Here is a 144179-nt window from a genome sequence, read left to right as displayed (position 1 = left end):
CCGTTTTTCAGTCTCTTTCTCACTTTTTTTTTTCCATCTTTACTTAGACAACACAGAGCTTTTTCTGTGCTACCTTTAATTAATGGAAACAGTTGACTGGGTGAGAGAATGCCGAACGGGAAGTCCCAGTAAGAACTTTGCATTACAAGCAGCCGACAAAGGATTTTGTTTTCCAGCGGTACAGGCATCTTCAGTTTTAAAATTTGTCTATCTGACAGCAAGAATTTGCTCTATATGTGCAAAACAGAATTAAATGTTATGCTAGCTTCGCCTATAAACTAACTACCTATTATTGTTATGTTATTATTTATACTATGATGCTGTCTGGAGACTTAAATAAGATATCAGCACTCATTGTGGGAGAGAAGTATATTCATAAAATGAGATTTGCTCCTCCTGGTAATTAATTTTAAAAAATAAGCTAATAAAATACTCTGTTGTTTTGAGAATCAAAAGAAAGAAGTAGATAAGGTAGCAGCAAACATTACCCTGTATAATGGAGTGTCATATAAAGATACCTAATACAATCTCCATTCATGATACTAGAATGCATTGTGCAAAATTGGTTTATATATTATTTCAGACAAACAGGACCACCTTATTAGTTGGGTTCTGGCCTCTGCTTATACAAGTAGGCTGATTTCAGCTCCAAAACTATGTAAACACGCTGAGTGAAGCAGACAGGCAAAGCAATGTTTGTAGCTCTGTAGACACGTATGAACTAAAAGGTGAATGTAACTCAGTCAAATATTAATGCACAAATATGTTTATATACTTCTCCATATAAAAGCATCTGAACACATCGTAATGTACACTGTGTTTCTGCATTTCTCCTGTGAGGCGGGGAATTGTCATCTTCCCCTTTCAAAGATAAAACCAAGGTGAAAGACAAGATCACGAGAAAAGGCTTAGCAACTCCTGTCAGAGTCAGATCCCTATAGGACTGAACCACCTTTCCCAAAGGTATCATACAGGTAAATCACAGATAGAATTAATTAGCTAATATTTTCATGAGTTTTAGCATGGTATTTTAGATAAAGTTTTTACTATTGATAAATGGACATGCATAGTTTTCTGAGGTCTTTTTTAATTATTTTTTGCACATATTTTAACATAAGCAAATGGGAAAGCAAAAGAACCTCAAAGGAATAGAAAGAAATCTGAGTGGAAGAAATATGGGTTGTTAATAAAGATACATATCTGGTCATACCATATTTATAAAAGAAAACACTTCCCTGTTTACCACCCACAGAAAAGACAGATATTCAACAGAAATTCAGTACACAGTGTGATAAGAAATTTTTTAAACTAACCGCTGTTTTGATATGCAAAAGGAAAACACTCTTTTTTTAAATCTGATCCATTAGCATCAAGAATGTTTGTTCTAAAAGAGTTATTCACTTGGACTTTCTCCCCTTAAATGAATTTTTGTTCATTATTTTCAATGTGCAAGTGTTAAGTGTTACAATCTACATACACATCTGTAGTTGGTATCTTTAAAAACCTGAAAAGCTCCTTAACACCTTGGATGAGGGAGATTATTATAAATGTTTATCAACCTGCTCATAAAAGAATGGGAACATCTTGTAGGCAAGAATCTCACCAAACATTTGGCATCGCTAAATAATATTCTCGCAAAATGTCAAATTTTGTGTGTCAGATTTTAAGGAGAGGAGAGGAGAAAAGGAAAAAGAATAAGACAAAAAAGAGAGAAAGAGAGTGAAAGAGAAAAACATGGAAGCAATGGAAAGGAAAAGAGATTTCCACTTATTTTGAAATGGCACAGTAGACTAGGGATAATTTTCAAATTTCCAGTGTTCACCTACTGAAATCTTGAATATAATTATAAAATATATGTACAGAGCAGCTGTGATCATTTAAACTGTTTGCTAATTTTGTTTTCTTTTCCTAATTCTCATATTTGGAGCTGTGTAGAAACAAAGTGATTACTCTCCAGAAGTTGAGAAACCTACCCATTGGATTTCTTCTCTTTCTTTTAGAGCGTCAAGTGTGTTTGTGCAATTTTACAAGCTGCTGCTAAGAGGTGGGACTGTGGTACGTGACAATTTTTTCCATCTGTTCCATTGTGATTTACTCAAATTCCATGCAGATAAAGAAGAGCTGTTACATCTGACAGACCTCCCTAGGCTGCACTGTAAACAGCAGGAAAGACCACCTGCTACCCAGAAACTTATGTTACATCAAAGCAGCAAGGACAGCCCAATCCCAGTCAGATGGCAGCAGGACTCCAAACCACAGTGCTTGCCTGGTGACTTAGAAAAATAAAAAAGAATATACTAGCAGACTAGGCATAAAAAACCTTTCAAGGATTCTCCAGAGAGGTGTAAATATTTTGCATAAAATAAAATGAGTTTAGAATTGGTATTGCCTGCTGTTGATTTATGCATGTACTGCCCTCAGATTTCTTTCAGTCATTTTTCATTGCTTCATCAACCTCCATTTACACAGATTAAAGACCAGACACTCCCAGGTCACTGGAATACAAGGCAATTTGCTGCCATGCCTTGCTCTACTCCTTTTCCAGAAAAAAGTAATTTACCTAAGAAAGGGTAAACACAAAGTCTTGATGATAAACAGAAACTGGGCCTTTCTTTCCATAAGGTCTTCTGTTTTTAAATATTTCTCTCTGCCTTTTGGCAGACAGCAAGAATAATGGTTCAGTATAATACAGTTTATCTATTTCTGAAAACAGTGCTTGCTAAAGATAGTAGATTAAAAGCCTTAGAAAATAACCTCTTTCATATTCTGCTACTGAAAGAATAAGATTAGACAGCATCTCTACAAGTTCCCCACTATGTCTCAAAACTGGACCACTGAAGAGCAAAAAGTTCAGTCTACTTTTTTTTTTACTGTTCATCCTACTGGCTAGAAATGTCACGGAAATGTTCTTCAAATTTTGTGAGTTAGACACTTGGGAATGAGACTACAACTACCTAGCCATATTCCCTGAGCTATGGAAGAGTCATTAGAGGGTAACAGCTCAAGAGCTGCTGACTATTGGCCTAGGCTGGATTCACACCAGCAACTTAGAGGTGAAAAACTCCATATGCTCTTACCAATCCCATGAGCAATCAAGACCCTCATATTTTACACCTGGACTGTTTAATGAATTGTTGCAATAACAGCAGGTCTGGGGGAATTGTGTTCTAATTATTATAATGTTGCATGATCTCAACCAGCTGTGTTTTAAATGAACAAAACTAAAATTGTGCTCCAATTCACTTAACACTAATAAGACTTTCTTTTTTCTTTTTTTTTTCCTCCCCTGGAAGTGACTCTCTAATGACTGAAGCATGGACCCTTTGAGGTTAACCTTTCTTGGAACAAGACTTCCTAAAGGAAGGCGAGGTGCAACCAAGAGCTGATTTTGCACCCATTGGCATAAAAGAGCTAGGTAAAGTTGAATATTTGAATATCATATTCAAGATTTTGCACTGTGTTCGAATAAACTTAGACAAGAAGAACAAAAATGAAACTGCTATTGCTATAGGATTGCATAGACGGGTCCAACTTCTCTTGTAAGATAGCAATATTGCATAACAGAATTGACATAACAAACCTTAACAAAGTTTTTTGACATCACTTTTAGCTGAAATGGCCAAAACACTGATACTAAAACTGAGCAGTGCTGAGGGAAGGTTGAGGGAGACTCATGAAATGTCCACCAGAGTTTTTGTAGGTTTTGTCATTTTGTCACATTCACACATAGGCCTACCGAAACGAATAAACCCAATGAGCTCCCATGCAGCGCGCCATCCTTCTGAAACTCTGTCATTTCAGAACCTATAGTCAAGTTCTCATTCAAATAAGAGTCAGTTTCATAGCCTAAAATCTCTGTTAAATTCTATACATTGAACGTGCTTTCCAGATAAACATACTGAACCACCTGAGAAATGGGAATAAATGAACCAGAGAGGTATATTATGCTCCTCTTCTTGGAATCATTGTTCTCTTGTGGTAGTTTCTTTGATCAAGTTAGTCTAAAATTTAAACTAAGACAGACAACAAAAAGATTTTTGCATGGATTGGACAAGCACAATTTTAACATAGTCTTTCTTTGCAAACATTCATCTTTCAATTTCATTTTAAAATAAAAACAATAACAACAAAAATCAAATACAGTAATTGGCGCTAGTATTTAATATTAGATCTTATTTTTGATTTAGTGAAATGCAGGGTATATCAAGCAAGCAAGTACAGAAATTAATTTTTTCTCATGAGAAATCAGATGCTACTGCTGTGACTTCTGCATTCTTTTATTAGTGATGTACAAATATATTCTTGGAGTGAAAAGAATTTACAGCAATTCCTATGAATATCTGCACTTTGGGAAAAAAATAACAGCCTAAAATAACTGGGGAAAAAGGAAGATAGGAAATATAGGGACTACAAAATGACAATTCCCCCCCGCCCCCCGCCCTGTAAGACAGGGCTCAAGAAATAAAATCATTTAAAATGCCAAATGCTCCCTTGATCTATTTACTGTTCTAATGGACTTCACACAATCAGAAGGAAAAGAGCAAACCATTTTAAAATTAAGACATTCTCCTTTAAAATGGAGTTTTACAGTCTTTGACATCGGCCTTTTTTTTTCTCTCCTTCTTTTAATTATCTGCCTGCTGAGGTTTTAGCAGTAGTTTTTAACTGAAACACACTGGTCCAGAGTCTCAGCTGGGACAGAGGAAAGCAGCACGGGGAGGCTCATTGTAATCCGCTTATCCCGATACTGTTCTGTGCCAAGTCTGTCCCTCAGGAACCAGTCCATCTCTTTTAACAAGATACAGGCTCAAAGTAAACTTGTAATCTGAACACTCATGACCTACAGGAAAGTTCAGATTCAAACTTTGCTGTTTGTTCCAAGAGTCTACCAGGCCAAACCAAAATTCCATGTCCAAATACTACCAGACTTCTGAAGCAAGAGTTCATATCTGAGTCTACAAAGAATGAGGTGGGCTTGTGCTTTGGACATCAAACAGAGATTCAAGGGAGCTGGATTAAATATATGGCTGCAGGACAATTTTCCTATGTAGCCCTGGACAAATAAATCTTCAGTGTGGAAACTCAGGACATGGGAAGGCTACAGTAATCTACAAATACCTTGACCAACTCTGTTTTTATACTTTAGGTGTACAATTGCTGTGCCTCCAAAGTCAAATTGTTTTTGCTTAATCTGTGTTCCTCAAATAGCATCTCACGTGGGTATCAAAGTTGCATGGTCAATCACAGACTGACCATAATGAATGTCTAATATTAGCAGGGAGTTTGTAGAAATTATTATAATAGTATAAAAGCATGAACTTTCCAGTTTGAAGATTTTCTTATGGTGGAAGTCTTTTTTTTTTTTTTTTTTTTCTTTCCCCAGCCCCTGAGGAGAGGAGAGGAGAGGAGAGGGGAGAGGAACAAATAGGATGAGTAAGTGGATATAAAGCTTTTCTTAAGGAAGATTCATGATTCAGACCAGTCATGATTTGAGAAGAGAAACTATGAGGCACCACTGATGTAAATCAAATTATAGCCTGGAATCTGTCATACACATATCTCCCAAATCTCATTAGAATGCCCTAACCACCCTACATCAAAATATAGAAGGTATCAGTCACTGTCTTCTAAAAAAGATGTTTCGCTTCATGCCAAATACTCAAATATTCCCTGGAACGAGGAGTGAAACACCAGTGTCCCAAATACTTGCTCTAATCATCAAGCTATCATGTGTTTTCATGCTTCCTCTGATCTAATAGAAAATAGAAAAGCATCAAAAGAAATGACTGAGAAATATTCACCCCTGAATAGCAGATGGCAGAAGATTAGTAAAGTCTCCTAGAAAAGAGAAGGACTAGTTCCAAGCCCGCTGGGCTGGAAGGGGGCACTGAACTCGGGTCTCGCGCATTCTGGGTGGCTGTTCTACTCCCAGCACCTTCACTACCTGTGGTGCAGGTGGGTAAGGCCAGAATTTTGTTTCTGCTTTTGTATACTGGTTTTCAACGCAGCGAACACGGTTCTCAAAAAATGAGAATTTTGGATGGGAAGTGCTCTGACGATCTGATATAAAATGCTTAACAGCTATAATTTACTCTGTTGGTTTAAATACCATCAAAAATTGTGGTGTGTTAATTTTGAATGAGCAGGCTTTATGTCAGATCAGGTACTATCTGTCCTACAGCTGGCATAATGCTAGCATAAAAACCTGAAGCTGAATAAACCCCATAACATATACTCTGGCTAATTTGACAGGAACGTAATTGTGTGATCTGGATCAAATATGTACTGCTGGATGATTCAGGACATTTATAAATGATCAATCGATAGTCCAAGTTCAGGTCATCATTCTCATTCCTCTGAGTCATTTAAAATGCCCGAATAGACTATAGAAAAGCTTTTATTTCCATAAGAAAATGAATATATATATATATATGTATATCTAGCTTCATTCAAGCTATTAATTCCACTTCGGTTTGGGGCATGGCTATTAAACAAACAACAACAACAACAAAATACTTATTTTGTTGTTCAGCCCAAACTGACAACTAAATGTGCAGGGATTGTCTTTGCTGAGATGTCAAAATGACCTTAAGGGATTTAAACATCCAGCTGACACTAGTTTTATTAGGATTCATTCCTTCAAACTTCTTAGATAACCCCAGCCTCAACATTTTTTACATACAAGTATCTTGAAAATGTACAAAAAAATCCCTGTTTGAAACAACAGAGGATTACCCAGATGAACTGTATCCTTACAGTTAATCCATAAAGGCAAATCGGCTACTTCAGTCAGAGCATTATCAGAAGGTGTTTATGTGTTTCTTTTTTTATAGTATACTATAGCTTTCAGACTAATTTATAACTAATATAAACTGAACTATGGAGTCTTTTTAAATGTGTTCAAAAATGAACGTGTAACGTTACGTGTTTGCATTGACATTGTAGTTCCAATTAGAAATGATAAAAATCCATGTCGCAGAGCATAGCTTGAACAAATAAAACCAGAAAGTACTTAAGGCAATATCAAGGAGATTCAGAATATGGGGAATAGAGCACCAGGTCTTCCCCTCTGTGATCATGATTCAAGTTACAGTAAACTTTATATCCTTGTAAATGAAATAGTCTTAGGGTCTCTGAGCTCAGACCACATGTGATTTGCAACATTTGGCACAACTTTTACTCTGCTCTGGAAATGCCTAACAAATGAGCTAGGATTTCATGAGGCTGTTGCCTCTCCCAAGCCGGAAAGCAAGGAAAACCACGGCCCAATTTTCTTCTCTTTCACACACGTATAAATTGCGAGTAATGTCGTTTAAGTCATACTAGCTTCTAGGTACAGCTGACAACCTCTAAGATAACAGCCTATCTATTTTCCACTATGGTCTGAGGGAGCTCCATGCTGTTAGAACTGCTCTATTTTTGGATGAGACATGAAACATACCCCAATTGCTTTTATTTTTTCAAGATCACGTAACACTTATCAGAAGAGCTGAATGTGTTAACTTCAGTGTCCTGGCCAAATTCCACTGCGTATAGTTATACTCTGCCCTGCTAATCTTTCCTCTGAAACGCCACATGGCTCCAGTTGGCTGTTCGTTTCCTGTCCTATGCAGCTGGGCAACACTTCTGTAGCACCTATGAACAGGACTGAACGCTTGTGGTAGATTAAATGGCATTGCTGCATGTGTACTTTGGAAAGCACCTTGTGATGCCTCATAAATAGCTGGTTAATGTACACAAAGATTTACACCACTCTCTACAAAGTCAGTGGTCAAGGCAGGCTTGCCTGCATTGCAGACTTTGCTGTATCAAGATAGCCCAGATACAACAGCCTGTTGGCAAAGGGTATCCTCCCAGGTGTCCAGAAGGGCTAGTGAATCTGTATTAACCTCTACCTAGTGGCCTTTGGCAAAAAAATTACCTTTAAATGTCTGTGTGATACATCTGAACCACATATCACTTATTACACAAATTCTATTCACATGAATCTAAGGTTTGATGAAGGCAAAAACAAGCAAGCTATAAAACGTTCACATATGCATAACTAGTAGAATGATCTGCAGTTTCATATTAGTCGCTGACGCAATGCCTGTAGCTAAGAGTATATGCATGGTAGGTAAGCAGGCACCTTTGCAATCACTCCAAGACATTTAACTTAATAGACACTAACTATGATGCGTAACAAAATGCTTTCTCTCCCTCTTGAATAGTAAGTCTTTGCATCTGCATCATCAGTGTTCCTCAGCGGGTAAATATTACTATTTTCGGTGTGACTCTCATACTAGTTGTATATATGAGTTAGGTGAACATACAGATTTGGTGAAACACGATGTATGTTTAAGCAAACATGGATCACTTGGTAATTTTTTTTATTTAGCTTATTAGAAAAATTATCAAGAACTACTTAGTTCTGAAGAATTTCCCGTCAGAACCCTCCACAGTACAAGTGCTTAAACTAACGATGATTGATGCTAACTGATGCTATTCCGTATGATCACTGACACTACCTGATGATTAACTTTTAAGTGATACAATGATATGTTACTTGAAATATTTATTTGCAGATGCCGTAGAAGCCCATTAAAGTCCCTAACTATTCAAAGGAATGTATGAGTACTAATATTGAATAGAAACACGTGCTTTATGAAATATTCTAAAACAGTCTCTCCAGACTCACCTTGCATGCGAGGAATGTGCTTGTTGTAATACAGTTCTTGTTACCATCAACACTAAGTACTGTAGTGTAAGCTTAAGATGAAGTTGATGACGGAGTTGCTGACTCTCCCTATAGAGACTTTATTGACACGGAAGTACTCTATGAGCAGAGCAATGTGTAAAATGCATTCACCTTACTGAGCAAAAAATTCTGTTTGGAAAAAATTATTTTACTGAAAAAAACCTTATGTTCTGTTTCTCTTGCCATTTGAGGACTTGATTGCCTTTCGATGAAGACTAAAACGGTGTTGATCTAATAATTTGTCCAAATTGTGTTCTTTTCCCTATTTGTAGATTGTCCTTAGAGATTTGAAAATCAGTAATCCCTAAGACAAATACATCAATACAGTCTTATAAATAGGTCTCTACGTCTCAACTGGAAAAGAGTACAAATACTTTGTATAGTTTAGAAATTATCCCAAACTGTCATCTCAGTCAGTGCTTACAAAGGCAGAGGTGATGAGAAATAAATCCTAGCCAGAATATTGGGATCCAGACTACCTGAACATCCACAAAGCTCTGATGTAAACAGGATTTTTTTTTCCAAAATTGCCTTGAACCAGTTTTAGCTTCTTGATCCTGTCATGTTACCATTTTATCTTACAGAGAAAATAAAAGTTTCTTTCTGAATGACTTCCTTTCTATTGTTTTTGTTGTTTTGCAGAAGTAAACCTGACATAATACCAAGGCTATGCTCTTTTCCTTAGGTAACTAGGGTTTACTTCACCTCTTTTTCCTATTTGCATAATACTTTTATTCTCATATTAGAACAAACATAAGTCAGCATTACTTGTTTTTTATTTTTAAAGCAAAACTCTAAAAATGATAGATTTTTTGGTAATTAATATCTGTGTTAACAGAGTGCTTATTACTGAATATTTTACAGAGTGAGTTTTAGAAACCCTTTTCAGTATCATTCCCTAAACTGAATAGTTGGAGATACTGTTAGACAGCCTTCAGACAAGATACAATTTCAAACATGATTTTTGGAGGCATATGATTTTAACAATGTCATAAGTATTTAGAACCTGATGCTGAACAAAATAAGCATGTGAAGAATTTTACATATTTGAGTAATTCGTCTTCAGTCCATTAGGCATATAACGCAAATCACAAGCTGGAAATTTTCAGGATTAGAGCATTACAAAAGAATGTTCAGAGATTTTACTCTTCTCCTCAATTCTGATTTCTGTTTTTCAGTGTAATTAATACCTTTTGTAAGACCAATGTGTAACACACCACTAAAAGAGGATTTCACTGAAATCCACAGTTCTCACACACACAGATAGATAGCTTAGCTATTTCAGATTTGGATGAGTATATTGTACTTCCAAAAAAAAAAAAAATCTTCCTCATAAAAAGAAGAGGTGAAATTGAAAGTTTTAACATTTGGCAAAGTATTATTCAAAACAGCTTTCTTAACATTCTGCTGCTTGCCCTACCATTAAGTACAATATGTTCTTATGCATATTTTTTAACATCAATACAGACCATGTTGCATAAACATTCAAGTAAATTATCTTATCAAATCTCTAAATGCCATCAGAGTTTATATATGCATCAATATACCTAATAGTACACTGGTTAAATGAAGTACATCTACAAGGTTAAGTCACTGACAGATCCAAGAATGGAACACAGTTTTAAGTGTTGGGTTGTCTAGTTGTACTATTCTGTTAATTCCTTTTGAAAGCATATAAAATGTATTTGTTGCATGCCTGGTAGAAGACGGTACGGTTAAGTGCCAGTGAACAAGAGTCTCTCTATTCAGTTACTTTGGCCATGTCAGGAAGAAAAAATGTATTTCTTTGCATCACTGAACTGTTCAATACGGTTAACAACACCAGTGACCCATTTCCACCAAACCCTGGGAACTGTTATAAAGAAAGATTGTTAAAAATGTTGTATGCCTTTGCTTTATAGTTAAAAAGAAAAATGTACTAAGTTCAGTACCACATTCAGAAAGTTCAGAGAGTCTAATGCCCCAGCTACAAAAGCAAACTAAAGGTTCTCTGTAAGAAGAAATTCTAGGGAAAAAGCAGCAGATAGATCTTCCTAATTAATGAGAATTCCTTTTTATGTCCATAAATATTGAAAGGAAGTTGGGAAATATGCAATGAATGCATGTAAATATATACGCAACATATTTTTGCACTTATTTGCTATGCGAATAACCAAATATGCTGTTTGCACATTTCACTGAATAACTGCATGGGTAACTGCTATACGTGCTAGTCTGTAGGAGTGTACAACTCTGAAAATCAAGACATGAATTCTGAAAATGAATCCACTTTGATGCATGTAGTGAAGATATTCTCAAATAGGCAATGATTCTGATCATAACACAACATCATTCCAATTTAATTTAGGTAGCATCTTTCAAATCAACCGGTTCCTGAGATATCTGAATTTATATCATAGAATGCTTCTGTGCAAATATATTCCAAGATGAATAAACCAAATCAATTTTATGGGCTGACATTCTTAAGGGATACCTTTTATATTTATATTTTTTCTCTTATTTGCAAAGAAGTTAATTTAGTTTTGGAGGTATACACTAAGCCTATGTGAAGTCTGGTATTAGGATCAGCAAGTCTGGACATAAAGACTCATAAACTAGATAGTATTGTGTTAGAAGGTCAATAGAAAAGAAGAGAAGCAAAAATGCACAGACCTGAAAAGAAGAGATGCTTTCAGATGATTTTATGAGTAAATGAGGCAAAGAATTATAGGATGGTTGTTCCAAATGTCAGGAGCAGTAGAGTAGGAGGATTTTGCCCTAACTGTGGCAATATCATTTGGAGAGACAGGGAAGCTGGGTGTGAGTGATGAGATGAGGGAGGTGAGAAGAGAGAAATAAGGTCATACTCTTCTACTCTTATCCATTAAGGATTAATTAAGACATACTAAATAGCCTGATGCTAAGTTTCCTGGTTGACTAGGTTTTCCTACAGGACAGACTGTAGATTTCTGTATCTTTAAGCAGTAAGATATTTAAGTAACACCTCAGAATATTTTATTTCAGCAAAATAGAACTGAACATCAGAGAGTTACAGTCATGCTTTAGCATTTCCTGAGAATAGTGAGAACTGTAAAGAAATGAGTTACATAAGTGTTGAGAATGTAAAATACTTTTTCTTAACTATGCAGTTTTTAGCTTAATATTTAGAGGCACTTTTGGATTGGCACTAAAACTGGTGCCAGCTTTGCCTATCTTCAGGCCAGGGCCTAGACAAAATACTGCCTACTCCACAAGTTCTTCACCAAAGTTTTCCCCTTTTATTCTTGCGTGATCCTTCCCACAAACCTGCTGATACAACTCTGATTTGCAGCATTCCTAACTACAGCCTTTTAGACAATTTTTCTGTTAGGAAAGGGCAAAAATGCCACAGAGATGACCTAGGAGAATGAATGAGCAAGATCATCTTGTGAAATTCCTTCCAGGTCTGCTTTTTATGATCTCATTCTCATGCCACCATTAATATAACATTAATTGATTTCAGTCCTCATACACCACACAGGAATATTCTCCTTATATTAACAAACTTTCATTAACACTTGTTTGCTATCCTATCTCAGTCTTGAATGTTCCTTTTGCCTTTTTAGGTGCTCCAACAGATATCTGTCAGCTCAACTTATCCTCTTATGCAAAACCTTTGAATACTCAAAACTGAATCTTCATTTTCCTAAGATCTGAAAACTGCCCTCAGCTCTGTGGCAAGGTAGAAAACAGCGATCTCTTGTAGACTTTTTCAGTATGTCTTACTTGATAGGTTTGTTCATTAATTCTTCTTAGTTAACACTGTTATTCACAGAGCACTGCATATTTGCACATTTCTGCTCAAGTTATTATATATATATATTTTAACAAATACAGAAATGGAGGTTGTCATGCTGCCTTGGAGAAAGACTCTAGTCTCTGAGTAAAACAGTCACATCAGTACTGCCCCTGAGGCTGAATCCAAATCTGAATTCGTGTTTCTGTAGGTGCTTAAGCGGCACACTAATTGATTCTGTCTCTTAACTCCTCAGGTGTAAGGAAGACAGTCTCCAGATGCTGGTATGGAATAATCTGCAGTCTCTTGTGATTTGCTATGTAAAGTAAATGACTTTTTAAATGGCTTCTGGAATGGTTTTGAGAACTCAACAATGATCCTACGTCTGGTCATGCTACTTTGAGGAGGCTGAAAATCCATCTTAAAGATGAAAGAAAAAAGTTGTCAGGAATCCAAAAGTGCCAAACCTCAGGCTTAATTCAGCTGGTATACCAGTTCCTGATGTGGAAGTGTACTACATTCTCATTAAGAGAATATATTAACTTCATTACATTGGCATATAGTTGTTGCCCCACTGATACTGCTGAAGTTCTGATTGTGTAACAGTCTCACCGCCTACATACCCATATCTGCACAGATCATGTATCTGAACATGCTGATTTAATATGTACTTAGTTATATGTCTTTAAATACTTACCTTACAGAGGATAAAAATCTCAAATACACTCAAACCAGTTCTGTTTTTAATAGGGTCTGCTTTAACTATCTAGACTTACGCAGTGCAAATTGCAGTTTTTGTTTTATTGTCAATGTTTGTGACTTAAGTAAAGTTAATCATGTGTTCATTTTACGCTAGCCATTCATAACATCAGCAGCCATGGTGTGAATTACCTAACCTAGGATCATAAAACCTAGCAGAGTCCTATGCAGCACAAGTTACAGTATTAGCTGTAAGTTACCATGCACCTGAGGTTTAGAATCAGAGTCAGAACAAAGTTTAGGAGAACCTCTAAATGCACAGCATATAAACACTGGGTCAGAAATAAGAAAAGTAGTGTTGCATTGTATTAATGACAAGCTGTCTGTGCACAATTCCCAGTTGTTCAAAATCTTTGTGGCTATCAAAGGTTAGAGAATCGCTGTAAAAGCAGACAGTTTCATGTTTAACATGCCTATTCCACTCTGAGTACCATGTCTACAATCATGTTCAATCAAAGTGCTATGGGTATTTCAGAGGAGCTGTTTCGAGGTTCAAATTCTTTAAGTAGTGTTTGGTACAATATGTCATGTCAAATAACAAGAGTCATATGTTAGATAAAATCAAATGAAGAATAAAAGAGTTTTATCATGGACATATAATTCATTAATGCAATAAACGTTATTGTTAAACATTCTTCATTCACATCATTTTGAAGGTATAGCTTTGAGATTCCATTCTGATTCTGACAACAGTCTCTCCCTTTGTTTTGGTAAGGGTACAATTATTTTATTTTGTAAGAGTATAATTATTAAATAATAATGGCCATTTTTTAATGGGCATAATTACCAGGGGCGATTCCAGCTGTGATGTGTGGAAGTTGCTCTGCCATACAGGTAAAACTGAACTATATGTTACACCGGACAGTCCTTTTACCTCTCCTTTTTCCCAGCTCTCCTCTTGAGCATATCAGCTAGATACAATAGTTTTCCTCCCTTCCTGTACAGCTGCATAGTGCTACATACTGCGTTTATTCCAGAGCTGGCTCTACTTCATCAATATAAGACTGTGTGCATATATACACAGTACTTTTTGGTTACAATCTTCTGAATAAAAACACTGTGGAAACATCTTCTACAGAACTCATGTTTTATAAAGCCACAGTAATTACAGGTATTGATGCACCCAAAACTGTGAAAATGGGGACTAACCATTTCATTGTTGCATGAATTTGTCATAACCAAGTAATGGGAAAAATAAAAAAACCTTCAATTTTATTCCAGATCAAAATGTAAATTTTGGCTTGACCATGTGGTAAGATATGGCTCTTCATTTTCTTTGAATATAAAAATGAGTCAGCCTGATCAACATACACATTCATGGATGCTGTGTTTCACCTCCAATATTCATTCAGATGAATTTTAATTAATTTACTACATTGCAGCTTTCAAGTGCTTTTCCAGGGACTGACTTTGGGAACTTAAATCATTCAAAACCCAAGATTCTCCTATAGAACACATCTAGAAATTTCAGTGCTGAAAGCTACTTTATTCTGTGGAAGCAACTCCACTGAACAGACAGAAACAGATATTGGGGAATAATTCAAGGGGTATCAATTACGTATGTACAACTTCCACCAGGATAAGACGGAAAGGCAGCCACAATCGATAAAGCATGGGAAAAAAGGCTGGAACCAGTCTCAGTTAAAATGTGCGCAGCTGAACTGAAAGAAATCCAGCACAACCTATTTAAAGGAATTTTGCCACTTTTAAACAGGATCAAGTCTCTGTTGGGCTAGAGATAAATCTGAATGAGAAGGAAGAAACTAATCTACATAATATAATATCCACTTACTCAGGAATGGCCCTGGAATCCTAAAATTCCACTTACCTTACAATAAGAATATCCCTTTTTTATTAGAAATGATATGTTTTGGAAATGGAATTCATCTTCCAAGAGAGAAAAGGCTCTCAAGGCCAACCAAAATTGAAAGGCTTAAAGGAGACTGAAATAAAGCCATCACTCCTCTGGAAGGCTTAAGTTGTTTACATAACAGTCTAGAAGAGGAAGTAAAGAAGACAAGTTGGTCCTGCTACAACTGAAATATGTTATTTTCTATTTTGCCTACGCATAGAATTATTTTCCAAACAATTACCTAAGTCCAGATATTAAGACTAAATCTCTGGGAGAGAAATATCAGTCTTTACCCAGCGTGGTGAAATATCCATATTCAAACAAAACAGTCTTGAAGATGGCCTGGAGAACAGATGGTTATAAATGTACAAAATAAAGCATGGTGACTGTCCCAATAAATCTGTGTGCTGTTACTCCAGATAGTTTAAAATAAGCTAAGTTCCACCTTTAACAGTAAAATTATTGCTTGTGTCTTCTTTGAGTGGCAAAGGTCTACAAATTCATGAGCTGCTAAAACAAGCCTTGTTTTTGACAAAGATCCTGCAGAGACTGGATCACAAAACTAGTGGTCCCTGAGTGTTTTTAACCTAAGCTTCATAGGAATTCAAAGCCTAAAACAGTAGTTCTCGATCTTTTTCAGTTTATGGGCCTCATTTTCTTTCCCAGCGATGGTCCAATATGGGCTTCTTTACGAAGTTTCACATCTGCAGACTTGGGCATGACTTGCATGGCTTCCTTTTCTTAGGCATATTTCATGAAGCCTTCAGAAGTAGCCAAGGACATGTGGGATCCATGTCGTCCCAGGTTACTTCTCAATCAGAGCTGAACAAGGACCCCAAACCACAAAAAAAGGACCTAAGGACATGACCCAGAGGGAAGGGAAAGTATTTAGAGCCTGTGGGTCTCCCTTGATGTGTGTGTGAAGTGTGAGTTGTGAAGGCATTGTTCTCTCCAAGAAGACATTTCTCATGTCAGAGATGTGAGCTGATGATGCCTGCTTCCCCTTTTTTGTTTTGGGTGTTAAGAACCAGCTTCCTTTGTTTCCTTAATCAACATCTCCATAGGATATCAAAACATAACCTCTTCGCCTTTTCCAATAGGTAGCACAACAACAGCAGCAGAGGGTAATCATTCGCTGACATGATGTAAACAGCCCTCTGTTTGAAGAATGAGAAATGAACGGCTTGATGAATGCTTCCTTTTCCTTAACTGCACTGAAGTTGCAAGTACTGGTGTCTGGTGTTATAGATTCCATCTGTTAGCAAGATGCGGTAGAAGCGCTTAGATGCCTTGCTACCAGGTCTTTACAATTTGTCTGTTTCCATTTCAAGGCTGCTAGACACATTTTCTTGTGCAACAGATTTCAGTGTCAGAAGGAAATCTCGAGAGGTGAATAATTTGTGCTGCCAGGAAGAACTGAATTTACACTCACCTTGAATGGGAAAGCACGGCATTGTTATGGATTGCAACCTAAACTCTTGTTACGCCCATCAGAAAAAGAGAAACAAGAAATAGCCCCAGAACAGGCACACTGCTTTATACTTCTTTCACTCTTGTTTATCCCATTTCCTGTCACTGGTGATTTTCTTTAACAACAGAAGACTTAAACATGCTTGACCCTGAAAAAGCTTAAGCATGCAATTAATGCCATTCATGCGAGTGATCTCTCTGGTATTCACATCCCTTGAGATTAACAATTCAGCGTTTAAGTCAGCAATGGTAATCATAACTGGAATACAGATATTGAAGAAATAGGTAAAGGAAAAGTGTTAAGATAGCATTATACATTAGTAATGCAACAGATGGTAAAGAAGCAGGGATGGTATGGGTAACAGAGCGCTTATTTGGAGAAAATGTATTTCAGTAGAAGAGATCCTGTATACAGCTTGTGTTTTGCTGTAGAGCCTTAGGACACGATTTAGATATGGATAGATTTATGTTACTCAATATGAAATATGAAATGATAATAGAAGTAGGAAAAATATTTTTTTCTGACAAAAGGGCAAGATTATAGAGTAATAATGGGCAAAAATATCATAGTTTATCTAGGCAGAGAGAATTCCATCCAACTTCACAGTGAATCTTAATGATTCCATTGGTGGCTGTTAGAGATATAAACATTTTTTTATTTTTCACAATTTGTATACTTCACAAGTTTGGAATGGGAAAAAAGCTTCAGAAATAAAACCAAAGCAAATGAACAACAACAACAAAATTCTTCATTTTTCCCATTTTTGTAGATATATAGGTGCACACATACATGCACACACAGGCCTCAAATTTCTAACCTTCTGGACACATACGGGTTCTGGCTTGCCTGCCAAACCTCAATTATGTTTTTTTAATGAAAGCTCAGCTCTTTTTCTCAAGCAAAAAATTGAAAAATCAGGGACTAAAATGGGATAAATCTGGTCCACTTAATATAAATCTGGATACTTTATTCCATGTTTCCAGATATGTCTATGACGTTTACAATTAGTTTAATTAACAGTAGTGTGTGATAAGATAGAATTTTGAAGTATTTTGCTACATGTGTTCTGTATGACTTTATTAATGAGAAAATGAGAGATTTTGAGTAGACTAGTATATATATGGAGGAAATTCAGTGGAGGTTGAAAAGGACTAATTGTTCAAAGATATTTTCTAACTGAAATTCACAACTGAATTAAAACGTGTTCCTTCTGCAGTGACCTGTGATACAGAAGACATTCTTTGAGCCATTTTTGTCATTTAATGTGGTTGGGAGCCCACCTGTGCTGATATTTAGACACCTCATTAATAGTCCTCAGAGGCCCAATTTCAGACACATGCTTCATTTCCCTGGAAAATCTGAAAAGGACACTAAAAAACATCGCAAAATGAAAGAGAAAAAGTGTTTCTTTGAGCACCCTATGGTTTTAAGGAAAAGTATAACTACCCAGAGGGGAAAACAGAAGACATGATTTACTCTGGATTTAAACAGAGGCACAGAATGAATGCGGCATTTTGGTTCTTAATCACTTTAATTAATTCACATAGTTATCTATTTTATCTATTTTATACTTTCTATTAAGAAAATTTTTACAACATTTTCAGTTGAAATGTTGGGGTTTTTTTTCATAGGAGAGTGGAAATGAAGCTGAGTAGAGAATGAATGGGAAGTAATTGCAATGAAAAGCAAGGTTCTTATTGCAGTATCAATTTCTACAGTGTAGGATCACCTTTACAATCACTTTGTACTCCAAGAACAAACCTACTATATTATTATTATTTTTATATCCCCAATACCTGTAGCAGATGGGTTAGGAATCCCCAGAGCTAGTACAGAGCTACATGACAACTTCGCAGATGGTCTTAAGCCTTTGTCATTCTCCTTAAGAGAGGAGAAATACCAGTCACTTTGAAACATATATCCCTGCGGTGTAATAACATCTAACTCTGTGGCGTCCTCAGTGTTCAATCACAAATTCCACTATCACATCTCAGCAAACAGTGGAATACCTAGACATGGAGAAATGATTTGTCCCACATCCTTTAGATGGTTGGCAGCAGAACCAGAAGTAGGAGGTATTTTAAAATAATCCTGAAACTTTTAATTACTCTAAATGGAAGTTACGAATTCAAACATTTTTTGCTGCTAACATTTTTCTTTGTCACTTAATGCTGGTCATTAGATTAACAATCACCTTTTCTTCCCATAGCCAGAAACCTAGTAATGCGTTAAGCAACATGGGGTAGAACTACGGCTTAGTCAATGCACAGTTTGTTCATGTGTGCATACACATCCACGCCCACGCTCCCCGCGAGAGCTTTATTCATTAAGGTACCATCCATTTAATTTGGAAGTGGTTTGTCGAGAGAAAATGCCAACAATATAGAGATTTTTTCCCTTTTTTCCCCGTTCATTTCTTCTAAAACAAATGATCCTCAAGGTACTGTACACACGCAACAAACAGAACGATTAGCAAATGCGCTAAATGATTTACTTTGGGACATACAGAAAAGTCTGTGACTAAACTGTCACCCGAATTAATTCTCTAATTGCTTCACTCTCTTTTCCATTTAGATCCCTAGACACGGACATAATAGCTATGGAGTGTGGTTCATTTGATTGTACTTAGTCCCATTTTAAACTTAGAGGTGAAGCTTTCAGCTTCTGAACCGTAATAGCAAGATCTTCAAAGCTCAGCACAGGAGGTGGGTATTAGGGGGCAGTATTATTCACTCAAAACAACAGTGAAAAGAATAGCGTTCTGAGCACATGCAGACGTGCTCAAAAATATTCTTGACAATATTATTTCTCTACACAGGAACAACATTTTACTCTACATGTGGCACTTACATAATTTATCAGTTTGAATTACGGGCTTTGGGTTTATTTTTGTTCCCTCGTCACAAAGCTGTCACAGAAATGGAGCACTTTAGACATGAGCTGAAAAGATAACATACATGTAGGTGTTTTGGGGAGTGCAGAATTGCTGTAGGCTTCGGGTGGCATAAATCCAGTGAAGCCACAGAGAGCTGGGAATGGGGCGCTGCCCCACACGCTGGCCCTCTGCACCGGGCCCTCCTCGCCCCGTTGTCCATGCGCCGTTTGGGAGCAGAGCCTCAGCTTTCAGTGCGCGAATTAGGCAAATATTCCTCAGCCTATCCCGGCTACAAAAGTTACTTAAGATGAAGAGCATTGCAAGATTGTTTACCTTACAGTTTTTTGATTATTTTTTGTTTGATTTTCTTGAACTTGATTTGAAGTAAATTGATATGTGAAGTGCAAAATCCTAAAAAAACAATGCTTTTCTCTGGAGATAGCAGGAATGTAGATTAAGGGGTAAAGCTGCTAAAGTGCAGGTCAGCCCAGGCCTTCCATTTCAAAGAAAAGTTTTAAATTGTTCAGATCTAAATAATATATATCATCCTATGGACTGGGCCCAAATTTCATAGGACAAAATAGAAATATAAGCTCAAACAGCCCAGACAATGCAATCCTTTTAAGACAAGCAGTGCTTTCCTAGGGGAAAACCAATGCTTTCAGATCCAAAAATACCATTCCAGAAATGTGTGCGGCACACAGTCCACACAGAAACCTATCAAAAACCGAACGTTTCACTCCCTGATTTTTTGATGTGCTGTGATTTCTGTATCTTCACAGATTGTTCTTCTGACACCAGTTTCTTTCAGCTCGGCGACAGCAGCTCAGTGCTGCTCATTAGCCCGATCTAAATCGCGCTCTGCAGAACCCCCTTGTCCTCAAACACACACAAATACATGGATCTGATGCAATTAATTTTACACGGATACTCTATTTAGGCTTCCAGGATTACACTTCTTTCTGGTAGACAATTTTAAAACAGTATAAGATACACTTGCCACATATCACTTACAGTTTGACTGGAGACAAGTAACTTCACAGACCAAAGTCTAGAAGGGTTGTTACTAATATAGATCAGCTACATTTCCTTTGTGCAGGAATACTTAGACGCATGGACATGAAGAACAAATTAAAACCTGCTATTGCAGTTATTTATTCTATTTTCCCTGATTTTCTGGATATTAAGAGTATTTGGTTGGAAATGAGATTAATTTGCATCCTGCATGCTCTTTTGGGAATGGATTATTTCCACTGTGTCATCTGCCACCATAGAAGACCTGAGTGACATCCAGCTAAAGCTGAAGATTTAAGCAAATTACTGTGTAGGATAGTGTTGCTCTGCTAAATACCTGGATTTATTTTATCTACAGTTTCTTGTAACTGACCATGGCCACTAGGAGCTGTTTTAGCTTTGTTAGATTTGGGAATATCACAGCCTAATAAAACTGTTCCCTGTTAGGAGAGCAGAAGCTGTTGATCTCAGTGAGGAAGGAAAAAGAAAAAAAAACAGAATTCTCAGATTTTGGGAGTTCGAAGAAGAGCTTTTACCTGTATAGGTAAAACACTGGGACACTATCTCACTAGAACAAAAAGGTAATGCTTTCTATTACAGTCCAAGTTCTCTGTTTATTCCTTAAGACAGATGGAGGTATAGCAAATAATTACAAGTCACTATCCCCTGTCCAGAGAGGACGAGCAATGTTAAAAATGAGCCAGATGAGGAGAGAAAGGATGTCAACACGTGCACAAAAGCATATTCTTCAGCACGGTTCCTGCAGATAACAACCCAAGAGGAGGTCACATATTCCAGCCATTCCAACTACAGCCTGAGTGTGTGCATGTGCTTGCGTGAATACTTTATCACTTACAAAATGACAGCACAGAGACAGCACAGAAGGAAGGCATATAACTTGTAAAGAATTACCCCTTATCATTTTGCTACTTGGTGCTGGTTTCATGATAAACACAGAATTTGCTGCACAACAAAATTACTGTTTTGCCAGGTACAGAATTACTTTTTGATAGGGATTTCAATTGGCTTCAGTGCCAGCCTTTATATTTACAGCACACATCTGAATAATTTTCATAGATGCATTGTCACATGTATAAACATCATTAAAATGACTGGGTTTATTATATTTAGTTACAGTGCATTTGCAATAATCTCCATGCTGCTAAAGTTTCTGCTTTCCATTTCTTAAAGCAAAATACACTCTTTTCAAATCCTGGAGTACAGAAGTGAACAGCGAGTTGGCTCAAGGCAAGCAGGCAATTAAATTAGGGATTCACCTAACTATCTGATCTGAGTGAAAGACCTACTGTAAGGGTTTATGCTAATCAGGATACTTTGATAGAAAATAAAAGAAGTTGCTTTAGAATGTACACAAATCAATAAACAAATCTTATTCCCATATAATACAGAATTTAATAGAGATTTTTATTTCTGTTCTTGAATTCTATTAATGCAAAAAAGAACAAGAAAGGCCAACTCCTTATTCTTCACCACAACAGTTTTCATGAAGATATCTTGACTGAAACCACTCAAAAAAGTTGGAAATAACATATCTGTATTTTAACTACAAAAGATGCAATCTTTAAAGTTTTAGGATTTTATTAAAATCCTTAGAAGAGGAAGCAATATATCCATTTTATAATCTTTTATGTAGACATATAAACACCTATAAAGTTTTACACTTGAAAATTCTATTTAATAATGAACAATCATATATCTATATACATGCACTTCTAAAGAACTTAAATGCATACTGATTATAAACAGAAATTGAAAGTCAGAAACCTTTTAAAATACAAGCTGAAGTATAAAAAATAAACAGCAAAAGAATAATAAAAAATACAGTATTGTCCTGTGATATTTCATTCTTCACAATTTCCAGGTTGTGGGGTTAGGTCTTTAAATGATAATCTTGTCTTTTTTTAATTATTTATGGCTACCACTGTTAACTTTTCTGTCATTTTTCCCAAATTTATCAGCTGATTGAAAGAAAATTCTCTTTCAATCCTTTCCTCTAATAACCTTGAATGATCAGAAACCAGAAAACAGAGGGGGAAAAAAAAAGAAGCATCAAAATGAATCTACAGTATTTGTTTTACATTCCGTGATGTTTAATCTAATCTCATGATTTTGGCTCCACTTCTAATGGGAATATTGGAACTATGAGAAGTAGATTGGATTCTCTTTGGAGGTTAAGAGAGAGAAGTGGTTTCTTAACACCATTTTAATACCGTCTTATAAAATATGTAAAACACTAATCCTCTGATGATTTCACTATGTGTAGTCATTTACAGTGCTATTCAGTGAGTTTAAGTAGGTATATAATTCTGCATATTTCAACAGCACTGTCCCTGACTGTATTGTTTTAAGGGAGATCAGAAAAATACACATATTTTATGAACTTTACGGAGTCTCAACTTTTTGTGTAGGTCAGCCTGTACAATATCTTTTTAAAGGAACAAACTTATTACATAAAGACTGAACTTGATAATTTTTTCTGTTACATTTTATCAGTTTTTTGTAGAAAACAGTACACAAGAAATTATTATATAAAAGCACAGAACCATTGGCATGAGGAAACACTAACAGTTCCATGTTACTTCCAATGGTAAAGATTTCACTCAGATCCTGATCTCCATTACATCTGTGTAAAATAATCAAACATCAAAAGATTTACTGGACTAATGAAGGGCAGAATTAGGCCTGTATTTAACAAATTGAATTATAGAGGACATGGGAGGAAGGGATTAATGAGGTTTAGAAGGTTAGGAAAGACCAGGGTATAGGAGCACAAATCCTCAGCTAAGGCTGAATATGTCCCTGAAGGTAGGGTGGGAAGGCAGCCGTTTATGTCCCAGTCTCAAGTCACTCTGCGAGATAAGGAAGTCCTTCAATAAGGTTTAGAGGATTCACCAATACATTTTAAGAAAATTAAGCAGCCCCTCACCTACATCTAGAATTCAAACTGAACACAAATGAAATTTTTTCTGGCAACTTCGAACAGGGTCAGTAAAGGCCATTATCCTTCCTTTCTTTTATTTGATAATTATTCTACTTTTGGAAAGTAGAAAGCAAAAATTTTTGAACTATGCATTTTCATCTTCAGGTCACCTTTAAAATCCATCAACAGTAATGAGTAACCATAATCTATCACCATCAGTCTTGGAAAATGCATGGCTCACACATAGGGTTTTTTAATGCTAAATCTTACTACCCTCCTTCTGCAATGCAGTGCTTTACGAAATTATTACTCCATTAAAAACACTTGATTGGTTGCCATACTCTTTTCATATCTTTAATCAGAAAGTTGATTTCATGAGCATCAAGGTACATATAGTAATATATTCATCTGCCAGAAGTTGTCATAACACCAGCTAATAAATGATTTTATGCAGATGGTTGCTACATCCCCACTGCTCTGGGGATGAGCTCTGGAAGATGAGGGAATGAAGCATCAGGGGATAAAATTGATTTTTTACCCTTTTTGCTAGATAATAATACCTAACATCCATCTTAACTTTTTAGATCAAGGCTAGAAGCTAAGATATAGCTGAAGAAAAAAAAAATCTTCCAGATCAATATTATGCATTATAATCCACCTGCACGTAATCAGTACTGATGCTAATACTGGTGGGTTCACTATGCAACCGGTAACATCAATTTAGCACTACTTTTCTGGGAGTTAACATCCGAACATCACAGTGCGGATTGTCAAGCTATTCTTTTACTGTACGCGTGATATTTTAGTCAAATGGCACAGTTCAACAGAGCATAAGCTGGGATGCAGGTTCACATGCTTGCATAAAACCACAAATAAACAGTATGTCTGCACAAATCTATGTACCTGTTTCCAGTCAATGTTTACAACAAAAACTTTTTGCTCTGAAATAAGCACTTCCCCCTATCCATTAGCAGCCTGTGCCTAAAAACAGGCCCAGACGTAGATACCGCTTTTAAGAGGTTCCCTTTTCCAGAACACATTTATTTTGCAGTAACTTCCCTTCGTGGGGGCACACTGGAGCATCTTGGCACAGTGCAATGGTAGATTGATAATACGATCCTAAGGTGATCCTAAGGACATGATGAAGGGCTTTCTCAGCAAAAGCTTTTGCATCTTATTCCAGTGTCCTGTGGGCTGATTGCTCTGGTATAATATATAAACAGTCCGCTGTCTCCCTTTTCCACTATGGCCATATGTCAGGATAGACTACATGCCCCGGTAAGGAGAGGTGACAACGATCAGCGGTCAGAGGCAACAATCTTTGACCATTTGTGCCTACATTTCTTTAATATATTTCTCCCATCCTTACACTTAATGTGTTTAGATACAGTTTAATGACAGGTAAAGGTTGCTGAAATACATGTTACAACAAAGCCCTTGCATCTTCCCAGGCAAGAATCTGAGATGCTTACCCAAAGCCCTTGATCTCTGCTTAGAGAGTTTATTTGCTGTCACCATCTGTCAGAAATCACTCAGGGCCAAACTGTGGCCTCGGGCCTCCTCAGAGTCAAACAGGAACCACACGTTTGCACCCAAAACCAGAACTTGGCCCTCCTCCTACAAGCAAGCGCCCTCTGTCCCTTCCTGCTCCCCGTCCTTTTTTTTTTAAACCATTTAATGAATTATAAAGTGAATGAAATGCCCATTTTGATGGGACAGATATGAAGTACCTTTATATTGTTTCAATTTTTCCCCTTCCTTATTTTAGATAACTTGCCATGTAACTCCAGGCTTTGCCCTGCCTCAAGTATTCTAAAGCAGCTGCTTTGTTTATTTGCTTAGCTTTGACTTCAGCTGAATTTCCTGCTGTGCGTGGCAGTAACAAGAGTTGCAAAATGAAGAAGCAAAAATAAACCTAATGACCACATAATCTGATAAGAAGACTTTGATTTGCGAGTATTATATTTTTGTCAGCCCTCTAAACAACTGTAAAAAAAGTAAAATAATACTAGCTCCTAATCTAAACTGCATATGTATGGAGGATGTCTTCATTTGTTTGTCCTATAGCTGTAAGCACATCAAGTTGAAAAATGACATATATATTATTTATGTGCATAGAGGAAAAATTCATGTTACTCTGCTGCTGATATGCTAACTAGAACTGATCAGAAAGTTTCTGACTAAGAGGGTCTTCATTGAGAAGTGATGATTTATAAAATTCAAAACTTTGGAGGCAGCTGCACCTCAGAAACATAGAGATGCAATTATTTAACATAGGGAGATTACTCTACAGCTTGGTTTTAAAATTGAGGAAACTGAGGCACAAGAATGTCAAGTGAGTTTCCCAAGCAGCTCAGACCAAGACTTAATAAAGGATAGGAGTTCCTCTTCCTTACAGAAGAAGAGACAAAAATTGGAGCAATACAAAAGTAAAAGCCTGTCACAATGACACCAGTTAATTGAGGAAACAGTCTTATTATAAAATCAAAATATAATATTACTGAACCTTTACATTATGACAAAAGTAATACATTTCTAAACTCACTGATATTTTCATCTAAGCTTGGAACTACAATCTCTCTTTCCATGGCATCTCAGGTGGCAAGAGAGCAAAAAACAAAGAACAGTCGGGATGAATTTTTTTCTTATTTCATTGATAGAGAAGATATAGTTTAAAAAAAAAAAGAATATTTTAATTCTAATTTACATCTAAAGAATCTGAGGTACAGAGATTGAAGTGTCCTGCCTATAATATAATCCACAGTTGGCCGAGGGCAAAGATAAAGCCTAGAATATCTAATTCTCAGATCACTGTCTTATCACTGGACAACTTTGCCAAATAATGCAAAATGATGTTAAGCTGCAATATAGTGTGAACTGACAAGGCATTTAGTCTTTGTTTCTCTCAAATACTTATAACTGCCAACTTTCTAAATATTCTGTGTGCAGCCCTTCATCTTCCCTTATCTGACATTTGGCACTCACCTTCCTACCTTCCTTCCTGCTGAATCCCATCTCTTTAAGTCCAAAAATCAGAACCGCTAGGACAGAGGACCTGTTTGATGAATGGGAATTTACTGGGCTAGCGAGGAAGGGAATAAGGGAAAGATTATAGCAGGATTATGTACATATTTTGAATGAGGGAAAGCAATGCTACTGAATAGCAAAATTAGCAAAAAAGTGAATTGATGACCAAAGTAGAATACGTTTATTTTTTTCCTATCAGCTATACTGCCTTAACTCCTGGTAACATTCAACTTTGCCCATGTGCCCCCCCTCCCTTCCTTTTAAGTACCTGAGAGTACTCAGAATATAACACTGGTAGAAGCTGCTAGACTGGCAGCATTAGATGAGTCAACTTAACCACAGCATCACTGTGACAATGAGCAGTGGAAGAACAAAATTCTCTAACTAAAAGAGCTATTAGGGCAAAGTAAGCAAGCCACTTCCTGCCACATCTGCCTTGTCTTTTAAGACTACCATAATGACCAAGTAATAACAATTATTGTGGCTGAATTTTTTTCTGGTGTGGACATTTGTTGACTATGAATTCAGTAACTGATATCACAAGGTTTGCTGGAAAGCTAATAAATGAGTCTGCTCCAGTCACTGCCCACTGGGACTAGATTCTTGCCTTAGAAATGAGTTATTCCACGGGGCACTGAAGTCAAGTGGATGCTTGCCTTACTGACGTGATGTTTTGTGAAGCCAAAGTGTTAAAGACTTCCCTAGTGTGGAGGTGCACCCACAAGGAGATCTCCCAAGTATGTTAGCTCTTTTTTTTCATTTTTGTTTCTTAAATTGGTTTCCCTTTTGAAATGTTGACACCTGCATCTTTTCAACTTCCTGACCTTTTAACCATAGCTTAGCAAAGGGAGAGAGAAGGAACTAAAAGAACTTCCCAACTTTTATGTGGAAAGATGGACAACAGGGTCACCTCAATGCAACTCCCTGCTATTGTCCTTTAGAAACTGTGCTCTCCCCCGCTCTGCTGCTTCTTTCTCTACGGTGCTGAGCATGACTCACATGGCACTGCAAAGGCATCAGAAAGATTAGACTCATAAGGAAATAACTACCCACTCCTACAACAGTGCAGAAAACATTTTCCTATTAAAGATTAGGGACATTAACAACTGCCTGGAAAAAACACATTGAGAATAGAAGTTCATTAATCTTTGCACGGTATATCATTCCTGTGCAAGACCCTCATAGACTGTAGCAAGTGGCTTAAGTACAGTATTATAATCAGTTTCAATTACTCCATTATTATTTCCATTGGAGCAACTACAAATCCTCTCTTCTGTAGTGGCATCCAGTGTGGTTGAGGGGATGTCTAAATTCATGTGCGTTCTCACAAATGATATTCTATTAAAAATAAATAAATAAAGACAGCGCATTGCAAGCAGACCACTGACTAGGTACTTACTTTCAGGACAAGGGACAACACAAAGGAGAACAGATTTCAGTGGCAAGATCACAAGCAGAGACAATATTCCCATGAACACTTTAGTCTTTTAAATCACTTGCACTACATTTTCTACTAATTGGAAACAATTTAGTACTGTCTGGAGAAAACAGTAAGAACACTGAACTCTAATCTCCTACTAGAACATGTTATGCATATTATCTAGGAGGGTTTTAACATTTCCGTGTATAGCTATTATTTTTTGCTTAGCCTCTGATTATTTCATTTTGCCTCTGGGGTTCCAGTTTGAGTCAGACACTAGGCCTATTTGCAAATCTTGAACTGTTTTGAATAAATTATGTACATTAATTACTGTACAGGTAATGTCACTTTTGCTAACTGCAGGGTTGTGTTTTGGAAGCTTATTAGAATATTTTTATCACTTCTTGTTGTCTTTGTTGGATGTTTAGTTTAAGAGAAGTGTTTGATCTGAGTAGATCTAATGAGCGTGATATTTTGTAAATAGCCTGTCTGGATCTCTACCCATTTTAATTCAAATTTTTGTGTGGGTGGGTAGAAGACGTTTGCATAAAACTTTACAATTTTATTGTGCCTATTCAATATGAGATTGAGAAATAATTAAAAAAAATCCTTCAACATTCTTATGCAATGTGATAATGTGGGTGTAACTGCATGTGTCATAGCACAGGCATTATCATGAAGGTATTTCAAGCGTGAAGTCAAGTGCTTACAAACCCCTTAAATGTAGTCAGCTCTTAACTCCTTCATCCTAGAGCACCATATTTTAAATGGAAGAGTACTATGAGAGATGCTGGATAGGTGACCTTGCTTGAAGGGAAACATTTTAATTCATATATGGTCCCAACCACTACTCTAAGTATCCGCACTACAGTTATGTCTATTCTAGAAAGAGTTTGTCCATGTGGCCTTTCCACTACATATTTATACATTTTTGCTGGTGTCGAGCTCTCTGAAAGAAGTAGGCTGTATCAAAGGAAGGACAGTATTGTTGCTATAACCGTATCAAAATCCGGGCTTTTACCATTTTAGCTATCTGCGTAAGGTTGGGTTTTGTTTTCAGGGGCTTGTGCATGTGTGTGCTTGTATATGTGCGTTTGCATGCGTGTGTGTTCTCATTTGCTGAACAGCCCTTATCCTCCTCAGCAAATTGAAACCACATATTAAAATCTTATTAGAAAACTACTGTTTGTTTAAGGAGAGTAGAAAACCCTTTTCTTATAAACTAAAAACTACATTTGAAACTACGTTTGTGGATTCTGTCTAAATATTCTGCTTGAACAGTGACTGAAGAGTTTGGTCCATATTATGCATGTTTAATGTTCATCTACAATACTTCCTTCTTGGCTGTGTGTGGGATATTGCCAAAGAACAAAGTCTTACTTTAGAAAGCAATGCACTCCTTGCTAAGATTTTCTAGAAAATTTGCAGTAATGCCTGTCTTAAAACCTGAATATTAAATGCTGACATAAATCTTGCTAGGCTTCTTAATGGTGAAAGACTATGACACTGTAGCAAAAATACCTTACAAAAATAATTATATAATAAATGTTAAAGGGATAGAACTATAATGCAGCTATATAACTGCCCCGAAAGCCCTTTCTTGTGGGCTTTTTGGTGAGTTACAATGATGACAACTCCTAGGAAGTGAAGAATCAAAACAACTGCTTGGAATTTATTTGTCTTTTTCCTGCAGTGATGACTCCTTATAGCATGGGGGGTTCCGAGCGCCTAGCTTCCCGACCCCTGCATCCCAAACCTCCGGCACAATCGACAGAGCTCACGCTGCCAAGTGCCAGGTTTTCAAGCATTTTGTGTTTTCTTTCCCACGAGTTGCGTGACTGGTGTTGTGTTTACTCATATGCCTTCCAGACAGCAAGGGAGCTCTTTTGATAGACACTGCTCCCTTCTCCCTCTCTGAGAGCACGGGGGCGGATTATGCCCCCCCCCCAATACCCCTTTCAGTGCCTTCCCCTGAGCTAATCAGGTCTGCCAGAGAAAGGAAGCTGTTAGAAGTTCACATCAACTTAAATGACACATCGTAAAAGTTTTTGCTTCTTTTTTCCCCTCCTTTTTTTTACATCATCCAGTTTCTTATTACTGTCGAACTCTGATAAACATGTATTTGTTACAAACACTTAGGGAGAGAGGATCCCTTTAAAGCTCATTACATGAATCAAAACTATTTACTTTTAGATTAGATGTGTGGGAGAGGGCTTAATGACACCTAAAGTGGGTTGCTTTCTGCCTTCTTGCAGTCATGTTATTATTGGCATTGGTCAAAGCTACAATTCGTAAAATATTAAATATTGATATGAAACATTAATTACTGATTAAAATTTAATAAAACATTAAACATAACAGTATTCATTTCATGTGGTGTAATCCTGTTTCTAAATATTACTGATAAGTCACCGGAAGGATTATTGTGTGGAAAAAGCGCAATTCCTTATAGCAAATAATATTTGAGGAAGACTTGAAATACAATTAGTAGCCCAGGAGGCTGAAATTCCTTGGGAAAGGGAAGGAACTGTACCAGTCCAACATACGTCACACCACTACAACTACTTCCACACCAGAAGTAATGTAGGCGATATTACTGCAATTTTAAAGGTCTTAATACCAATCGTAATAGCTTTTTGTCTGGTACTATTCTATGTTGGGCTAAGACAGAGTTACCAGTAACGGCTGCATTTTGTTGTCTCTCAGAAGAGGGAGGTACGCTGCCCAGGTGAGTTAAGAGTGAGTCTTACAATGACGTGCTCCAGACTCTGATCCTAGTACCTGACCATCAGGCACCAGAAGGGGGTGGTGACTCTTACTTCAGGTAAGTAACTCGCCTGGCATCATCACCAGCCAGAGCTGCCATCACTGAGCCACGCCTACAAACTAGGCAGCTTCACGAGAACAGTAACCATTATGCCCCAAAAGCAAAAATAAAAACAAATGAATTAAGAATGAACGAAGGGGAGGAAAGAATTGAAAACTCTCCCAAGAATTAAAATGGAAATACCCAAGATCTTTATTTCCATTCCATGTTCCAAAAAATCCAAACCCATGGTGCCTTTTTCAAAGCTCTCTCTCTGTACCTCATAGAATGATCTACTGAAATGAAATGCAGAGTTTTATCCAGCATCCAGGAAAGTTCCCCAGTACTAGTTTTACAAGATTATATGTGGGTTAACCTTCTTTAACAACTAGCTCTGGAATATTGCAGAATTGGATAAGAAGTTAAAAAGTATCTTCCTCAAAGTGAACGATGCTAGTTCTCTATGTAGCACAGCACATCTGTAATAATATAACAGCACAGCCAAACTATAGCTAAAACTATGTCCATTTTCTATCCCTTCCTCTCTGTGCATGTAAGATGAAGGAATGCAGTCTGATTTCTCATTCACCCTGGATGAGACTAGTGAAAGACTCAAAAAGACTACGATCATAACGGGCACTACATTCAGGCACTGTACATTCAATTTAGTTTGCTACTTCTTAAAGTAGTTTAGATCTAGTTCAGATTTTGAACTCTGGGTTTGGGTCTGAAAGTGAAGAACGTAGTCCTGTTCTTGACATAAGCGGTTTAGCTTTCTAGTGTATAATAATCATTTCTTCTGCAGTCTGTAATTTTGAATTTATCACTTCATTTCTGGTTTTATTTGCCTAGCTTAACAATTTTCTCTGGGTAGTCGCAGCATTTTATTTTACTGCTTTTTTGAATTAGACAACAAATCAAGAATTTCAAATCTTTAAATTATAGAAATATCAGCTTCTGCTGGTAAACAGATGTGTTAAATATAACAAGCAGAACTAGTTACGCTGCCTAGCTTTTCGGTTTTCTTACATTTCCAATTATATGATGTTCTGTTCCATTCCTTGTACCTTTAACTATGCTGAACTTTCATACATAGACATTGATTTCCTTCTTCCTCCTTTTTTTGTTTGGAATGTAATTAAAAACAAACCATTTCTTAGAATTTCTTAGACCTCATTCTGATCATCTTAAGAAAGTGCATGGATGTTAGTTTTTCAATGAACTTGAAATTAGATCTCGTTTCATGAATACCGCTTTCACCTTTGGCCCATTTGCTTTGTATTAAATTTATAAGGTTTTGCTAGACCACTGTTTTCATATGTTTGGTAGACACTTTGTAGCAGCAGCTACTTTCCATGCTGCCAAAGATGAGTTTCCTGGAAATAGAATTGATCTACTGATCAAGCAGGATTGATCCATTGATCAATCTATTGATTGACCTATATAGGGTACATGAAAACAGAGGAATTCCTGGATGACCATCCAGCCCTTTCCTGTGAAGTCTATGCCATACAAAATTAGAACCTACATGCTCAAAAGGCATCAGGGACCAGATCCCGACCTGTGAGAGGAAGGGACAGGGGGCTGAGGAGCATTGCACCTCGCACTTACAAAAGAGGAAACTAGATGGGAGGAAAAGAGATCAGGTGATCCACTCTTACTTGCTCTCCTTTTATGTTATGATAGAGACTATTCATTCTCATGCACTGAGCAACAAAACCTATTGCTTTGGCTCCAACCTCATTTTACTCTGGCATTTGCAACACAGGCACCCGCATTTCATATGCTAGTACCAATGGTACTGGACGCAACTGGTCAGTCAGACTGGGCAGCCACCAACTCGACTGCTGCAGGGGCTGACAGAGAGAGGAAGGCAGGCCCGGGGGCACAGAAGATCTAGGACCTTAGAAATTTTGAGCATTTACAGATGCGTCTGATGTTTGCTGAAACAATGACATGCGCAATAACAGTAAGCTCTCTGAAAGCAATCCCATGCTGAGCACGCAGAAGTAGCAAACAGTGCTGTACTTCGTCGCTCTGTCACTGCTCCTCATTGTTAATACGAGGATGACTGTCCTCTCCAGTCTCCATATATTTAAGCTAATGTGAGATAAACTAATCAATATTAGTTAAGTACTCAGGTACTCAAATTTTTTTCCAAAGGAGAAGAAATGCAAGATAAGGAATTTTGTCTTAAATATTCTACAGGAATTTAGTTATATGGGCAAAAACTTAGAAATAAAGAGAAAAGAGAATAGCAAATAATTGCTCATTACAGTACATCATTCATCCCAGGCAGTGACTGAGGCAGGATCCCAGGAAAAACAGGATGGGATCATGAAATCCCGAACTGTGCATAATGGATGTGCCTAAGCAGGTAGAATTAAAAATGCATTTTCTTATTTTGATTCCTTGACTTTGTGACACTACTAATCACCTTTTAACATAGTGTGAATGTGCATATATGCTTATGCGTGCATCTATATTATAAACTGTGTCATACCTCTGTCAATATTAGTGATTGTACTGTCAATAATTGTATCCAATCTTCATTACTGAAAATAGGTTATTGGAGAAAGTAATGAGATGCTGGTTCCATTAAGAAGTGTACACCAATGATGAGTTTGTTCTATTTCGTGCAAAGCATTTTAGCTTCTCTAAACATTATAAAGCATATCTCTTTCTGTTTGTGAGAAAGGCCAATGTCACACAATCTCTGCAAACAGCTCTGTTTGCAGCTATATACTTATACTATAATTATACAAGTGTAGTTTGTCTTTTTCCTATTCCTTCCTTTGCCTGTCTTTTTCTACCTCTTTCATAAATAAGAAAACATACATCTTAACTTGTTCCAAGACTTAAAAGCACTCCAAATACAAGATTTGGCTTTAGCTCATATACTCTTGGTTCCCAGTTTTAAAGTGAAAGAAATAGCCCTGCAGGAAAGAAAAGAAAAAAAAAGTCTGATAGGTTGATTTCTTTGATTCCCTGAATGGAGAAGGTGGAAATGAAAATCTGCAGTGTCTAGATGATATGCAGAAGTGTACATTTATAAAATTGATACTTAAATGTAGTGATAATAAATGAGAACCTTAGCACGATGGGTATTTAAAATAGCTTCAGAGAGTGTGAAAGCAGAAGTTGTTCTCTTTGTTACATCTTGAACACAAATACAGATTTTTCAGATCGGATGAGGCAACATTCCAGAGCAAATTAGCACATTTGGTCTGCAATACTTCATGATTTTGACTTAACCATGAACTCTGTGAACTCAAATGCTGTTAATGCTGTCATAGAAGCACAATGAAGAGAATACAGCCCAACAACTGGAAATATCAGTTTTGTGGCTTTAAATAATGTTCATTTTAAACAAAAGATTTGCTAAGGGGGTATTCTATGTATTTTATTCATGGCGAACCAAATAAGCTGTCAAGGTTGCCATTGTGGTTAGGTAGCAAGGAAGTTTTTTATTTTAAAAGCACTGTGAGTAACTTCGGAGGGATCTGGAAGGAGGGGGAGTAGCTGGAAGGGTGGGTGGGAGCAGCCCTAAATGAGTGCCTGCATATGTAGACACAACAATGTGGTAGCCAGAGCCCAGACAATTTAATGCCACTTTTTTCTGTCCTTAGGAGTTTTATTAACTGTAGACAAAAAAATACTGCCCAAACCAGAATAGAAAAAACAAAAAACAAACAAACAAAAAAACACCCCAAACCCATAAACCCACATCTACATTAAACCTAGTTAGGTATTACATATAGCAGGTTTCTTGGGGTAGGTATTATGCATACTTTTTATCTGCATAGTGCCTGAGGGAAGCTGTTGGTGCTACTGGAAACAATGACTAAAATATCTAAAAGGTGTTTTTAACATATAAAAGGCTATTTAGCTGATGCATTAGAGGTGTGATCTTTGAATCAAAGAGCGAGCCTCTTCTCTATCACTGAATGTGTAGTGGTCTCTGATGAAGCACAGTCACCGGCTGAAGTTGCGGGAGGCTGGCTAGCTGTGGGGAGTATTCTGTGTCAGTCTTCTCCAACACCATCAATCCACCAACTTCTGTTAGTGCACAAATTGCAAAATATGCAAAGGAAATTTTAAACTCTATTTCCCAAGATTTTATGGGTATCATGAAAAAATCAAGATTTCAAAAGTAACATCTCCACTTTTACATTTGTACAATCTCTTGTAATATAGTCCAGATATAATTCAGACATATTTAAACACTATTTTTAATAATAAGAATAATTATCATCATGGGATATAATCACCCAAATATAAATAAATATGAAATATTTATTACCTATAATGTTAGGACCAATTGCATTAAGAGCGGGTATGTTTTAGTGTGTTCATGCTTTACACATAGTTCAGAACACTATGCACAAATCAGGAACCTAAAGGAGATTTCATTTTATGATATTTTAAATTTGTAGCAAGTAATTGTAAGGGTTTTTTAAGCCCTTATAACATTATGGACCTATATTCGTGGGCCTTCTAAGGAAAAAAATAAGGTCTTCTGAAACTACGCTAAATAAAGCTGGGATTCTCAAAGAAACTGAGGAAAACAGGCAACTGTTCCCAATATCCTAAGACTCACTGGAAACCCCTAGCTTGTTTATTAAGACACCTCAGGGTGGATTTGGCATCATAACATCTTAAATATAGCAAGACAGCATGGCACTTTCTGCTGAACCTTGGCAAATTTGGTAGTTTAGTTTATTGTTGGATATCTATTTGTTACTCAGCTGCCTGGGTTACTCAGCTACTGAACTGCAAATATCATTCGAACTAACTCTTTTGTGAGATTGCTTGCATATCTTTGTTCTTCTAAAAAGTAATAGTCTTAAACACATGAAAACAAAAACCAACTACAACCAGCAAACTAACCCCCCACCCCCACCCCGGCAAATTCAGAGATTCATTTCCAGTCCAAATGATTTAGTTTACTATAAAGGGAAACAATAGATGGAAGTAAGAGCAAAGATAAAGTCTCTATTAGAGAATACAGTGCATGCTTATTTGTAACATGCTGAATCAAGTCTGGAAACATGAAAGTCAAACATCAGGTCTGTAACACAAAACCCTTGCAGACAGTAACATAAAAATAGTACATAGTAAGGAAAATGTAAGCACTGCTACCTCCTCTACTATTTCATAGCTGTGTGAATCCCAAGAAAGGTTATGTTAAAATCCAGGCACGTTTAATTTAATTGGGGGGGAAGTTCATGGTGTTCACTGGTGCCAGGGTGTCATCTTATGAGAACTGTCTTCATCCCAATATTTTCTGACGCTTATAATTCTAGTTAAAAATGCTTATCTTTTTCACTTTAAAACAGAATCCTCATTTGACTTCTTGGAAAAAATTCAAATCATCAAAAATTGTTTGATCACCCCTCCTCATTAGGTCACGTGCCTCTAGTACAAACACGAGTCTCAAGTCGGTCTAACCACCATTCACAGACAAGACCCACAATGGCCAGGAAACCAGAAATATTGTGCTCGCTATATTGAAATGATGCAGTAAAAGCAAACCATATCCATGTGAGTATGCATTTACAGTTCTTTTTCTGTATTCATGTGTATTTGTTTGGAAATGAAATCTATCTGCACAAAGATTTGGAGGAGAAGGAATGAGTGGATGTCAAATTTCATTAAAGTGGATTCTTAACATTCATGAAGTTCTGGTCTTTAGTCATTTTTCATTCATGACATATTCAAACAAATGTTCACTATCAATTCAACTTCTGTATAAAGACTAAGTAAAAGCTGAATGGCAATTGCTCTAATAATAATAATAAACTTCTACCTTATCTATAGTGTAGAATAAAAAGAACAATGAAATTAAAGTCATGGCAACATGCCAGTAAGGGACATCTCCTGATGTCACTGTTAAGTTTTTCCTAAGCTCTTAGAGCCATCACAGGTCTCAGTTAGCACAAGACAAGAGAAATACTGAATAAGACCTCCAGGATTTACTGCAAGGAAAAAAGTCCCATAATGTTTCTTAACTGCTGGTATTTCCTGATGGCTTATAAAGTAGGTTCAAGCCACTTTTCTTGGAACTCCACATTCATCTCTCCAGTCTTACTAAGGTGAAATATCCTAGCTTCCTGATGAAATGTTGAGAGAAAAAGAAAATCTAGTGTGCCCTTTCTAGGCAATTAGGAACCTTCTGGAACAAATCCATACAATTTTTAAACATAAGGATTTATATTCCTCTTTTTTTGGCATAACTTCCTCCCTTTGCAATCATATGTAGGAATATGGGATATTGGTTGTTGCTTTCTATCCCACCACTTGTCAGCAGAGCTCTACACATTCATCACTTCATGGAGCTCTTTAGCATCTCCTCAGATGAGACCCATCAGAGGAAAGGCAAGACACGATTAGCACATTCCAAAACAATGGAACACAGTGGGCGTGGGGCTGTGTGTCTGTACATGTGCTCGCATACAGCTGCCTGCCTCTCCCGAATGCGAACAGCTATCTGGAAAACCCATCTGTTCTGAATATTTTTCCTCAATGCTTTTTTTCTGACTCTGTTTAAAAGAACAAAAACAAGTTTCCAGACATAAAATCTGATGAAGCATATTAATGGTCAAGAACTGTTTTTAATCCAGCTCTATGCCTGAGTCGCTGTGAAGCTCTGAGCAAATCATAATCTCTCAGTCTCAGGTTCCTCTACTTTATACCTGGGATAATAACTTTTATCTGTCTTTGAATGGAGATTAGCTTCTCTCTGGAGCACATAGATAACATAAATACACTATGAGTAGTCCCAAAATGGGAAAAGCTTGGCAGCTGTCTGAATGATTCTTCCACTTCGGATGCCCTATGCAGCTTCTTGAATTAAATGCTATGAATTAAATGCCGTTAATACCAGTCTTCCTGATCGAAAAGTATATTGTCCAGTCACTTTCCAAATGGCTTTTCAAATTCTATAGACCTTTATGCTCAGAGAATGCCACACTCAGAACTTCCAATTTATATGCAATTTAAAAGGGAATGTTGGTTTGCAGTAAAAATCCCAGGGCTGAAAGCATGAGAGTGTATTTTGTGGCAGATCTCCACAGTGCGGGGATGGCAGTAAGCAGCAAAAATATTTGCTGCAGTGAGTAAGGGCTGGAATCATCTCCAACTGAACAAGTATATTATAATCTCAGTGACTTGGGTAAAAATAGAGAGTTTCTTTTAAAAGCACATTTGATTTTTGTGTTAATGCGGGATGCCAGCTGAACTCCACCCATCTGCTTCAGTGTGAACTTACAGAACTGTTTTTTCCTCTTTTCTTTCTGCATTTGAATCAGAGAATTTAGTATATCTTTACTCTTACAGAAGTATCACACCTGTGAAGAAAGCCCCCCTATAAATTACTTAAGCTGAAATGAGAAGAAAATTTAATATTTATGGATTGTAATGGAAACGTGACTTTGTGACTGCACATGTGGATTTCCCTACAGCTTGTGTGGGAGACTTGATAGAAGCTTGGACCATAAGGGCTCCATGTGTATAATATTAATGAGCTGTTAATCCTGAAGATACAAGACTGATAACAAAAAATGCCACTGGGATAGGAAAACGTTAATCTTTATATACTCTATCCACTCCTCCTCATCTATCAGATCAGCAATGACAAGAGACCCAAAATGGAGTTTCCCAAGTAGTTCAATTTTTATGATTTAGTGCACACCTGTTTGGCCATCATAATGCTTTCTTTACCAAGGATTTCCAGCTCTCTTCTGCGTAGGCTGAAGAATGCTAATGCCATACAGAGTGGTGAAGTCCATCTCTTGACTGATGCATCATAATTCTAGATCCAATAGTAATTAACTTCATTATGTTAGCTGAGGTCTATGAAAGTGTATGATACAGTTTGTTGGATTTTTGCAGTGAATTACCCCACGTGGATTTCCACTGTTAGTCTTGTGGAGCAGAACATTGTCTCCTTACAGAAAATGCTTCCTCTTAACAACTGAATATGGTGATTTGCTGCTTGTATCTGTCTTTTTATACATAAAGCGTGGACTTTGGCCTGCAAGTTTAGCACCTTTGCATCAGGCGACAAGTTCATTAAAAAAAAACATAACCACAAGATGTGAATAAATAATTATAATGAAAATAGCATGTAGTCAATCTGTTCACTGTGTAATGACTATACCAGATCAATAATACTTTAATTGGATTGCTGAATTCTCTTTTCTATTAAGGACAGTAACTTGTGCTTCATAAAGGGAAAAGTACAACTGTTACAGCTGGATTTTTTTTTTAATTTCTCACTTATTTCTTTGAAAATATGGCATGTGACTTTGAAACACAAATAACAAGGGCAGAAACTATAAATGTATTTTACAACATAATAGTGAAAGAATAATGAACTTTGCTAGACCCCAATTCACTACAGGTTTGTTACAGGTGTTATTATTTCATGCTTGTAAAATAACAGGTGGGAGGTATACATTTCTAGTACAAAAATAAAAGTTCATTCCAAAAAACTAGGGGACACCAGGACAGGAATGAGACAGGGAATCAAGGAAAGTCATATTCAACAATGGTTTTTTTGTGCTAGTATTTGAAGTGCTTAGCCAGCTTTACAATGTCTATAATGTGCTCATCATCTTTGATACATGTATTATCCAAGCAGCAGTTGGAGCCCAGTGGCCTGGTTTTGCTGGCCTAGGTCCTGCTTAGGCAACCAGCACCTCTGCTGCTGGATTCTGGCATCTAGCTGTAGGCCTGATACATGTGCACGTGCACCACCCGCATAGTTCATAGCTGCTTCACTGAGAGTAATAAAGGCACCAGACTGAGAGGAAACCTGGATTTTATTCTCAGATTTAGCATTGATGGAGAGGGAGATGGAGGAGGGAATTTTCTAGCTCTTGCCCCACTGGTATCATTTATGAAGTAAATATTAAGCTCTAAAAACAGGGAGAACCTCCTTTGGCTTGCTTGGAGAGCACACAGTATCCTTTGCTAGACTCTTTCAGCAGTTTTGTGATACAATTAATAACAATCTATTGCAAATCTACTATTAATGGCAAATCTCACTGTATAAAATACATGCAATCAGAGAATCTAAATTTCTGAGTTGTTCAGATACATCCCCTTGTTTGAGCAAACATTTCTTAAGGCACCAAATAATGATCAGCATTATTGTTTTTCTCTCTTTTATTTTCATTTTTCTTTTATCTTACTAGCTCTAAGTGCAATTGTTATTAATATCATGGTCATAATCAGTAAGAAGGACAATCATTAAAAAAATCTTCAATATAAGAGAATATAAGAAAATAAGCTTAAGGACTACTTGAGCACAGCAAACACATAGGGTAGGTCTGCTGGCTTACTAAGTCAACAGACCATGCCTCTCAGCCCCTGCGTAGGCACAAGCAAGTCACCTGCATATCCTGTTCCATTACGTTTCTTGCCAAAGGCTAAGGACCAAGTTGGACCAGAGCACCCAGACGTGCAGACTGAATAAAATGAGTTACTCAGGTTAACAATACTTAAACAAAAATAAACCAGAGGTCAGAACAATAAAATGACCAGCTTTTCATAGGAACGCAGATCTGCCTACATTTTTGCACCCAAAAGGTTACTTAAGAATATATGTGAGTAAAACTGATAGCTTTTCAATATTGTTCCTTGAAAACTGTGTCACAATCTACGTGACATGGCCTTCACCTTTAAATCCAAGGTGAAAAAAGGAGGTCTGCCTTTCATTAATCTTGCAAACATATTTTGGAAATTGTGGTATGTTTTGGCTGGCTGAAGTTTCCCAAATTCCAGGAGGAAAGCTCCCTTTCCTGTCTTCTGCCATAAATAACATCTTTTTCTTAATGTATTCCACCATTCAGAACAGTTTCTAAGACTGTTCAACAAAGCTGTCAGGGCAAATGAATTGCTCTCCCCTGATGTTTGTTATTAACAGATTGTATACTGATAGGATAATAACCTCTTTCTTCATACATGAAAGGCATTCTTGTGAGCTGGATTACAACTCGAGATATAAAAGACGTGCTCTGTGGATAACTTCCAGGCTACTTTGCACCACATTGCTCTCCCATAATTTTGTGTTTGTTATCTTGAACGAGTGACAGTAACCACCGATCAGAAACTGAAATTTATGTGAAATGAGTACCACATGTACGATGTTTACTTCAGCCTGGGCAAAGCAGTGACAGATCATTATAGCCCACAGAGCTGTGTGTTTCATACTATGTGCAATTTAACATCAAGTGCCATAACTTGAATATATATACAATAGCATAAAAGAGAAGGGTATGAAAAATAAACCACTTGCCATATCATGAATCAGTTTCCAGCAAGGTTTTGGGGTGGTTTTGTCAACCAAGTGCTTATTTGTTTGTTTTAGTATGTTAGAAAGATAATTTTCTTCTACAGTAGATAACGGTACGTGTTTTTACTGTACGTAAGCTATTGCTACTTGTTTAAAGATTTGAAGGAGAATGGCACGGATTTTGCTAATAAAAAAATAAACTCCCTAAGATCATTAGAAAGTACAAGTGAAGATACGAATGATAAATGACTTCAAATAAAAGCACGGTATTTCCAAATCAAAAGACCTTTCATATAAGTCGGAGAAAACCAGAGTTCAGACTTCATTTGTGCTTCTGCCACATGCTAAAATACAAAGTACAAGACAACCTGTACTCCTCCCATTGTTGCAGAACCGCAGTGTTTTGTTGGGATTTATGAAACCAGACTTTATCTACCTAAAGGAGGCACTTAAATTAGAAATTACTAAACCTAAGTTCCTCTTGTAGTCAGTAGAAAATAATAGACAAATTCTGGCTGCAATTCACCTTGACCCTGAACTACAGGTTTGGAGAGCCCAGCTCTCTCCATTAACTATAGTGAAAGCAGAGAGGATTTGCACTCAGTTAAGGTGACTGAAATTATGTGTCAGTCCCATTCTGAGCTCACAGGTGTCATATTAGTCAGTTAGAGAACTTTGATTCAAAATTTCAAGCAGCATCCAGGAAAAAAAGTATGCAAGCAGGTCAGTCTTTTCCTATCAGATCACTTCCTGCAGGGAATATTGATGACTAATTGAAAATGTGTTTCAAATATCTGGGGTTTATTGATTTATTTTATTTTATGGAATAAATTTTTTATGGATTTTTTGTGTTTTATGAAAGCTCCTACACTGAAATATTTCAGTTTAAAGCAGAAATATTGAGAAATAAGTAGTCTCAGAGTCTTCTGAGAATTGTAATGTAATTGTTCATGTCTGCATTGCACTCTGTATAAATTTTAGATAAGATATTTTCTATGATGTATTGCTTTTGTTTTCCAGTATAATTCAAGATGTACTTAAAAACAATCACATTTTTCTGTTACACCTATTTTTGATGCTCTGGCAAAGTTCAGTATAAAAAAGCATTAAATCTAGCTATTAGTAGCTATTAAATCTAGCTACTAGATGTAGCTAGAGATATACACAATATAGATGAAGATGATACAATTTTCTTTGAAATGCAGATTCTTATGAATCCTAGCAGGAGTTTCTATTACATGTTTTCAGGATAAGTCCTGAACCTCATGAAAGCTCAGTGTGGATAGTTTGAATGATTTTTTATCTTTTTAGAAATCTGACGTCATGTCTATGTTTATCATGCTATGTGGATGTAAACCTCAGGGATTCCAGCTTTGTGCTCCATTACTCACATCCCGCTATTTGTTCTAGACTGCTCTCCACTGAACTTCAGCTTTTGCTGACAAAATGCTTAAATTCCAAATTCAGCACTTTGGGGAAAACAGTAAAAGATCAACTTGTTCTTTTGCTTAAATTTTGTTTTTCAACTGTAACTTTGAACACATAAGACACATTCTGATCAGTTCCAGCTCAGTACCTTTTTTACATTATCCTTGATGTAAATCAAGTATGGGATTGTCATCTTGAATGCAGGAAAGTTCCTGAAAGTTTGCCTTAATGAACTGTATGGACTAAGTTCTCAGATTATATAATGTAGTATAATTTCATTAATATCAATGACAATTTTCATATGCTGAGAATTTTTCTCTTAGTTTTTTAAAAATTTTATATAGTCAACTCAGGTATATGTACACAGATAGATATACCATATATATACAAATGAATGCGTGTGTGTGCATATATGTATCCACACACAAATTATAATCATTTATCTGAAGTATAGGGAAAAAAAACCATAATTTCAGATATATTTCTCTTTCATGTAGCTCTCAGCATATGGATTAATTTTATAAAAGCCAGAAACTGAGAAATCGTCTATTTGTTTTGACCAGTGTTGCCATAGCATTTAATATACATGCTTATACTCTTCGTTCAATGACCTTAACATTTCTGTGAGCAATTATAAAATCCTTTTTATGAGTATGAAAGGGAATTTATTAAAAACAAAGAAATCTTTCTATTTCACTGCAGTTTGTAAGATTTTCTTTCTTCAATATACATAATTTTCAACACCAAGCACCCAAGAACATATCAAGAGAAAAGCAGCTTTGAAGCTGCAAACTAACTCTTTCCACATTTGTTCCCAGAAGGCTAGAGGCTAATATACTAATTATTCTGGTTTTGTCTGAGGTCTCAAGAATTATGGCCATATTCTCCATCCAAAACTGTCTGTTCAAAGCTCTTTACTGCTTTAATGGGGCACTATCAGTTTGGAAAACCACATTACTGTATGTTTGTAGGTAACAGCTGCAGTTTTCATAATTAACTTTTCTACAAGTTTTTAAAAACTTTATTCCAAGATAGATTTTGGTGGATAGCCAGTTTCATTCTCTCTGTTAGACAGACCACCATTAGCTTCCTTCTTGAGAAAGATTTTATAAAGATGATCAAAGAACATGATGATACTCACTTGTTGCTTTGTTGTTTGGCAATCAAATTAGTGACATCACTTTAAATGGATGGATGGGTGAATGGCTTTGAAAGGAGAATTTGGGTTTTGTTCTTCAAGTCATATATATAAAGTTCCATGAGATGATAAGCAAAGTTACAGAGGTATGTTAGGGAAAGGGAGAGAACTAGAAAGAATACCCATTTTCTTAAATGAAAACCAACTCTTTCTCTCTCTTCATATAATTACAGATACAAAAGAGTGATGTGCATAAAGTCAATATCCATTGGCACAGGCTTTCTGCTTTGATTTGGGATACTCGTACGAAAAGTCTGAGGAACTAGGCAGGTTTTAGTTATAGAAAAAGGAGTTAGAGTGTTTATATGGCTGTGAAGAGTAGTACTGCTACCTGAGGCATCCCCTGTATCTATGACTTGCAAAAAGTCATCATAAATTAAGAAAATGATTACTATGCCAACAGTGTTTGCATGAATATCTGGTCCTTAATTCAAGAGACTGAATCAATATGCCCCTATACACAACACGAGAAAACTTTGCACAAGTTGATAAAATATGTCTTGCTAAATGTATTGCAGATCTCCAGAGCCCTCTGTGCTTCCCTAAATAGTGACTGCCTGCTGTAGAGCGACAACATTTTCGTTCTCAGGGGAGGAGGAGCTGCTCTGTCACACCAACAATTACGGCAATTAACAGATCAGACAATTCTGACAAGTTTTCCAGCATGAGTTGAGATAGAGCTGAACAATACATGGAGACAGGACTGCTGTACACACTGTTTGCTCCGGAGTATACCTTATCCCTAAGGTCTCAGTAGACAAAATCTGCTGCTTCAAGCAACAGCTAAAATTTTTATTAAGCTTGAATCATGCACATAATGACTTATTCATGAAGGCTGGGAAATAACATTTGCACATAGAAGCCAAACAGTTGGTGTCACACCCCATTTTCCTGCCCTTGCCGCTCTTCCAAGCACAGATTAACGCCATGGCTGCCTGCAGTCTTGGTTGCTCCAAAGGCAAGGTTTATTTCAGTTAAAATCATTCTCACTAGCGTCATGACTGTTTCTTTGTAGCTAGGGGACAAGTGCATATGTAATTACATGGCTTACATCCACAACACTGAGAGCTGCACATAGGATTATCAACTATGCACAGTTGCTCGGAGCACTTATTCTTAAAAATCAAGATTACTTTGACAGGATTTGAGGTGGTGAATAAACCATCTCGCAATTTACAGATTTTACAGCCAGAAGGGAACGTTCAACCATCTCATCTCTCTTCCTGGGTAACTCAGGCCTCACAGTTTAACCTATTCACCTGTGTGGCAAAGCCAATTTTTTTCTTCATGAATGAACTATTTTCTATTGGGAGTGGAAGCTGGAGATAAAAGGATGCTAACAAAGGAGTCAAATTCAAGTTAAACCGAAGTTAAAGTATGTACACTGAAAGGCTTAGTTACTTAAAAAAATAATGCAATACTTTTGGGTGTTTTCCTTATTCATAACTCTTTTATACTCTTTACAAATAATAGACTTTTTGGTGACTCCTTAAAGAAACACAGTAAGCACTGTACTTCATATTAGCAGATAATGATTTTTACATAGATGAGCATCCATTATTTCAACCCTACCTCTCTTCAGACCTCCTCAGCCACCTCCTCATTACAAAGTCCTTGTTTAAAATCAGTCTGTTTTTGAGTTATGGACTAGGTTCACACAGAAAGGTGTGAAAGTTTTTCAGCACATAAAACATTTTTCTCTTTTACCTGAAGTTTCACACCAGATAAATGGATTTGCTTCAAACTTTACAAGAAAAAATAATCTCAAGCTTGCCTGATTAACTTGCATTAATAATGTCACCTCAAATAATTTTTACCCAGCAACTTTGAGAAAAGAGGAAATAATCAGACCCAATCAGATTCCCATTTCTATGACTAGAAACATGTAAGACTCCAGTTGCCATCAGAGGACTTGTGCTATGTACAAGAATTAGAAGTCCAGTCCAGCACATCTCCATGTGAACACTATTACGGGTAGGAAGAATTGTCCCCTAAATCGTTTTTCATTTTTCAAGAACTAAGTATCAATTAAGCCTCAGTGAGTGTTTTATACTTTGAGTTTCAGCAACCCTTGGCCACAGCCTGCTAACCTCTCCCTCAGGCTAGCCCATTCTTTCCCTCGTCCCACCCCATGTCTTCATGCTCCTCTGGCAGCGATCCCAGGTACATGGAAATACGCTGCCAAACTGAAGTTCAGAGCGAGGACACACCTCATTTCCAAAAGGGGAAGAACATCTCAGAAGAGAAGAGAACCTTATACAAAGAGCCTCATCCTCCCAAAGGCAAAGATGCTTGCCTATGATTTAAACCACCTGCACTTAAAGATTCATGTACTTAATTTCTAAATCAAAATACACCTGCAAGTCTTCAAAGAAAAAACAAAACTGAATACAACTGTGTTCCTGCCATTGCTATGACTCCACAAGGCAGAAATTGTACAAGAACATCTAAAGAAGTAAAATCCTGTGAATTTAGGGACAAATGTTTTAATACTATAAAACCTGAAACATAAGTAACATCCAAAATCAGTATTAAAAGCCCCACCTGCATACTCTTTGATTCAGCCAGGTAAATTTGTCTGAGATATGTCTCTGACTTTACAGTAGTTATGGTAGGTGCAGCACATTTACTCAAGTCAAATCATCTTTTCCTTCATGTTTCTTTACGAGGCACAGTTCCTCTTGTTCAAACAAATGCTAAATTATACACAGTGCAATGAAATTTTATTGCAAAGAACATCACTATTATTTAGCTAGAAACATTCTTCCTTCACGCCTTAACAGAAACCAGTTAATCAGAAACAGTGCAAAACAACAGTCGTGGTTTATGTTCCTGCCAATAGCGAGAGTTTATGCTGATGGTACACTTGTGGCTAGTTGCAGGCTGCACTTCAAGCTGTACTGGCCTGCCTAAGCCTCTTTTGCCTAAAATGTCCCACTGCTGAGAGGCTAAAGATAGAGTCTCGCCTAGCTGCGAACTGTGATGTGTCAAAGCAGGTGGAAGCCAGGATTAGAGGGCTTTCAGCAGCCCCGGGAAAGGCCCAGCTCTGAGGCATGTCCAGGCAACACCTCAGAAAAGGGCTTCATTTCCCCTTCACTTCCCCTTAAGAGAACCCACGGAAAATCCCTGCTGCTGCTGCTGCTGCTGGGTCACCAGAGTCCCCACGGATTTTTTAAAGTGTAAATCAGCGTGTTGTGGCACCCACTTGCTTGGTTTCATCTGCCCGCGTTTAGCTCTCCCCTACCGACAGCATACATATTGACCATAGCAGAAATCACGCATCTCTTCGGAGGTTTTTTTTCCCCCAGAAAGAGCTGAAGGGAGAGACTCCAGAGAAACCAGTTGTCCTGAGCATGTGCTCACGCTCTGGCCCTGCCCCAAATTCCAGCTTCCCCCTCCCCTCGTGCTCTCGCTGCTGGGCCCCTTTTGCAGTATGCCTGACTTCTTTGTCTGGTGGACTAAGATATGACGTGAATAAATCAGAGATGGTGGAGTTGAAAGGAACTGCTCTGCCTGGCACAGGACTATGTGGCCTGAACTGGCTTCTTCCTCTGCCCATTCAAGTCATTGCGAACAAGTTGGAGTCCAATTATTTCAAGGCGTGTTGAGTACGGGGTTAACTCTCCCCCCCAACCCCAAATTTAGGTCTCATTGCAAGAAAGGCAGCCGCATGATGCACACATTTATTTGGGCTTTTGAAATGCATCGCCTTATATGGTAACATTATGAGGAACTGGTGTTTAGACTGGATTGGAGATCAGAGCAGGAGAGTTAAGAGCTGCCCCACCCAGCACTTGGGAATGAGTAGTTATCTGTCTGCATCCTTCTGGAGAGATGTACATTGAATTCTCCCTATGTCATTTCCCTGATGAGTCATTCCCCTACTGCTGAAAGAGTTTCTTTTGCCCTTCAAGCTGCCCAGCCCATGTTTCTTCTTGATAGATGTGGTGTGCAAAGTGCAAGGGAGAGAGGAAGTACACGATCACAGTGTCTTTGCATGCCCAAGGTAAGCAGGCACATGCTGATCAATGCACTATTCACCTACTGCAGTACGGTGACAGCCATTTGAGCAACAGTTTAGGGCATACCTGGCTATCTTCCAGGTATTCTTCATTGCTGCTATTAGGTCCTAGCAAAAGCATAAAAGAAAAAGTGGTGTGGAGTGAGAACCAAGAGCCTGGACTGAGCCCTGATGTGACAGTCAAATTTCCCAGCTCCAAGACAGGGAATCTGGTAGCTCTAGAAATCCAGCTGGTTTCTTCAGAGCTAGCTTCTGAATGACGTTTCAAGCCTGATGTCTCAGTGTTGCATGGGATTTGCTTCCTCTTCACCCCTTAAGGAACAGCTTTATCATTGCACTCTTTACCCTAAAAATCTGAATAGAATGTTTCCCCTGTCTTTTTAGAGGAAAGAACAGATCTTTAGCTTTTGAGACATTTTCAAGGACACAGAGGGACAAAAAGGGGTGAAAAAGCAAAGAAGCAGCTTGCACACAGCATACAGCTGCACGAGGTAAACACTAGGGCTCTCATCAGAAAATGCCATTTCCTTCAGTGTTCTAGAAATGGAATCAGTAATTTTCAAACAAAACATTTTCTGCATCCAAAACTGCCATTTGTAGGCATTCAATATAAGTATTTTAGTTCTAAAAAATCTGTTGTAAACCCATGACAGAGTACGCCCATTTTCTTTCGCAGCAGGCTAGTGGGAGGCTAAGGCTCCCAGCTACTGTGGCTTGCAGCGGTCTCACTACATAAATTGCACTGCAGGGGAAACCACAAGGTTGACAAGGCGAGGAGTTCAGACTGAGGGAGATTCATGGCGTTTAGGGTTTCAGTTTTGCCAAAATGAGTCTGGAAACCATGGGAATACCAGTCCAAGCCAAGACTTTCAACACTCTTTATGGTGTTATATACCTCTGACATTTAAGAATCCTGATTTATTCCTGACTTTTACTTCTTTGCCTCCTCCACCCTTCTCTCATTTACTTCTAAATAGAGATGAAACCAAGATAAAAAAATCTTATAGCAACTCAGATTCTGAGCTGAATTCCCATAGCAGCCTTTTTCTGTCACAGAAGAGACCCCAAAACAGAAAATACTCCATTAATGGTATAGAAACAGATTAGCATCCTAGAAACCCATTGACTTTCAACTACTTCAAAGCTGACCCAGAATTAACTCAGTGTGACTATTTATCACCCTCTGCCTTAAAACAACAGCCACACCTTCCATGAGATAAGTAAGATAACAGAGGAGGAAACTGAGGGGGGCAGGATATATCTGACTTGTCTGAACAGGGAGATGACAGTCACAGAACAAGATTTAAGCATGTAGCTCTAGTTTTCAGATTTGTATTCCAACCATTAGGCAGTTTTATCCTCTAGACTCTTCCTTACTTTTTTTTTCCTTTTTCAGACAGAAAAATGAGGAAGATTATTTCATAACAAGACCACTATTAAGGGAGATACAGGAAAACAGTACCATTTCTCCTTTCCATATATCTAGAAGAATAGATATTTGGGGTACAACTCAGTTTTGTTGGTCATTTTTGTTTAGTCTATGAATGTGTATCATTAACTCAAGTGAGAGGGCAGTGACCCTCAAACAGTGGGATTTTCCACCAGGCTTCCAGCGAAATAGAAGAGCTTCTGTCAGACTTGCAATATAAACGCATTAAAACTTTCCTGAACACCAATGAGGCCAATGTACTTTATTAGTATCTGATCTTTATTATCAGTGTCTGTGACCAGCCTAATATTCATTCTTTCCAGATTAAAATTATTGCATCTGGAAATACCTTTTTGTTTCTCATGTAATGAATTTGCGAGTTAAATTTTTTAAAATTAATTCCTGTAATTCTATTTCAGGCTCTGCATTATGGACAATTTGTAATCAGTTGCGAAAGATTAGACCCTAGGCACTCTTAATGGAGATGTTTTAATAGTGCAGATGGCAAAACAGCCTGTGGAAGCAGGTCTGGTGGGCATTCTGCAAAAGCTAATTCAGTCAAAATTTATCCAAGATGACATAATGTACAATTGCTACACTGGGAAACTCTATTAAAATTTCACACATTTAAATCTCTCCCTTCTCTTTTAATAAAGAATTTTCCAAGAGAAAGGAGAAGACGTGTACCTCCCTGAACCCAACAGGAAAGGTCAAGGATAAACAGCATGATGCATGAAGTTCCTTTGTGCTCAACATGTTCAGGTTAGGAGGAATGTGTTAAAATGATTGTGTGGAAGAGACATGTCTGGGAATGAATTTTCACTGTGAACCAGCAGTGGCACTGGGATGTTCTGCCTGCACATGTACACCCACCCAAGCCGCCTGTTACATTATTCAGTGTGTATGCAGCTCTCCTAGACACAGCAAGGAAAGTGAATTCCTCTCATTCTTGGAACTAAGTTCTTAGTCTCCAAAAGACCTCAAAGTCTTTATTTCTCACTTGCCATTGAATTTTACAGGAATTGCAACTAAGATTTCCGAGAGGGAGTAGGGAGAAGGTGACTCTGGATTCTCATTCTTCCACCCAGTGATGATTATGAATGTTATCCAAAGCCTTTACAGAAAAATGCAGAAGCAATCTTCTTCTATTCTGATTAGAATGAAGGTTGCTTCCCCCCTCTCAGCCCTATGATTCTTGTATTCCTTGCCACACAATGAATGAGCTTGGACAAGAGATGCAGGTGTGTCCTTTTCCCAGAAAGCTGTTTTGAATAACACTCTGAAAGAAAATATGGTGTGTGAAGGGAAAAATATGGATTTGAGCTTGCTGAGTGTGAGAAGGGAACACAAGTTTAGTACTTCCACACAAGTTCTCCAAACATTAGATTCTTATCAACAACATCTTGGCTGTCTCCTACCGCTCTCATTTATGGACAGTGATTTTTCAATGAGCTCAGTGCTTTCTGTTCTTGTTAATACTTACTGGATCAGGCTCTATGGGGATACTAACTTTATGAACAAAAATAGCTATAGATCCCAAGATTCTAAGCAATTAGACAAGATCAAGATTTTTAAATCACTACTGGAGCTGAGCACTTGAATTGTAAACAAAGTGATGTCGCTGCCTATATTTCTTCAAGAAAAGTAGGGTTTGAGGTCTGAACATCTGATTATGTACTGGAACTACTGTATTCCTATGCCCCAAGGTTGCACAGAATCATGTTAGGAGACCACAAGATCTTTAGGATAAGGCCCATTTCTTCATCCACATCTAGAAAAGAAGTAGTACGTTATAGGTGCTGTATGTAAGTGAAATTATCTGCATTAATAATCCAACCCAAAGGCTATAGGAGGGTGAAAAAAATACCATGATTGTTCTTTGGAAAATGAGATGAGATACCTTCTCTCGCTCTGCCTGGGAGGTACCTAGCACACTGGAGTTATTAACAAAAATAAAGTCAAAATACCCTCTGATTTCATGTCCAGTATCAAATCTTATTGGGATGGATTCAGAAGAATATAAATAAAAATACAAAATGTCAAATATTTTATGCTGCTTCTCTGTATAAACAATTACACAATGTGCAACAACTACAGCTGAAACACAGTGCACTTCTCCTATCCAAATTCAAGTACTATAAAATTTCCATTTACAATAATCCACTTGATAGGCATTACTTAATCAAAGAGTATCTGCTATGGTGTTTTAAAAGGAACAGCTACATATTCAAGTAAGAACAACTTTATAGTTGAAAGGACTTTCCATCTTTTTGAAGACTATGTTCCATTTATTAACATTTACAGACACTAAGCTGATAAAATGCCAATAAAGAAACTACCTTTAGATACTTTTATGTTTAGATAAAGGTAAATTCTCCATGCTGAAAGTTAAAAGGAACTGTCCATAGATTCATCAGGTTAAACTTGACTAGATCAATATTACTGTAAATTCAACAGAAAAAGAATATATCTAAAACATTGTACAGAAATAATATAATTCATACTTAGAGGAAGCAGGGAGAAGTCACTTCCAAAACATGTTATTTTGAAAAAATATTATGCCCCTGTCACTGAAGCTTCACAGCATATTTTGTCACAATAATTCAATGATCAGAAGTTTGCTCTGGATTGCAGTAAAGAAGATGACCCATTTCCTATGACTGCTTATTTGTTTATTACTGGGAAATGTCTTACCTGACCAGAAAAAAAGCAACTGACTCTGAACTTTTATGCACAACTCATAAAAATCTGAAGCCAAAGAATCCATAATATGAGGTTCAGTTGATTACTCTGCAGTGAACTGAGAATGAAGTTTCCATTTCTTTCTTCAGCCAATTGCTCCTGTTGGGCCATATCCTTTAATTTGATGCTTGCATGACAATCATACATTGTTCTGCTGGCTGGCATTTGTTGCTTTGCATGTACTTGCAGAAACTCTACAGTGAAAGCCATGCAATGTGTAACACACAGGATAACAGAGTGTGGAATATCCTGTTTTTATGGGCATGTTCTATCTATCAATCTGTCAGTCTGAATCATTTCTACAGCTGTGTGAATAATTCACAGTGAGTCATTCTCCAGTGATCTAATTTTTCTGCTCATGAGATATTTCTGAGCATTACTAATATTTTTATTAAGTACATATTTTAAATTTTCCAATTAATTATTTTTTCCTTAATTTTTATGGCCTGGTCATGAAAAACTGTTGTCTGTAGAAAATGTGGATTAGCCCTCAGTACTTTCACTTATGCTGAATAGCAGCTTTCAGTGGGGACATAAGTGTAGCAAACAAAAGGGCTATTCAAACATGTCAAACTCTGTTCCAGGTTATATTTGATACTTAAACTGTTAGTTGTGACTGGTCAATTAATTTGCACAAAATTGCTATTGAAGTCTGTTTGGGTGTTTGTGTTAACACTTCCAGTAGTGAATGCTCATTTGTATAAATGCTAAATGCAGGTTTCACAAACAGTGTAGCTAGCTAAACTTATTTCTACAAAGTGCTTCAGAGAATGAACACTTAGAGAAAATAGAGGAGGCCTAAGCTTGATTCATGTGAACTGATTTTAAAAGAAAAAGAAATATTTGAAGAGATACTATTGTACCTCTATTTCTTATTCTGAAATTGTTACACTTGTGAAGTTGTACAGCTCATTTACCTTTGGAAATAAAAAAATATAATCAATTAATTATTTAAACCCATAACATCCCTGATAATGTAGTACATCTTTCCTATATTCAGGGAAAAGACAGCATAAAAAAATGAAGTGATTTATATTGTTCAAGGTCATATAACATCAGCGAAAGATTAAGAAACAGAATCCTTGAAAAAGATCTACAGGAAAGTTTCCTTACAAATCTGAAGGTTGGACCTATTTTCTCAATATGCTCCAGAAGTTTCAAAACCTCATCCAAATTTTATATGCCAGGGAAGGATACAGATAAAATTTGGCAGTATGATCAGAATTTTGCTCTGATGCTTTCAAGTTCAGCTGAGCTTGAAACTCAAAACAGTTTTGATGTAGGAATAACTTTTTTTTATGATGATGATGATAAAAGTTAAAACTGTTCCAATAACTTTTGCTTAAAAATCCATCAGTCCTTTACAGATCTATATAATTAGAGTTGCTCTTAAACACACCATTAACCATAGGAAATTAAAAAACACTAGGTTTCTTTATTCTCATTATAGAAACTTAGTCCTTAAGAAACTTACATGGAAGTGGGTTAGAAAAAACAGGCATAAAAATGCCTCACTGAAATAGCTAAAGGATTTCAAAACAAAAACACCAGAAGAGAAATAAAACTGATATCTCTCTAACCAAATCTAACTTCCTTGGACTGGCCATTCTGAACAGTGACCTTGCAGAATGAAACCCTCCTTCCTCATTTCAGCGTTCATTTCTATTAATTAACATCCCGCAAGGCTCCGCTGATTTCAAAATAGGTCTTCTACCAGAAGATGTGCCTGTATCAAAATTATACATTAAAACACTCTAAAGCTGTAGGAATATTTGTGAACACACTCACACACACACACACACACATGACCCAAGCCCCAAAAGCAGACCGTCACAGATCTGGACTCACTGGAATTCTGCCCCTTGAGAGAGGATTCAATTTACCTTAGAGGTAATTTACCTTAGACACCTAGAAAATAGCAGCTGGTTATGAAGTGGCTGTCATTTAAATACTGGCTTGTTTCACAGGCTGCAATGCACCAAGAGGGGAGGAAAGTGATTCAGTAGGTCTGGTTTCTGCTAAATTGAAAGTACTTTATTTAATAGCATTTATTTCAATAATGCAACTTTTTGCTTTTGATGGAGTGACCAGTTATATTTATGTAAGGCATAAAATATTGTCCTGTCATTACAATCTGTAGAGCTTTGGGGGCTTTTCTTGTTCTTTTCTACAGTTTTTAATACAACAGTCTATGATATAATTATAAATTATTAGCACTATGAAATTTTGTGCAGATATTGGTATAGAAAAGGTGATTGCTAAATTCTGTAAAGGTCGGCTGTAGCCTGGCCACGCATTTTCACAGAGGTCTGCAAGGGCAAGCTCTCGTAAACCAAAACACATTAAAAAAAAGTGCAAAAGGCATTGCAGGTTTGAGAGCCTGAGTGGCCTCAGCTGACAACACTGAGACCCTGGGTCTGTAATTTCCATCTCAGGGGAGCACCTTCCAAACCTGGGCTCTAGTCGCTATATGCATCTTTAGATTAGGGTGCGTTTATGTAGAGCGCTTCTGAGCTCCCTTGTCTAGGTGCATTCCTAGATCATGTCCCAGCTTGATACTGGGATGAGATCAGCTCTGAGACTGGCTCCACTCCTGCACTGTCTTCCACAGGAAGGAAATCTGGGTCTTTAAAGTCACTGGAGCTTTCACAGGTCACTGATTTGCATGAAGGAAGAACAAGCGTCTGATGTATGTATGCCATCATATAAACCCCCAGGCTGACATGGTAGCTGTCTTCCGGCAGGAGAGCATCTGTAGAGGTCATGGTCTGTGTTTGCCTAGGGCAGCAGCAAGACAAGTTTCACAGAATCTGCTGTTACCAGACAAGATTGGGGGGGTCATCTTTTTGTTCAAGTAGGGATGTTCCTTAAAAGAAAGGTAAAATAGATTGTGAGTAATGGTTTATCAAATATATCACAGTAATTGCCTTTTTTCTTCTCATTACAGGTGTCTTTGGTTTATGGCCAGAGTAATGAATAAAGAAATAGCCTTTGTAGCCATCTTCTGACCTGGAATAACTTCAGATGTCATTCTTATTAATGTAAAATTTAATCTTTATCTGAACCCTACTGAACCACATTTCTATAGATTTTCCCATGACAGAGAAGTCAACAGGTAGGGCATAATTCACGCCACTTTGTCTTTTAGCTTTAAAAATGGTATTCCTGTAAATTTCTAGTGTTCTGTTAGAAAGGGATAAGGAAAAGAGCTTATGTTGTCACCTCCCATACTAATCACCTCACAGACTGTATTTTATTTTTTCCAAACTCAATAATCTCTGTCAGCTGTGCTTTGTAAAATACTTCTCTTCTGCCTGCATCTCCCACATTCATCTACAGTCATTATGTATTCCCTTTCTCATGGACTTTTCCTGACCCTCACACGACATAGTAACACCATTACTGAGCACAGAGCAATTTAATTTAAATTGATTAATTATATTCCAGAACAATTAAGTGTGTAAGAACTATGAATACTCAATGATAGTGAAATGAAAATGTCTTTAATAATCAATTGTTATTAAAGTTATGTTCAATAGCCAACCTAATAAATTTACTGCTTATATCTAATAGAAGAAGAATTGCATGTAAAATCATTGCCATCCAGTTATTAAAGGCATGCTTCCTGAGTTAAAAAAGAAGTTTGTTTTTTCATTATATTAATTTTAAGAGAATACAAATGAAGATAAACTTTTATCCTACGTGCCAAAGGAAAGACAACAGGCTATTTTAGATCCTGTATGCTCACCAGAGAAGGAACTCCCCATACGTAACAGGGGTAAATCCTACTTCACTGAAATCAGTGGGAGTTGGGTTATTTCCTTAAGAAAAAAAGAAATCACTCAGACATGCAAAAACTTTCTCTTTCAACTATATAAAGTTCTTTCTTTTCTCCTATTTTCTTACAGCTGTTTTTCAGCTTTGGGGTACAGCCTCTGGAGAATCTCAATATCAAGGAAAGATTTCAGAAATCTCTTTCTCCAAAACCCCATGGGAAGTGGTAGAGGGGACAGGCTAAGGGTAAGGCTGACCAGTGAGCCCTGGGGCACTGCTCAGAAGGGCCTGTGACTGCCATGGGTGGTCCAAGGCTGGTGGAGACCTATCAGTGAGCACAACCCCCTGCACAGGCTGCAGCAATCGCGTGGTGGTGGCCTCAGTCCAGGCAGATCCTGATGGAGGGTGCAGCCAGCCCAGTCTCGGGCTGTAGGGAGCACCAGGGCTCCTCTCCAAGGCCATGGCGGGGGCACAGTGGCCCCCCCTCTGGGAGAGATGCTCTGATCAAGTCACTGAGTTGCCAAAAAAAGGAGCTGTGGAAGGATGAGAGCTAGCTAAGCAGCACCACAGAGACTGGCAGGACACTTTGCAGTAGCAAAAGTCAAAGGCTCATTGAAAAAAAGAAGGGAGAGCCAGAGGCTATGCTTGAGCAAGGGGAGGACAGGGGCTGCAGAGGCAGGAGGCGTGTGGCTTCCATGTATTTACAAATATTCACTTGAAGATCTGCTGAGAGAGGCTTCTGGTCAAGCCATCCCAGATCCAGGGGTGGAACCAGTGCCATAAAGAGGAAAATACAAGGAATAGTGGTCAGAGGACTCCAACAGGGATCTGGAGTGTATGATGGATGAGGAGAGACTGAGCGCACTGTGTTTGTGTGATTAAGGGGGCATCTAATTGCAGTCTTCAATTACCTGGAAGGGGGTCATAGAGAAGACTGAGCCAGACTTAACCTTAAGACAGGTTTATGGTTGCAAGTCATATATTGCAACTGGAGAAATTCTGAGCAGATACAAGGAGAAAAATCAAAATGAGTCTGAGTAAGCACTGGAAGAGGCTTCCCAGAGATGTTGTGGAATCTCCAGTGTTGGATATATTCAGAACTTGGTAAGACGCAGAACCACCTGATCTAACTTTGAAGTCAGCTCAGCTCTGAGCAGGGCTTTGGACTAGAGACAGACCTTCACAGGTCCCTTCCGACCTAAATTATTCTGTGATTCTTCATTCCTACAATAGTAATTTGACTAGGATTTTCACTATTGTACCTCTCTGAAAGCAATTTTGAAAATCACCAACAAAGCCTTGTTAGAACCTAGTAATTTGTAAAGATGTTTTAATATTATATGCAAAAGAAAAAGTTGAGTCTGTGCTTTAGCCAGTGAATGAGCACTTTTTGTGCATACCTGACATGACATCTCATAGTAACTTTGTAGTTTTACCCACTACAAAAGAAAGCTCACTGACAATGTTTATTGTTTGACAGCTGAATGTAAACAGACAGCTATTTTCAAGATATTCAGATTTTTTTACAACAGGCTTATTAAAAAAAAATTCTGAAATTGCTGTTTGGCAAACTGATGCTCCCTGAAGATTCCTTCTGAGAATACTGTCAGGGATTTTGTTTATGAACTGTCACTATCTGATCTACAATTGCCGGGCTTAACACTCTATAATGCACCTTCTATTCTACACCTGTTTAAAAGCTCTTAGAAGAGTCATAGAGAAGCAGAGAGGTTATATTATATTATTGTAAGTTTGGAGCTTTGAACCTCAATCAGCAGTGAAGGGCCAATTCATTTAGATGCAGTAATTTGTTTGAACATTCACTTAAAGTGTATAAGCAAGTGAAAGTATACATTGAATCATATATAATGTGCACTATGATGTATCATAATCTTAAATCTCCATTCAATATAGTAGACAAGTTAGGAACAAATATTTCCAATAAAACAGGCAATTAGGAGTCCTTCAGAATTTGGAGAATCTGTATGGCAATTAGGCTTACACAGGTTCTGCAGGAAAGCTACTTAGCTGCTTTTGAAAACTTCGGTCAATGACAAAATTTGGTAATATTTTCCCTTCAAAGTTAATTTTCATTAAAAAATGCAAAAAATACCTACCTCTTTTCCTGTCAGAATTAAATTCTTACTTTTCTAGAATGTCTTTTTCCAAACTGTTAACATACAAGAAATCAAACCACGTAATTCTCATTTCCCTGTTCTTTTCAGATGACAAAATATTGACAGGATGCCAGTGAAAAGTTAGTCTATTTTATTTTATGGGCTATCCACTCTGTCCATTTTATGGGCATGGCATCAAGGAAGAGTACAGTTTTAACTTCAAGCTTGAGCAAATAAAATAAATTTTCAATCAAGCAATATAAACTTCACTTGCCCTAACACAGCAGCTAGCAGGAAGGATATGAATCAGAGTTATAAAATTGAGAATCTCTTCCTGCCACTCTCCCTGGCTCAGAATCTTTGGTGTGTGAGACCAAGCTTAGCTATCGGCCCTATGCATTTAACTGGCTAACAGATGAAGTAGTCCAAAAAGAAGTTTGACCTGACTTTTTACTTGCACATGAGCACTCCCTGCTATTAAATGGTAATTTCTTAGACAATTGTCAGCACTTATGCCTACTGTGAACATTCCAAATACAAATTACTATGAATGATTATGAATTAGGGATCTTAAGCATAGTTTAGAAATTAAAGTGTCCTTTATGTATCTATTTCAGAAAGACATTTTTCAAATATGGAAATGGCTAATAAGTAGCTAATTTGCACATAATGGAAGTGAGAATGTGTAGCATAACTGCTGTTTGTACCTTTGAAATCAGTGCTTTAAAATACCATTTTAATATGCCTGTAAAACTTGCTTCCTTAGTGTCACATTCGTAAATCCCCATTCACTATAATTCTATTTCTATCTACTTCACTTCAAGCAATTTTATATATATATTACGCTCTTCAAAAGTATATCAATACTATTATTACTATTTATATTACAGTACTGCCTAGAGCACCAATCTGAGCTGGACCTCAGTACATTAGATTCTGCACAAGTACAATAAGCAGAGAGCTCCTCCTCCAGAAACTTACACAGATAAAAGGAAGAAATATTGAGGAGAAAGGCATCTCTATGGAAGGAAAATTCAGGCATAGGCAGACCAAAGATTTGCTCAAGATCATACCAGAAATATGAAATACTGATTTTAGTCTCCCTTTGCACCAGATCAAGCACTTCAGAGAAATATTTTATTACCTCTAAATTTAAAGATGGCCATGTGGTATGATCCTTACCTCTTTGTTGTTTTCCTCAAACCAAAGGGAACACATTTGTGTGTTAGTATAGGTAACTATGTCATTACTGAGGGGAAGTTAGATGTGAGAATCAAGATTTCTGTTCTCTTCAGAAGATATCAAGGCTACTGAAATGCTCAAAGATTCAAGCAACAGACAAGTTCACATGCTTAGCTGTGTCTCAGTCTGGTGGATGCCAGTTTCCATGCTCCAGGAGTCTTCAGAAGTGGCAACAATTGTTGAAAAGGAATCAGTAAAATAGTTTCTAGAAACAGTAATTAGCCAAAAAATGGCATCTATTAGGAGACTAAAAGTTTGAGCTGAAACTTAGTCCATAACATAACCATTGTCCCTGCTACAATTTAGGGACAGGGCATTCACATTAAATGTTCTTGGCAGCTTGTAATGTTTACAAACAATTTAATATGTACTTTTGTAATACTGAACTCCTTAGCCTAAAATAACAGCAGCAACTCTTCACTGAACTTTGCTTCCCCTCTGCTGGCTGTGCACGTGGTTCAACCGGGTCGAGTGGCAAGCCTCCCTCCTGCCGGCCTTGCGGGAATGAACGGCGAGCGTACGCGGAGGACACAGTCTGACCACACCGCAATCCGCTGTGGAGGATCTCCGACTAGGCCTCACAAGTCATCCTCAAGACAGCCCTCAAGCCACCTTCAAAAGAGATACCTAGCAGTGTGCTGCTTATAGACACCTTTGACTAGATACACACTGAAGTGGGTGCAGATCCACTGTAAAGGAAAGGGCTGAGTTCCCCCCCACCGCCTCTGGCCACTGCCTTTCTTCACCCTAATTCCAGTATCCACATACTTGAGGCAAGTTGAATGAGTCTTTCACTGAACATTTAAAATATTATTTTTCATAGCTCTCCAAATCACAAGTGACAGATTATTTCAGACACGACAGAACAGGCTCAATAGTAGCAGCACGGCAGCCGAGATTACTAAACTGAGATTCCTCACATTATGGCCACTCTTCCAACCAACTCCAAAAGCAAATAAAAGAAAGCATAAATTGGAGGAGGAAAGTTTTCTTCCTCCTGTCTTTCACCCCGCTCAGTGTCACCACATATAACTCCCTGAGGCAAAGTAGATCTTAGTCTCTCAGACACGAGCACAAACCCTGTTTAGAAACTGCAGAGCTGGCCAGCTGGCAAGGGAGCACTCCGGGAAGGAAGGTTAAAGAAAAGAAGCTATAACAAGTAGCTGTTTCCAGCTGTAAACTACACAGCTAAGACAGCTCCTATATATGGTACCTGTGTACTGGAGATGGGACCACACATCCTAAAATTTGAAGAAACTGTATTTGGAGATAAACAATGCTGGGATATGGATTCAGGCTTTCAAGAAACACACTTATTATCATAATCAAAGATAACATCAAATTGTAAGTTATTAAATTTCAACTCTTCAAGTGCAAGATGAAACTTCTGGGGCATTTCTTAGTGCCTATACAAACACACAGGAGTTCTTGGGAATGCATTTCACCAGTTAAAAAAATAATACTAATCAGGACACATCTATCAATGCTACAGTCAAAGACCTGGAGAAATTAACTTATCTAATAAAAGAAAAAGCACAGTGCTTTTCTTCTATGAAAGAAAAGGTCCAAAGTATTTTTCTCCTTCTGAGAATTCATTTCTTTTAACCCTTCTGGGAGACTGGCATCATATACTAAGTTGTAGCCCATGAGGACCTTGTTTTCTCTTATTTTACTTTGTCTGAGTTATAAACTACTGCTTTTATTACAAAAATCTTGGCAGTCACCTACCTCCAGCAGCACTTGCTGTTCTCTAACAGGTATTTTCCCTTAGGAATCTATATTCCACTTTCAGTTGGTTAATATTTTCTCTTCAACAGAGCTGTTTATCAACAGAGCCTAGAAAGCTAGTTGTTGCTAAAGGCTGTAAAGGTCAGTCTGAGAGCAAGTCAAAGTGTCTCAAAACTTGTTCAGCATGCTTTGTATGCTGCTCATATGACTGCTTTCTTTTTGTCTCTAATCAAAAGGAAGGGAGGGGAACTAATATTTCAGCTGATAATTACCCCATTATCATGATGTGCCCAAAAAGTGGGTACATAATAAGTTTTGTAGTACTGGTCTCAAATTCTTGTTATTTTTGCAACATGAAGATGGTGAAAAAAAAGGAGTTCAGGATATCTTCTGTAGGAAAAAAAAAATTACATGATGTTCTTTCACACAAATAGGATGTTTCTTCAGGAAAGAAGGCTGTTACTACATTAGTGGCTGTGGGATAATGGAGTCAGCATATTCAAGGTCAACCAAGGACAAGAAATTTAAACACAGAATGTCAGACAACCATAAATTCACAAGGCTCAGAGAGTTGGGCCATCAGCAGAGCACAGGAATATATGAACCCATTCATGCTCTTGTGAAATAGATCATTGTCATTTCTATGAGCACAAAAAACTAATGGGAAACGAAGTATGGTTGCCAAGATAGAGTATTAAAATGCCAGTATTCATTTCCTAAATCTCCATTCACTTCTTTTCCTCTGTTGTTGTGTCTTGGTGAATGAATCTGATTCCATGGTCTTCAACCAGGAGCTGTGCCACCAGGAAGATGAAGGATCACAACTCTTCTGTTCAACTTCACATTGCTTCTTGACTGCCCGCTGTTCTCCTCATGAACTCAGGACAGCTGTTCTGGACAATCAAGAGTGAGACAGAGGTCTTCTCACTCTCTGCCACTACTAGTGGTAGACCAAGTGGTCTCGGTGGTAGCACTGAGGTGCTTTTCATCCTTTTCCAGACAAAGTACAGAGGGTCATTTCTGCTTAGCCCTTTCTGCTGCTCTGCAAGGACAATATAATAACATGGCTCTAAACCGATATATATTGTAATTTAACCATTCCAAGGAGGAAACCACACATTCTCCAAGGCTATGCAGGACTTTCAGATGAAGGGCTGGATACTTCACTTTTTTTTTCTCTATTGCTAGAAAACATGTGGACACCGTATGTATCAGGGATTCACGTGTATCTCTTTACTTTCCATTCATCCATGATGTAAGCCACTTACTATCCACCTTATTATTTCTAAAATAGATGAAAACATTGGTGAGAGTATACAGCATTCATCTGCATTTATCCACAGACAGGGAATTCAGCTCTCTTGGGTAATACTGCCATTTGTTTTATATCCCTTTAATTAGAATTGTCATTGCTGGGATTCTTTTTTTTAACCTGCCAGGTTTTGTGTACGGTAAATATTCATGTTTTTAAACAGAGGGGAAAAGGGAGAGAGAGAGACCCATCACTTGCATTTAATCACACTAAACAAGCTCTTTAGACAATTTGTTCTGAAATTCCTCTAATTAGAGCTTGCCCTCCAGGTAATGCTCTGATCTGATTTACCAGTGAGTATAAATTAGGAACATTATGTAATTAGCCCTAAGACCACAAATGGAAGGAACAGCTGGGTGGCTCGGAGGGGAAGTAAATAAACAGCTCCTATGAGATTTCTTAATAAAAAATAATAATAAAAGCCCCTTCTTTTAGGTACAGTCTTTAGTGAATGCTGCTGTAAGAAGGGAACATATATTTGAGTTTGTTCTGAAAGATAGCATTTTGCATTTTGCATTAGCCTGGTACCTCCTCAGACACTGACACTCTGCGAAGACTAGCTGTGGATTTGTATCACGTAGGAGCCAACTTATTCAGGAGATATTAATTCTTGAAGTAATTGGCAAAAATATCTTCACTGATTAGCAATGATGTTGTCATCATTTCCTATAAGAAATACATAAAGCCACTTCCTGACTCTTCTGCAGTTTCTGCCTTCATTTTGGCTCCTGCCTATCTCTTTAATCTGAAGTATAATCCTCCTATTTGGGAGAAGGCTTAATAAAACAACCAAATTCCATTTAATGTACAATAAAATCAAACGGGTTGAAATACTGGCTTACAGATCTTTTAATGTCTTAAAGGTTTCCTGAATAATAAAGCATTGTGACAGTAACAGTAGTAATCCATACAAGTTCCACTCCTGATCTGTCTGGATTTTGTTTTTCTTGGGGAAAGTAACATCATCTCTAAACATTTTTTGGAATATTCAAAGTTCAAAAATATTTTACCATCTCCAAATAGATTAATCTAAGTAATTAAATGCATGCACATATTTATTTTTCAATTTTAAAATATTGTCTGCTTCACTGTAATGTGTGTAGTATACTTTGGTCTTAATATATGTATTAAAATTGCCGGACATGGTTATTAACCAGCCTCAGTTAGTGGGTAATTGTTCCCTCCTTCTTTTATTACCAAATGAAAAGGGATTTTGAACCAAAAGGAAAGTAAAACTTGGTCTGAGAAAAGTTACAGTGGCCACTCTAGCAAGCTGGCTGAGAAGACCTCAGGAAATTTTTTTTGTCCTTGCTTCTTACTGCTTGTCATCTGACCTTAGGTAACTTCGGCAAAGCCAGAACTGCATGTGGGTACTGCTCAGCTGTGAATGGAGAGATGAGAATGCAGTAAATGCCACACTCAAGGTCTGCCCAGCCCTAGTTCCCCAAACATTAAGGCTCCAAGCATACTATCTCCATTGATGGGAGGTCATTGATTATATCAGTGTGGTTTTCTCACACCTTCTCTTCTGCAAGTACTGATGGTCTGGAGCAAAGAAGAACGACTTTCTCATCTGATTATACAGTCACAACTGCTCCCTGTGCCTCTCTGATCTACAGACACTTCTGCCAAGGTGCCTACATAACAGAATAATCCCTAAATTCTCTACATGTGAAGATTAACCAACTGGCCAAATGGATAAGTAATATAATAGATATAATGAACTATGGGAAGGGAGATACTTGGATAACTAACTGTGATGTGAGAGGAAAGATTTTCTGCTTTCATGCATTAGTAAGCATTTCTGAATATTGAATGAGATCATGTCCCTGAAAAGGCTGCGTATTCCCCTCCCTGCTGCTACCTGTTTCTCTCCCTGAAAACACAGAAGATTTTTGGACAAAAGAAATAAGTAGAGCTCCTCTCCTGTTTTATGTTATGTGGGGCAGCTGACTCAGGTCACGAAATACTAACTTTGTCATTAGTATGGCACTGCTTCCTAAGCCACAGTAATTCCTTCTGCTACCCATAAGCTTCTTTATGCATGACCTGTCCTCAAGCTTTCAATCCCCAGAGAAATTTTCCATCACAGCACTTCCATGTAAGATGGAAAAATTCTTCTAAATCTTACCATAACATTATTTCACTAGGTATTCTATTTTAATACTTTATTTTTCCAGCACTGTCAAGCATTTATGTCAAGTCTCTTGGTAATATCATTATCCCTAGTAGGAACCTACTAGCTCATGAATCTCAGTGGTACCCCTTACCACACACCATCATAACACTGATGCTGCATACCACACTCTGAATATTTCACTCTGCAGCAAATGTCAGCAATAGCCCATTGTCTACGTATATTTACTACATTAAGAATTTTAGATTGAATAACTAAAAAAAGAAGGCACTATGTTCTATGTATACACATCCAAAGCTCCCTACTGACTTCTCAAACTTTTCTAGCATTTGAAATAGATTTTGGACCTCTTTCCCAGTCAGAAGTAAAATCATCTAACTCTGTCCTCACTTCATGTTACTGCATTTACTCTCAACTTAAACCATTAAGATTCATTAGAAGAGAAGGTCGGTACATGTCTTTTAGATATACTCTTTTGCTGGAGCAGAGGTTGAAATGTTCCCTGCTCTGCTCAGTTTTATATTTAATCCTTGTTAAAATGGCTCTTAGCCAAGAAGGCACTAATACAAGCCATCAGAGACTATACATTTCTGTCTTCATTACAATCAATCCTCTTTTTGCTGTTTTCTCCCTCTAGCCTTGCTTATATACTTTAAAGGCTTTTTTTTAAAAAAAAAATTCAAAGTACTTTATAAACATGAATGAATAAATGACTCATTTCTGTATTCCGTGAAGTACAAGGATTCTTTAGGATTCTTTCAATAGTGCACAATAAAATAAAGCACCATATAATATAATATAAAACAGCATCATTCTGATCTGAAAAAAAGCAGAATAATCTATATTGAAGACCACAAAGACAAACAAGGGCTGATATCTCCACAGAAAACATGCATTTTCAAGCAGTCAAAGTCAGCCTCCTGTGCCCCAGACGTGACATGGATTGGCTAATACTATTTCATAAGAAGTTTTACTCCCATACTATTTCTTCTCTGTACTATTGTATTCTGATTCATTGTCTGGCTCTTATTTATTAGACTGTTAAAATAGAAGCTACCTGCAGAAAGACAAGTTTTCTGTTATTTTTTTTCTTTTAACAGAACTCACTGTTGTTCAATGATATTCATCCGTACAGATAAAAGATTGAAGTTCCAAAAGAGTACAAGTAACTTTTGCTGTTAATGTGGCTGTTTTCTTAATTTCTTCAAGCATGATTTGGATACATGTGTTCTGACTTTAAATCTATCTGGTTCCCTACCATAGTTTCAAAAAGAAAGAAAATCAGTATAAATTAAGGAACTTGTGCATTATTCCAAAGAAGACAAAGATGTTTTGAAGACATCATTTTGTGTTTGATCTAACACAAATAGTGAATTATTTCCAATGCTGGGAAGCCTCAATGGAAACTATTGTGAGGTTTATCATAGAACTCCTACATTTCAGATGGCCCAGATGCACACAACGTACCTGATTATTTTCTGATGTTTTCAAAAATCCACTGTCCTCTCAGTGAATGGGTTCAGACCTGTGTTGGCCATAGGGTGCCCTTAGAAAAGTCCATTCTGAAATAAAGCAAACTTACAGGCATTTCTTGGCATACTCTAAAAAGGAAAATGATACTAATAAAAGTCACACCAGTATATTGACCTTTCAGCTGTGATTACAACTTTATATCACAGGAATTCAACTGGCAGTGCTCAAGGATGAGTACCTGAGAAAGAAAAGTTATACTTTAATGAATATTTTGTATTTATCAATTGTTGAAGAAGAAATGGCTATAGCACCATTTAAATAGTGAAAGCCTTACATGCTATTGTCAGTCAGTTACAGCAAGGACTACAAAAAAGGAAAGAACTAGTTAACCTAGATCTACAGCCATATGAAACTCTTCTCCTTAGGGAAATCTCACTTAGGGAAATCATCATTTTGTGGACCTGGCCGTCAGCAAGTGAGGAGGATTAGAAAAACAAGAAATTAGCTATTTTGATCAATTGAATTGATTAAGAACCTGCAAATTTTATAAGGTTACCTTTTTTTCTCTGAAGTTCTCTATAAGGATAAAATTTTGAATAACAGTAAGGGTGAATTAAGCAGATCCTTGCATATATTTACAGTAAGGGACTACGTAATGTCATCCACTACTGCTATGATGTTATAGTGGAGAATAAGCAATTTATTTGCATATATTTGGGATGTGTGAATTTCTCACTAGTGGCAAATGAATTATGACAATACATTTCTTATACCACAACAAGCCATCAGGTATTCTGTACAAGGATCTATTCTATAAAAAAAGTGTTTTCAAAACTCTTTGGAGAGTTTTAAAAATGTTATTGGTATTGTTCTTAGCTATAAAGTTAGTACCATAATACAAATGTCACGTGAATGGTCTTTATGAGACAGAAAGATTTGAAAAGAAAATGAGAGGAAAAAATGAGAGAAAATATATTCTGGAAACTTTGAAACTGATTTGTAATACCTTAATGTTGCACTTTTAAGGAAGTTTCTTCTAATGTTAGAGAAGTAATCATTTGGCTTCTAGGAAAAATATTCCACCTTCACTACTTGAAATGGGAGACTTGCTCTGATATATGAAAGTAAGGCTAGCCGGAGAGGGAAAAAAAACAATTTGTTTGACAAACCGGAGTGTAGAAAATAAACACTTCCAGCTGAATAAAACAAATTTTGTTGTACTGAAAAATTTTTAATTGCTGAGATCTCTTTTGTTAGATCTTATAAAATATGAACACCACCTCTAAAAGATTCTAATTAAATAATACATGAAACCACAAACAGCTCTGTTCAGATAAAGGAAATCGCTCACAAGTGAAAAAGTGCTTGAAAATAAAAGTTGATCTAAATTTAATTTAGCTGTTATTCTGAAAAGGACTCCAGACCCTACCAGAAAAGCATCTCAAAATCTGGAAAACTCTGTTTTCATCCAAATGCTATGGCTTGAGTATCAAACCCGTAGGAAAAAAAAAGGCCAAGGCTTTTTCATTGCTGATGAACCAGATATCTTATTCTTCACAGAGAGAATTTTAGAACAGCATGGGGTCCCATTTTGAATTTGAGATTTACTGAAACAACCCAAAGTTAAAAAAACACAAGAGAAAGTAAGCAGTAATTACAAATATTAATTATTATGAGACCATATTTGGTATTTCTAGCTGAAATGAAGATGTTGATGAAGATTTCTTTCTAAATGAAGATGGTCTGTGGAAAACAAAACTGATGATAGGTAGGCATAAAATTACTTTTTTAACTAACAGTTCTTAAACTCATAGTCTTGAATGTATAGAAGGACAAAATAAATCTCACTTGTGCAGTTAACTTAGTGGCTGCTCTAGTTAAAACCAATTTCTCATGGTCAGCATTGTCAACATGAAAATAATACATGTTATATATGAATAACTTGTGTGTATGTGAAAGTTAATGTTTCTTCAGCAAGATGGATAGTGCTCTTCTGGATGTGTGTCCTTCAGAAAATACATTATTAAAAGATTATCAAAATAATCCTTTCTGCCTCTGTAGAAACTCTCCTTACCGCTCCTAGAAGATACTAATATATCTGCCTATGTATCTGACTTCTGCAGGCAAGTGACAGATACTGCTTATCCTCAACCAGCTACAGGGAACATTATGACTGGTAAAAAGCAGATATTTCATTGGTAGACTGTTTATTGGGAGAAAAAAAAAAGCTCAGACATGGCCAGTGACAGAGGTCTGTGCGAAGGAGAGGTCTGTGGGTCCAGACTGACTATTCCTTTGTGCCTTCCACTCTCTTCATGCGCATACGCATAGAAGGAACTGAAATCTCATTCTCTGTGTTTTAATGTCATTTTAATAAAACTCCCAGGCCCTGTCTACATAAAGAAATGTGCCATATATCACCTATGATATGAACCGTATCAATTCAGCTAACAAAGCGAGAACTTCCAAAACAGACAGACTCCCTGGCTCAAAGCAGGGCGGTCTGGTAACATGCTGAGTATAGAGTTGAGAATTCATTTTTTTTTTCCTGATGTAATCAGACTCCTAAATAAAATTCAGCATCCTTAAAAAAAAAAAAAAAAAAAAAAAAGAAGAAGACTGGTTATAGTGGGTGTTAATTTTGCTTTCCAAATAAAGATGTGTATGAATGATCATTTGACTAATTTATATGGATCAAATCCAAAAATATGTTCTCATTGTGTTACTGATCCTAATATTTACAACTATGTATAAAAAACCTATAAATTTTCACTGAGAGTCCCTTAAAAATCATGTCTCAATGGCTATATTTTCCTGCAGTCACTCACGATAATATATATCAAAAGCAAAATGAAAATGCAGAGAAACAGCAGGGATGTAAAACAGTGCTTGAGTCATACCTGATTTTCTGTTTGCACTATTTGCAGAGAGCTAAGCTATGAAGAAAGACTACAAAGAGAAACTTGATGTCCATTCCTGGAATTGTATCCTTGAATGTGACCCTCTCTGTGAACTTTTTCATAAACACTGTGTACATAAAATGTGTTGTATAAACTGCAGGATTTATCTTACTGCTGAAAAGTCAATGTTCTTCTCCACTTAACCAATGAAAATGGTGTTAGAAAAACCACATAAGGTCATTGGTTTTATAAAGTAAATATTAAAATGTTAACAAAAAGAAACCTCCATTCATAAATGAATAAAACAAATGTTCAGCTGAATACCAGAGAAAGCTTTTAGAAGGCACAAACAAATAAAGGAAAAATGCTGCAGGAGCCAGATATCTTATTCTTCATAGGAAGAATTTTAGAACAGCATGTACTCCCATTTTTATATTTGAGATTTACTGAAACAACTCGAATTTAAAAAACCACAAGAGAAAGTAAGCAGTAATTACAAACAACCCTGTATCACATATGCTCTACACTGAATCTTGAAAGAATTCAAAAAGACTGTATGGGGGATGGCTGCCTCCTGTATTTATGATCTTAGAATGATCATGCCATCTACGTTGCACCAATACATACAAAGTAATGCGCTGGCATGTACTTAAGCCCATAGCATCGTCTACTCTGACTGTACAACAGCTCCGGTCATTGGCCCTTACCACTGTCTCGCTCAGATGTTAATCTACTGGAATTCCAACAGTCTAAAAAAGCATTATTTAATCTAACCAAGCCTCCTTTTGGATCACAAAGAAGATTATACCTACAGTCCAGTCAAGACAGTTAAATTCTACTGTGCTCTCAGCTTTGAATTTTACCTCTTCAGCAACAGAACTTCACAGGGCTTAAGAGGGAGTTCAGATTTTAATAATGAGGACTGACACAGGTGGTTTGTCATTGCACAGCCTCCGTGGTGAGCCGAGTCTCAAGCCATTCCAGGGGAATAGCAGGGTTCTGGCTATTCTTTTTCCTTTGAAAGGACAGTTCAGTAACCACACAGTTTGGCTTAAACTTGCCTTTATCGTACATGATGCCAGAACAGAAATTTAGAAAGTTCCTTTATGTTATAAAAAGATGGTATCTATCCCCAAAAAGATGAATGTTTGCTTCATCATACAAATAAAAACAATAATTTAAAAATCACAGGCAAGAGCTTGGTGTTAAAAAAAATCACTAGCACGAAGTGAATCGCCAATACTTTAGAGATTCAGTTTGAAGTAGAATAAGGATCTGGTAGTTAATATTCTCATTTAAACTTTAGCTGACCTACCCAAAACTCCTGAACACTCCAAGAAGGGTAAAAAGCACCTGTCTTCTGAGATTTCTACCTCTGGTCATTAATACAGTATTTAAAAATGAACCTTTTTTTTGGGTTTCCACATCCTCTCTTCCTGGCTGAAACCCAGAACTAGAGCAGATAAAAATATGATGAATGGATTATCATTAAAAACCTTTATTTAATTCTATTTAATCAAGAAAAGAAAATACAGATAGGAAACATTTTCAAGACATATGAAGAGGCAAGAACCACTGATAATGTGTGCGAAGGAATCAAGATGGAAATTCCAGAGAATGACACTGTAAAACATTCATGCAACATTCATATATAAAACATTCAGATACATGCAACTCTCTTTTAATGCTATTTAACATGCTTCATCAAACTTCTCAATCCACCTACCATTTCTGAGAAAGACACACTACTGTACCAAGAATGTGACTGCTACCGAACTAGGACAAAATTCTTTTTTGATTCCTACTGCCAATAAGCTCATGCCATAACTCATAAGTATTGCTGTCCCTATAGAAATGCTGCTGCAGGATCTCCCCAAATTATCCTGTAGTTCTGCCTCAGAAATCAAGGTGAGACAGTACACATCCTTATCAGTTCACTGTGAAGATTTAAATTCCATAGGCTACATAAAGCTTTTCTCCAGAGATGTTCCAAGAAGAACTTTTTTATGATAGCATAACTTTTGATGGCTTTTGTCACCAGCTTTCTGATAATGTTACCCATGATGCCTCTTTCTTAGTGAGATGGAAGATATCCAACAAGAGACTACAAAAAACATTTTTTTATTTAAAATACTTTATTTACACACACAGTTAAAAGGTCTATGCTTAGGCAGGGACCTTATTTTCTTTCTACCTGTCCATGAGAGAACTTTGGTAATGTTCCTGTGCACAAAATGGTGGCAGGCTTTCATTTAAAGTTTATTGATTTGTTAAAGTTTGTGTAAACTTGTACCTTACAGAGGTGTGAAAAGTCTGTAACTGATGTAATGGCAATAGCTTGACATTTTCTTGAGATTTTTCCTTGTAAAAGGAGCAGTGCTGACTAAAGCAATGTTCTGAACAGATGTTTGTAACTCAAGAAACATTGGTATTACTACCGTTTAAAATACAGTATGTCTTTGAACCTTTTTAAGAAAGTATATTATTCAGGAGCCAGCATTTATAGACAATATTTATGTCCAAGTTACAATGAAGGCATTTATAGTATGGTACGTTTCAGTATAGCTCAGTGAGTTCATAGTTCAGTAAGGCATGGATAAACCTGCCTCTCTGAGCTGAATGAATTCTCTGTTTGCCCTTTAATAATTTCTTCCTAGTTAAATAAGCAGAACAAACTGTGTGAGTGAATAACAACAACAAAAAGATGGTAGCGCTTCATCTTTAGAAAAGAAGCTGCGGCTTGCTCTAAACTAAAGATATTTTCAGGGCTAGTTTTATATTTGTTTATTATAGACATTCATACAGATCTATATATAAACCATCTAGTTCTTCAAGGGGGCATCAGTAATAAACTTCAGGGAAGATTGTAGTAGCTCCTTTCATTTCCACTGGCCAAACAAAAATTACAGGCTAGATGATTCTGATATGCAGGTCCTTTACTTTGCTAAAAATCTACTACTGAAGAGGAAATATCACATAATGGATATATCTAGGACACATGGGTTCAGAGTCATGCTGTTTCACAGCCTTTCTTCCAGATCTGTGAAGGTACTTCATGACATGTTTAGTATTTAGGACTTTTAATTTCCAAGCTGTTTGAATTTACAAACCTTTTTGGGGTATCTACAAAGAGTAGATCCCTTGTTTAGGTAAATACCTAAACAAAGATGGTATTTAGGAGCATTAAAGTGGAATTAACAACAGCCAGCTCATTGAGCAGGGAAGGAACCAGTGAGAAATGCTAAGGAGAGAAGAATATTTGAAATCTTGTCTTTTTCCTAATGATAGTCAAAATTTAACACTTCTGTAAGGCTTGGATTCACAGCCTGGATGCAGGTGCTCTGTGTGATGTGTAACATGCACGTGCTAAGAATGTTCAAACCAGCCAAACCTGTCAGAAGATGCCAGCGTAAGGGTAAATCTCAGACCTACTCCGAGACTGCCTTAGCACAGTCACATTCAGCGCTGGCAGGACACCTGCATCCTTAACATACAAAGTAATAACATATGCAAACCCAAATTCATCCTCAGAGAACCTCAGGTACTCAGCCAGGACCCTAGTCACCTTAGGCACTCTCTGTAAACAAATAGTGGTAGTCCCTTCTAAAAGGCAACACAGATGCTTAAGCAAGCTGCTTCACTCTTTGGGAGAGCTCATCTCCCTTTACTCTAATGGGATATTAGGAAACTAAGACCCTTACTGTCTTTTTCTTTAATGCCTACAAACTAGATAAGCCCTACCAGTGTCTAAGGACTTTACTAGCAAAGGCTTCAGTGCAGATCTCATGAATCACATCCTTAGATTTAGGCAGAATTTAGGCATACAAGAGCTCTTCTGGTTCTAATGCCCCCTCAGCTGTGCCCCCTAAAATCTGTGTTCTCCAACCTGATACAGTCTGGCAGAACTTCAGTCATGTCTGCAAACAAAATGAAGCACAGTGAGAATCCAGTCTCAAAACTGTGATCACCAGCAAGAACAAAGACACTCCAAACGCAGAGAAATTTAAATGAAAGAGAAATCTGCCAGAATACCTTTATTACTCTTAGAGAAATAAGAACAGTGGAAAAAGATTTCTCTTTCTGCTCTTTATATCTTCAGTTTACAGAGGGACAGCTCTTGCTCCTAATAAACTCACTTCTGTAGGTACTTCCCAGGATTCACAACATAATAGAGAATACAGATTTAATAAAATATTTATTTTACATTTAGGACCCTCTATTAAAATAAGTAGCACTGTTTTGCCCAGAAATCTCAGGCACCTTTCCATTCTGCTTCAATTCTGGTAAAGTTGTTATAAAGGAGTAGCAGGAATGTACTGCCAAAAGAGTATCACCTCATTCCAGCGACATGGCAAGAGACCGCAGGAGCAGAGCCAGCAACAGAGCGCTGGTAGCCTCCCATGGCAGCCTCCTGCGGCTGAGACTGCGCAGGCAGTCGGGAGGTGGGAGAAGAACCACGTGGACAGTGCAAGGCGCAGGTCCTGCACAAGGCATCAGGAGCAAACACAGTTCCATGTTTGAGTTTTTAACAGCCACTTCTGTTGGACTGTACTGAAGAAGAACATACTGAAGAGTTTCACAAAGAGCAAACCGATATGCCAGTAGCAATCTTCCTCAATATTTTATTTTAAAGGGATAAACGTGCTTGTTTGCTTGCTCTTTCTTCAGCATATTTTTATACAGCTCCAGTACAAGCAGTGTATATGGTACCATTTATCTGAAATGACCACCGAAGGAGAAAAAAAGCAAACATCAGATTTGTTATTTCTAATACTAACGGTATGGTATGAAATAGAAATAAATTTGAATACAGAGGACAAAATCCTGAAGCTGATTAAAGATTTGGCACTAACTGTAGCCATTTCTACTTTGATTTTAAGGGCATTAGGTTGACATCTTCCCAGGCTGAGGCGTTACTTTTGTAGCCAATATATATTACACACCTAACAATGTATCATTTGACATGAATTCAGGTTTTACTTGAGCTAAGCCCTATAAACAGAGTAACAAGAGGTGTGTTTATTATCTTTAAAATAAAGTGAATAAAATAACAGATGAAGTGTCTTCCTTGGTTCCTTTGGGCTTGAGACTCATTTCTTTGAGAAGGTCCATACCACTTTTCTGGAAATAAATTCTGAGCTGTCACTAGCACAAACCTCTGTGAAGGCAATCTGGGTTTATGTATGTGCCTGCCACCATAAATAGAGAAAGTGCAATACAGAATATATCAACATACCTTCCCAAGAAAGAAGGGGAACTATGAAGCCAAGAAACTTAATTAGATCTTCATTAAGATTTTCTGAAATAGCGTTTAAGACGTATTTCCCAAACCTGCAGTGTCTTGGAGCTGAATCCAAGGTCCACTGAACTCAACATAGAAACCGGAATTAATTTCACAAGGCTTTAACTCGAGGCTACATCTGTTCTCAGAAAACCTCTTTCCAAAACTGGCAAAGTCACGATGTGCTGAGCCTCCCGCCCACAGGACTGCTTTGCCAATAGCCTGTCAGGAGACTGAACATCACAGTGGTGGGTATTCTGTCGGGGGGAGCAGAAAAGTTCTCTCAAAATGCCTCACCAGATCCAGTCCTCAGAGGCCAAAGTGTCTGTACGAACAGTAAGTTTAGTCTTGTGGGAAGTGTCAGGGTCACTCCCCGTCAAATAATGTTGCTATATTGATATATCTGAATAATAGCCAGTTAAACTATGTTTATATGGTAATGATTACCTTTAATGATTACAGCTTCACAAAAGGTACTAATGAGCCCTCATGTCCTGGCATAAGCTAAAAACTGGATGAAAAGTGAAACACTGTCACTCCTCTGTGTACGTAATGAAGTATTTAAATGTACTATGGGATGACTACAAATTTATCTACAGTGCATCAGTCCCACAACTGCTTCTTTCCCTTCCCCCAGACTAATTTGCCCATCCCTAATATTTCCATTCATAAAACTTCCAACACACACCACAGGAAACTGGTTCCTCTAATAAATATTTCCAAGAAACTAATGGAATCAGCACATGTCACAAAAACTCAAAACCCCATCCAAAGCATTTATGGTCAGCTGTTTGAGATAAAGTATTGAGAAAAAAAATTTTTGATCTTTTTCAAATAGATCAGGCATCATTAATGTGTTTCCAGACATACAGAGATAGCATGTGTAACTATATAAGCATCTCTATAATCGTCAGAATACCTACAAAAGAAGAGCTAGATATTCACATAGGCAGAAAAGGTAATACCTTTTTCTTCATTTAAACTGCACTATCATATGGCTGCTGTAACTATTTTTCCCCTGCAGTGTTTTATTGCTACATCACCCATGACCCTAGATGTGCAAAATTTGGAGTTACTGAGATATCATATACTATATTTGCTACTATTTTTTTTTTACTTTTTACGTATCTACTACTTTTATCTGAATTTGTTCTTCTCAGGCAGACATACAGCATATAAACAAGGCCTTCATCTGCTCTTTCCAATACATGTCAGACATGTACTTTCCACACTTTCTTTTCTCTAAAACTAGGCCATGTTAAGAACTCCAGGAGTTCTTAAAGAACTAAAAGAGGCAAGAAAATGAGTTTATAGCATAACAATCTACAAAGGCTCAAAACAGAAAAGAATCAACAACCAAACAATGCATGACTGTGGTTGGAGTAGGAGGCTGTAGAACAGATCTTACCTGACAAATTAGACCTTGGTCCAAGTTCAGATCTGATGTGTAAGTAAGTTTACGGGAGAAAAAAGTGATGTAAATTACATCTTCTCTCACTTTCTTAGCTCATAAATCATGCCAGTCCTCATACGACCCAACAACTTGTGTGGAAAGAATATCATCTACACCCTCCCCTTTTGGTTCCTCGCCTACCACATTTATTAAAGAACTCTGTACATAAAATGTGATAAAATGACATGGAAGCAATATTATGCATAATTCTACTCTGAACCTATTCTCTCTCTTGAAACTCAGTTCAACCCTTTTATCTCTTCAGAACCATTACACAGAATAAAACTTAAAGGTTAGTATATGCAAAGCTTTCATAGTGCTCATAGTTCCCAGTCAATTTCCAAAGAGAGAGTACATTACAATTGTAGAGTAAAGAAAACATTTTACCATCAATGAAAAATATGATGAACATTATAAAAAGAGCAAATAGTATTATAATACCATGATTTATTTTTTATATAAAAGCTAATTCAATAATTCTACCTTTTTTTTTAATGAACTTCCTCACTTTGTTACTATTCCAAAAAATACAAGTATTAGCTTCCAGCGCAACCTTCACAGCTCTGCACTTCAGTGTATACACACAAACACATCCTCTTATCATTTTCTTTCATGGATGATTTATCAGACTATTTCTATACTACAAGCATTTTGCCAGTATAGGCAAGTAGACCTTCATGCTATGCCGGCAAAAACTTTTTGGGGAACTGTATATTGAGACCCACCCTAAGTTTTCCCCACTCGTCCCCATAGGTAGTGAAACTACTTAAGTTTGCAAAACAACATTTTTATCTGCATAGCTAAGTTAATTAGTGATTACAATTGTGCATAACCCCTAGCAAAATATACTTGCTGAAGTCTGTATTACAGACAAGTTTCAGCTTTTACAGTGTAGCTATAACCTGTGTTTTGTGTCCCTGTGGCTCTTCAGAACTTAAAAAGAAAGGCAGTCCCTCACTTCTTTTCCAAACACATCAAAATCTTGTCAGCAATCAGTCTAGAGCCTGCACAACTAGCAGCACTGCAGCCCTGAGGTTAAGAGGTGACTGGTTCTCAGTTGCTGCTCAAACAAAAATCTGTAACATGTATCAAAAGTCATAAGAGTATTAGGATCAGCATAGAAAATATCAGTTCATTCAATCTTACCAGGCTCTAACTTTAGAGAGCATTATCTTCCCCATGTAAACCCAGTGAAGGCAGGGAAGAATTAATAAACCTTCACCTCAGTGACTTGTGCTGCAGCTCTTGTCAGCAAAGGCAAAGCTGCAGCTCAGAGCTAACAGCTAACTCAGCTTCTGCAGCCTCTATCGTCTGGAGACCTGAGAATCTCCTGGCTCTCCCTTTAGGTCCATAAACCACACAAGTGTGGGCGAAACACTAGGATAACAAAGACTTGTCCTCATAAGCAAAGCTGAAATAGGAGGTATCTGTATCCAATGTGGCACACAAAACAGATTCCAGCCCCCACCCTGCCCTCTTCATTCAGTCATGCTTTGATCAATACATACATCCCCAGGACTGTTTTTCACTTCTATAGGATAGCTGGAATTGCTAGACTAATTGTCCTTTCTTTGGTGGCTGTTCTAGAAAAATTGAGAGAAAAAAAGTCCTTGTTCAATGGTAAAACCAGAACATTTTATTTTAGTTTGGACTATTTAAAAAGACTATTAAAGATAAACTTAGTGGGACTTTTGATTTCTTTGTGAGTCTAGAAAGCAAAATATTTCATTAGAAAGTGCTGGAATTAAATCTTTGAAATTTCTCAGACTTCCCTGCACAAACAATTTGGTTGAAGCTGACATAAATTCACAGCGTGTTTCAGAACCACTGATTGCATTTTCTGCCAAAAAAATAAATCAATGCTTTGGCCAAAATATTCCACTTCAGTCTATTTACAACCTTTATCTGCCTGTACTCTGATAAGCTCAGCTATCAAATGGTGTATGCATGCAAGACATCTTTTTCATGATGCAAGCCTCCTACAGGGGTTCAGAAACTTTTTCTGACCAATCTAATACTGGACATTTTTAATGCTTCAGTGCCTCTGTGACCTTCTATCTGAGTCACTAGATCAGGAGTTCTGGGTATTTGCAGAAGCACAGGATATTCCAGCTAAAAATCATCCAAGTGATTCCTCCTTTTTCCTTAGATTGAAGGATACCTATTTTTGAAAACCTTAAAAATAATAGAGTTATACTTAACAGATTTTTAACATCCTGATCAATTTTCCTATACCATATTCTTTATCAGTCCAGTAAATCTATGACTTTTTATAGTAAAACTGCTTTTCTCAAGAGTGAAAAACCTAAGAATATAAAGCTGTTGTTCAATTACATTTATTCTAATTATTTTCTGAGACAAGATAAGTACCCCAAAACCACACATTACAGTTGCTGAATCATTCTCTCATTTCAATAACAAAGAAATTTATCCACCTTTGCAATTCTTGTGCCTTAAGACATGATTAATTCAGCTGAGTCTTCCTTGGCTCCTTATTGACCTGACATTTAGGGCTTTTTCTAGTCATTCTACTCCTTGTGCACTCCCTGCCTTTCTAAACTATGAATTTTGTTTTCCTTTCTGCATGGTACTAACATCTCAAAAGAAGGGAAGAGTATAGCCTTCCCCTTGTTAGTATAGCCTGGCTCTCCTGGAACACCAGTGTGAATCCCAATATCCTAATGAAAGCCAAAAATGAATTATTGTACTTCCTTGGTATTAGCAACAACTACCAGGCTGCAGCATAAAAAAATTAGTGAAAGCACCATGAAACCATGGTATTCTTAAATTTGAATGACCCTATTTCGTTCAGGCCTGATGGGGGGCAAGGGATACTTTACACACACATCTATCAGACTGAGCCTTCCCAGCACCACAGTTTATGAGTGTTAGTATGTGGATGGCAATGGAGGTGAAGCAGAAACTTTGGCACTCATGGAGCTAAACAGCTTTGTCCAAAATTTAATTTTAACATGTATCACATTTGCAGCTATCAGGACTGGGTGTTCAGCATCACAGTCTTGAATAAAGACTGTCTAAATTCTGACTAATTCCCTCTTCAGGAACGTAATGCTTCATCTACATTAACCCTGAGACGACCAGTTCTGAACGCAGCCTGAAGCTTTGTGCACTTTCAAAGCCCAGCTCCACTCATCCACCCTGTAACCGGTACAAACCAATGATACCCATAGGTACTATTGGTCTTTATGGCAGGCAGCATAAAAGGCTTTCTCAGAAAATCAAGAGTGTCTCATTGGTCTGATAAAGGTAATGTAACAGGACTACGCAGATACCAACACCGGACAATTTAAAAGACTCCTTTATATCACAGGGGGAAAAAAGCATACTTTTGCTTTGATGTTGCTCCCTGCTTCAGCCTGAAGGTCAAAAAAGAGGCCAGTGGATTTAGCACCAAGATGTTCCCTAAAACATAGTACAGGAATAGCATAAGGCTCTTACACCATCAATTCATCTCTGCGGTTTCTAAGTCGGAGTATGGAACACAGCCTAAGGGACAGAAAATCATAACTCAAACATAACTGAGCTTTTCCTCAATGAAGGCTGAGTAAAAGACTTTAAGCACTGTGAGAAGAAATAACTGACACAGGAAATAGGATTTGCCATAATGAATCAGATCATTGGTCTTTTTGGTCTATTATCTAGTGCACTGACTCTAGAAATGTCCAGATGCTTTAGAAGTTTGAGGGGGAAAAAATCCAATTCCACTGTACAATGCTATACATGAATGCAAACTACAAATACTTCCTTATCTCTGCAGGCAGTTTTCTTAGATCCTAAAACATGAGCATGATTAACTTTCATCTGACCTTTTTCAGCAACTAGCTTAGTGATGGTCCAAAAATGTATTTTCATGCCTGTTTTTCAATATAAGGAAACAGAGACAAGAACAGGTAGAAAGTAATTTTCATTATCTATATGATTTTTATTTCCTTTATTCTATAAACCTTTTCCCGAGAGGTGAGATGATGATCCTGCTTGGTTAACCATGTCTAAAATAGGTTGGTTGTGTGTACAGAAGCATTAGAGGATTAAAACTAGGATTAGCATATGATTGTTGAAAAAGCATGAAATCTTTCCATTGCTGAGGTTTGGAAAAATCTTGTATGCCCTGTTATTGTCTGTGTTCGACGGTGCATTTTCCTAAAGAAGAATTTGGAATTCAGAAAGCAATGGTATTAAGAAGCTTGCTTTTGGAATTGTTTTTCTCAAAAGGAACCTCATTTGGAGCAATAAATAACAAAACACTTCAAGAAGAAGGAATAAGTGATCTTCCAGGGAATGAAAAAACAATTCAAAGTGAAGAAACAGCTGGGAAGAAAGGAAACAGAAAATGCTGGTTCCTTAGATATCTTTGTTTTTAGTTATACTCAGCACACACTCTATTCTGTAACCATAGGAATCCATTGCATTTGCTTGACTGTCAATAAGAGAGTTAGGAAAAAGGCTTATGAAATCTGTAGTGTAATAACTATAAATCTGGATTACTTTATTCTTCATCCTGTAGGCCCCAAGCCTAACCCTAACTCAAGGACAGAACAGAATAATAGTGGCTTTTCCTTCTGTAAGAACAGATAAATTAGGTCTAGAGAGAAAAAAATGTGACATTGGACAATCTTGAAGCTGATTTTGAGAGTTTCGATGCCATAGCAGAAGACTGCAATCTGCATTATAGGACTTCGGGTCATTTACTCATTTTACAGAACAGCCAATTTGTTTAGGCTATTGTCTAACATCCAGAAATGGAGCCCTTCAGGAGTTTTATGGTTTGTTGACACTGGGTCAGGAAAGTTTAGGCAAATCCACTAAAGCTGAAAACAACGTTTATAACTTAAAATGTGTTAACAGTTCTTGCATTTGTTCCCATTCAGAACCAAAAGCATTATTTACTCCTACAGAGAACTTCTGATTACTGAATGAAAATGTAAGGCACTTATTTAGATTCACCTTATATTGTCGGCAAATTTGTCTAAAATTTTCCTGAATGTCTTCATGTAGACAAGGCGTTAGTTAGCCTGTTTGTCTAGCTACTTTTCCCATTATACAGTAGGATCCCAATTAGACTAGAATTTCAAAATTTAACCAAATGAAAAATACCATTACCATTTAAATCAAGCGTTTATAAAGCAAAGAACAGGAGACTTTTTTTTTTTTTTTGCATTAATGCTTTCTATAAAAACTTGGTGCTCTCATTCTTTGTTTCAGCTGCGTTGCTCTTTTAGGTTTTGGAGGACCTTCTCCTTTCAGCCAAAAAATTAACTTCACCATTGTACCACCAGCAAGCCATTAGATCTCTGCAGGTATTAAAAGATTTTATATGTGCATGCTTATATAAAAGAAAGCAGTTATTTTAATCTAGTTAATAATTAAAGTGTCCTTAAAATTTCTTGGCTTCCTTTTCCTCTTTATTATCATTCACAAACACATCATCTTTCTCATGCATAATTAAGTGTATTTTAAAAGATTATGATGCCTGCATTATAATGCCTCATTTAAGAAGCTGCAGCGGACAGTTTAAGTCACCGTATCCAGCAGAAATCCACTTTTCAGGATATACACATGCCATTTTAATTAATTTGCAGTAGAAACATAAAAAAACACATTTTCAGGTCCTGATTTTGGTTACCAACAGCTTTGCCATTGTATTTGCCATAATTCACCAGCTTTTTGCTTGCACATCTTAGTCATTTTATATTTTTGTTCTCTTATTCTCTCATGTTTAAGCACTTTGAGACAGAGAACCCTATTTTTGTTCAGTGGTGTTACTGCAGATGTCTGCAACCTTTTTTTAAGGAGCAGATGGAATATGATAAAGGAATCTGCTCTGTGGCGAGCTGCGCAAAGTGGTGCCCTCAGCCAGCACTAGGTCACAGAGAAGGGGCAGGGCTGGGAAAGGAGCCCCAAGCACTTTGCGAGGACTGCTCCCTGGCTGTACGCAGTAATGCAGCTTCTCTTCTGCTCCACGAGCCTATTTACCAGGCACAGCTGGTCAGTGTGATGACCAGCTGCATCTGGTAGTGAGGCTGAGAAGCTCGAGAGGAACTGTGATGCTGAGTTCACTTAATCCATTTAGGGAATTTTTTCAGTGCCCAGGTTTGTTTGGGTCCAAGACTAGGGATCCAAGGAAATGCTGCAATGCAAGCAAAGTAACAGTAAAATGCCTATTAATGGTGCTAAAAATTCCTCTAGCGTTTCCCACCCTCTCAAAATATACTGTTCCACCTAAAAATATATAGCATAAAAATAACGTGTTAGCTCTCTGCCTTCTCAACTTGGTTGTTATGTTCAGACACTTCTGTTTGAATGTGCTAAATACTCTGAGTCCTCCAAATCTCAACTGTATTCTGTCTGTCTCAAATTCCCTAGTACTGACTGGAAAATATTTGGTGCTGACTATTCAACTACTAAACCGCTGTTCAGTTCTTTCTGCACCAACTTCAGTTGTCTTCTAGATCAGAAAAAAGAAATGGTAGTACTGTGCAGTTCAAAATACAACAGGAGTTACGACTTCTGGGAAGTCCTCCTCTACTTAAAAAACTGGGAGAGTAGTGTTTAGGCACTAGAAGACATCTCTTCTTTTTAGATTTAATGGTCCATTTTACCCATCTCTGTATCAAACTGTGATTGAGGTACATGAGGCGAAAGGATTGTCCCAATCCAGAACAATCTAGGAACAGACTGAGTGGTGGTGACTATACAGAGCAGTGGACTCCTCTTCCCTCCCTCAGTCTCCCCCCTCACTTACACTGTGAGCAGTGTTTTGCACAGACATCCATGACAGAGACTGGCTGCTCTGACACAGCCCCCTCTCATGCACAGAACAAAGTGCAGAAGAGGAGCAGTATCACAGAAGAGGAGCTTTTCCACTGTTCCAAAACCCATGTACCACGCAAAGCTGATCAGTGCGAAGTCCAGCTGCATGTGGTAAAGGCAGCTGAGACCTGATGTTGAGAAGGAGATGCTGAGCCCTCTTCATTCTTCTGACAAATTCCTATAGAGCCAGGCCACTTCCTCACATCCCTATCAGCTGCAGCTGACTCCCCATTCTCTCTCTCTCTTCAAATGAGATTTCATTGTTCTTTTGCTATTCTGTGACCAGCAAAGATTTGAACTGTAGAAGTGAGATGTAGCTGGCTCAGATGTTACACCTATGATGTATCAGGTAAAGTGTCAGGTGCCTATGAAGGGCTACGTTCTAGTCTTTGCTATAGAAGAGATTACCTGGGTTTCATCTGAAAAGTCAATAGAAGAGCATTGGATCCTCAGATATTGCTTTACTCTCTAAACTAATGCTAAAATCCTAATTTATTATCCTTACTTCATTGATTGTCATAGTTCAAGATCCACCTCTTCCTTTTGCATTATATTTCTATTTAGAAGACAGAATTATCTGGTTGACCTACAATAAGAAACTAAAATACATTGACTTAACCTCACATACCCATGGCAACAGATACATGCTGAGAAAAGGAAACTGACTCTATTAACTGAAAGAAAAACATTCTTAGCTAAGGAAATATCAGAGTGACATTCAAAATAAGTGTGTAATTTTGACCTACCTCAAAAGTTTTGTATGTTGATATTCTGCATAAGTACAGACGTTCACATGTTTACAGAGTAGCACATACCCCTGCACATATCTGTCATTCTATCCAAGAATTTCATCAGTCTTTCAATAGGAAAATAACCTGTATTACTGGTCTACCTGTATTTTACTACAGATAGTGTATGGCACATATGAAAAAAATGAGCGACCTGGAGATACATATGCCCTTCTCTTCGTTTTTCATTCTAGTTAGCTGCAAGTGTTTTATTTTCTTCATTAATGACAAATTACATTGCTATTTATTTTTTACAGAATCCTTAAAATGTGGAAGATACTAGTCAAAAAATGGATGCCACCAAGACTATGCAAGTTGATTTTCTAGGTCAAGTTTTTAGGAGTTTGACAAAAACAAATTCTAGATGCCATCCTTTTCCTCAGTTATTACAACCGACCTTCACAAGAAAATACTTAGATAACAAGTATTACCTTATTTTAATGCAGAGGGAAAAAGAACTTGATCATGCCACTGACAGTAGTGTCTTCCACAGTGTCTGAGGAAGTGTAGAACCACTTTTCTTCAGGTACGTTAAAAAGTCTCTCTGGGCACTGCACCTAGTACAGTACCAGAGACAGGGGATGCAAGTGACACAGGAGATCACCTCCATCCTATGTGGAACAGCTAAACTGTTTCTCTGTCTTCCTTACAAGCATATGCATACACACACACAAACTAACAAAGCATAGTAGAGTCATCCCTAAACTTTTTGTAGACTGTCTGTAGTGGAGAAAGTGACAAATGCACAAACCCCTGGGTCCAGTTCCTCTCTCTCACCTCCCTCTGGGGTTAACACTGCCACCCCATTTTTCCTTGCCCTGTTCCCTCCTCCCTCTCCTTGCCTTCTTCTCTCTGCCACTTCTGAAACCCAACTGCTCTGGCTGACTGGGGTTCTGGGCTGGACAACCCTGATTCCAGGCAGAGCCCAGATCTCTACAACTTCCTCAATGGTAAAGCTTCAGGCAAAGCTTACCTGCTCTAAAGTGCTTCAGGAAGAAGGCATGCATCGCCCCTTGAGAACCACTATTGTTCTGCTCTGTTTTACAATGGCATAATGACAGTCACACCCAGAGCAGGAAAGCTTCTTACATGTACGTCCATTCAACCTTGTTTATCAGCCTAAATTGCCTAGATCTTTAAGAGTGCCCTTTAATTCTGGAGTTAAATAACTTATCCCATGATATGCAGCTAGTAGGTGGAGGAACCATAATTAGAAAGTAGGTAGCATGACTCCTGACTAACTTGTATGCTTTTACCACGCAACCTGCAACTCCTCTTTCCATCAGATAAGATGTCTCCTTCATGGCTGTAGTACACAAAGCTGCGATGTCTCATGGCCTCATAGACAGATGGCAGAGACAACAGCATGTTATTATTAACCAGTGAATATAACCTAGATAAAATAAACATCACAGACTTAAAGCTGGAAGAAAAAAATCTGTCAGGTTTATCTTGATTTGAAAAATCCAGAGTTAAGTTTCAGAAGGGATTAATTCTACTTGGGCACTTCCTATATTTCTAGGAAACAAGCACTTAATAAAATGTGGATGATTCAGCTAGCATTAACGATCTACAAATCCAACCTCAGATCCAAATGTATACTGTTTTCTAGAGATATTGTTGAAACACAAGATATTTTGATTAAAAATGAGATTAATCAAAGTTTGAGAACATCAAAAATTTTCTGTTAAAGATATTTTTTCTTCCTAGGAATTTTGATTTTATTCTATACAGTTTCACATATCATTCTTATTCATGTATCATCTTATCAAACTAATGCTCACATCCAAATGTATTTAGGTCCAGAGCACTGATTCATTTTACTGTAACATTTGTGTTTAAATCCTTGTGAAGATGTGGGTCTAAGTCCTTTTATTGAATAGCATGATTTCCAAGTAATACATGAACTCATCTAATCTGTTCTTTCCCCAGATGTGCAGAAATTTAGGTTCCTTCTGTGATTCAGATCTGAAGTTTAGACTGATTTTCAGTATAATGAGGTTAACTGAATGCCCTCGTCATCCCATACAGAAATTTGGAAATGTGCAACAGACCCTTTCTGAAACATTTTTATACTCCTTCTGAAAATTACAGTCATCCATTTTTCTGATGTGGCTTTCAGAGAGAAAATAGAAGTTCTGATAAAGTTCCTTACTTGTGATACTGACAGTTTTTCATAAATTCTGACAATAAAAATAGTCATACCAAATGCAAATGTCTGTGACATTTCCATGCCTTAGCTTAGCCAGAGACACACTGCACCAAACAGGCTGCTTAATTCCTCAAATGCCACTATATCTCTTTAAAAATATATAATTTAAATTATATTGATGTGTGAGACTGAGCTTCTGTAAGACTTATCTGTATTGTACAACATCAGATGAGACAAAAGACGTTTTATTGGTGAAAGGGATGTAGATGTTCTGTTCTAGTCATCTCTGGCATCTTCTTTTCCAACTGCCAATATTTAACCATTTACTATGTCTTCCCACTAAATTCCTGTCCCTTCTCTTCAAGTTGCAAGCAGATATAAAACAAAGCAAGATATCTGAAGAATTGCTAGAAGATTGCACAGTACAGCATCCTGGAAATTGAGATGGATCACCTCAGTTACTAACATTTTCTAACAGTGCTTGAGTTTCTGCAAAATTGTCATACATACCTGAAACAGGCAGCAATACAATCATGAACTCTGGCTCCAGCCCAGCATTTCTAGTATCCTTGTTTCCCCATGACTTCACTTGGATTGCTGAATGTATACAGAGTGCAAGATCTAGACCATAAACTGACAAGAGGTGAAGATAATCTATAACCCTCAGACTTTTGAAGAGAGGAAAATCCCTCCCAAGATGAAGTGTTCTGTTTGTCCCATTAGCTTAATGATTTGTACAGGTTTGGAGGATGTAAATGTTAAATGCTGAGGAATAGAATGACTACTTTATTTCTTAATTAATGAGGTTATTGCTAGTTATTTCAGTAGTTTTGTTCACGCAGAGGCTGCAAGCCTGGACTAAATATGTCAGGATTATTAAATACTAACTGAGATCTCTTCTGACAGGGAACTATACTCAAAACTAATAAACTTCTTCCCCAAGCTGTAGTTCAGGTATCAGCCTCAAGCTGAGGTTGCCATTGCTCTCCATTCAAATTCAATAATAGTCCTTATTAAATGATACAGTCTGATACACCTGGGATCTGACCCTGAAGTCAGGCAGAACCCCCCAAAAGTGCTATCTATCCTGTGGTAGGTCCAAACACAGGACTTTTTTTTATTATTATTAAACTAGAAAAAACACCCAGATAAGATATAGGCACATTTTACTTTTTAATAATATGGTCCTTAAACTAGTGTTAAAGGTTTTGTAATGAAAAACTAAGTCTCTGTTAAAATAAACTGTTTTACCTTAAAACTACAGCAAACTGTTTCCTGAGGAGTCTTTTTGAGCACAGGCCCTTTAAAACAAATTGGACACTCTCAGGAAAGGGTGCATTTGCATTCTGCATTGAAAGGTTGGTATCACACCGTAATCATCATTCTCAGGAGACCTGATGGGGTAACCTTCCAGAATACAGTTGATTTTTTTTGGCATATTTCCTTCATTTTTCACCCGCCCCCCTCTGCTCTTTATAATGTATTTAAATAGAGACTGAATCGCACATTATGACAAGCAGCAACTGGGGTCAAAAACAACCCCCACCTCCTTCCCAACTTCTATTTGCCTGAAGCAATGTGGCTTGTTTCATCTCATCCCTAGGAAATAAGCCAAAGGGAGTATGCCCTTGGTAAGATCTGCCTCTGATCTGAAGAGCCAGTCTCCTTTTCTGAAGGACAGGCTCCTTCTTCCCTTCTCCTTAACCTGAAGTGACTTTAAGAAGTTTACAAAGAAAAAAAAATAATTAAAATTCAACTGAATCTCATAAATTTTTCAGTAAAGGGACATTAAAGTCTGGACTCTGTGAGGACTAAGCACTGGAAAAATCATTCTTTTCTCTGGAGAATGAAGAGGTTGCACCTGCCCCACTAATATAAAATGGGAAATTTTGTGAAAAGTGTGCCAGTGCTACAAACCAAAGCAGGCTAAGCCTCAAAAAGGCCAAATGATTCATAAAGTCAAAATGGCAAGTCCAATTTAGCTTTGCAAAACAGATAGGCTTGGTTTGTTTTTTTTTTACAAGCTGAAATCATTTTGCTGCCTTCAGAAAAATGAAAAAGAAAACTAATAAAAGGGCACCCTATGCATATATTTCAGCAGTGTAAATGTAGCACTTGACAGTTACCTACTGCACTGACTGTATCACTCCAGAAGTGCAGTACATTTGAGGATCTTCCTTCCCCAACAAGGATCTCAGCACTGCATGCAGAGAAGCTAAATGATATGTAAAAAATGGTAAAGATGATTATTTAAACTTCACTGTCTAATAGTTGTGTGAAAACTATTTTGTTGCCTCTAGGCAAAAGATCTCTCTAAATGAAGACATGCAAGCAACACAGTCTCATGACAGCTTGGTAGAGCTTCCTGTCTGATAATTTGTTTGCTGTTTTCAAACTGAGTGCAAATTAGGTCTGAGGATTTTGACTGCTGTGAATATACCTCAGCATATGTGTGCAAAACATTCAGGTGAAAGTAAGACACCTTTCACATTTGAAATCTTTCAGGCTTATTCCAGAGGGATAGATACATAGGATCTACCACATCCTAAGCACTACCTTTTACATGGAGGGATAACAGTCACATTTTCCAGGTATGTGGGGTTCACAGCAGCCACTGAGAGTGATGCAGGGAATTCTCCTGGGCAGCATGGCTCTGAAATTTTAGTCAGCAGGGAACCTGTTGCTATACTAATGGTTTAAGATTAATTAGATCCAACTAAGTTCATGTACCCCCAAACTTGTCAAATGTTTCCAATTCTAACAGTTGGTCTAACGAAAGACACATCTTCTGATGAGGCAAAATTGTGAGCAAGAAATTATCACCACTTAGTATCATTTTAAATATGCAACAGTGGTAGTGATAAAAAAGCATCTCTCCATATACTGTGATCTATTATGTTTGTACTATCAGGGATCTTCTTCACAGGGAACATCCATGCATATGCACTGGCTAAAGAGATGTCGTAAGAAAATCTGACATATGACATTCTCCACAACTTCCATATATCTGTAAACTATTAGACTAAGGGCCCAGATCCTGCAACAGAACTATTACAGCTGTTAAGCCCATGTGTAAGAATTTACAGTCTACCCTACTTACCACATTAAGGTCTAGAAAACTAATAGTAATGGGATACAACTGAGAGAGAAGAAGTATGCCAAAGTCTCTTCTACTGGACTGTGAAATAGTTTGTGAAGGGAAGTGTTAAAATCTATCCACCAGACTTCCAATAGAGTTTGCTGAATAATGAGAAATAAAGTGTTTTGAATAATACATTTGAAAAAAAAATCACACCATTCATTAAAGATCGTATCATCTTCATTAAACCTCCAATTAGGAAAAATATCCTTATTTAGGAAAGCTTTTATGCTTCTATTCAACTTTAAACATGTGCTAAAACTGAGGAATCAATGTCAGTGTGTTTTTACTTAAATAATTTCCTAAATTCTGGTGTACTTATAGTATATTATTGCCGAAAGGCCATGGTGCACTATGTTCACTTTGCTTTACAAGTGAGCAAAACTACATCCTCCTGATTCATGTGATCAGCACCAAAATGTAACTAAAGTATTGACACTGACAGAAGAAGGACTTATTTACAAATCAAATTAATTCCAGTACCAGGTGCTTATAAACCCATTAATATTTCACGATAAGAGTGAAAAACAAGAGATATGCTGGTCTCGTGCCAGCTTTTTCTAGTACCTAAACTAGATTCTCATCCTAGTACCTAGGTCTAGATTCTAATTTTATTGGTTGCTGGTGGTTCTTGCCAAGCAAAGTGAAGGTCTTTAAGCAGTTCCTTTAGGCCAGGTGTCTGTATCAGAGAAACCAGTGTTACCCCAAAAACTGAGAATGAGATTATCCTATCACTTCTACCACCATTTCTTCAGATCAAGGTTATTTCCCATGTGATATCTATCCCTTAAACCAAATTATTTCAATCCCAAGGAATCTAATGAAAGATTAATTTTTTATCAGAATTAAAATGCACATGTATAGACACACATATAGACAGTGACTACACACATGCACGTGCAGACTTGTACAGGTTCAAAATCAGCTTTTGCTTCTAAAATCATCCAAACATCAGTTTATCACTGATAAAGAAGAGTCACTGAAATAGAAAATACATGGAGAAAGTAGGAAGTGAAACACAGAATTTCCTGCACTTGTTAATGCCAAACAGATTTAACATCTGTGTCATTACAATGCAAAAGAATCACCTTTGTCTTCAGAGGACACTGGACTGATGCCACTTTTGGGGTGGAACATGCATGGAAATCTAAATGTAGAGAATGGCCTTGTCTGATTTGTTTAACTCAGGTCCTTTTTACAGGAGTTCAAAATGTAAATCAGACCAGGAACACCTTTACTAAAATGACTGGTTCCAGTTGAGATATAACATGTAAGTAGAAGTGGGTGGTCCTCAGGAGGTCCAGATGTTTGAAGCAGACAGATGCCTAGAGCCACTAGATTTTTTTTTTCCCCTGAGCAAATAAAAGATACTGAATCTGAAAAATTGAACTACGCACCTCAGAAAACGCTCTCCAGAACTTCTGTCTATTCAAATCAGAAATGCCTGCCTTGCTGTTGCTTGCTTCTACCGCTTCTCAGCTTATGGCAAAGCAACATGCACAAGTGAAAATATTGTTTTAAAATAAAAGCTATGTCATTTTTTGCAATTAATCAGAAAGATGCTTTATTGATATTCTGGACAAAAGTCTGGCCATATCACTGTTTTGAGCTGATTTTTTATATCCAACACCATGACTTTTTATTATGGTAATAGCTAACACTTCAAAAACAAGAACCTGTAAAATGAACTCATTTTCCCAGCATCTAGTAAAACTCACATTAAAATGATCTGAAACATCTAATTCTCACATGGTAACACTAACATGTGGCCAACTATTTTCAGACACAGCAACAGAAATGGAGATTGGAATAGAAAAACATATGTGTCAGTGATTTGTTATTAATAATCTATCCATCAGTAACTCTCACTTACATGTTTCTCTAAATTTAGTAAATAATTTCAAAGCATTAAGGCAATGTTCAGTATTTAAAAGTCAAAGTTATTGGTTAGTTCTATTTCAAGCACAATATTATTCCTTGACTAAACACTAACATCTGCACTTGTTCATCTAACTTATCTGTGGTATGTAGCATCTTTCTCAGGAAGGAAATACTTGGTAACAAAGACCTTTCCAATCTCCCAGAAAAAGCAACCATAATCAATGACTGGAAACTGAATCCAGGCAAAATCTAATTCAAAATAAAGCACACAAGTCTTAGACAGGAAGGGAATAAAAGCTGAAAGAAATTTCATATGGAGAAAAGCAGCCAAAGGAAGCAAATGACATGATTCTTCAGATTTAGACTGAGGCCTGGATTCATGTCACCCAGCTTCAAGCATTACATTAACATGCTCAAAATAAAAGGCCTTCACTCTTCCATTAGGCAACTGAAAGTAGCAGGCATCTTAAAACAGTGACTTTGGTCCTGAATGTCATTCCGGTCTTCATTAATAAGAAGTTCCTGAGCGCAGTTCGGGGGTAATTTGATGAATTTTAGAACTATCTTACAGAAAAATGCCAGATAATATGGTTCAATGGTTCCAGTTGGATTTAAACCCCCCAGTTCTACCTTCTACATCTTGTACTGCACACCTCAGTTGTGCTCTGAAAGAACTACTACTAGGGCTGGTAGAGCAGTTACACCAACCATGCCCATTTAGGTCTTGGTTTCTGTTGCATTAATCAGCAACTAGGTCTAATAGGGCCTGTTCTGTCAGTGATTTTAACTGATCCATCAACTAAAACAAACACAGATTACCAACTAATTCACAGAAACCACAGAAGAGCCATCAGCTAGTGATGATGTGAAACAATAAAGTTCAATATATTCAAACTGTTGACCTAGAAATGATTGTATAAGACATTACTAATTTTCTGAGTCACCTAGACAGCTCTCCATCGAGTCCTAGATAATATCATGTAGCTGAACTCAGAACTGCTAACACAAAGTTACAGCAACTTCTCACCTAACAATTACTCATTCCCACTCTCTTGGGTGTAAATCTGATATGAAACATTCCTTGGTAGCTTCTGCCCCCACTCAGCCTACAGAACTTCTGTTCTGATTGAAAACTTAGAAATTCTTGAATATTTCTGTAGATCTTTGAGAGAAAAAACTTATTCAGATGAGCAGAACAAAAAGGCTCAAGTGTGTCCCAGTTCTTCCTTGTCTTGAATCTTAAATAATCACCCATACAAATGATGATTGTGGTATGGATATAAAACAAACAAATAAAAAATTTAGTGCTGCTTATCACAAGTGTAAATGACTACATCACGAGTGCTGAAAAAGGCCCAGTCAGTACTAAAGTTTCTTAAAAGAGGAATCTGAGATTAAAGTACAAAACTCACATTTAGACAACAGCTAAGTGAATTATTTTTAAAAAATATTGAGTGCCTGGCTTGTCAGTGAGAGAGAATTTTGGAATCTAAATTGAAGCTTTTATTTTGGAAAGAGTGACCATAGAGATTTAAGAAAAAAGAATAAAATATGAGTCTTGACTCCTTGTTTACTATGATTAGCAAGCTACATATTTTTCTTACATATTTTTTCAAGAACAGACTGAATTTTTCTCTAGCTTAAGACTTTGAATGTCCATAAATTAATCTGCATTTTTGGCCATAGGCATATGTCCAACGGATTGGTTACAAGGATCTCCTTTACAGTCTCTGGCTAGGTGTCCCTTTCTAGCTTGCTTTTCCACAGTCTTTAAATGACCAGTCTATTCCCCCTGTTTCAGGGGGATGAGAGCTCATGGTTAAGTAACTTCCCAGCTGAGTTTCCAGATGCCAAGAGGCACTTCCTTCTCCAGTCAGGACAGACTGTTGCACGTGTTCTTTCTTTTGAGCGTAATAGCTTTCTAAAACATAGGACATAATAATGCTCATGAACTAAGCAATGCATTATTTTTTGTTTATTCTTTTGTTTCTGCTACAATTTACAGTATTCAGAGAGGTATATTTAAAATGAGTCCCACAAGAAAAATTTTCTTTATATATTAGCATTACTTTCAAGATTAAGTCAGCTTGACTTAGCTTTGGTATTTACAGCTCTCTTAATGACCAAGCTATAGCAGGCTCACTGCATAGTTTGTTAGCCCTTGTCAGCTTGCAGGAATCAACAACTTTCATCTTCTGCCTCCAAGCCGGATCTTAACAGATCACTGTCTTTTGATCTGTCCTGTAAGTTTTGGCAAAATAGCTCAGTCAGCGAGGTAGAGAGCAAGAAATATCCCCTCACATTTATAATCCTGACTATCAAGTTTCAGCAGATGAAGCTTCTACCTTCTGTTCTACAAGGCCACTGTCCTACCTTTCTTGTCAGGTTTTTCTAATAACTTCTTTTGAACTACCTCTAGGCAGTCAGGGAGGATGATATCACACAGATACCCTGCAGGCTATATGAAAGTATGACATAATACAGATATTTTCCATTCTCTGCAGACTTGAAATTCATTTTTTCCCTCAAAAGAGCCTTCCATACTGAAAATATCACCTATGTACGTTGTTCCCAGAAGGATGATTGTGTATTTCACAACTTTGCAATGTTTCCTTATATCCAGGTTACCAGTAGATCAAGCCTGTATCATTGGCCTATTTTCTTTATTATAACCCCTTCATTATTTATCACTCCATAAGTTTTGTTGTTCTCTTTACCAGCTGGCACTAATGTCTATTTTCTAATTCACTGAGAGAAATGTTAAAGAGCTTAGGGCTAAAACTCCCTCTTAATTACATCCAGCAAAAGAAATACTGTAACAAATTATTCCTATTTATATTTACATCTAAAATTCATTATTAACTATTTTATTATGTGCCAAATTGGTTTTGTATTCTTCTGGCTCATCAGTCAAAATATACTGTGAAACTCAGTCAAATTAGAGTACGTTTTTTATAAGAGTTGTGTTGCAGGTCAACAGAAAGGCACACCTACATGTATAGTGTATTACCTAAGATATAATCTAAAACCATAAATGAAAGATAAAAAAAATTGAGAGATCGAACAGTTGGGAACATGTGCAGTGAAAGACAACTATATACTATATGTGCACATAAATTCACTTGTAGAGGCAAATGTATGCTTCAATATATACTAATACCTATATTCATTCTACACAAATAGATTATGACACTGACATAGCCTTGTATAGCAATTATGGATAAGTTTATAATGAAGTCACCCACAGGATTACTCGTAAGAAAGAAGGATCACTAATAACCAACTTCAGCTGTTAGAAAGTTTTAAATCCTAAGAGCTTCTTTCTTAAAAGTTTTAAGAGCTCAAACATTTTACCATTCCACTATCAAGACATAGTTAACTGCTTCTGTTTTCCTTGTCTTCCCTCCTTCAATTTTTATAATTTGGAATAAACGCAGCTCTAGTGAAAAGCAGTTTGATATCCTTGGGCATTGCTTTATGTGTGATAAAAAACAAACATCATGACTCAGACAATGACTAAATAATCTTTTCACCACTACCCGCCTATCTCAGATATGCCTCATCAAAAGTAGAGTTGAGTAGAAATAGTTTGCCTCAGCACCTGATTTCAGTCATGATATTTCCCAGGGTTACCAGTCAGTGATGGCTCTGCATTAGTTGTAATACACTAGGAATACCAAAGAGAGGATATGCAAGCCTAACATGCAAAAGCATATACTCCCAATAGTCAGTAGTAGGTAAATATTTTAGCTAAAAAAGGATCAGAATGGCAATCAGAAGGACTGGATAGCCTTTGGAATTGCAGCAATAAAACCTAATTTGATGAGTTTCACCAGAATGAAACACAGGGTCATGCAGTAAGTCTTTTATTTAGGGGCTGAATCAAGTATGTCTGTACTAAACTGAAAACTCATAGAATTGAAATGACTGTAGAGAAAAACCTGGATGAATGAAACCTTAAAAAGGTAGGTATCAAGCAATGTGTTTTCAATAAAGAAATAAAAAGCACCATAAGATCTTGCCTAGAATACAAGATATGTTTTCTGACCACCAGTATTCAAAAGTCTCATTCAAATAAAATGTATACTAAAAATATCTACTGAGATGATAAGGAGAATGAAAAATCTACCTCAAAAAAGAAAACTGAAAGAGCTTAACTCTCCTAGTCCATCAAAACAAAGGGCTCAGGGAAATTTTTCTTATGCCATAGTAAATCCACCAAAGGAGTTAAGTAACAAGGAAAAAATATTATGCTGGTAAAGAAATTGGTATAAACACCACAAATGCTTTTAAAGTGTGACTAGAAGATTTCTAACAGTCAAAAACCATCCTCATCTGATTTGCGTTGCTCAGTTTTCTCTTTTGGAACATCTTATCTTTAATGGAGAACAAAAAAGTAGTTTTAATATGGAATTTGATTGATTATGAAATCAATATTAAGATACAGAAGGTCTACAAAAGTATGGGATTGGGCTTAATGAGCCTGGGGGCTCCATTCATTCTTACTTTCCTAAATTGCTGGTTTTAAAAAAAAATCACTAGTTGTGACAATAACACTTGTCCATTCACTGGGAACTGAAGTGAAAGGCAGCAATTAATTTCCTACACAGTAGCATTTAACAGCTACTGCAAGATAGGATAGTCCGTTATAAAGGACACAGGCTGGACTTCATCAGGCAGTCTGCAAGCAAAGTATCCCACATCCTATCAAAAATCCCATTCTGTAGCCTATTATTAGTCTTCTGTTCCCAACTGGGAACTCCCCAAGCTTCAAGAGCTGCACATCATTATGTAAGTGGGTGACTAGCAACTCAACATTGTATTTTCTTGGCTAAATTACATTTGGCTTCTTTTTAAAGTCAGAGCTTTAAATGTCTTCAAGGTATTTGTAGTTCACGTTGCTACATCTGTTAATAATGTCTAATATCTATTGAACTGGGACATACATAAAATTGTCTCAAAACTGGCATCGTTATGGGGATTTATTTGTGCTTCTCAGCCTTCTCTGTACTTAAATCCAATCTAGCATGTGCTAACTAGGGCTGTGGATCTAGTCTAATATCATAACAGTTTTAGGCTATTTCATATCTTTTGAGAGCCAAGGCCTATTTGATTCTGGTTTTGCCAGTTATGTCTAAAGCCTATTGGACTGCTTCTATTTAATGTTATCTTAAAATTACTTTTTTTTCAAATTTGCACTATCTGATCCCTTGTGTTAGCTCACCTGCCAAGTCTGCCATTAGATCTCTCTATAATATAGACAACAAAATAAAATATCCAATGAATTAATGAAATAAAGTTCAGGAACATATATCTGTGGGGAGAATGATAGTGGTTTTGGTTCCTCTTCAAGACTGACTCTTTATTTACCCTCAGCTGTGGCACAGACCTTTTTCCATAAGCCTGAACAATTTGTAACAACATTGAGCATGCACACCAACATCCTGACGAGGCCTACTTCAGACGTGATTCAAAGGGAATTCAGTAAACTCAATAATTTCCAGAATCACATAACTAAAACTTTCGTATTTGATTTACCCCCACCTGCAAAATGAGTTGTAATCTCAAGACTCACAGAAGCTTGTACAACCGTATTAGTTTCAGCCATTTTGAATCTGTCAGCTAGAGGTGTAATATAAATGTAAAATATGATTACTCTCGAATTTCCTGTAAAATCCTCTACTGCTTTTCAGTGCTACATTTTGTCATATACCTCTACAGAGCTATTAGTATTAGGGAGTCCATAAAATTATGTAAGAGTCTTTATGTTATATCCTTCATTATTACAGCTTAGCTGGGAAAATCAGATATGTTCTGGGGCACACGACTCCTTGTCTGGGACTGAACATCTATGTATGCCAGTTGTGTTCTTTATGAGCACAGCAACACTTTTGCTAATTGTACAAAAATAAAATGGACAACTCAAAAATATTCTAACATATAATATAAAAACATTCTAATTACCTTTAAGACATGACTCTGCTAAAAAGACAAAGTAAAATTTTTCACACTAATTCCACCAGGAAATAGAAATTTCACCTAGACCATCCTGCTGTAAAATCTCTAGGAATTTGTTCAGGGGAAGGGAGGGAGGTCAAATAAAATGCTTAATCCTAACTGAGGTAGTGAGCTCCAGATGCAAAAAATAAGGTACCTTTCTGGATTATTTTATATTATGTATTTTAAAAACATCACAGTATCACCACCTCTTAACTTTGACTCTTCAGTATACTTCAGTGAAAAGCATATAAAATTTCTTTTGGAAACTCTGTACCAGATATAGTTAGCCTTTAAATCCTACTGTGCAGGGGAGTTTGTAGCAATAATGAAAATAGACAGGGGAATAATAGTCTAGGGTTATGATTACTACATGTAGGATTTTGTGACTAAGCTACACCTACTGGTTAGTCAGTCTGCTTCTTTTAATGTCTTTGAAGGATACAGACAGACACCTGAATCTTAAACACTTGTACATGCCTGCTGAAATACCTTCAGCTCCACGGAAATGTCTGTAATATAGTTTGTGCTTATCAATTGTTTAATAGTCATGAGCATAACTGCAATGTTGAATTTTCTCCCTTTCATGTCAAAAAGATTAATAAGAAAAAGATTCAAGAAAAGTGGGCCATAACTTCAATACATAATACTAAACTGGGACTGAAAACAAAGGCAAAATGGCTGTTGTTTAGAGAAAGATAAAGCCAGAGAAATTATGATTTTACATCTATAAAAATCATTTAAAAATACAGAAAGGACTATCCAAATGGGAAATAATCAGTCAAAAATGTGTTAGTTTTTTTGCAAGACTGCAGATTCAGGAGCCAACTAAGACTTACAAAGCGTTATTTGTGTTACAAGAGCATTCAAGAAATACCCAGTGGTATTGGGCCCTAATCCAGTGGGTATCTGGGTCCCAATCTGCTCAAGCACTGTACATGACTGGATTCATTACAGCACATTTCTTCTGCTTTTCACCTAGCTGTCTAGGCATGTAAAGGATGTGTACAAGCTACTTAAAAATCAGCATAATGCTGCAGGAAAAAGCGCTAATGGACTCCTGGAAAGGACAGGTAGAGGAGTGGTAAGGAAGAAGGAAGAAAAATCTTCCTTTTTTCCTGAATAAGGAACTGGTAAGATTGATACTAGAATACTGCAACCAGATCTACAGTTTATAAAGAATTCTGAAGAAAATGCATAGAAGAGACTAGAAAATGATTCAAGGGCTGGAGAAAATGCCTGAGAGGAAGTACAGAGAGATTCATCTGCTTTGCTTACCAAAAAAAAAGAGGTGTCTTGATTACTGTGTATAAAGCCTTTCACAAAAAGAAAAGATTAAAAGACTATATTCAGAGGAAGGCAGAAGTTACTGGCCGAAAGTTAGAGATACTCATTAAAAATAAAAATAAAATACAGTTTTACTTACTTACTATAATTTTGGCTGGAGGCTAACTATTCTGCAAGATAAATTCTAATCAAATATTAATTACTGGGATCACTGTTGATCATATTTCCTTGACTGGTAGGTAGCTGTTAGCCTTAAAATCTATGAATCTCTCCTGATACTTTAAAATATTAGCCGTAGGAGTGAATTTCTTACAGCAAGCTAAAGAGAAAAATCTCAGCAAGACCTGCAGATATTAAAATCAGTCTTTTGAAGAGATTGCAAGAGTACTAAAGCTAAAAAAAATTCCTCTATTCAGAAGATTTTAGGGATGAATGACCAATTCTGTAAAGCCAGAATGGAGCTTCCACTGAACAGTTATCAAGATAAACCAAAGTTTCCAAATTTAGGGCCTGAATTATTTAGTTTTGTCATACATTTTGTCCATACCATCCACGGTAATTCTCTCCTCCCTGTCTTCACGTCCATTTCCAAAAATATTCCGTTGATTTAACAACAAAAGGAGTAAAATAATTTCAACAACTTATTCCATTCGCACTTCAGTCACTTTTTTAGGGCCAAGTGGATGGAGAGTAGCATAGCCCTTTGCTAGCCCTTGATTTGAAGCCATATAACGAGGCAAGAAAGGGTAGAACCAAAGAAAATCTAGTTTTCCTAACAGTGGCGAAGACTTGAGCAGAACCCAACTCATTGAAATTACATTTTTCTGGATAGAGGGGATGCTTTGCCAGCAATCAGGAAACCAATCATCCAAATCCTTCTACTACACATGCAAGGCACATAACAACAAGCAGATTTCTTCTCTGATTTGCACCCTCATTGCATCACTAGTGGTAAATGACTTACCCACATGCATGTAACATGACAACATGAGATCCTGAGAGGATGGAGAGAAGAAGACTATTTACCTGTACCAGGTGAGTGACTCATTTGGCAAGTCCACAAAGATGGAGCAAGAATTTCCTGGGCACTGAAACAAGAACCCAGTCAAACTAGTCCTTCAGGAGGCATCAAAATGTAAAATTTAGATTTGCACAATTAAATACAACCACATTCTTGAGGAAGAAGTCCCAACTCACTGGACCACCAGCAAGGTTTTGACTTGCTCCAGAATAAAATTTGACAATTGACATCAAGAGTGACAACCAATGACAAAGTCCTACCAGTGGGTGGGAATTAACCAGCTGGAAGAATCCACTTACCAGAGACACCAACCTGCAGTGTCAGAATGACATACGGCCAGCAGAGCTGCTCTGGATAAGAACCTATGCCAGAGATTTTTTTTTTTCAAATGAGAGAGGAGACTACCAGAATCTAGAGAAAAACTTCTATATTATATGATTTCTCACATGACTGTGAGACAGGAATTTCTCTATCCAATATTCAGTAAGACAGAGTCCTAAGTACCAGAACCTTTGTCCAACCTTAAAAAAATCTCTTCCCCCACCTTCACTCGGTCCTGAGATCTTTATATGGCAGAATATTTGAAGAATAACTGGTGCTGCATTTGTTTGTAATTATTTCTATTTTACTTTTCCTCATTGGTGATATACCACAAAATGTATTTGCTTCACACAAAGCCATTTGTGAACAAATTTAAACCAGTAAAAAAATAAATAAGTCTCAACCACAGACAGCATAATAAGTACAATACATAATTAACCTGTGGAATTCACTGTCACACAGTACTACTGAGGTGTATTTTCAAGTGCATTCTTGAAAAGGGTTATATATTTACTGATATTAAAAAATGCTTCTACAGATACCTGCAAGGACAAAACTATAAGGCTTGTCAATAAGTGTGCTCCACAGCGCGAAGAGGGGTCAGGAGGAAATTTCTCGTCCTAATAAAGTTATTGGAGTCAGGTGGATTGTGAAAGCAGGAGTGGGAATGAGCACATTAAGCTTCCAATTTCCACCATTATCCATAGCAGAAGACATAGTTCTAGGATTGATAGTCCCACTAAGGCAATTCTTATATCCCTCAAAAAATTTATGGAACTCATTCTGGCAACTCAGGCAAAGAGATAGGTCATGATCATTCCTAACGTGTGCTACAAAAAAATGCAATGTGAAGTGAATGGTTATAAAAAGTCCTAATAATAATAATTCAGTATTATGGGGTCTTTTGCAGACTTGCTAGTTTAGTGCTAATTTTACACAAAGAGAAGTTATTAATATTACATGAAATATTAATTTGGCATCATAACCAAAATCATTTTATAGTCATCATAAAAAGGTTGTTATAATTCTAAACATGTGTGACATGCTTTCACTGACAAATGGGATATTCTGCAGAGTGATAACTTAACCATTTGTGATTTTCCCACATACAACTCCTCAGCCTATATCCGCTAGGCCAACATTCTGCTCTCAGTTATAAACTCCACGTAGGAAACATTTTGCTGTTAATGTGGTATTTACATATTTCCTACGGACTTTTGGTTGCTTTTTGGGTTGGACTATGTTAGTGTGGTTAGATCCCCTGTGAAATGAGTACTACAGAGTATTAGTACTAGCTTTGACTGGAAATAACACTATCAGACCTTTCCCTAACTTTAGTTTGACTGATTCCTTTGATCTCTTTAGGAATACCCCAAACAATTTTGATAGCTTTGTCTGTCTGTGTCTAAGATTGCCAGTGACCTGGCAGTTATTTGCTGATGGTCATATTTTCTTTTCCATTTATATTGAATAAAGTTCATCTGTTTACAAATGCAGACTTTCTAATCCATTATTCTACTAAATGAAGCATCCATCACAGAAAGATGAAACAAAAAATCATATTTATACAATGCTTTTCAGGAAACTAAGGCACAAAGGCTTTCTTTCTGATAAAGTAATCAAGCAATGCCCTGAAGCATGAGATTTGATTGCTAATGTTTATGAGGGCATATATGAATGTTATTCTCAAAGCACGTGGTATAACATATCTAATTTGTACAGTAAACTATCTATGTTATGCTTTATATATAATCCTGAAATAGAAGTAGAAGCCAAGGAAGAGCAAAACATATCTAGGATCAATTTGATTACCAGCATTTCTCTAAAGCAAAAATAAAAATTCTGAATTTAATCTTTGGAGAGATCTGAAGTCTTAGCTGAGATGTGAATCACACCTGTCCTTGAATACAAGAGATTAGGCATGTTTCTTTGGCAGATTTTTAGTTATGATCTGCATTTTCTGTTTTTGCCTCTTATTTGAAAGAAATATCTTTCTCTCTTGAGTGTCTTGAAGTGAGCTAAAATTCATATCAAGTGCTGCAAGTCCATGATATTTACAGGAAGTAAGGCTCTCCAGAAAGACTTTCTGATCCAGATATCGTCATTCCTACACCTACAGCTGGTACATAAAAATACCTAGCACACTCAGTAGTTCTGTGACATCATTAGTTACTTACAGTATGTCAATAAAATAAAAATACAATAAATGAAAACAAATACCCAGAAGAGCTCTTCAACAGGAATTATTTTTCTAACCCCTAATCAGAACTAAAATCATTTCTATTTTAACCATTTTAATAATTAAATTATACTCCCTTATTGACCAGAATACTTTATAAAATACCAAAAATGTGCAAGATATAGATTATATATAATTAAACAGGATCATGTCAAAAGAACTAGACTTTTATTATTGATTTCTCTTCTTAAATGAAAGGGGTCTTTTTTATGAGAACGGAATAAAACAAAGTATTGGGACCTTCATCATGGCTCCAAATTCCATTGAGCTGCAACCTAACTCAAAAACCCTCTTCCTATCAGTACACAGGACAGTCCTGCCTTTTTGCTTCTCTGAATCTATTTCTGTTTTGAATCCCCTGCTTTCTCCCACAAATATATTCACCTCCCTACTCAAAACATTACCTTTCAAAGCTTCCTGACCACATAGTTTCAATTCCCCAGGATATTCTCATGCTGCTGTTTCAGTAGTGCTGTGCTGGGGTTTTTTTTTGGTTGAGATTCCCTCAATTTCTCACAATTAATCTGAATGAAGATTCCATTTGTAACTGCATTTGATATAGTTTGTAATATTTATACTGCTATATGATCACAGACAAGTAAGGCTGAAAGAGGAATTTTTGGGAAAAAATTCAATGGGGAATTTTTTTGCAGCAGTTTAAGCCATTACTTACTGCTTTATCTACTATGTTTAGCAAACAAAAGATTGCACCCTCCTTCTCAGCAACTTTTTGTTTTAAAAAAAAAAGTTAGCATATTTGTTTTGATTTTCTGTAGTGTATAACACTCCTGTTTTGTTCACATTTTGTTGATCATCTCCTAAACTATTCTCTTAGCTCTCCTCTACTATCTTCAATTCGGCCAGATTGCTCAAGCAATGAGCTCAAACATAGTTGTATCTGAAAGCCTAATCCTTACACCTTATCCTTCCAAATGATAGCATTGTTCCTTCCAAACTATAGTTTTGTTCATATACCTGGATGTGGTGGTTGCTTTTTCTAGCAATAGCATGCATGTTGTTGACTTAGTCTGTGATACATATTAATTACCTAGATTTTTTCCCACACATCTTGCACATGCCCAAATGTTTTCAGATCCTGTATTTATAAATTGATTATTCCCACCTAGATTACTCTTATCTCTAAAAACTTTATTTAAAAAATGTATCAGGCATTCTCAGAGAAAGCTCTGTTTTCAGTGAAAAATCAGTATTTTCCAGAGAAAAAATGGACAACTGGTATTTTTCTTATGAGTTCTAAAATTAAATCTATCAGTTCTCCTGAAACTGACAAGTGAGAATTGCTTGACTTGACTTATTGACTGAAGAAAAAGTAACAAAGTATTAAAGAAAGAGGGCATGGTAATGACATGGCTTTTCCAGCAAAAATGAACAAAGCAAACTCTAATCTGGGTTCTAGGTTCTCAGTCAGGACCCAATCTTGGTCACCACGGGAGACGAATATCATCTTAGAGACCCATCGAACTGTGCATTCTTTTCATCAGCTGAAGTATCATGATGATAGCAATTTCCACCTGTCTTTATGCCAAGCCACTTTCAGGAGTAAGAAACAGTGTTAGTTGTTACAGAAGTGTTCATTGCTCAGCCAGTTATTCTCTGCCTCCCCTGGCGTAAAGACACAATTTGGATGAAACATCCCTTAGGCCTTTTCTGGCCCAAAGACTGCATTTAGGACTACGCTGTGATGATGAACCAGATTTTAATCTTAATTGTAGCCCTCTAAAATTCAAAACAACCCCCTGGGATTTCAGAGATGTCAGCAGATTCACAAGAGCAGCAACAAAATAAACACCAAATCATTTCTCCCCTCCTCCAGGAGCAATCTGGCTATGGATCTCTCAATTCTATTATCACTTCTGTTCTTGCCAAAAAAACGCCACAAAATTTTTAGAAATTATAGAAGTTAGTTCTCAGATGCTTCCAGCTGGAGTTTTGGCTCAGGATCTGAAATATTTGTTAACTCACCAACAACATTTTTTTATAAGACACGGGTTTTTATCTTCCCATTCTAAAATGAAGTCCTGAAGAAGCCTGATTTTCTAGGTTTGGGATAAATGCTATGTGAGATCACAGGTTAATGGCACAGACAAGGTTTAAAATCAATCATCCTTACTGTCAAAATGTATTCATTAGTACAGCTAAAGTAAGAAAACATATCAACATCTTTAATTTCTCATTCAAACAGTCAATGTAAAATTAAAGTTCAATAAGCATATTAGTTAGCTAAATATGGCAAATCTTAGAGGACATTGGACTCCACGGTAGGTGTAATAGAAAAGAATGTACTTTCACAGGAATATAATTTTCCCTAGCACTTCTAGGGTTGCTACGTCAGAAAATTAAAAATAATCCAATCAGCTTTGACAGGGTGTTTGATGCGCACATGCACAGACTCTACTTTCCTAATTTTGTTGTTTAAGCTGATCTAATCTCAGCAGCCGTGGGAGCCAGATTCCAGGTTTGCACAACCACACAGACACTCCCCCATCCCCAGCTGGCTGCATCAGCACAGTGACACCAGCTTCCAGACATCTGTACACTAGACTGGTGGAGGATGCAAGATGTGGTGTCTCTAAAGCCAAGGATGCACTGCAGTAAACCTGTCAGGCTGGTTGAAAACCTGTCAGAAGGTAATTCTATTGACTTCTTTCCCAGAAGAAAGACTACTACCTGTTGATATCTCTGGAGATACCCTATTCAATTACTAAATGAGTCCAACCCTGCTTATAATGAATGAAATTACAGCAAGCAAAGGCACAGAAGGCATTGGAGCCAAACTGTGCAAACACAGAGTCCGATAGTCCTGGATCCTGAAGAGTCTACACTCTGAAGAGATTAAAGGTAGAAAAGAAAAATACAAAACTATGCATAAAGACAGAGCAGCCTAAAAAATTAACAGCTATCTTATATTAAGTTTGTTGGTTTGTGGTTTTAATACTGAAAGACCAGGGTCAGCTTTGCAGTTGCCATATACAAATATGCTACATCAGGACAGTAGCTGTTCAGCAAAGAAGTCAGTCAGAAGCAGCACTGTGATGGTCCACCCATTTACTCTGAATCACAGTCAAGTCTCCTCCTTCTCAGCCTACAAAGGAATGCAAACAGAAAGGAGGATCCTTAATGGCTACAAAGTTTTTGGGAATCAGCATCTCATTCACTTCTCAGATGCAAATTCATCTGAGGAGGAAATCTAAGGGTCATCTAAGTGACATTTTCACCATCTCATTTTGCCCTTTCCATCACTTAGTCTGCATGGCATTCTAGAGCTTTACTGATCATTCTTCCCAACAACTGATCTTTCTTGTCCCTGATCAACCACACCTCTACAAAAGCAGCTAACATACGAGTGAATGCTTAGTTTCATGCTGGCCTTGAGGAATCACGGGACTACACAAAGAATTTCTTTTTGGTTTTGAAAACACTGGTAAAAAAAACAAACCTCATCTGAGAAATGAAGCTAAAAATATTAAACCAAAAAATTGAACTACAGTCCTATGAAAGACAGTGAATAGGACAATTAAATGAGAAAGAATTTAGTTTGAATTATGCATGGGCATGACAAACAATTACGCAGGACATGACAGACATGACTACGAATGAAAACGTCCCTAAGAGAGGCCTTCTATCTCTGAGCAACTCCAGTGTTTTTTAAAGAACAATCACTACTGGACATTTCTCAAAGGAAAAAAAGCCAGAAAAATCTTCTGGAGAGAGAAGTTTAACTCCTGCCAGTGATCCGCTCATGACATTAGATTATCCTTTCATTTATGCTTAATAATCAATAACAGAGTGGCTAATTTACAACACTGAAACCACAAGCTGCCATAATTTCATTTGTAGTCCTTAGTGAACTGATTAAACAAAATCTTTGTCATTGTTTTCTTTAACTGACTGCCTTTAATGCATATTGATCTGACAGTATACAGTATATAAATCTATCCCTCATCTGCACACAGGGAATGAAACAGTGTTTATAGGTGATCAGACAGAAACCTGAGTAACTTAACCTAATCTATCTAATCAAATGTCATTCATACATTCTGTCAAACTGTTGAAGCTCCTGTGGCATTTAATGCATAAACATTATAGACAGTTACCCAAAAAGCTCAGAAAGAAGGTCTAAGAATCAAATTCTAGTGTCCAAAAGAGATGCAATAAAAGCAATGCATTTGTGTATGATCAAAGAAATGTGCGTATGAAATAGGATGAAACTATATGAAAATACATTAAGTTAATAAAAAATAATAAAATGAACAAATAACCATACTATTCTGTCTGTGACATACAGACAGATGTGATGAATAGATTATTCTTTCTCCCAACAGATCACTGATCCAAGTTGATAATGTCTACAGATTCTTATTGTATTAGGAATGGCTGGTAACCTACATGAAAACATTCAGTGGGAAAACTGTTCTGTGAATTTTGCCTAGATTTCATCCTAGGTACCTGCACCACAGGATTCACTGCCTTTGCTGTCAGTCTCAGAGATGTGATCAAGGAATGAATGGGCAGGGAGAGTGAATTCCCTTTTGTCACAATACAAACATTTTTGGATCAAAAAGTATGAAGATACTTGTGCTACTTCGCATTTGTCCTGTTATCGTCAAAACATTTCTTCCAAACTGCGACCTGAGGCATTTAGAAAAGCCCATGTGAAACAAAAGGAAATGTTCTGTTTGATGTGTGCGTTCAAACTGTGTCTCTAGTAGGATGGATCACATGTAGAAAGAGTGTATTCAGTAAATGCTGGTGTCACTTGTGAACTAAATTACCCAACTATTTTTTGACATTATTCAAGTAGTGCTAAGTGTCTATTTTACTGAATAATGACAGAGACTGGAAAAGACTTTGTTTTTAACTGTCATGATCCATTACTACAACATATATCTTTTCAACATGTTCAAGGTTATGAACATTTTTTTCTACTGCAGCTGCACTGTGCTTGGCTTGTGCCATCAGATATTTCCTGGAATGTGTAAGTATCAGTTACCAAAGCCAAGAGCCATTTCAGGCTTTTTCCATAAAGCTCCAAGAAATAACCTGAAAACATATGAGTTGTCTGAATTAAAAAAAGTGCTCGGATTAGCTTTCAAATAAAATCAACAGCCTGAAACTAAAAGCAAACTAAAATGCCTTTAAGAAGAGTCTCTATATATAGTGAAATTATATTTAATTTATCAGGTTTGTTAGGAAACTACAATTTCTTCAGAAAACTTGGAGCTTCAGAGAAACTCATAACACATAAGAGCTTTTCTTAGAAGCTTTATCTCTTCCTGTTCCTAAGGCCTCCCTTGTCTTCCAGTCTCTTATCTTGTTGCTGTTTAGGTACACGTGCTCTCACGGACAACTTCATGCTATTGCCTAAATCTAGCTCAAACTTTCATCTCAGTGCCTTCATTTCCCCATAGTCTTCTTCACTAGTAGGTAAAATAACGGCTTGTTAGAAACTCTTTTACCTTCATAAGCCTGTGCCATGATCTCCTCCAGCCTCTAGGGCTATTACCACTGGTTTTTTCTTTTTTTAAAGAGGTCAGGTCACCCCATCAGAGAACAAAGACCAGATCACAGGACTCTGTTTTGACTTCAAATTTGCAGTCTGTCCCTGCAACCAGCTTCAAGCATTTTGAAAAGAAGTATTCAAAAGGATCCATACCTTGTAATTACTACAGAATGGCTCTCCCAAATTGTAAAATTACAGAATCTGAAAGTCACCAACTGAAACATCGTAAGGACTAATAGCTCAGCTACAGAGATTTTTCTGCCCCATCCAGTGCCAAAGGAAGCAGGTATCCTTATTCATGCTGTGTACACAGAGTTTTGACTTGTATTACCAGGAAGGCTGTAACGAAAGGCTTCCCCCGAGTTTCTCAACTCATCTGGTATCTGCACGAACAAAGACATCAATGTTCTGAGATACGTTAGCCTCTGGAATGTTTTTGTTTTCAGAACTGTGTCCTGAAAAGGCAATGTTTGTCACACATGTGGAAAAAGTGTGCATAGGTTAAGGACAGAAGATGGGAAAACCTTGAGAAAATAAAACATGAAAAGGAGCAGACTGGGTGGGAAAACTGGTGCAGACTAGTGAGGGGGTGAAAGGGGACTATCCTATCAGGAGTGTGTCTTGCAGAGAGGCTTACAAAGATAGCATTTCCTTCTGGGGCTTGGAGATGCTTCATTTGACACATATCACTCCCCAGCAGAGTGGGTGGACAGCTAGTTTGAGATTTTGCATGAAAGTGAAATCTTTAAGATATAAATACAGAGAGAAGATCACAGAATTTCTACAAAGTGTTTTTTTAAAAAAAGATTTCTTTTGTTGCTAGAGAAATGGTATACTACATTCTGGTTGTAAAGCATAATGGGTGAGAGAAAGGAAAGAGGTCACAGAGGCCTTAGGTGCCATCTTTATTCTAGCCTGCCCTTTTGTCTGGCATATTCATAATAGTAGCCAACAGAAAACCGGAAATCTAAACAAATAATATGCAAGGTGTGTTGTAGTATGTAACATTCCCAGAATCTGCAATACACTGTCTGCTGCAGCCCTATCTCCAAACTATCATTCCTATCATCAGACCTCAAGCCTGCACCGGACATACTGCTAGTATTTGTGGATGTCTCTACAGTGCTTGCAGTCATTCCCAACAAGGATGAAATACTCTTTACTACCAGCAAACCTGGGACTCATCTCTACTCAACATAGTAAAACCATTGCTAGCAGAAGCATCTCAGCTTTCTAATATGGTCCTGATCTTGCAACTGATCTCATATGATCAGACCAGTATCATCTGCAAGGCCCTACATGCGTCCTTCTGTAACTTCAGTATACACAGAACAATAAAACTAGGCAGCCAGCCAGCATTCATGTAAACTTGCTCTATAATGAAGTGGGAAAGACAGAGCATGCTAATAATACATACATACAAAAAACAGTAAGTAGTCTAGTAGGTCAACAATTAACAACCAGTAAGCTCAAGGAACTATGCTCACTCTTTACTACTTCGTAGCGATTATTGTTATCTAGGTTAAAAAAAACCCTGATCAATAAACACTGAAAAGAAAGCAAAGGTTGAAAAAACAATCTTCTTCCATCACAATTATGCCAGACAAGTTATCAATATGTGAAAAGGACTCTAAGCCCAATAGTAAATCTCAGCAACAGTTCTATCAGTTCTGTGAAATGATGAATTCCGTGACTAAGAAAATAATTTAAGGCACATAGCAATGCAGTATGCACAGTGAGAGAACAAAACAATGAAGGTGAAATTGTCATCTATTAAGCACTCTGGTGAGAATTAGCAGTTGACCTGCAAATCATAGGTTCTCAGTAACAGATTTTAAGGCCAGAGGTGAGTATTAGATTGTCTGAATGTTATAGGCTAAGGATTTTCAGTCAGCTACCACTGACAGAGAGCAAAATACTGTACATCAAGTAAAGTATGACTTCAGAAAAACGCCTGTTTGATTTGAAAGCAGCAAGATATAGAGAATTTACCACTCTCCTAAACACTTCATTCTCCTAGGAGATGAGACAATGCTGATCTGAATGTGTGCAAGACTGGCAAGAACTTGGAATTTGAGTCTACCATTTCTCAGAGCTTCAACCACACCAGCTTGGGATAGTGGTTAAATATACAAAAGGGCATCACTGTCCCACACTGCTGGCACCACTATAACAGCAAAGACTGAATAAACCTGGAGATCCACCCAAGCTAATGGCCGCAGTTTAAAACTTCAGCCTAGAAGCTGAAGGGAGAGGTCAACATCAAAAGCCGCCTTTCAGTTTTTCTTACTGACAAGCTTAGGTGTTTAACTTATCTTCTCTCCTTCCTCCCACCCCCCCACCCATGATTTAGAGTCATGGCTGTTGTGAAGCTCAGTCCCAGTGCCTCCTTCCTGCTACACATTACAAAGACACCTGAACAGCTAACAGTTTTAAATTCTAGTTGAGAAGATTGTCATGCAAAGAGGAGGACTTTCATTCCTCTTTGTGGATCTTTACTTTAGCTATATCTATGCATTTTTGTTTAATTTGTACTTTTGCAGAGGGCAGAAAAGTGTCTGTCACTAGGCATGTCACAGTGGCTGGTGATCTGTCTAATCTTGTCATTAATCAATACATACTACTTGAAAAGCCTCTGTTAATGAACATGACTTTGGTAACAACAGTATGTGACAGATATTTCCAGACCATTCCATTATACGCACATTGTTAACTTATCAAATCAAGTCTTTGTTCACTTAAATACTTCCTGAAACCCAGACAAGAACATACAGAAGTGTAAATTTTCAGGAAGTTGTTTAACTGTTAAATGTCCTGTTCATTTCAGTGTTCATACAGCTTTTTCTTCTAATTATGTATTTCTCCAACAGGTTTTACAAGAAATTTATCTTACTCTGTGTAACAGCATTGCATTATAAATGTTAACATCAGTTTAATCAACCTTTGCCTCTAAAATAGAAAGCCATTTTTAAAAGAAGAAAGAATAAGCAGAACTAATGACAGTTTAGTAAGGGAGAGAGAATGATGCACAAAGTAAATGGAGGGGTGAAAAGAGAAAAAGAATTAAAGAGGCTCGTACTACTGTGAGCTGTCCCTATTTATAAGTCCCTAAAATCCCAGGGAGACATGATAGAGGCTGTCAATTAATGACGTAGCTTAAGGTCCCCTTTTCCTTACCTATAACCAATTTAAAAAAATGTTAAGCTTAGCTGGGGAGATGGTGGTATAAGCTACTCTGTTTTTAATAAAATATGCAACATACTGATATCCTTCTGTGTCTCAGTGTGGCAGCAGAGTTACTGGAACCTGCCCCAACATTTTTACAGGTATATTTTACAGCAAAAAAAGTAAGCCATAAGAAGATTTTGTGTTTATTTATGCTTCAGTGAAAAGCACTACAATAGCATAACATCACATCTACATGTTCTTATTAAGGCCCCCTGACATGTGAATCACTGTTAATGCACTAGGCAAGGAAAAAATAATTAATGCTTTGTATGAAGAGAAATCATGACTTATTTTTCAGAAATAATTAAAAGGAAAATTCCTAGTCACAGGAAAAATTTGTGTTTTTACAGAGACAATCCTAGCAAAAATCTGCACTGAGGACTAGGACAATGCACAAACACTGCTATATTGCTATCAAAGGATGGTGTCTTGTAAGCATTCCTAGTTGAGTGAGAGCTGGCAATCCAGAGAAAAAAGACTATTTCCTCAAGTCCAGTTCCACTCTGAACAAATATTTCACTGTGAATTATCAAAACCTGAGCTATTCCTTCTTCCACATGTATAGTATGTTTTGTGACATGAAAAATAGTACATGCTGGTGTTGTGAAACCATGCACTTCACATAAATGTTTCAAAAAACACTTTCCTTATTTTCTTTCTGTCTTTGGTAGGAAGATCTGCTGGTGACCTTTTAATCTGGGCCTAATATGTATTCCTCAAATGCCTGTCGCAGCTTTATGGGACTAGCATAACATGTTTCACTTCAAACATGTGTCAAGTGGATATAAATGGTTAATCTCCTTTCTATTCTACCGCAGAAAAAGTGCAAAGGACTACTAAATTCATTCGCTAGCTCTATATGCATTAGCATGCAATATACTAGTGGTTGGTTCAAACGCTCTTTCAGTATTAGTAGAAATTCAGACACAATAGCACTTGTCAGAAAGGTTAACCTGTCCTCAGAGCTACATAATTACTCTGTCCCTTTTCACCACTATAAAGGCACAAATAGGATAGAGAACAGTCTGTCCTGCATATCAAGTAAAAGTGTTCCTTCCCTAGACAGCATAGAGCCAATGCAGGTACCTCTTAATCATTTATTTCTTGTCCCCAAAATAGGAACAAGCTAAAAGAGTCTGATTACACTGTGCTTTAGTTCTCACAGAAAGGCGCAGAACACCCTGCATGCCATTACCACTCAGAAAAGGCAGTTATTAGAACTTACCCCAAGGCTTGGACCAGGCTCTTAACATGTAGCAGGTTGATTTGTAGAAGTGCCAAACACCACATCTGCCTCTGAAATCAATAGAAACAGCATGTGCTCACTGTCTTAGAAAATTAGACAATTGTGTTTTAAGTTATCAGTGAGATCATTCATTACCTAAGAGAGACTATTATACTCAAGACAAAATCGATGTCCTAAACACAGATCAGAAAGAACTTGTACCAAAAACCTTAGAATAATCACTATCTTCTGAAACACTGAGTAGGGGACAATCATTTGCCTGAAAACGGGCCTATGTGTACTTAGGGCACAGTCAGGGCACAGTGAGGGCCAGCTGCTCCCTAAGGAATGGGGAGCCAGGAGGTGAGGGCAACCCCAACACACACTGTGCCCTGGGCGTAGTTTCCCAGGGCTGAACAGAGCAGGCAGAGCGAGGCTGCTTAAAGTGTGCATCGACAGTCCCAGACACCACAAGAGATGAACCTGGTCCAGGTTCCAAGAAGGAAGCCCAGTCAGAAGTAAAAGACAGGGTCAGGAGACAAGGCTACAACATACATACATATCAATGAGCAGTCCATCCAGGATGCAGGACCAGAAACAGGACTGGAGACAACTTAGCTCAGGAAAGGACTGAAGGCCCTGGCCTAGCTGAGGCTGTTCAGGGCTGCTAAAGCCTGTTAGTGCACTCAGAGCTCTGATACTGTATGATATATAGTACTATCACTGTTCTTTTGGTGCAGTGGGCATGGAAAGCATGGAGAAAGCTCAGTCCTGTCTGTCTCTTCTTATACTTACCTTTCTGTGCTGTTCCATCTTCTCTGTGGGGAGGACAAAAAGCCTACAACCATTCTTAGAGAAATTAAAAGGAAAATATAGATTTATTCCTTTAAGAAAGAAAAGCTTGAGTGCAAATAATCCTGCAGGTCATCTCCCTAAAGCCTAATTTACTTAAACAGCTGTGAAACAAAGTCAGCAGAATTGTCTCCCTTGTTAGCTGTGAGCCATTTTAAAGAAAAGTCCAAAAATGTCATAACATTTCATATGTAATCTACGCGAGTGCAGATGAAATGGGATGTGTGGGCAAAATATCTCTTTTGTAATGCTTTTAATCTTTCTCCATTTACAGTGAACAACTGCACACACAGCACCTTCTTCTATAGTTGGGTTTTTTTGAAAAATTAATTCCCAGCAGGTACAGTTTTATTGGTGATAACATCAACGGAAATGGTATCGTTGCCAAGAGTTCAGGAACTTACAGTCTCATCTCATGTTTGAGCACATCTGAGCATTCTCAGGCTACAATTTAACTGTACTTCTGGCCTGCAGAGCTGCACTTTTTTAAACATGAATAAATCCCACCACAGATCAGGCCACTACTAATTTATCTCAAAGCTGTCACCGTCACATGTGTGATTGCATGAGGCTGCCTTGAAATGGATAGGTTTAGAATACTGAGACAATTTCCCATGATTATACTATAAAGATCATTAGTATTACCAGGGATGCTAAGATTTTGAAGAACTTCTCAGCTGTATTTGGATTTTGACATGCTTTCCACTCCTAATGCTCCATTTATATACAAGATCCGATGAGCTGGCCACAGCACACATTTGCAATAAAACAAATAAAATGATCATTTTGTTTTTGAGGAATGAGGGATCATAACATAATCTTGTATTCCCCTCTTCATGTAAAGTAATTGTGTGATACCAGATCCCTGGGGATGGAACTGTAGGAGAGATGTAGCTAACTGGAGCCCCCTGGGCCATAGAGAACTGGCAGAGGTGCATCCTTACATCTTGCGTGAGGTGGAACAACTCATTTTTGGTTGGGACTGAAGAGGGAAAGGTAAAGTCGTATTCGTCATGTTGAACTACTTTGAGGATTTTGACATATTAACAGGAAAACACTGAAGAAGCAATTCCTTTACTTATATTAGAGCTGTTCTCTGGAGAAGGGGATTTCTACCACTTGCTCACTTCCACAGTTAAAAGAACACCTTTTCTCCAGCATTACACTCATTTTATTTCTTCTTGATTTTGCTATGTACAGTATTTTTTTATAGAAATCAGCCCTTGAAATACTTCACAGAACCAGAGAGAAAGACTTAGTCCATACTTTGAAAGAAATGTAAATAAAACCCTTCAAGAGATGGATTCAGGCAAAACTACCTTTCGATTTAAAATGTGGAGCATGATCATTTAAAGCTTGAATTAATAAAAATGGGAAAAGAGTAACATAAAAACATAGCATGATAGAATAGATATAGCGTGATAGATAGCAGCATGGGGCAGAGCCTTTTTTTTTTTTTTTTTTTTGAAATGAGATTGCCAAACGATTTGAAAAATAAAATGGTAAAATCCAAGGAAGACTATCCAGACTTTCTCAGGCACTGATTTAATGGGACATAGGATACAGTATTCCTAAACTCAAGAGAGTCAGAACTCAGGAGCTGGCGGCTGATTTCACCAAGATGATGAAATAAGCTCTAAATCCTTCAGATCATCATAATGATGACTGATGTACTTTGTATTTTTTGTTTGCCTAGTTTCTTTTTTATCTTTTAGCATATGACAGGATCCATTTTCAGACTTCTTCTGTAGATGCTTTTTCTCCCCAATAAAGCTGATAGCCAAAAATATTGACATAACTCTAGAAGCTAAGGCTTTAAGAAAAATAGCAAATATCAATATACTGTGTCATAAAATCTTGAAACTTGGCAACAATGGATTCATGAGACTCCATGTAGCTATAGAGAAAGATTGTCATTACCTGAGTGGAAAAAGGCATAGGGAGTTCTGAGATGTGAGATCTAGTATGCTGGTAGACAGATAAGCTTAAAAGAAAAGAAACTTGGATGAAATAAAGCAAAGGCACACTTGATTCTGAAGTGAACTGATAGTTAGGAATTAATCTTTCTATGAAGATCATCCTTACAACTTTCCTAATTTTATTCTACAGACAGTATTCATACTACATTTATGCCAATCACAGGAAGTCATAAACTTGTTTTATTGCTCTTCAGAGGTACTATTGTGTCCAATTAGCTGGGTGCTACAGTTTTCCCTAATTAGCTGGGAACTACCCATCATTGTTAATTACACTGTACACCATTCAAGAAGCTGGAAATAATTAAGCATGTTTTCATTATTCAACTGGCCTAGAAAAAGTAAATACATTTGAACAACTAGTCCTGAAATATTCTTCCTGATGCTGGCAACCAGTTACATACAAACTTTCAAAAAGGCTGAATATGTTGACAGAAGTAAACAACAACAGTCAAAACAGTAAGCTGTGTGCATCCATGAAGCACACATTCTTTCCTTAAAGGAAGTAAGTCTATACCTCTGTGGAAACAAAACTGAACAAAACAAAAAACACAGTAGGACTATGTGAACAGCATAAATGTTGTAACGATAAAGAATACATTGCATGAACAGCTACTTAAGCACTGAAGCTAACAGAAACGCCAGATGTACAAAACTTTGAAAAACAAGCCAGCAAAATTTTCATCTTCAGATTTGCCAAGTAATTATAATTCAGCAAGTAGCTTCACTGCAAAACAGAATACTGTGGTATCTGAACAAGAGATGATCTTTGCTAAACAACTTATGTTCTTGCTAGCTCTTGCCCAAGTATTCTCAGTTTAAGCTACAGCTTTATTTACACTGAAGGCCAGAATCTAGAATGGACTTAACTTCTGTGTTAAGTGCACAGGCACCCCACAGCATGCATTACGGGAGTCAGACCTTTCAGAGCAGCCTTCTGAACAGGCAGCCAGGGGAGCGAGAAGCCACACAGTGTCCCCAGGCTCAGCAGTCACAAGCGTAGAATTAGCCAACAGGGACACTGTGGTCAGGACTACATCTGAAATGTCACCCACCCTCCTCTGGTGCTTAGTCCTAGTGGCACATAAGCACTTGCTGTTCTTGATCTCTAGCCCTCAACGTTCTCCTGGATGGAGAACCTCTGCTTCTTCCTTTTCTTACACTGAAGTCAGCAGACTTCATGTTTTCCTTTTAAAATAACCCAGGGGACCAGGTCATCCCTCAGAAGGTGTACCCCTTCAATTTAGACATCCAAGTCCATCTTGAATTGCCTGAGATGCACATCTATAACCTTCTCATTTGGTCTACTTGCCCCTGCTTCAGTTGCACCAAGCAAAAGGCACTTTGCAAGTGGGCTTTTGCATCTCCTACATGAAATCTGCAAAGGACAGGAAAGAGCTTGTAGGAAATTTCTTAATGCTGTAGGCAGTTTTTAGAGCTGTGCAAGAGCTACAGGCTCTGTTTTGTGAAGAATTTCCAACATTTTTGATATACACCACTACTCTCTATTAAAACAAACCACCCAAACTCCAAACCATCCAGGAAGAAAAGTTTCAGCAGTGAGGACTCAAGGGAAGGAAAATGACTGTGGCTGACTGAAATTTTAAAGTGTTTTAAATTTATGAAATGATATAAAATACATCAGAAATAGAAAATAAAAAGTGGTTTAAAAATAAAAACAAGACCTCCTCATTCTGAAAATGATGAGATATTTTAAGATTGTTGCAACTTTTTTTCACAAAATGGAATTTTACAATTTGTACCCAATATAAGAAACTTAGTTTTGACAGAATCATACATTTCAACAGAATGTGATCATCTCAGGATTTCTTTGTCCGAGACTATTTCCTAACTCTCTCAAGAGATTCATTCTGAATATACACAAAATTCAGATTTAATCCTGCTTGTTGGCAGATCACTTAGAAAAGTTAAGAGATGAAACTGACAGCTGAAGAAAAACTCTTTCTTCATCAGGTATTTCAAATTATTTTTTTAGAACTTAGTATCTCTGACAGTTTGTGAAACATGGGGATATGTTTACTGTGAACACCAGCATTTGCAAACACTAGCAAATTGCTTGCTTCAGCTTGCCCCTACAAATGAAGCAAATCAGATACAAAATTGATTGCTAGTGACTTTGCAAATCTGAAATAAACCATTCTTTGAAAGTAAGACAAATGAGATTAAACTGCCATTATAAAATACTTTTCTATTTAAATCTGTCATTCATATGATCTTATTTTTTTCATAACTTGACAGTTACATTAAAACAAAAAGAAATTTAAACCTGAAATGAAATACGCCTCAACAGTCATAATTTGGACTTCAACCAGTAAAAAAAAATCAAATGTCAACAATGAAATGTTTTCAACCTAAAAAAATCTCGGTGTTAGAAAAGAGGCATTTTTCCTCTATTTATTCTGTTCATTTTAACTTATAAACATAGATTATTCCAAATTATTAATTTCCCAAAATGAAAACAGTATTTGTTACTGAATTGAAATCATTTATGAGCCACCAAACTCTTCGGTAAACTTATGCAAGGAGCAAAAAAGGCTTAAATAATTTTTATTAATTTTTTATTACAATGGGAATGAATCTTCCTGAACAAAACCAAGCCAGTTTAGGTTCGCATGTAAAAACAACATAGTCATGCATTAAGAATGATGCATTTTGCTGTAAATACTTTTATCTGCTATTTCAGTTGAAGTATGCACCTTCAGTGACATGAGTATACATACCCAGGATCTAATTGAAAACCTGCTGAAATCACCAAAATCATTTTCATTGACCTGAAAGGGCTTCTTCTAGGCTTATGGCTTTGTGTTGATGTGCAACTATGTTTGCACTCACATGCATAACACTCTGGATGTTTTCATCTGTAAGAACATGCAATAGAATGTATATTTTCAGTTTTACTTTTAAATGAAAAATATAGCAGTTACATACAAGCTTATCTATATGTTAAGGACATACATTAACTATTATTAGACATATATTGGCTATTATTTCTCTGTCCATTCATATGTAACAGAGAGATTCTAGAATTAAAAAACACAGTGGCTATTATTATTTTTTAGTGTTTTCTATCTTTATAACGGTACTGTAATTTACTATACTGGAACCATAAATGAGTATTTTGGTGCTTTGCTTTAAAAATATACGTTCACCTAACATTTCAGTGCTAAATGAGCTCTGTGTTATAGAAATCACTCCATTTGATCTGGAGCTGTTATATCATATTTAAAATGAAGCCCATGAGTGACAAGAACAAATAAAAGATTGGCAGATTCTAACCAGTTCTGCCAGTCACTTCACAAAAGTTCAGGCTGCCTGACCTATTCCAGTAATGCCAAGCATAGCAGACTGGCAAATTTACTGAAATTTCAAGCTTCCCTTAATGAAAGGGAAATGACTGCAAACTGGACATCACATTAATACACTCAAGTCCAACAACTCTATGCAAAGTTGAAAACTTCAGGAAGAGGATGTTCAAACATCAACCTTAGGCTGCAGTTCAGGGTTTCTTAAACACTTGGGAGTCCACAGAGACCCCATGAAACAAAGTAGCCTACTTGCACAAAACTCTAGGTAACCAACAAAATATAATACTTAAGCTTTAAAACAGTATTTCTCAACCCTTGTTTTGCTCTTGCAAAATGGACCAGCAATAGTCACATGACCTTTGATATCTTTCGGTTCTGTGTGGGATTTAGGTTGACAGTCTTTCTGCTCCTTTGGGGGACTGAAGATGGTGCTATGGATTTCAAGGAGGTTGAAAGATGAGGAGATGCTGAACTGAAGCCTCTGCAACAGGAAAAAGTGGTGCTGGGTTTGTGACACACAATACAATAGCAGCAACTTAATGAAGTATTTCTTTTTGTACATTAATTAAAAATTAATTTAGAAGCAAAGAGCCTGATCCTGATTTCAAGAAAATCAGTGTTTAAACACCCACTGAATTTTACGGAAGAGAGATAAACTTCTGAATTATTGACCACTGTTGCTTATGTCATCTGTTTGCAGCCCAGGTGTCTGGCTTCTTAAGGGATTTTAGAAAGATTCTATCGTTCCTTATCTCAAACACTGAGTAAACTCAAACATACTCAGACACAATCTGTACCAGTTTCACTAACCACAGTTATGCATCAGTCCCATGATGCTCTGGATTTCTCTAACACACAGAATTACACTAGATAGCACATGTTTAACCTTTGCTCTCTGAGCCGTTCAGAGCAAGCATATCCAGTTCTGACCTTGCCAGATCATCACTTCCTCTCCATACCAGTTACAGAAGGATATCTATTCCTAAACAAATAGTAGTTGCTCTGAACTCTTCTTAAGTCACCTTTCACAGTCTGCCAGTCTTTCAAGATCTCTTTATTTCAATAGTGTTGTCATAGACATGATTGCTTAAGGCTATGAGAAAAGCAAGTTTTGTAGGAAGAGGAAATATTTTTCATTAAACAAGTGATATAGCTGAAAAAATCAGGCTGGTTTTCTGGCACTGAAAAAAAAGGCTTTTTTTTCAGGCCAAAAGAAAGGTCTGTGTGAGTAAAAGCTTGTCTAGTTTTCCAGCTACATCAGTTAGTTTAACAAAGAAATATTACCTCTCCCTATAAACCTACTTATTCCTTTGCAACATCAGGATTCCTTGAATTAAAAGTAGTAATAGTAGCGTAGTTCTGATAAACACTAACTAAAACCTTCCTAATGTCATGATGTGAAAGCTAATTTGCACACCTAGTATATTGTATTTAAGGGAGATAACGCCAGATTTGCTGCTAACTGTTTGAGGGTTTCTTCTTTTTCATTTTTTCTTATTCAATTCTTTTTGGTACGTTCTGTCAGGATTAAGTGTCCCCTACTCATATAGATCAGGGTAGTTCTGCAACGATCACCAGAAGAGGCAGATCTATGCTTAGTAAGAATGTGAAAGAGGTGGTATAATTAGCTACAAAGCAAGAGCAGTAGAATTAATTTCACTGCAGGGCAGAGCATAATAAAAAATGCACTTACTTTGTTTTGTTAAAATATAGCTCCTTTGCTCTTTTAGAAGATTAGATGGTGATAGTCAGGCAAATTAACTTAGGAAAAGAGCAAAGCAAACTAGTCCCAAGATAAACCACCGCAAAAAGATAGGAACGGATTCTTTAATCTCCTCAATAGATCTGCTCAAAAATAATAGTAAAATGTCATTGTAAATGTAGTCCAATGTAAAATAAGCTTTACTTTTGTGTTATGTGATTCTGCCTGTTTTACTACTTTACTAGCTGTATCTTTAATGTAATTACATGTTTAAATATCCTTCCTAGCAGTACATTTGTACCTGTAATGACTGTAAGTACATATGAATAGATGTGGGAGGAAAACAGATTTTCTGTCTTGCAAATAGGTAGTACTTGCCTTTTTATATTACTTTTTTACCTTGAGCCAAAACAGCAAGCTAAAATTTGAAGAAAAACACCTGGAAAACATTTTTATGACAATCAAAATATTTTGTTTTCCTAAACTATGAATTTTTTTTTCCAAAAAAGAGTAGTTTAGGTAGGTAGAATGAAAGATCCACAAAGCCCTGTTTCTTGTCTTTAGTGCTGACCAAGGGACATACTAAGGAAGAGTACAGAAACACAGCAGATTTTATTAAAAGGGTGCTCTCCTTGTACAGACATCAAATCTGAAGTTAAGGGCTTCCTGAGTAACAGTTTATATCTAACGTTTATTAGACTTTGATAGATTACTCAGAGTTTGCTTAGTGAGTTTTTTAATTTATGTAAATTTTTGGCATTTACAGCACACTGTAGCAACAAGTTCCACAGATTAATACTTTGTTGTGTGGAAAAAACAATCATTTTGTCTGGTTTGAGTCTACCATATGAAAAATTAATATGATTTCCATTACTTTCCGTATTCAGAGAAGCAGTGAATAATCACTGCATGTAATCATGCCTTCTCCAGGCAAATAATGCTTCTTCAGATCTCTATAGTTTTCCCCTTGTATTGTGTCTTTTCTGTAACATATAATCCTAATCTATTTGCACATTCTATATAGAAGCCATCCGTTTCTTTAATCAGTCTTCTCTCCTTTCTCTGTACCTTTTCTTGTTTTACTGCATGCCATTTTAGGATAGGAAGACCAGGATTATTTGTAATATTGAAGCTGTGGGCACTCCACCAACATATACTGTAACATAATGAGATTTTCCATTTCATATTCAGCTCCCTTCCACATAATTTCTAAGCCTAAATTGCTTTTTTAAGCATGTTTTTATCTCAAAGCTTGTTAAAATGAAATATTTCAACCTTTCTAAAAGATCTCCTTTGCTTCTTATACAGAATAAAGAAGGAATAAAGTCTGACATAAAAAAATTCACATTTGAACCTGTAACATCTTAAACTAAAAAAATTTTTGGAAAATTGGAATCTTGTTACAAATTTAGGGTGATGCAAGTGAATAAGCACAATAAATGTTGTAGGTAATATCTTTCATTACTTTAACGACAACAGTTGAAAAACAACTGCATAAATTCCCCTGTACAGAAGCCCTCGTTTAAACTGCATTTGCAGACCAGCTTTTCCTACCAACTTAATATTTGGATACATCTTTCAGCATCTGTGATGTCTCTGCTTTTCTACCCAAACATGGGAAAGCCTTCAATTTCCAAAAGAAGCTAGGTTAAACAAGAAAAAAAAAGTCCTGTCACATGCTGAATTCCTTTTGTGATCTCCAGTCTCCTGTTCTGGAGATAGGAGCCAGGTGAATTATTCGCTCATGCAGGCATTCCCATGCTGGGGAAGGAGCTGTCTATCTCCCTATCTTGCTTTCTCGAGTACCTGTTTGGCTCCAGGTCTGCCCTTCCCTGCTATGGAATTTCCACCACAAACCTGTGCGCTCCGGAGCAGTGCCAAGGCTGCTCATGTCATGTATTCTAACTGGGCATTCACATTTGGTGTTTGTTCACCTCTCCACAGCTGAAAGCAAGAAGGAAGCATCAGCTCTCTTGACTAATAGCAAATGCAATTCTTATTTTTGAAGTAGGCAATATTTTTTATGGAAATTTTTCTGTCAAAGTCTTGTTCTGAACTCCATGAATCTGTAAAGGCTACTCACATGGATGATAGTTGAAGATAATTATAAATGGACTTTCCAATTTTATTTGAACCATACATTTGGATGAAAGAAAAAAGAAAGATTATTTGATTAAAAGGAAAGGGAAATTGGTTAGGTGACACTTGAGAGTTTTATCAGGTCTTCAAAATCTGTAGAAAGTTAAATATTTGTTTTGCAAAGCAAATTCCACAGCACATTCATCACCACTGTTCAGCTCTATGAGGTATGATTTAACAGTGGGAGCACAGGATACAAGGCAGGGCTCCTGCACTCCATTTCAAACATGGACACTGATTCTGTTTCTGACCCAGAAAATGACATTTCGCCTTTGAGTTTTCCACTTACCAATTGTAAATAGTCTACAGTTATCTTTGCCAGTATCAAAAGGAGCTTGTGTAAACCATATTTTAGCTGGCTATTATGAGGGTGTACAATGGCAGAGGAGATGCACTATCTTTTTCTCATGATCTCAGGATGTTTTCTCATATTAGGTGGTATGGTATAATAGGGATGGCAACCATGGCAAATGCTCACTATACTCACTATCCTGCTCATCTGCCAATGATTATTATAATTATTACCTCTGCAGCTGGGAAAATGGAGCACATTTTCAGACAAACTTAAATGGGCTACTGTGTCTATTTGTTTTAACATATTAGTATAAGCTGAAATCATTGGTAGATTCCTGCTACTCCAGTGCTGCCTTCGAGATCAATAGCTACTTCAGCTGTCCTCACTAAGCTTGCCACGAAATTACAACCTGCATCCCTCTATTTTTTTTTCCAACAGATGTGCCAGGTATACTTGCTTTACTATCATCTCCTTAAGAGAGGTTTTTCTACACTTGTGCCTCTTTAGTTGCGGGCCACCTAAAAAGGGATGGAAAGCAGTTAAGCTTGCAAACAATTCTGCGTGTGCGCACACACACACATGCACACACCCCCCTGCTGAAGAGAAGGCCTGCTTGATTCCTGCGGGAGACTGAAGGAGACATTTCCCTTCTGCAGTCAGGGCTGCACTGCAAAGTTGTTTTGCCTCCTTCTCTAAATAAGGCCAATGAAGAACTTAATGGCACAAGCTGGCTCTTAATTCTTATTTACACTAACGCCTCAGCACAACGTTCTAGCAACACAAAGTATCATAAAGTTCAAATAAATTATATCTACAGCCTCTGTAAGGCCTCTTTACACTGTGAAAGTGACAGAAATGAGAAGCAGACCTAATGTTTGCAAAGTACTTTGAAAGGAGCCTTGTTTTATAAATTGGAAAGCATTATACTCTTCCAACTCACTATCTAGTGAAGGTTTCTTCAGTCTTTCCTCCTTTTGTTGTGAGGAAAGGTTTGGCTGCAATCACTTTACACTTAGCCACTTTTGGCTCAGAAGAACATACGACACTTATCCACAACAGTATCCACACTAACCTTACGAGCATATTAGGAAGGTTTGCTCCCACTGGATACTTCACAATCCCAAAGGCTGTCAAATATGTTGTCATTCACATGCTTGAAGTTGTGTGATTCCAGCAGGAGAAGGGAGGAAACACAGCAGAAAGCCAAAGAGGTACAAGAAACGAGGTTAAATTAAGAAAAGAAAAGGAAAAAAATATATATATAAGGAAGACTTTCCTAAGGGTGCCATACAGTAAGTCACAGAACAGCTATTTCTTTAACTTCCTTAGGCCAGATCTAAAATTCTGTATTCAGTTATTAATGCAGGTCTTGAAACTGTTATTTTTTTTCTTTACTCTAGGTAAAGAATTGTAAATTTGGCCTTTTGTGTCTGTATGATTCATTCATGCACTGTCAAATTGAAGTCTTTAATGTTTGGGTTTGATAACCTACTGTATACAAGCAATTTATCAAAAGTATTATTAAGTTAAAGGTTAACTGATTACAGAAGATTTTTCTATCTGATTTACCAAAAGTGACACAGTAAGCAAACATGCATACCTTGCTGTCTGTGATTCTTCTGTACTAAACTGGAACAGAAAAGCAATAAATAGGTCAAATACAGTGAATTCTATTTTCCCATCGAAAGTTAAACCACAGTATTGCATATGGAACGAAGAATTGCTCATGCAAATCATCAGCACAACACACCTGAAACTCTCCTCACTGAAATGAGCAGAAATTAGAAGGTAAGCCAGTGAAGCCAGCATGCAGTATCAAAGAACACAGAAGAAAGCCACTCCCAGAGTACCAGTTATATAAAAAGAACTGTGATGTTATTTAGAAACCTCACCCTTAAAGGAAATGTGATATGTATAATTTCATTTTCTTAGGAGAAAAGACTCTTGATAGCTCTGTCAAGGAAGGCTGTAAATCTGGATGCTGGGAACAGGAAGCAAGGGTAACCAAAACACTGCAGCGGAATGTTTCACACTTTTTGTTTAACTGGACATATTTTACATTGCTTACTCAATGATAAGCAGCACCCAGAAGATTACATGCCTGTAGGTTGTTAGAAAGGCTATGCAAAAAACTATAAAGGGGTAGCTGAGGTGCCTTAATTTACCAACTCACTAAGGTCCTTATAGCCTTGATATTCAGGCTAAAAATCAGTCGTGAATTCTCCTTAATACCAATGGAACCTCTTGTTTCAATTTCACAGGCCCAGCATACCAAAGTGCTGGATGCCTTCTACCAGTGGTATAGCTATTAGACACTTTGCAGGAATTTTCCTCCCCTGACCTTAGTTTAGCAAGTTCTGATACTATCAAACATATTTTTTTTCCAGCCTTGCAACAGAATTAAAGTAACAAAGGGCAAAATTAAGATAAATGAACACACAGTTCCTCAAAAATATATTAAGATTGTGCAGAATTCCCCTTAATAAGATACAAAAGGCCTCATCTTGCTCTTGTTGTCATTAAAGACAATAATCCAATAGAATTATGCTGTAAAATGCTCAGAACCTTATCCTGCTGTCCCACCAATTTTATACTACCTTTTATTTCAAATAGATCAATCCTGACTTTCAGCTATATTCACTTAAGAATAAGGCCATCAGTGATGAAACATGACAGATTTGTCCACTGCTCCATTAATGAGTTATCCCAAGGCAGAGAACCCTAAGGCAAAAGTAATGAGTAAACTCACTTGAGACAACTACATACTAGCAGCTCTCTACTGAATCAAGTGTCCTGAGTAAAAACTGACCTGAGCTGCAAGTGGGTTAGAATTTCTTGGCTTAGAGGAGATTTGTAGCATGAGATTCCATCATCTTTTCTCTGAGCAACAGGGATTTTCCTATAAAGTCCATGTAACGGTAATGAGTGAACAGCAGTGAAGCAGCAGATAACTTTCAGAAGTTGTACTTTTGAATAACTGTAAAAACTATCCCTATTGGAATTTTTTGAAATTTAATTCACATTTTTGCAATCACAATTTTGAAATTACAGTGACATTACTTACTAAATATCTGAGCTAATTTTGAATGCATGTGAGTACAATGCACAAGGATGATCCTTAAAAGACCCTTTCAGATAGGTAACACTAATTAGAACTATTTAGGAGACAGTAAAATTGAAGCAAGAAGGTGAAATGATTTATATAAATGTGTTTTATATAGGTATTTCTCTCTGCTAAGGTCCCTAATAGATTGATATTTGCTGTCTGTCTCTGTGTTTCCTTTTATCTATGTCTTTGTGCCAAAAGCAGCATCATTAGTGTCTTGCAACAATATCCTCTAAGGTATTTAAGCAATTTTCCTCTCTTCCGCCCTTCAGGGTTTAGCTATGGGTATGTAGATAAGCAGAGTGATTGATTCCCAAGCTTTGTTTAAAAGCAATGTTCAGATCCTATCTAATTCCATGTAGGCAAAAAATAGAAAGTTTTCTCTTGAGAAGAAGACACTGCAAAGATGACTCTCTGGATATTCCTTATAACTATCTCCATCTATCTATAGTTCATGTGTCTTACAACTGTGATCCTCTGTTTAATTGTCTCCAAACCCAAGCATTGATATTGCTCTGCTCATAATTACCACATGTAGTGATGCTAAGCATTGCTCAAAGACATCCTGGCAAAAGCAAAATTTGAATTCACAGCCACAGTTTATTTACCAGGTAAATAAAGGTAAGCTTACTCAGAAAGCAAAAATTACATCTGAAATAAAATGGGCACAGAGATTATCCTTTTAGGAGTATTATAAATGTGTTAGCCTTAAACATTTATTTACAAATTCTTTGTAGAATAATACTAGTGAATACATTTATAAATATATTTCTAACTTCTTCCTAGAACTTATGCATTATTTCTCAGTTTTTCCCAGATGCAATTATTGTCAAAATGACTAGTGCAATTTGGACTTTAAAATATAGCTAGAAAAGCTATCGCTGCAAGTGTAGTACCTCCCCAGTTTTTCATCCTTCCATCTCAGAGCTATTTGTCATTAGCTCCACCCCACAGAGAGAAGGCTTTCAGTGCAGCTGTTTCTGCCACATTGTATGCCTTCTGCTGGCATAGTCCTCAGAAGGAGAGCTTTATACTATCCTTTCACCTTTTTCAGGCAGCTCATAAAACACCAAGAGGCAATAATCAGTTTAATTCCAAAGCAGAAAAAGAAAGATGTCAACCACTGTCCTTCACTTTACCCTGTTTAAATCTGCATGTCCAAGAAGAGGTAAAGAGAGAAACCTGCCACCTCTTGACCAGGACATCCAGGACACACTCTCAAAACACACTGACAACATACCAAATGGATGGCTAGTGGCATTTCCACACAAGGCTGGGTCAGGGCAGAGCCTGCCCTGTGGACAATACGGAACCTCTGAGACACAAGGCTATGTCAACAGGCCGGCTGGGCTTTCCTTTCTTCTGATTTTTAGGGCTCTGAACCATGGCTTGAGATCTGATTTACTTGGCTAGTCTGCGAATCCCAAGGATAAGGAGATGAGTTGTGATGGAGAAATATAACGCAGTCTCTGTGTGTTTTACAAATTGGCGTCACCTCTTTTTACTGGCCAACTCAGTCTTTCCAGAGGATACTACTTATTGGATTAGCTTAAGGAAGTATTCTGAAAGCTACAATTCATTTTTTCTTGTGGAAATGAGAGGTCCGTACTTCAACCCCAAGCCCCACAGCCTGGACCTAAGAAAACCAAAATACTGTTCTAGAATCATGGAGTTATTTAGGATAGAAATGATATCCAGAGGTCTTTAGTCCAATGCCCACTCAAAGCACAGCCAATGTCTAAGTTAGATTCAGTTCTGCAATTACATCGAATTGCTCAGGGTCCTATCCAGTCATATGCAGCAGAGAATTTAGCTAAAGAGCAGCTACTCCTCATTGAGAAAAGGTCAAACATGAGCATTCTCTGCTTGCTGGAAAACCAGTGCCATAGCAGGAAGCAGGTGACTGACTTGAATGCAGTGATTTGTCTATGATTCCATTTATGCTTGTGATCATTTGCCAAAAGCGCTTTGATGGAGCTTCACTGTTTCTTCTCATTTTTTTTAATAAAACAATGCAGATGGAGCACTCTAAACAATGAAAAATTGCTCTCGTGCACGGCAAAGTGAAAAATACTCCACAGAGATTTTAACAGGCTTTGCTAATGCATATAGAACATGTGTCTTTCCTAAGTACCATGTCACATCTTTCAAGCATATATTACAAGTGAAAGGGGAAAAGGAACTGGAGAACACTCTGGGAAAATATCTGGGAACTACGCTCTTCTCCGTAACAGAACCTGGTCTTCCTTTGCTGTTTGACATATGAGTGATACAAAAAGGAAGTTTCAACAGGATTATGAATGGCATGGGGCCAAGCACCAAATATAACTGTCAAAACCTTACATGGGAAGAAAATGGGGAAGAGGAGACTCAGAATATGACAGATCCATTGACTGCTTCATTTCCACCAAAACACAAATTCTTCCTGCCATCCATTAAAGATTTTAATGAGGATTTCCAGCCCAAGAAACATTCGTGAACTCTCCTTTTGTGTAGGAAGAGTTGATCACACCTAACTGATTAGATCAGACCTTGGAAAGGCTTCTCTTCCTGGCTTGCTGTGACTTTGATCCAGACATTCACTATGTCATTACTTCAACATACTTCTCTCTATAGTAATACCAATAGCTATCTTTATAGCTGAAGCTGAAATAGAGGTGGTGAGGTGTAACATTAATATTACTGCTGGGGATTGCTTTTTCTCATTCTGCAACATCAAATGGGAGTTTGTTTGAACAGCACAGTAGCATAAACCCGACTCATCAGAGACCTGTCAGCGATCAGGGACTGTGCTGTTTTCAGAGCAGGTAGGATCATAAAATCAGGAATAACGATGCTTAATAAAAAGATGAAGAGGACATAAACTATTCATGAATCAATCAAAGAGGTTGCAGCCTGAGTTTTTCACTGATTCACTCATATGCGATTTATACGTGATTTTACTCTGCATTAGACACCTTTATGCTCTATCTTTAATTCTCGTTGAGAAAACTGCTCACTCAAATGTCATATTGCTTCCAAAGCCAAATATAGATATGAATTGCTTTAGATTTTAGACATATGTATGGTGTTAAAATTCACAGTGATGCATGTTAGGGAAAGATTCTGTTCTCATTTCACACTTTTGACAATCTGAAGCACCTCCTCCTACTTCAGCAAAGATACAATCGTTAAATCATAGCAGAATGTGGATCCTTGACTTTAGCTTAGCTTTGTGAACTACTGAAGGTTTACTCTTCTTCACCCCAAACATGAGTCCTATGGACAAAAAACTTTCATCATCACAAAACATCACAATAGATGAGCACAGATAAAAGGTTGAGATTATGTCGCTGTATAAACCTCAGGGTCTAGATTTTATAAAATATTTTGATTCCCACATATGCAAAGCTATTTAAAAAGATGAGGTACCCACTAGATACTTAGCGGCTTTTTAAGATGACAAGATGTCTTGGAAAAACTATCCCCAAGCAAGCCAGGATCATATTCAGTAAGGAACAAAATAATTTTAACATACACAGCTATGCATTCCCTTACACAAAAAATCCTGGCTTGAACAAACAGATGAATTTGGCTAATGTTGCATATTTTACACAATATACTTCTTGAGACAGTCAACAGCGTATAGGAACTGCTTAGGTTTTAGGGTAATGCTTGAAGAAAATGCCTCATTTACTTATGCAAAGGCTATTAAAGTTCCTACAAAGTGGAAAATGGATTTGTATGCTCAGAACCATGTTGTCTTTAAATTACATAGCACTGGTATCTGTTTAAAGGCAGTTATACAAGTTTACCTTTCTTCCCATACCTTACACCAATAGCGGTGAACTTGTTGACATATGTTAAAGCTACTAAGAATGCGGGCAGATGAAGGGACTGGCAAATAACTTCTAATTTTGTTTGATGAATTCCAGAGTCCTCAAATTTAACTGCCCAGTTATCCAAAGTCAGCCACACAGAAATTAATAATCTACACTTTAATTTCAGCCCAAAATGTCCTAAAAAAATTGATCAAGTGCAAAAGGTGAAAGACAAAAAAGAATGACAGAATCTAGGTAATAAAGGAGATATTCTTTACTAAGGATTTATTTGGGCTTCATCTCACAAGAATTCACAGTCTGAATCCACTTTCTTCATTCCTACCTTCGTCTGTGCCAAGGTGGATTTCTATCTCCACTGAATGTATTCAAAAAATCCATCATCTATATCCTGATTTATTTTCTCTCCTTCCTCATGTTAATTCTGAGTCTTAACAACCTGGTGCCCCTAGGTATTCTATAAAAAGCAAAGACGCAAAAAGACAGAAAAAGCTTTTCTTGGCACAATCAGCAGAACTATGGCAAGAGAAGTATCTCTTTGGGCCAAAGCTGTTACACTAGCTTTACAGCTGACACCAACAATAACTGGGCAGCTGTACAGTAACTGGAGTCACATAAATATCATAGATAATTATATGCCACTTAGTTAATTCCAATGTATCTGAGACGATGAGACCACAGGCACAGTCAGGCTTCTCAAATGTCAAAGTGATGCTGGCAAATCAGCATTTCCACATATGCAACAAAGTTCTGTGCTATCATATCAGCAAGGGCTACCCTGGGGTGACTCTGATTTCACCTGCATCCCAGAAGAGGTCTTTCTAACCACAGGTGATGACACAGCTCTTATGGGGGTAGCTTGCTGGATCCTCATCTGCACTTACATAGCTGAACTCTTTCTAATGCCTTGCTGGTTCATAGAACATTGTCTCTCTGACATTCACTGTAACTTACAGCTTTGCTGAGTTAGTTTCCTTTAAAATAAAGATTTGGTCACACGAACATCAGCAGTTTCTTGTAGTAACCTCACATTGGTTATGCTCTTTGAGGATGTTCTGTGTAAACTAGCTAGCATATTTCCTCTTTCTTCCAAATTTATTTTGTTTTCTTTTGTCTTTTTTTTTAAAAAAACAATGAGCAACATGAAAAATCCCCATTGTCAGTTAAGATATAAGGTCTCTCAAACTCTTCTATTTCTCATCCTAGAATCAGTGCTATACATTTGTTTTCCTTTTTAAACATTTATTTCAAAATACAATGCTTGTTATTTTGATATAGAATCAGGATGAAGTATTTGTTTATTTGTGAAGTACAATATAGTGCTGACAATGAGCTGAGAATGGACTCTAACTGTAACAACCAATTTGGTAAAATTCCTTGTTGGTTTCATGACTTTGTTACTGAAAGAGCAGCTTAGCGGATGAGGTAGGTGATACGCATGTATATTATTTTAAAATCAAAATAACTACCCAGGAAAAACACAGACCTAAATTCAGAAGTGATTCTAAGATTTTGTTCAGGAAAGAACAAAAAAAGAGAAAAGCAAGAAAAATGTTAGATCATATTTGCTAGCAGGCGCTTACTAACTCATTCAAAAACCATAATCAAGACAAAGCAAGTTGTATAGAAGGTGGGTTGAATTAAAATCTAGGATAGAATCACTCTAACATGTAAAAAAGAACAACTTGCCTTGTCTTGACTACAATTTCAGAAAGGGAAATTTAATCCATTAGTTGGATTAAAAGTCCTACTCAGAAAAAGCTTTTGGTTACACTGGAAAAATTTCTTGGTATAAACCAAGACTTGAATGCAAACTGAAATACCAACTCAACTCCCAGAGCAGGTTTGTGGGAAAACTGAAAAAAACCCAAAATCTATCCTATAGGAAAATCCTACATGAGAAAAGAGTTCATATGAAGGTTTATCTCTTCCTGTCTATATAATTTAACTGTACTTGTATATTGCATCAACACAGTGCAAGTTTCACAAACAAACCACACCTATATGAGCATCTGTATCATCTTGTATATATCATTTTACTAATAGATAATTACATCACTAGAATGAATTAGTAAACTCTTCCTATAAAAATGAAGCATTGTTTAAAAAAAAAAAAAAAAAAAGGGCCAATCCTAGCCCTGAGGAAAATGAACTACACTAGCTAAAACATTTTTTGCCAGAACAAGTGTGTCTAATTTTTCTGGCACAGCAAAAGTTGCATAGTTTTGTTTTGTTTTTCACACTTTATCTGACATATGCTGCAAAACTTTTCAGAGCAGTCCAGGCTAAAGTCTTCACAGAGTCTTAACTAGGGTAGTTTACAACTCCTCTACTCCTCTTCCTTCTCTTCTCATTCCACGTGTTCATTATGCTTCAGACTCATCTCAAACTTCAGTCTTACTTAGGTATAATCATGATACCAGTCTAAGTATTTTGGTTGAGAATTTAATTTTTTAACAAAAGGACTAAATTTGTATATTATCAGTACAGCTTATTAAGGAGATGGAAACTGAAACTTGGAGATATATGATCCTTTATTCTCAAAGAATTTCTTTCGTACTGGTACTGCCATAACAGACATGTTTCAAGTGGTACAGCTCTGGGAGCTGACAAGGCTTTACATCGCTCACTTGGCAAAAGAACAAGTTACCACAGGGTAAGTTAGAGTGTGAAATTACAGCAATGTGGTAGCTGCCAGGTGCATGTTCTTATCCCACAGAAAACATGAAGGAGCTTACCTCTTACCTGCCAGCTTGTGAAACAAGGCAGCAGGGCAGAACGTGCAGTGTGCACTGGTTAGAGAAAATCCAGCTAAAATGCAGAACAGGCATCTCAGGTGGTAAAATTTACAATCATGCACGTAACTACAAAACTGCTGCTTTTGCAGTTAACTACAAAGGGCGATGTGAACCGGATCCTTTACTTATTTATTAACTTCATGACAATTCCTCAGCATGCAAGTTCTATCACACTTCTTACATCTCATCAGTGACTTTGGCCCAGAGAGTCCCACTGAAGATATAAGAGTGCAAGTAGGTGAATGTTAACATATTTACTCAGAGAGATGGAGATGTAGCAAGAAAAGCAGCTGAATATTAGAAAGTTCACATAAAAAATCTGTTTTCTCCTATAAGTAAAAACTTTTCAATCTTCCAACTCCTCCACATGTAAATCACATCAATTTACACTCCATTTCATTGACTTATACTCTAGTAAGTGAGTGTAAGTAGGTCTTAAGGTGTCTAACTGAGCATAAATTACACACTTTACACATCACCTCTGAACTTAGCTCATAGGTTTTAAACAAAAACAGAGTAATAAATCGATTGTTTGGAGGAGGGAGGATATGAAATGTATATCCATTCTGGTTTCTCAGGGTTATCACCATATTTCATCAAAACTAATAAAATCCTCCTGCTTCTTATTCAAAACATTATTTAACTAAAATTGAGATATGCACAAAATTATTTAAGCAGGTTAAAAAGTCAGAAAAATGTGACAAGATTAAATAAATCAGGGTTTTTTTCCCCATCTCAGTTTTGATCTGTCATTGAAAGTAAAGGAGCTTCAGGGAACCCTATGTCATTTTCTGGTTTGGGCCATATGTTGAAATCTCTATCATTTAATTTCATTCTGGTTTGCTGTCAGTTTTACAATGGAATATAAGTAAATTGTTTGTGAGGTTTGTAGCAAAGCTACTAAGCTATAAATAGCTTTTCAGAGCCAGTAAACATCTATTTAGAAACAATGAAATCTTTTTATTGCCAGATGACTTACTCATAAGGTCAATTATTGCTACAAACATTTAATTAAATGGTGATGTAAATTTGATGAGCCTACTCAGTAAAAGCAAGCCCTGTTCTACACTTTGAAAAGGTGAATAACAGAACTGTCTTTCCATCATTCCAGTTAAAATTAATTGGTCTCTTGGAAGTCTAGTTTTAGAAAATATGCAAACTCCCTGGTTCATCTTCCCCAGAATATCATCTCCATTAACTTAAAAAATATTCCAAGAAAGAGGTTTCTCAAAGCAGAACAAAAGAACAATATGATTTACTTTAATACTGGGAAAAAACCTGAGAGCAATATTTTGCTTAGGAGCTTCTTTTTTATTTTTGTTGTTTTCTAGGCTTGGGGGAGGGTTTCTTTAAAGGATGATGTGGAACTGGAAGGGAAATACTGTTTAAGCTCAGAAACCTGTTATTATTAGTGCTCTACCCGCACAGTTTTAAAAACAGACACTGGTACTTATGAGAAAGGGGAATTGCACTGCTCTGTGAGTTCCTCCCTGATAACAAATTAATTAAATGCCACGTGCTAAATACTGGATTCAATGCATTCAAAGGGACACTTACGAAAACAAAAGAGTTTGGCATCTGAATAGCTTGTGTATCCTTCTAGAAAGACTTATTTATTTTAAGGCTTCAAAATAATGACAATCCTTGGAGTGTAACATTCACATTTTAGAGCTCATACTCCCTCACAGAAATTTTTTTTCAATTTTAATAGAATTCATTCTTAGAAATGATAATTACACACCAAGCTCACCCTGCCAGCACCACACTGTAAAGCTAGGAAAATCAAAAGCCTTGCTTTTGTGCATTTGCTGAGCCAGAGCTTTTCTTGAAGTCCCTTTGTTGAAACCCTGCCTGATATTATAAACCACATATTGGACAGACTCTTCCAGCCTTCACTTAGGCAACATTTCCAGTGAAATCGACCTATCAATTTGCCCTTAGATCAAATCTGCTTAACTCGTCAGAGCTTAAACTCACAAAGTCTGTCTCATAACTGTTCAGAACCAGAAAGACAGAATAAACTACTTAAAATCCTTGAAATATGCAAGTTGCATATGTATTTGTCCTGTTTAACATCTCTAACAATAAACTGGAAGAGGTGATGAAGCACTCTCAAGTTCGCAGATGACACCAAATTGGAGGCACCAGTCGATAAACTCAAGTGCAGGACTGCCATTCAGAGGGACCTAGACAGGCTGGAGGAATGGGTTCAACGGGAACATAACGAAATCCATCAAAGACAAATGCAAACTCCTGCACCTGTGAAGGCAGAGCCTCCTGCAGTGTTTACTGGCTAAGGACTAACAGGCTGGGGAGCAGCTCTGTGGGAAAGGCCCCATGGCCTTGGTGGGCAGCAAGCTGAGCACAAGCCAGCAGTGTGCCCTAGCAGTAACAAGGGCCAACACCCTGAGCTGTACGAACTGTATCACAGACAGCAGATCGAGAGAAATGATTATCTCCCTGTACTTGGCACTTATTAGATAACATCAAGACTACTGTATCCAGTGTTGTCCTGTTCCACCTTCCAATACAAGAAAGATGAAGATATACTAGAGTGAGTTGAGCGGAGGGCCACCAAGATGCTCAGGGGCTAGAGCACTTGCCCTGAGAGGCTGCAGGACCAGGGCTTGCTCAGCCTGAAGAAGAGAGGGCTTCAGAGGGATCTAACATCTATACAGTGGGTACTGAAAGGATGGAGCCAGGCTCTTCACAGTGATGCACAGTGGGAGGATGAGAGACAACAGCAATATAGGGAAAAACTTCCCCATGAGGACAGTCATGAACTTAGACAGGCTGGTCTGTGCAGGCTCCATCCTTGGGGGTTTTCAAGACCCAACAAAACCCCTGAGCAATCAGTCTGACCTGCTAGCCAACCTTGCTTTGAGCAGGGGTATGAACTAGAGACCTCGTGAGATCCTGTCCAGCCTGAATTATCCTATGACCTTCTTATTGTTTGAGCCATTAGGATATATACTTTGATCCTTATTTAGAAAGATATGTAGTTACGATATCATTAATCCCAAAGAATTTCTACCTGATTAATCAATGTGAGGCAGAACAGCTTTGGATTATTATATTTTAGTTACATAGTCCACCTGGATAGCATAGAAGACTGACATCATTTACCGCAAGTAATGGACACAGGACTTGACTTCAGCAAGGCTTTCAACACCGTCTCCCATAACACCCTCATAGGTGAGCTCAGGAAGTGCAGGTTAGATGAGTGGACAGTGAGGTGGACTTAGAACTGTTTGAACAGCAGAGCTCAGAGGGTTGTGATCAGCGGCACAGTGTCTAGTTGGAGGCCTGTAGCTAGTAGTGCCCCCCAGGGGTGAATACTGGGTCCAATATTGTTCAACTTATTCATCAATGACCTGGATGAAGGGACAGAGTGCACCCTCAGCAAGTTTGCTGATGATACAAAACTAGGAGGAGTGGCTGATACCCCAGAAGGCTGTGCTGCCATTCAGAGACACCCAGACAGGCTGGAGAGTTGGATGGAGAGAAACCTCATGAAGTTCAACAAAGGCAAGTACAGGGTCCTGCACCTAGGGAGGAATAATCCCATGCACAGGTTGGGGGCTGACCTGCTAGAAAGCAGCTCTTCGGAAAAGGACCTGGGAGTCCTAGTGGACAATTTAACCATGAGCCAGGAATGTGCCCTTGCAGTGGTATCCTGGGGTGAATTAGGAAAAGCGTTGCCAGCAGGTCAAGGGAGGTGATCCTCCCCCTCTACTCAGCCCTGATGAGGCTACATCTGGAGTATGGTGTCCAATTCCAGGCTCCCCAGTACAAGAAAGAGATGGCACTACTGGAGAGAGTCCAGCAGAGGGCTACAAAGATGATCAGGGGACTAGAGCATCTTTCCTATGAGGAAAGTCTGAGAGAGCTGGGCCTGTTTAGCCTGGAGAAGAGAAGACTGGGAAGGGATCTTATCACTGTCTACAAGTGACACCCTCTCTTGAGATAAGAGGATGGGGCCAGACTATTTTCAGTGGTGCTCAGCAACAGGACAAGAAGCAACAGGCATAAACTGAAACACAGGAAGTTCCATGTGAATATGAGGAAAAACTTTACTGTGGGGGTGACAGAGCACTGGAGCAAGTTGCCCAGAGAGGTTGTAGAGTCTCCTCCTCTGGAGATATTCACCTGGACACAATCCTGTGCAATGTGCCCTAAGTGACCCTGCCTGAGCAGGGAGGTTGGACTAGGTCTCCTGAGGTCCATTCCAACCTCAACAACCATTCTGTGATTCTCTGTCTGGGGGAGGAACTTCTCCTCTACTTTATTTCCTGAATATGACATGACAGAGAACCTCATTCAGTGGGAATTCACACTATTTATAATATGTAATGAACCCATAGGAAATAGAGACAATATCTCCAGGGCTGCAAGTCTCCCTTTTCAGGGTAGTTTGGGATAAAAATAACTAGGCCTATGTTACAGAGTATAAAAACAACTTACAAAAAAAAATCTCTCCCCCCTCATCAAGACCTATACTTGTACAGAATGAAAGAAAGAAAAAGCATGCAAAGAACTTCATCAGAAATAGTGTCAAGGACAGGGATGGAAACAGTTTCATCATTCTGTTATTCCACATACAGAATTCTGCCCTCCTGGAAGTCATGTGTGCATCAGTCTTTGGAAGTCAGGATAATAAAATGTCAGAGTCAATGTTACAGCAGAGGCAGAGGAGGAAGGCCACCAAATAGGCACAAATGTCCTAGAGCATTATTAGTTAATGATGCTGTTCTTGCCTAACGGAAGAATGGGCTGTAAAATCTACAAACTGGTGTGAAGCAGCACTGTAGTAAGAACAGCTGGAAGGAGGTCCCTGGAAAGCAAAGAAATCCTGGGTGTCAAATTGTCTCACTGAGAATTTTGTCCTGAATGCCCACGTACCTCTCCAGTGCTGTAGGTAAGGTGCTGCTACAGTTATTCCAGGTCATTACACACAATCTATACCTTTCCTCTCCTGGCTCATTCTAACTTCCCACCAAAGAAAGTAAGTTATTTCAGCCACAGCATATTTTGGAATGACCAAGGGGTTTGTGCCAGCCAAGTCATACACACTGGTCATACATTTCACTTCTTAATAACCCTGCCCATCAGACCCACATTTCATAAATGTTTAGAGCTCACTGAATGTCTTTTTAATGTACCTCTTTCTCTCTGGGTTTCTTCCATTTTTTCTGTGTGTGTTAACTATCTTAACATTTTCTATGCAATTAGGTAAGCAAGTTAAATTAAAGTAAAGCCTTGCTTACAACTTTCCAGCCTATTTCTGTTTCATCAGAATTAAAGGGGACACTATTTAGAAGGTTAGATAATAATTAGAATTCATATCAAGCAGTGTGAGTGTCCCAGGTAAATATACACAGGAAACCCATTTAAGCAACCTTAGTAGTAATTAGCCCATTTTCCCCATAATACTGTGAAAATATTATTTGAATGTTTTAGCAAATGCATTTTATTTGCCCAATAGGCCAGAACAGTTTCTCTGGAGCCATTATTCTACACTGTGTAGAATACAATATTCTATGTATTCTACACAGACTGTGTGTCACATATTCCTCTATCTGCATATACTATATATTTTATACCTTTGGGCTTTTTTCAGTTCTATTTACTAGTCACTGCAATTCAGTTATACTTATGAAAAATAATGCTGAACTTGAATATTACTGCACATCTCCAGAAATGTGCATAAACTTCCAGTAGGTACACAATTAAACAGACTGTGACTGGATCTGCTGAGATCACAGCAGCAGATTGTTCACAATGCAACTATGCTTTCCAGTGCCAGAAGTACTGGTATGCTGCACTCATTTGCATGTTTTTTCAGGTCTAATAACTAATGCAGTTGCAATCAACATAAACCTTTTTCTGAGATGTGAAGGAAGCAGAATATCCACCATCTACTTTGTAACTGATATTGAGACTAAGGATTAAATGAGTAAGAACAACTCCTGTTTGCTTTACAGAAAAACAGAACAAGAGGGTAAAGGAAATGGCACAAGTTTAACCACCTCTGAGAAGAAATCAGACCTTTCCAACAACATATGTAACTTTTCCAGCTTTTAAGAGTTGATATCATTGATCGCTATGATAATAATTACTGTTCTTAAGTTCAAAATGCAGGGGAAAATAAGCTGGCAATCAGACTGATGTCACTTTTATGACTTGACAGTTCATCATCTGCAAGGAAGCTTAGTGTTTTCAAGGTTTCAACACAGCAAGGCATTTACTGCTAGCCATGATGGCTTGTGACCTGTGTGGGTTATTTCCAAGACTGGAATCCATGAATATTTACCTTCAGCTAATCATTCTCTTCTCAGAAGATGGAAAAGAGAGATTTTTCCATTCTGACAATAACAAAAGACTTTCCTCACCAAGTATCCACTGAGCAAGACAACCAGAGCAGATGCTCTGAGATCCATGCAGTCTTCAAGAGTGCCATCGGTCCTTCACCACTATCCACCCAGATTTGGAATTCTTAAAGTGCTAACATAATTCAGGAATCTCCATAAAACTGAGCAAGAGACAGCCCTATGGTGAGAGCTTGAATCTGGCTAACCATACAAAGATATCTGTTTGTTCACATATGCACAAATGATGAAAGATTCCTGCCTAAGCTAGAAAGAAATAATGAAAAACTATTTTCAAAGTATTGCTTTACAACAGGTAATATAGCAAACAACCTTGACTTGCATTTAACACTGAGAAGTGATTGGTTTGTCCTGTTGTTTCATGGTTTGATAAGTACTTCCCAAGGGGGGGAAAAATGACAGGCTGCTGATAACAATACACTGGATCAAAATGCAAGTGAAACAGCTTTTAGGCCATCCAGTGCTCCCAAACTCTCCTCCTTCCCTCCTCCCACTTTCTAGTTTTCATGTCTTCAAGTTTCCTTTCAACCTTCTAACACTTCCACTGAAGTTTCTGCAATAGTTTAAGTTATACTGTTTCTTGCATCTTTTCCTTCAAGAAATTAGTTTGTTAATACCCTTAAAATCACATGTGGAGCCATCAGCCTTCTTGCTGCTCTTGCACCCTGGAGGGAGGAGCTGATGAGGAGAGAAGGGCTGTAGGCACATGAAGGAAACATACACTGAGTCAGATGAACTATTTTAATGAGAACATTGAAGGCTGCCTTCTTTAAGAAGGCCCTCACAATCCTCCTTAAACATATGATCAAAATATGTCTGCTGCATTCGCAAGACATGTAACAGGTCATTCTAAAATGCTGTTCTGGTGAATGACTAGAAGGTATCCATTAAGTTTTAATCACAGCATAGACTTACTGTTATCAGAAAATGGGGAAGGATTTGAAACACTGACCTAAGAGACTGTTGGATCCACTCCAGAAGAAACTTCTTCCCCAATGCAATTTATGAATAGACATCTCCATGTCTCTCCACAGAGACAGAGACCATCTTCCCCTTCCCTTTTGCAGCCCCTCTGCACAGGAATTGTGCCACAAGGGTCCAAATATAGTCAGATTCTGCCTCCAATTCAATATCCCTTTGACATACAGCTATAGCCACTTCCTCTCATGAACTTCTCTAGCAGGAATGTGCCATGAATAGGAGAGGCCAAAACACAGTGAATTTGAGCAATTACTGTTAGGTAGAGAGCTGTAGCAATAACCAGTCAAGCAAAGAGTTGCTCTAAACTATGCTGTCAGCTATACAGGCTGGAACAGGACTTTCACCTGCCATCACTAAGCACATCCATGAATTAAGACCAGGGTGGTCCCTGCTACCTGATGTTCTGTATTTAGATAGAACAAAGCACTAGCAGCAACACAAGAGGAGGAAACTTTAAGGGAAGATATAGTTGTTGGAAAACAATTAGAATATGCCATTTCTGAAAGATATGCATATCTATGGGGCTTGGCCATTCCTTCTCTTCCATTTCACACTATCTTTGCCTCTGGACAAGGCAGGATAAAGTTAAAAGTTGCTGCTGACAGGGCAGCATTTGCTAGCTGTTCTGCAGAGATGAAAAGGGCTGTATAAAATAGAGGAGCAGGGAGTAACTGGGGTATTTTCCCCTGACCTTCTTTTCATTTTCTTTTGCAAGTTACAGCAGCACAGTCACTTGTGCTTATTACATTGCACTCAGTGATTTAGTTAGGATTGGAGATTCAGAGGTAAGATAAGGGGAAATTAGGAAATGAAAGGATTGGGAAGAACAACAAAGTATCAAGGGGAAGAAAGCAGACAACATAAGAGTTCAGTCCTCTGAAGCAATATAAAAAAGTTAAGAGCTAATATTAAGAAAGAATTAATCTGCAGCACAGATGAATGAAATAGGCTCAATTATAGGCTCAATTACCTGATTGGCTGCTTCATCAATGCCACTTCATTGGCAGAAAAGTGGTAAAAGCTGGAAAGGGTAATTAAATAGCAGCAAAGAAGGGGCAGTTAAAAGACTCAGATGTCCCACAGCATTGGTCAGGCTAATTAAATAGCAGAAACAAGTAGGCTATGCAATGGCTGGATGAAGAACTGACGAAGTTTGAGACAGAGCTGCAGAGCACGCAAGTCAGAGCTCAGTGCCACCCACAGCCTTGAGGGCTGGAAGAAAGGAGGTCCTTCTGACAGCTGCAGGTGGAAATGGACTTCTCATACTCTACCTAGGCAATACCCATAAATTCATCCTATCCCTGTTGTGTGACTAGTAGTTCCTACTTGAAGTTCAGAGATTTCTCCAGAGTCTTATGCTATATGCTGATGAAGATCAGGCTAACTGCAGAAAGAGTTCCTTCATCTTTTGAAGATGGATAGCTGCCAGTAGTCTTGGACAAGTACCTTTTTCTCCATCATTTCTGAGAATGAATGGCAGTATTGATAACAGGTGATATATTCTACTGCTTTGGATGGAAACTGAGACAGAGGCAGCTGGGAAGTGTGGGTGGATAAGTGACACTTTATTTGACAAGGAACTGGTAGCCAAAAAAATTTAACAAAGAGCAGAAGAGGAAGTTTAAGAGACTTAATGAGCGCAATCCATTTTGCTTGTGAAATGAAGGTTAAGAGGCCATTTGATCATCATTTGTATCGAGGTACATGAAGAAAGCAGTCTTTACTCAAAGTAAGAAGTAATCCAATGGTTGAAAATTCAAGATAGACAAACTCAAATAGGCAATTAGCATTGAAGACAGTTAACCACTACCATGGATTAACAAGAGTTTGGTTATCTTTCCTAACTATGTTCTCTCTCAGCTACAAGCTACTAGGCTTAACACAATTTTAAAGGAAATTGAGCATTCTCTAACCATGTGAGAGGGACACCTTAGATGGTTACACAACTTGTTTTAAAGTGTAAAACCTGTTAAAGATTGTTTAATTTCATGATATAGGGTATGTAAATGCTAGAAATACTTTATTTTTTTATAAAGTGTATTGAAATTAAACTAGTACATGAAAAGTGAGGTATTTCTCACTTTTGAGACTGCTTCTGCTCTTTCTTGTGGTATTTGTTTGCAAGCACTATCAGAAACTTCTGTTTTAATGAAAGCAGAAAACAATTACAAGCTGATATGAAAGCAAACCGAGCCACTGAAGATTTCTTGCTGCCTATCACCACTTCTAGTTAAGAGAATTACTAGAAGCATTTTGTTCATCTGAACTCAACTAGATGAAATGCCTAGGCCTCTGAAACCATCCTGTATGATGTAATAATACCACTCAGATCTGCCTCAATCTGTATTAAAAGCAGAAACAGACCCATGCAGTCATGTTTTCCTTTTGTATCATCATAACTTCATTGACTGTTTAAGTTACACCAGTGCACATCACCTAAAAATCTGAACCATAAAGCATATACTATTTTGTCCTTCTGTAGTTGCCTTCCGCCTGATAACCTCCACCTACTCATGAGAAGGACATCCCTGTGAAGGAAGTTATGTTCATTTGTCCTATTTTAAAGAATAAAGTATCTGCACAGCCCATAATTAATGTTTTTGACATTTACTTCTTTCGAAGCAGGCCTTTAATCTTTGGGTTCTTCATCTGAGCACAAATCATCTTTTTGGACCAAGCTGTGCCAGGCATTGCATGCATACACAAATAGACAGCCTTGCTGAAAACAGTTTTCAAAATTCAATGCAACAAATGTAACAAGTACTTAGGAAGACAAAGGTTTCTGAAGACAAGCATTTAGCACATGAAGAAAAAATTATGAAAAATATTTTAAATAAATAACACTAAATGTCATGATACATAAATAAAAACAATCAAGCATGAAGAATTTCAGTGACAATCACTACCTCCCTCCTACTGGCCACCAATCTAGTCATTATCAGCTGACAACATCACAAAAGAAACCACTTACAAGAATATGGAGTACTTCTGAATTTTAGGTTAGTTCAGGGACAGTGTCCAAAGCAGAAGAGAGAGAATAAAAAAGTATGTAGACAGATATGGGATAACAGATCCCTGGTTCTGTGATTTATCCTCCCTTGTTTTGGCAGATTGGTCACATAGATAAACACATCAGCATTAAGAGTATAAACAGTGGTGTTTAAAACACTTACTAAATGTAAAAGAAAAAAGAGCATTACCAATATTTCCGGGTTAGACCTGCTAGGTACAAACACAGCTGACAATTAAAAAAATTAAAAGTAGAAAGTGCAGAAAGTAATTAGCAATCAGTAACAGTTGAGGAACTGTAAATAACAAGGAAGAATGCAGACAGATATAAAGCATTCAAAATGCTAAGAAATGACAGACAGTTCAATGCAGACAAATGAAATATAATATGACTTTGATAAGCCTTCATGGCACAAGACTACTCTTTGTTCACAATAAAATATGAGGAATAGAGATGAAAACAGATGAAAAATTGAGAGACAAGTCATTGTGCATCATTAATGACTGATAAGAAACAAAGAAGACAGACAAATCAATGCATTTAATAAGTCTTAATAGTTCAAGTGGGTATGTCTGTGGATTAGTATGCACATGCTTCATAAAATATGAGTATTAAGAAAAACAGTGAGAAACAAATGTTTCTTCTTCATGTGCTGTTAAATACAAGGTGTCTTGCTGAGCACTGCTAGTGAAATCAGTTTCCTTGACTTCTGCATCTTCATCCACAATTTTTACTCAAGATACATATCTTGAACAATTGGCCAGGTGGTCTATGGATTTTTTTTTTTTGTACATTTCTGTAAACTGTTAAACAATGGCATAGCCAGAGGTAACAGAATGTTGGCATAGCTGTGCCAATTCTTGATTCATTGCAACAAAAGCAATGTGATCTGAGTCAGCTGATTTGGTGGAGTTTTCCCTGCTCAAGGCAAGAGACCTTTTTCACCCATTTCTCTCACAGGTATAGAACTCCAAATCTGCAATAGTAATCGAGTTCATAGACAGCAACATCACACTCCCTCCTTCATAACAACTACAGGCGAGATTCTCAAACAATCTGTCCCCATGCCTCTGAGGATAGATTTCTTATGATCTGATAAATTTATTAATATTACCACCTGGTTAATCTAGAATAAGCTTAATTAAATCAATCCTCTCAGAGCAGAAACTAAGCAACAGCAAAACTAGGCCCTGAGGATGTGGACAATGGAGGGTACTCAGGCACTGCAACCCTCAAGTATAGCATGGCACAAACATGATGGAGCACTTCTGGCCAGTTAGAATGAATGAAAAAATATATATATGTGAATGCAACCTTTGTAGTAACAAGAATGGAGGCAAAAACAGAACTGGGAGCTCTGATCATTTGCAAGTCACACACTTGAAAATTATGAGAATCAAAACTGCATTTCCAGCAGAAAACAGTATGAAGTGTCTAAAGTAATACTGATTTAGAATTTCTTTTTTCCAGTAATTATCTTATTCCCTTACTTTGTATTGGTTGGTTAGCTAGTTGATTTGTCATTATTTTCCAATTCAAGGATTTGCAATTTTGAAAATTAGAGGTTTATATAAAACCTGTGACTATTGACTCATTTGTAGTGGCAGATCAGAAGAGAGCTGGTTGAAGTTGCTACCCCCCCCAGCTGTCCACTCATCTCTTCTCATTTTCTCTTATCAGGAAGAGCTTTCTGAGACATGCAATAACTCCTGGTAGTCACCAGTTTACAGCCTAGCAGAGGAAGGGAAGCTGAAAAGTTGACCCTGGTCCATACTAATGTCTTTTGCTGTTAACTGCAGAGGTTCAAGAATACATCCTTAGATGCTATTCTAGCCCTAGGGCTAGAAGTACCTGCAAGAGCACAGCAGAAAGCTTTGAGCAATAAACACTTCTACCACCTTAGTTTAGGTGACTGCAATAGTTTCAAAGTCTTAAGCAATCTCCTTACTCTAGGAATTAGCTATGCCAGATTATTATCAAGGGGGGGGGGGGCGGACAATACAGTCATTCACAATGGTAATACTGCATCCCCTCTGAGACTGTTTCAGTCTCATGAATAGTAATGAGAGACTAAGAAAAGTGAAGCACTGATACTATCTTTAATGAGCTTAAAAACATTCTCACACATATTTGACATGATTATTCATCTATTAACTGTAATAAACTAGCTAGCATGGATTGGTAAAGTCATCTACTGTCTGAGAACACAGCAGAAGCTTGTGTTGTGCTCATAAAATGGGCCTTCATAAATGATGTAGGATGCGTCATTCATCTACTAGCCTGAAAACATTACCTGTTTGTAGGAAATCAAGTATGCAGTTCCTGGTGGTTAATATGTTAGAGTATCTGGGCCCTGAGAGCACCCATAGGCCTTGACTACCCTGACCAGCCTCCCTGGGACCGCCCCCCCCCTCCCCCCCCCCCCACACAAACACTCTGCCCTAGGCCAGGGGTCACATTTCAGTACAGGCATACCTGTTTCCAGCTCTGTCTTCTGGACGGACCTTGGTGTTACAAGCAAAACAGTCTCTCCTGCTCTGCCAAGCAGTCCCTTCAGGGGTGTACCTGCTCCAGCATGGACTCCTCCATAAGCTGCAGCCCCTTCGGTGGTGTACCTGCTCCAGCATGGAGAGCCTCCTTCCAGGAGTGCGCGTTTCATCATGTCTCCAGCAATGTCCCCTTTGCTTGCCTCTCCTCTCTTGTGTGTCTCCAAACTGATCTCTCTGCACTTCTCAGGTGTCTCCTCTCATAAGCACTGTCCTGCTTCTCCTCCTGCATCTCTCACCCCCTGCAGGGACTGCCCTTTCTTAAATACATGAGCAGTAGCAACACATTCTCCTCCAAGTGTGAGTTTTGGCAAGCAGCAGGTTGTTCCCGTCCACTGCAGAGCCCACTGGAAATGGCTGTGAGTGGCACAGGGCAGTTCGCGGCCTTCTTCCACACAATACTGCTCACCCTGCAAACAA

At 37.5% G+C, this 144179-nt stretch overlaps 2 long non-coding RNA genes across 3 annotated transcripts; one reads left to right on the top strand and one right to left on the bottom strand.

The window, feature by feature from the left end:
• The first annotated feature begins 36126 nt into the window (after positions 1-36126).
• LOC112989837 (uncharacterized) lies at positions 36127-65564 on the top strand. 2 transcript variants are annotated; one of them, XR_010389350.1, is made up of 4 exons: positions 36127-36200; positions 49689-49794; positions 54722-54889; positions 63287-65564. It is a non-coding gene; the product is annotated as an uncharacterized LOC112989837 (long non-coding RNA). The 2 variants fall into 2 exon arrangements; XR_003260923.2 differs by lacking the exon at positions 63287-65564 and having other exon boundaries at positions 54722-55409.
• LOC135328463 (uncharacterized) lies at positions 53787-110883 on the bottom strand. The gene is made up of 3 exons (XR_010389351.1): positions 110822-110883; positions 65552-65646; positions 53787-54640 (listed from the first exon to the last, which is right to left on the bottom strand). It is a non-coding gene; the product is annotated as an uncharacterized LOC135328463 (long non-coding RNA).
• Positions 110884-144179: the final 33296 nt, after the last annotated feature.

Source organism: Dromaius novaehollandiae, chromosome 5 (genome assembly GCF_036370855.1).
Source record: "Dromaius novaehollandiae isolate bDroNov1 chromosome 5, bDroNov1.hap1, whole genome shotgun sequence".
Classification (NCBI taxonomy): domain Eukaryota; kingdom Metazoa; phylum Chordata; class Aves; order Casuariiformes; family Dromaiidae; genus Dromaius; species Dromaius novaehollandiae.
Note: the sequence above shows the minus strand (reverse complement) of the source record. Positions and strands in the feature narration are given on the sequence as shown.